The 113,097-nt window shown below is 38.2% G+C and overlaps 3 protein-coding genes and 2 long non-coding RNA genes across 9 annotated transcripts; 3 read left to right on the top strand and 2 right to left on the bottom strand.

Moving 5' to 3' along the window:
• Nucleotides 1-9,237: 9,237 nt before the first annotated feature.
• On the top strand, nt 9,238-32,198 carry LOC128242655 (tenascin-X-like). Of its 2 annotated transcripts, none has more exons than XM_052959894.1 (13): nt 9,238-9,368; nt 14,257-14,368; nt 14,598-14,756; nt 14,909-15,190; nt 17,738-17,869; nt 18,210-18,347; nt 18,487-18,618; nt 19,818-19,946; nt 21,307-21,444; nt 21,686-21,829; nt 23,170-23,286; nt 30,282-30,338; nt 30,893-32,198. In XM_052959894.1, the coding sequence occupies exons 1-13, from the start codon at nt 9,351-9,353 to the stop codon at nt 31,711-31,713; spliced, it is 2,379 nt and encodes a 792-aa protein (XP_052815854.1). In that variant the 5' UTR covers nt 9,238-9,350; the 3' UTR covers nt 31,714-32,198. The 2 variants fall into 2 exon arrangements, with proteins under 2 accessions (XP_052815854.1, XP_052815853.1); XM_052959893.1 differs by having other exon boundaries at nt 14,257-14,386.
• An 11,535-nt stretch (nt 32,199-43,733) lies between these two features.
• LOC128243493 (hepatocyte nuclear factor 4-gamma-like) lies at nt 43,734-69,654 on the top strand. Of its 4 annotated transcripts, none has more exons than XM_052961288.1 (9): nt 43,734-43,837; nt 65,218-65,259; nt 65,656-65,824; nt 66,073-66,203; nt 66,604-66,719; nt 67,077-67,232; nt 67,478-67,718; nt 68,030-68,266; nt 68,866-69,654. In XM_052961288.1, the coding sequence occupies exons 1-9, from the start codon at nt 43,804-43,806 to the stop codon at nt 69,324-69,326; spliced, it is 1,587 nt and encodes a 528-aa protein (XP_052817248.1). In that variant the 5' UTR covers nt 43,734-43,803; the 3' UTR covers nt 69,327-69,654. The 4 variants fall into 4 exon arrangements, with proteins under 4 accessions (XP_052817248.1, XP_052817250.1, XP_052817247.1 ...); XM_052961290.1 differs by having other exon boundaries at nt 43,753-43,837; nt 65,659-65,824; XM_052961287.1 differs by lacking the exon at nt 43,734-43,837 and adding an exon at nt 52,606-52,746 and having other exon boundaries at nt 65,659-65,824.
• Nucleotides 69,655-74,846: 5,192 nt separating this feature from the next.
• On the bottom strand, nt 74,847-85,013 carry LOC128242305 (uncharacterized). The gene is made up of 3 exons (XR_008262578.1): nt 84,881-85,013; nt 79,190-79,263; nt 74,847-78,277 (listed from the first exon to the last, which is right to left on the bottom strand). It is a non-coding gene; the product is annotated as an uncharacterized LOC128242305 (long non-coding RNA).
• A 1,598-nt stretch (nt 85,014-86,611) lies between these two features.
• Nucleotides 86,612-88,348, bottom strand: LOC128244174 (heat shock 70 kDa protein 12A-like). The gene has a single exon (XM_052962192.1). The coding sequence runs from the start codon at nt 88,346-88,348 to the stop codon at nt 86,612-86,614; it is 1,737 nt and encodes a 578-aa protein (XP_052818152.1).
• A 12,266-nt stretch (nt 88,349-100,614) lies between these two features.
• Nucleotides 100,615-104,459, top strand: LOC128243919 (uncharacterized). The gene is made up of 3 exons (XR_008262934.1): nt 100,615-100,925; nt 101,831-101,947; nt 102,235-104,459. It is a non-coding gene; the product is annotated as an uncharacterized LOC128243919 (long non-coding RNA).
• The last annotated feature ends 8,638 nt before the right edge of the window (nt 104,460-113,097 follow it).

The raw sequence follows: 113,097 nt of genomic DNA, 5'->3' as shown, positions 1-113,097 counted from the left end.
TTGCCTATAAAGCAATGAACATATGGAATTCTCTTCCTACTTACATTAAAAGTCAAGATAAGCTACCAGCCTTTAAACATGCATTAAAAGGCTACTTATTGGCAGAATAATATTGTCACTTATGAAAAAAAAATCTTGACACTTTATTTAATTCACATTATAATGAATTGTTTACATGAATTGTGTTAATGTACGTATATGACATTCTTGCAACAACTTGTAATGGATACTACCAAATGTGTAAATGTTGAAAATATATTGATTGAATGTGGTTTTACTGAATATATCTACATTATTTACAGTATGAAATTATTGTAATTTATAATCATCATATTAAACTGAGTTGTGTTTGTCGGTAGAAATGTTGAATACATGTATAATTATGTTGAATTACATGAGAAACGTCTGCTAGTGAAAGTGTGATTGTATGTTTTGTATGTTGCTTAATATGTAAGTTAGTATATGCGTGTCTGTAATACTTTTTGTGTGAAAGGCATACTGGAAATTAGTAGTATGTCTGTAATGACTGTACACTTAGTATGTAACCTTCGTTAAATAAAGTTATTATTATTATTATTATTATTATTATTATTATTATTATTATTATTATTATTATTATTAAGGGAACGTAACTAAATGGATTTTAAAAGTAGTTCTGAAGTTGATATTTTCACTCCTTATGATGCAGTGAAAATATTAAATTGATATTTTTACTGTTGTTATTTCACTGATAAAACTCAATATTTCATCAAAAAGCATGAAAGAAATGACATTATTTTAGAAAAACTAAGTATACATTATATCAGAATGAACCATGATGTTGCCCAATAATTCGTGTTTTCCTAAAGACCACAGTTCACGCCAGTTCAGGCCCAGAATCTCAGTCACGCCAGGTCAGATCAAGAATCTCAGTCACGCTAGTACAGGCCGATAATCACATTCACGCCAGTTCAGACCCGAGATCACGTGCACGCCAATTCAGATCCAGAATCTCAGTCACGCTAGTACAGGCCGATAATCACATTCACGCCAGTTCAGACCCGAGATCACGTGCACGCCAATTCAGGCCCAGAGTCTCAGTCACGTAAGTACAATATCAGTCACGCTAGATAAGGCCCAGAATCTCAGTCACACCAGTTCAGACCCGAGATCACGTGCACGCCAATTCAGATCCAGAATCTCAGTCACGCCAGTTCAGGATCAGAATCTCAGTCACACAAGTTCAGATCAAGAATCTCAGTCACACAAGTTCAGGCCCAGAATCTCAGTCACGCCAGTTAAGATCCAGAATCGCATTCACGCCAGTTCAGGATCAGAATCTCAGTCACGCCAGGTAGGATCAGAATCTCATTCACGCCAGTTCAGGATCAGAATCTCAGTCACACAAGTTCAGATCAAGAATCGCATTCACGCCAGTTCAGACCCGAGATCACGTGCACGCCAATTCTGGTCAAGAATCTCAGTCACGCCAGTTCAGATCCAGAATCTCATTCACGCCAGTTCAGATCCAGAATCTCAGTCACGCCAGTTCAGGCCCAGAATCTCATTCACGCGATTTCAGGATCAGAATTTCATTCACGCCAGTTCAGGCCCAGAATCTCATTCACACCAGTACAGGATCAGAATCTCAGTCACGCCAGTTAAGATCCAGAATCTCATTCACGCCAGTTCAGGATCAGAATCTCATTCACGCCAGTTCAGGATCAGAATCTCATTCACACCAGTACAGGATCAGAATCTCATTCACGCCAGTTAAGATCCAGAATCTCATTCACGCCAGTTCAGATCCAGAATCTCAGTCACGCCAGTTCAGGCCCAGAATCTCATTCACGCGAGATCAGGATCGGAATCTCATTCACGCCAGTTCAGGATCAGAATCTCATTCACGCCTGTTCAGGATCAGAATCTCATTCACGCCAGTTCAGATCCAGAATCTCATTCACGCCAGTTAAGATCCAGAATCTCAGTCACGCCAGTTCAGGATAAGAATCTCATTCACGCCAGTTCAGGATCAGAATCTCATTCACACCAGTACAGGATCAGAATCTCATTCACGCCTGTTCAGGATCAGAATCTCATTCACGCCAGTTCAGATCCAGAATCTCATTCACGCCAGTTCAGGATCAGAATTTCATTCACGCCAGTTCAAGATAAAAATCTCAGTCACACCAGTACAGGATCAGAATCTCATTCACGCCAGTTCAGGATCAGAATCTCATTCACGCCAGTTCAGATCCAGAATCTCATTCACGCCAGTTAAGATCCAGAATCTCATTCACGCCAGTTCAGGATCAGAATCTCAATCACACCAGTACAGGCCCTGAATCTCATTCACGCCAGTTCAGGATCAGAATCTCATTCACGCCTGTTCAGATCCAGAATCTCATCCACGCCAGTTCAGATCCAGAATCTCATTCATGCAAGTTCAGGCCCAGAAGCTCATTCACGCCAGTTCAGATCCAGAATCTCATTCACGCCAGTTCAGGATCAGAATCTCATTCACGCCAGTTCAGGATCAGAATCTCATTCACGCCAGTTCAGGATCAGAATCTCATTCACACCAGTACATGATCAGAATCTCATTCACGCCAGTTCAGATCCAGAATCTCATTCACGCCAGTTCAGGCCCAGAATCTCATTCACGCCAGTTCAGGATCAGAATCTCAGTCACGCCAGTTAAGATCCAGAATCTCATTCACGCCAGTTCAGGATCAGAATCTCATTCACGCCAGTTCAGGATCAGAATCTCATTCACACCAGTACAGGATCAGAATCTCATTCACGCCAGTTCAGATCCAGAATCTCATTCACGCCAGTTAAGATCCAGAATCTCAGTCACGCCAGTTCAGGATAAGAATCTCATTCACGCCAGTTCAGGATAAGAATCTCAGTCACACCAGTACAGGATCAGAATCTCAGTCACACCAGTACAGGATCAGAATCTCAGTTACGCCAGTTCAGGCCAGGAATTTCATTCACGCCAGTTCAGATCCAGAATCTCATTCACGCCAGTTCAGGCCCAGAAGCTCATTCACGCCAGTTCAGATCCAGAATCTCATTCACGCCAGTTCAGGATCAGAATCTCATTCACGCCAGTTCAGGATCAGAATCTCATTCACGCCAGTTCAGGATCAGAATCTCATTCACACCAGTACAGGATCAGAATCTCATTCACGCCAGTTAAGATCCAGAATCTCATTCACGCCAGTTCAGGCACAGAATCTCATTCACGCCAGTTCAGGATCAGAATCTCAGTCACGCCAGTTAAGATCCAGAATCTCATTCACGCCAGTTCAGGATCAGAATCTCATTCACGGCAGTTCAGGATCAGAATCTCATTCACACCAGTACAGGATCAGAATCTCATTCACGCCAGTTCAGATCCAGAATCTCATTCACGCCAGTTAAGATCCAGAATCTCAGTCACGCCAGTTCAGGATAAGAATCTCATTCACGCCAGTTCAGGATCAGAATCTCAGTCACACCAACTTACAACTGTACAGGATCAGAATCTCAGTCACACCAGTACAGGATCAGAATCTCAGTTACGCCAGTTCAGGCCCAGAATCTCATTCACGCCAGTTCAGGATCAGAATCTCATTCACGCCAGTTCAGATCAAGAATCTCATTCACGCCAGTTCAGATCCAGAATCTCATTCACGCCAGTTCAGATCCAGAATCTCATTCACGCCAGTTCAGATCCAGAATCTCATTCACGCCAGTTCAGATCCAGAATCTCAGTCACGCCAGTTCAGGTCAAGAATCTCAGTCACAGGCACACCGTGGCCACAAGAAATCTACGTCGTGGGAGTTTAGGTCACGACATTATAAGTCGTAGCCACGTGATATATGAGATATTATGATAGGACGCCTTTCTGACCTGTATCACGTTGAGTACGATGTGTAAACAGGTATCCGTCGAGACCGTCGGTCGTGACGTATACATGTTACTTACCGAACGATACGTGATGCAGGTCACAAGAAAAACGCCATATCGTAATATTTCATTTATTATATACCAGCCTATTTAATTATTCCTTTTAAATTTTTTGGTTTCAATTTGATTTAATTTCAGCGCTTTCTGTCAAAATTTCAAAATATGGAATGTCTTGCGTGTGTGTTACGTACTTGTGTATTATAATCAAGGGAGGCTATTCCAGCAAAACGAAGTCAGAGGTTACAGAATTCACTTTATTGAGCAAAACAAGAAGAAAATGTTTTATATCTCAGCAAAATTACAAATTACGAATACGAAATCAATTATTAAATGCCACAGCACAAAAAAATAACCAACATAAACGGTACTTATTTTACGAGTATACACTAATCGTCATTTCCTGTAGACGTATTAAACGCGGCCGTTTTAACAAAATGAATGTTCTTCGGATTTTTTGACGATCATTATATGCAGAAAAGTTCTTGAGTCAATTGCTATTTCTATCAATGACGCGAATTCTCCTTCTTTGTATTGGCGAGCTGGCATGTTTATGATACTGCTACAATTTGTCACGGACCTTTGAATTTGTAACCAACTAGTTATCAAGATAGATTGGAAGTGTTCTATGCTTTGTGCTTTTCCTCATGTTTCTTTGAAGAACCTCGATCCTGAATATTAACATGCTTCTGGTAGCGTGAGTAAAGTCAGGTAATTTAATGTATGTAAAGGTTGACAGGTTTTATCAGTTGTTTTTTGTCACGCTATTTTTAGCGAGGCGAAAATAGTTCATAGACTACACACGGTACTAGCATGGTACGGGACCAGAAAACGCCAGTATGGTGATACGGATTGTTCAATATGGCGTGCTGTTTGCACTGTTGGATATGGAAAACGAAATTAATAGGCATATAACAAATAAGAGCTGTAACAGCATGTGACGAATGCCCCAGAATGTGACATTGACCTTTGAACAATGTCAGTACATAAAAAAGGGGAGAACATAGCAATGAAATGTCCATTATGTCTAACCAAAATGGCTAGTGCATTTGCAAGACCACAGTCATGGCTTTAATTGTAACGAACATGGCTGGTACATTTGCATGACCCCATTGGATTATGTCTAACCGACATGGCCGGTGCATTTGCAAAACCACATATCATTACGTCTAACCGACATGGCCGGTGCATTTGCAAGACCACATGTCATTATGTCTTACCGACATGGCCGGTGCATTTGCAAAACCACATATCATTACGTCTAACCGACATGGCCGGTGCATTTGCAAGACCACATGTCATTCTGTCTTACCGACATGGCTGGTGCATTTGCAAGACCACATGTCATTATGTCTTACCGACATGGTTGGTACATTTGCAAGACCACATGGCATTATGTCTTACCGACATGGTTGGTACATTTGCAAGACCACATGTCATTATGTCTTACCGACATGGTTGGTACATTTGCAAGACCACATGTCATTATGTCTTACCAACATGGCTGGTGCATTTGCAAGACCACATGTCATTATGTCTTACCGACATGGTTGGTACATTTGCAAGACCACATGTCATTATGTCTTACCGACATGGTTGGTACATTTGCAAGACCACATGTCATTCTGTCTTACCAACATGGCTGGTGCATTTGCAAGACCACATGTCATTATGTCTTACCGACATGGTTGGTACATTTGCAAGACCACATGTCATTATGTCTTACCAACATGGCTGGTGCATTTGCAAGACCACATGTCATTATGTCTTACCGACATGGTTGGTGCATTTGCAAGACCACATGTCATTCTGTCTTACCAACATGGCTGGTGCATTTGCAAGACCACATGTCATTATGTCTTACCGACATGGTTGGTACATTTGCAAGACCACATGTCATTATGTCTAACCGACATGGCCGGTGCATTTGCAAGACCACATGCCATTTTGTCTTACCAACATGGCTGGTGCATTTGCAAGACCACATGGCATTATGTCTTACCAACATGGCTGGTGCCTTTTTCCACATGGAATTATCTCTAACCGACTTGGCGGGCGCATTAAAAATACAAGGCATTAAGTCTAACGAACATGGCCGGTGCATTTGCAAGACCACATGCCATTATGTCTTACCAATATGGCTGGTGCATTTGCAAGACCAGATGGCATTATGTCTTACCAACATGGCTGGTGCCTTTTTCCACATGGAATTATCTCTAACCGACATGGCGGGCGCATTAAAAAATACATGGCATTATGTCTAACCAGCATGGCTGGTGTCGAAAACATGTGACAAGTTATTTTAAAATCTGAAAATACAAGAGAAAGTTACAGTCAGGGCACAAACAACTATACTCTATGTTCTCATGTACAGCATTCCATAGTAAAAAACAACACTTAGAGTGACCTTGACGTTAGAGGGCGGGGCACGGGTCTTGCATGCGACACGTCGTCTTGGTATGTCAAACACATGTGACAAGTTATTTTAAAATCTGTACATACAAGAGAAAGTTACAACCAGGGCACAAACAACTATACTCTATGTCCTTATATGCAGCATTCCATAGTTAACAAACACAAATTGTGACCTTTTCCTTTTAGGTAAGGACACGGGTCTTGCATGCGACACGTCGCCTTGGTATGTCAAACACATGTGACAAGTTATTTGAATACATGTCCATACATGAGGAATTTACAGCCTGGACACGAGAAGTTGAGCCGGACTAACGGACGGACGGACGGTGCGATTTTAATATGCCAATCTTCGGGGGCATAAAAAATATTTGATCATGTCCCCTTTATGTATGGTTGGAAGGAGTTGATACTTGCGAATATGTATCCCGTGGCTACGTTTTACTTCATCGTTCCCACTACTAGGTTATCCCATGGCCATGAATCGTGTATTTAATATAATCCCTTATATTATAAAAATCAAATATATATTTTAAATATATTAATTTTTTATTATGAGGGGATATATGTTAAAAAATCTCTTAATTGGCTTATTACGTCAAAGCCTGTTTTTTGAGTATAGATAGGATGGTATTTAATCATAAAACAGTTGGATTATGGAAGAGTATAACATATATACAGAACATGATCTGCAGTCATGTTGACACTTGCGGGAAATATCACGATATGTCGCAACAATTATGTTGACTTTTTGCTTATTAACTAAATACGGCAACATTACTATTCCGACTTGTCGGGTTTTATCTCCCAATTCGACATAAAAATGTTGAAATGGCTATATCTTCCATGTTAAATTAATATGTTATTGAGACTTAAAGGTCGTGGACACAAAATAGAAAGTCTTGGCCACGACATAACTGAACCCAGTCATGGTCACGAGATAAATAAGTGGTGGGAACGAGTTAGTAAGTCGTGGCAACTGCATAACTGAACCCAGTCGTGGCCACGAGATAAATAAGTGGTGGGAACGAGTTAGTAAGTCGTGGCAACTACATAACTGAACCCAGTCATGGTCACGAGATAAATAAGTGGTGGGAACGAGTTAGTAAGTCGTGGCAACTGCATAACTGAACCCAGTCGTGGCCACGAGATAAATAAGTGGTGGGAACGAGTTAGTAAGTCGTGGCAACTGCATAACTGAACCCAGTCGTGGCCACGAGATAAATAAGTGGTGGGATCGAGTAAGTAAGTCGTGGCAACTACATAACTGAACCCAGTCATGGTCACGAGATAAATAAGTGGTGGGAACGAGTTAGTAAGTCGTGGCAACTGCATAACTGAACCCAGTCGTGGCCACGAGATAAATAAGTGGTGGGAACGAGTTAGTAAGTCGTGGCAACTACATAACTGAACCCAGTCGTGGCCACGAGATAAATAAGTGGTGGGAACGAGTTAGTAAGTCGTGGCAACTGCATAACTGAACCCAGTCGTGGCCACGAGATAAATAAGTGGTGGGAACGAGTTAGTAAGTCGTGGCCACGACATAACTGAACCCAGTCGTGGCCACGAGATAAATAAGTGGTGGGAACGAGTAAGTAAGTCGTGGCAACTACATAACTGAACCCAGTCATGGTCACGAGATAAATAAGTGGTGGGAACGAGTTAGTAAGTCGTGGCAACTACATAACTGAACCCAGTCGTGGCCACGAGATAAATAAGTGGTGGGATCGAGTTAGTAAGTCGTGGCCACGACATAACTGAACCCAGTCATGGTCACGAGATAAATAAGTGGTTGGAACGAGTAAGTCGTGGCCACGACATAACTGAACCCAGTCGTGGCCACGAGATAAATAAGTGGTGGTATCGAGTTAGTAAGTCGTGGCCACGACATAACTGAACCCAGTCATGGTCACGAGATAAATAAGTGGTGGGAACGAGTAAGTAAGTCGTGGCAACTACATAACTGAACCCAGCCATGGCCACGAGATAAATTAGTGGTGGGATCGAGTTAGTAAGTCGTGGCCACGACATAACTGAACCCAGTCATGGTCACGAGATAAATAAGTGGTGGGATCGAGTTAGTAAGTCGTGGCCACGACATAACTGAACCCAGTCGTGGCCACGAGATAAATAAGTGGTGGGATCGAGTAAGTAAGTCGTGGCCACGACATAACTGAACCCAGTCATGGTCACGAGATAAATAAGTGGTGGGAACGAGTTAGTAAGTCGTGGCAACTACATAACTGAACCCAGTCGTGGCCACGAGATAAATAAGTGGTGGGATCGAGTAAGTAAGTCGTGGCCACGACATAACTGAACCCAGTCGTGGCCACGAGATAAATAAGTGGTTGGAACGAGTAAGTCGTGGCCACGACATAACTGAACCCAGTCGTGGCCATAGATAAATAAGTGGTGGGATCGAGTAAGTAAGTCGTGGCCACGACATAACTGAACCCAGTCGTGGCCACGAGATAAATAAGTGGTGGGATCGAGTAAGTAAGTCGTGGCCACGACATAACTGAACCCAGTCCTGGCCACGAGATAAATAAGTGGTGGGATCGAGTTAGTTAGTCGTGACCACGATGTAAAAAAATCACACATGTCACCTCTATGCCACTGTATAAACCCTTTCAAGTAATCACGAATGTTTTGGGTCACCAGGCACTCAAGATTCAGGTAATTGTACATTGGATACGTCGACGTAAAATCAGTAGACACGAAACTTTGATTTCCGATTATCAGTATATACGATATACGCTTCCATAAAGTTCATATTCCATGAAAAAATCAAACACATTAGTAACATATCACATGTAGGTGGAGGCAATTATGAAATTTACATAAAGCTTCCAATAACAATACGTCATCCTTTTGTCACATATTGCACATAAATTTATTATATCGATAACACATATAAAAAAGTCCTTAGACGATTAGCGAAATGTTCATATATTGTGGTAATTGTTAGTCAAAGTGCTTTGGACGGGTAAGGCTATAACCGGCCATGTGGATTCCAGTCACGGTGAGCGACTTACACTTATCGATTTATCTTATCTAATTGGTTTGATGAGCAATTATTGTAAAGGTTTTTTATACAAAGGCAATGTACAAAACTATATAATTAGAATAAAACAAAACATTAACTTTTTGAGTTTAGATAAGATAAGATTATGGAGGTTTAGATAATGAATATGGAGTCTTGCCTTTCTTGTCTTTATGGACAAACTAAAAAATGCGCAATATTTCTGTTGTAAAAATGCTACCTACATTGTTTTAGGCTGTACGCCGCTAGGCCTGCAGACTTATATAATCATAAATTGGAATCTCCCATCGGCAGATAACATTTTTAACATTTTACGAATTAATGCGCGCACGGGCGTATCAACACCGGCGCTGTTAGAACTGCGGTGAACAACCTAGTCTAGTTTACATTACCAATCTGCTCTACGGAACTGCGAAATTACGCAATTAAAAAAAGGCAATTATTTCAATATCGACGAGTTACAAAACGCAAATGGTTATGGATCTTATTGAAGATGTAATTAAATGCACATTTGACGCAAGATATCAAAGCAACATGTTTCGTACGAATTTTTTATATTTCATTTTATCAGGGATTATAAGTGATTGTAAATCATTCATTAGTATATTTGTTATGTTTAAAATAGCCTCAATCGGTGTATGGTGTTTGACCGTTGAAATATTTTTTTTTGATTTTTAAGCCTATGGGCCCGGATACACTATAGGAAGGAGAAGGAGAAACAGCGAGACATTTTGGGCATTGTTGCCATTTTTTTATTGGTTGTTACTATTTCTGTCCAATTAGATTGAACATGGCGGCTGATTTCTGCCATTTCGTATTTTCCGAACATAAAAGACCATATAAGTATTGACTAATATGCAGATGATTCCTGGTTATACAAAATAGGTCCAAGTATATTGAGCATTCAATCAAATCTACAAAAAAGTCTTAATAGTGTGAACTGTTGGTGTAAGACAAATACTATGTCAATCCATCCATCAAAAACCAAATGTATAATTCTATGTTCTAATTATAAGGTAAAACATGCAATGCAACTTGAACTATCAATAGATGGATTGTCAGTAGAAAACGTGAAATGTCAAAAGGTCCTCGGGGTGCATGTTGATCAGACATTGTCATGGCATACACATGTTAATACTGTAGTGAATAAGCTTAATTCAAAATTGGCACTTTTAAGAAGAATAGCATATTATTTAACAGACGAGATGAAATCATTGTATTATAATGCATATATCATGTCAAACATGGAGTACTGTTGTAGTGTCTCGGGACTTACACATTCCTCAGATACCACAAAAATCACTTATATTCAGAAAAGAGCGATTAAGCTAATAATGAAGTCGGGAACTAGCCACTGTGGAAACATATTCGAACAGTCAGGGTTGCTATCTTTTGAAGACAGGTGCTATTATCAACTTTCATTACTTGTTTTCAAAAGCATAAAATGTTTGACTCCTTCGTACTTCACAGAATTGTTAACATTTGCCAAAAATGAGCACTATAGCTTGCGTTCTTCAGAAAACAAGGATCTTTTTGTTGTAAAACCTAGAACAAACTATATCATAAATACATTTGCCTATAAAGCAATGAACATTTGGAATTCTCTTCCTACATACATTAAAAGTCAAGATAAGCTACCAGCCTTTAAACATGCATTAAAAGACTACTTATTGGCAGAATAATTTTATCACATGCAAAACAATCTTGACACTTTATTTAATTCACATTATAATAAATTAGTTCATTGTTTACATGAATGGTGTTAATGTACGTATATGACATTCTTGCAACCACTTGTAATGGATACTACCAAATGTGTAAATTTAATGTTGAAAATATATTGATTGAATGTGGTTTTACTGAATATATCTACATTATTTACAGTATGAAATTATTGTAATTTATAATCATCATATTAAACTGAGTTGTGTTTGTCGAAGAAATGTATGATAGTGATAGTGTGATTGTATGTGTTATTATGTTGCTTAATATGTAACTTAGTATATGTGTTTTTGCAATACTTTTTGTGTGAAGGCCATGCTGGAAATAAGTAGTATGTCTGTAATGATTGTACACTTAGTATGTAACCTTCGTTAAATAAAGTTGTTGTTATTATTATTATTATTATTATTATTATTATTATTATTATTATTATTATTATTATAATTATAAGAATACATACAAGATATATGTAGCAGGGCGGTAATACGCCATGTGGCGGGGCGAAAATGCGCCATGTGGCGGGTCAAAAATTCGCCATGTGGCAGAGCAAAAATACACCATCCGGCAGGGTGAAAATACGCCATGTGCGGGGCGAAAATACGCGATGTGGCGGGGCGAAAATACGCCATGTGGTAGGGCGAAAAAACGCCATGAGGCAGAGCAAAAACACGCCATGTGGCGGGGATATGGATCAAAATAATAATCCGACGTATTTTCGCCTTGCCACAAAGCGATTTTTACTATTTTCGCCGATATAAAATGACAAAAATCAGCCGAATTGGACAGTAATAATGTGGACTCGGGGGGGGGGGGGGGGGGGGGGAGAGAAGTTTTTATTTTCATTTTTAATGAAAGTTTCCTATTATTAAAAAGGGATTGTGCCGTGGTCCAAGGGTCTTATTTCGCAAAAAAATATAACCAAAACCTGTTCTCTATCAGATTGAATTGTTGCTGTTACTGTTTAATCATATCGTAGAATTTCAGGCGGGAAACCTTTCTGTTGCCCTTATTCCTCTAGTTAGACCCTGGGCTTAGCTATATCAAACAATGGAGTCATAAAACAGACCTATCAAACAGCTACTGATTTGATTTTATATCAATATAAAGGTATTCAAACGTTGTGTTAGTTTTTTGTGTAAAACTACTCCCATGAAATTAAGTTTTTATTCAGGTTTATTGCCTGCTGTTTAATTTGTAATTGTCAGGCCATCTTTCGTAACAGCAGTGAAGGGTATTAATCGGAAAACCTACGAGACACATGTTACGCCATTTTTCGACGCCAACTTAAACAAGGCGTACAATTCATTGCCAATTTTGGTAAATCTAGTGTCTCAACAGCTCCGATAGGCGAGAACTTGCCCTAAAAGACGAGGCATGTGACCGGCACACTCCGGCTTACCCTGGCATATTCCGGGCTACCCCAACATACTACGGCCTTACCCGGCATAGTCCGGCCTACTCCGGTTTACTCAGAATTAAACCAGCATACTCCGGCCTACCGCGGAATACTCCGGAATTATACCGGCATACTCCGGCCTACACCGGTGTAATGTTGTGAGCATAGAAGCTCCGCCTCTATATGCAAATTAGTAACCGCCCTGCTAAGGCACCAAGGTGGAACCCCTAGAAGTATCAGAGAGAGGCAGTATGATTCAGACTATTGATGTACTCACATGTTATACACTTGTAGAATAAATGTAGTAAAACGTTAAGTGTCTTTATTACATACCTACATTAATCACAACAACCGGCATACTCAGAGTTATCCCGGCATACTCCGGCCTACCCCGGAATACTCTGGCCTTACCCGGCATAGTCCGGCCTATATCAAACAATGGAGTCATAAAACAGACCTATCAAACAGCTACTGATTTGATTTTTTATCAATATAAAGGTATTCAAACGTTGTGTTAGTTTTTTGTGTAAAACTACTCCCATGAAATTAAGTTTTTATTCAGGTTTATTGCCTGCTGTTTAATTTAAAATTGTCAGGCCATCTTTCGTAACAGCAGTGAATGGTATTTATCGGAAAACCTACGAGACACATGTTTACGCCATTTTTCGATGCCAACTTAAACAGGCGTACAATTCATTGCCAATTTTGGTAAATCTAGTGTCTCAACAGCTCCGATAGGCGAAAACTTGCCCTAAAAGACGAGGCATGTGACCGGCACACTCCGGCTTACCCTGGCATATTCCGGCCTACCCCAACATACTACGCCGGCCTACCCCGGCATACTCAGAGTTATCCCGGCATACTCCGGCCTACCCCGGCATACTCCGGCCATAACCGGCATAGCCCAGCCAACCCCAACATCGTCCGGCCTAACCCCAACATACTACGGCCTTACCCGGCATAGTCCGGCCTACCCCGGCTTACTCAGAGTTATACCAGCATACTCCGGCCTACCCCGGCATACTCCAGCCAAACCCGGCATAACCCAGTCTACCCCAACATACTCCGGCCTTACCCAGCATAGTCCGGCCTACCCCGGCATACTCTGGCCTACCCCGGAATACTCCGGCCTTATCCCGGCATACTCCGGCCTACCCCGGCATACTCAGAGTTATCCCGGCATACTCCGGCCTACCCCGGAATACTCCGGCCTTATCCCGGCATACTCCGGCCTACCCCGGCATACTCAGAGTTATCCCGGCATACTCCGGCCTACCCCGGCCTTACCCGGCATAGTCCGGCCTACCCCGGAATACTCCGGCCTTATCCAGGCATACTCCGGCCTACCCCGGCATACTCCGGCCATACCCGGCATAGCCCAGCGTACCCCAACATACTCCGGCCTTACCCAGCATAGTCCGGCCTACCCCGGCATACTCCAGCCTACCCCGGAATACTCCAGCCTTATCCCGGCATACTGCAGCCTACCCCGGCATACTCAGAGTTATCCCGGCATAGTCCGGCTTAACCCGGCATACTCAGAATTATCCCGGCATACTCCGGCCTACCCCAGCCTTACCCGGCATAGTCCGGCCTACCCCGGGATACTCAGTTATCCTGGCATACTCCGGCCTATCCCGGAATACTCCGGCCTACCCGATCCTCCCCGCAATACGCCATTGCTGTATGGATGAATGCCAATGTTCGGACCACTTTTTAAACCATTCACCAGTCATACATGTTTTACAGGTGTTGTGTGTGTTGGTGGTGTTGAATTCGGCACGGGCCGTACCGGGATGGGGGTACTATGGATACTCTGGCTCCAGCAGCAGCAGCAGTAGCAGCAGCAGCAGCAGTGAAAGTAGCGGCAGCAACGAGCGTATAATTATATTTTGCAAACCACATGTAGATGCCAAGAATGTTAAATATTTAGACATGATTGATCGTAGCCATCTCTGAACGTAATTATGTATGTTTTCGTCCAGTTAAGATATCAACAAGATGAATAGGATATTAAGCATCGCTGTACTGCTCGAACGTTCGCTCAATAGCCTTATATTATATATCTCTTATATTGTTTCACCTCCCAGCGGTACATGTCGGCGAGGAGTGTTCTTCTTCAAGTGGATGTATGGACCCGTATGCGGAGTGTTTGGAGTTCGGATGTAACTGCAAACTTTTCTGCCAGTGTAGACCTGGATACAGCTTCGCCAAAAACGGGCAATGGGGCTGTGGTATCTGCTACCGAGGTTTGTTTTCTACGCTATTCTGATGCAAATTATTCACTTCTTTGTAATCGGGCACTGTTCACAATTGTGTCATTTGATAAAACGACATAGTTGTTTTATGGAAGGATATTGATCAGCGTTGTTTGTATACATATACAACCCTTACGTTTCAGATGGTGATGAGCCACCGTCCCCTCCAAGCCCACCATCTCCCCAAACACCTCCATCTTCACCGACCCCCGATACACCTCCAAGCCCTCCGACCCCTCCATCCTCACCGACCCCCGATACACCCCCAAGCCCTCCGACCCCTCCAAGTCCACCAACCCCTCCAACTCCCCCGTCCCCTCCAACGCCATCCGGATGCGATTGTGACTCTGATGAGGACTGTATAGACGACGAATGTTACCCGGAGTGTGAGGGATGCGAGGTCCGCGGACCTGATAAAAAATGTCGTAAGTATGAAAACATAGTTATTTAGTAGTTACTGTTAAAACCTGCTGTACGATTTAGGACTAACACTAGGGCAAAGCGTTTTCGAAGTTTAAAAATTCGAGTTCATATTTACATTTACAAGGTTTCGAAGCACGTTAACGCTCAAATAAAAAATGCCTTGTTATCCGGCTAGTGCATTGGATAAGCGTCTGGTATATAACGTCACGTATTTCGTGAAACTAACCAGTACAAAGGTGCTTTCTCGACTGCTCTTAACCGACACTTTCCAATAGATCTCCAGCTATAACTATTTGACCGCACCATAGGCCTGGGGTTTCGACAAAAGATTCATGTTATCGAAAGAATAGATCTATCATTCCTCAGATGAATGACAAAAGCAAAAAAATCCACACCTGCATGCATACTTAATGGGGGCGGGGGGGGGGCTTAATGATGATGATGATGATGATGATGATGATGATGATGATGATGATGATGATGATGATGATTGTGATGATGTTGTTGATGATGATGATGATGATGATGATGATGATGATGATGATGATGATGATGATGGTGATGATGGTGATGATCATCATAAGGCATCATCATCCTCATCATGACAACTTATATTTCCTGTTTTATCTCACGTTTATGTTATGGTATTTTTTACTTATAGTAAGGTTTTGCCGTACAGTAATCACTGCCACTACACATGTCATGTGCTGATGATGATGTGGCGTCATTCAAACAGTTTTTAACTTTAAAAACAGCGTCAGTTAAAGGTACTTTAATAAGTCGAACTCCCAGGGACCGGCGAAAATACTTCGAACGTCGGAAAATCAATTTAGCAAATGTTTGAACTATACGAATGTCTTAAACACATTTATAAAGCTGTATATAAACACTTGCCATATGAACTAAACAATAAGTCAGATTGTGTTCAATATTATGACTTTTGTATAGGTACGCTTCAGTGCTAAAATAGAAAATCAACAACACTAGTTTACATTCAATAAAACAATACCTGGGCAAACTTAATACGAACTGATCTGGTGTATGTATCCAGATGCGATTTACTACGACGAGTCAAGTGTCGAGGGTTAAACACTTATACCACTAAATAAACAAATATATATATTTGTATCCAGATGTTGATTACTACGACCAGTCATAACCGTCTGTAACGCACAATTAAACTTTAATATGCCACCAGATGCGGATTATTAAGGCGAGCAACGCGGAATACAACTCTTGTACATCCAATTAACCTAATATATGCCTCAAGGTGCAGATTACTACAGCGAGTCGTGTATCGCGGAATACACCTCTTGTACATCCAATTAACCTAATATATGCCTCAAGGTGCAGATTACTACAGCGAGTCGTGTATCGCGGAATACACCTCTTGTACATCCAATTAACCTTAGTTTAAACGAATACAACTCGGGTACACCCAATTAACCTTATATATGCCACAATGTGCAGGTTACTACGGCGTGTCATGTATCGCGGAATACACCTCTTGTACATCCAATTAACCTTAAATATGCCTCAAGGTCAGATTACAACGGCGAGTCATGTATCGCGGAATACACCTCTTTTATATTCAATTAACCTAATATATGCCTCAATGTGCAGGTTACACCGGCGAGTCATGTATCGCGGAATACAACTTTGGAACATCCAATTAACCTTATTATATGCCACAATGTGCAGGTTACTACGGCGTGTCATATATCGCAGAATACAACTCGGGTACAGCCAATTAACCTTATAAATGCCACAATGTGCAGGTTACTACGGCGTGTCATGTATCGCGGAATAAAACTCGGGTACATCCAATTAACCTTATATATGCCACAATGTGCAGGTTACTACGGCGTGTCATGTATCGCGGAATACAACTCGGGTACATCCAATTAACCTTATAATTATATGCTACCATGTGCAGGTAACTACGGCGAGTCATGTATCGCGGAATACACCTCTTGTACATCCAATTAACCTTAAATATGCCTCAAAGTGCAGATTACTACGGCGAGTCATGTATCGCGGAATACACCTCATGTACATCCAATTAACCTTAAATATGCCTCAAGGTGCAGATTACTACAGCGAGTCGTGTATCGCGGAATACACCTCTTGTACATCCAATTAACCTTAAATATGCCTCAATGTGCAGATAACTACAGCGAGTCGTGTATCGCGGAATACACCTCATGTACATCCAATTAACCTTAAATATGCCTCAAGGTGCAGATTACTACAGCGAGTCGTGTATCGCGGAATACACCTCTTGTACATCCAATTAACCTTAAATATGCCTCAAGGTGCAGATTACTACAGCGAGTCGTGTATCGCGGAATACACCTCTTGTACATCCAATTAACCTTAAATATGCCTCAATGTGCAGGTTACTACCGCGAGTTATGTATCGCGGAATATAACTCGGGTACATCCAATTAACCTTTAATTATATGCTACAATGTGCAGGTAAACACGGCGAGTCATGTACCGCGGAATACAACTCTGGTACATCCAATTAACCTTATATATGCCTTTAGATGCTGATTACTACGGCGAGTCATGTATTGAGGATCCAGACAGTTGCTGCAATAATGATTTGGAGTGTCTGAACGGAAAGTGCGTGTGTCGAGATTCAGATAAGGACTACGACGATGATATCGAGGAATGTCGTTAGTAAAACCACATTATTTTAAATTAGAAAACGATGCTTTTATTAAGATGGTTATGACTTTAAGTACACACGTACATGTGATGTTTATTTAGGACAAAATGACTTTTTTCATGAAATAGTGTTTTTTCATGTTGCGATTTGTTTCTAGTAAATCATTACGAGTATGTCTCCATAAAAATATCCATCAGGCCTCATTTACACTTGTACATGTGATATCATATTCCATTTAAAAAGTGTTTTCTACACATGTAGGAACGTTACTTTATGATAAAGACCATAATTCAACGCCTTTCTACATATAATGTTGCATCTCTATAAGAGTTTTCCCCACCCACCAGTCCGTCCGCTGGATCCCCACTGTGACTGCGGGTTCGGGCAGGATTGTAACTGCGATCCGTCTGACGAATGTGTTGACCGCATATGCTTACCGATATGTACCGGCGAGTGTGATACCCGCGACCCCGACGGCGAATGCCGTAAGTAGAATCGTTGAATGATTTTCCTTAAACATAGCTGGGCCTGGTTTAATAACCGGATGACACTGTTGTACTGGATGTGGGATTCCAGTGCCAGACGACATATTCGCTTAACTATTCTATCTCACTCTTTGTTCAGGTTCAGACGAATACGGCGAGTCGTGCCTCGATGATCCTGACACGTGCTGTGGCGAAGACCTCGAGTGTGACGACGGAACGTGCAGATGCGAGGACTCAGATCTCGAATATGACCACGACGAAGGACGATGCCGTAAGTTGACAGGCTGCCCTTACAGGCGGAATCATGCTACTGCTGTCTTATTTCTAGAAAGTTACTATGAAATTAGAGCCACAGATCTACCTGTATGGTTTGGTCCTTACCCTCGTTTAGGGGAGAAACTATATCCATTAAAGGCAGACGATAGCTCATTAAGTGTCAATGTAATCCAGTAGAGCATCAAGTGGATAATGTTACGTGCATGTGAATAGAAATGTACGTACATGAACGAGTTCGTGTTCCAATAAACCTTAATAATGCAAATACAAATGTCATTTATATTTAAGTTACCATTTGTAATAACATGTGATTCTTGCTTGAGAAAGAAGGTTCATCAAAAAGATATATTTTTAATATGTATTTCAGTACTGTTTGGTCATGGGCCTATGCAATATTAATAATCCACACGATTAAATCAATCGCTAAGAGGAACCTTCTTTACAGCTGCACTCTCACAGATTGACCGTTTTGACATTTTTTATAATTTGTTTTTGCCTTGGAATGAGCCAAATTTAAGTAAATGTCTTGAAACCAATGATATTAGAAGGCTGACTAAAGACTAGATATCATTTTTTTCATATTTATGGTCGAAAGTTGATGTTTTATGGCTAAACGCGCTACTAACGCTTTAAGAGAATTGTAATTTCCGTACGTTTTTCTAACAATTGAGATATATTCTAGTACGGATGATCTTATATGACTGAATAAAATGTATTGATGCCAAAATTAGCTGAAAAAAAAGTTTAAAAAAGTCGAAACAGTCAATCTGTGAGAGTGCAGCTTTAAATGCTTCAGATCATAATCATTAAGGTATCCGGTGTACACATATTGTTATCGTTTGAGTCATTTGTCGCAATGTTAAATGTGTAAGCCGGGTGACCATATAGAATTTTGGTAGCAGTTGAAAGGGTATTGCTTGATTAATATCTTTATGTAAAATATATGACCGAAAAAATCATCTTAGATAAAATTGTTGAAGTTTTTATTTTTATTAGTTGTAAGTTGAATAACCAACTTCGCAATCTTTTAGCGCCAAAATAGACTAGTGTTTGTATTTTTGTGGTTCATGTTTTTTTCTTTTACATGTCAACCCATTTAAAGTTATACAAAATTACAAGTGGTCACCAGGCATCCAGAACTCACATAATTGTACTACAAGAATACCTGAATCTTTCCTTTGTTACTGCGACCAGTGGGAGATGAGCTTGGTGAGCGCTGCAAGGACTTTCCGGACATGTGCACGGTTAGAGACCCGCACACGCACTGTGATGATGGCATTTGCGAGTGCATGTCGCAGTACACAGAGATTGAGGGAATTTGTTGTAAGTAGTCATAAAGGTCTGGAATCACTGAATAATGTATCTATCATTCTGGAATCACTGAATAATGTTCCTATCATTCTGGAATCACTGAATAATGTTCCTATCATTCTGGAATCACTGAATAATGTTCCTATCATTCTGGAATCACTGAATAATGTTTCTATCATTCTGGAATCACTGAATAATGTTCCTATCATTCTGGAATCACTGAATAATGTTCCTATCATTCTGGAATCACTCAATAATGTTCCTATCATTCTGGAATCACTCAATAATGTTTCTATCATTCTGGAATCACTCAATAATGTTCCTATCATTCTGGAATCACTGAATAATGTTCCTATCATTCTAGAATCACTGAATAATGTTCCTATCATTCAACAGTGAATTGATCGATTTGCACGCAAATTTACACTAAGTACTAGTGTTTCACGACAGTGAACAACATGCATATATTGAGGAGAAAGTTATAATTGTGTACGGAACATAAAGTTAGACCAAACGTTACGTTTGTTATAAGAAAAAAAGTAATGGTTGAACGTTACCATTATGTATTAAGAGAGGTTTTTATTAAAATCACAATCAACTCGGCTTTAAAACCTTTAAAATTGGAAAGTAACCAATGATTTTTAACGGTACGACCCAAACAATAAATAAAGCGTCTCACTGTTTTGCACTAAGATGTCCGCGTCTTAACCAGTTTCGGTTTTGGGGTAGATAATACAAAACACAATCTCAATAAAAGATTCGCGGGTACCCATCGTTTACAGTCACACTACATATTCCGTTTACAATACACGGGTGCCGTAGGATAATTGGCGGGCAAAGTTTGGTTCAATGGAGTTGACAAAAAGAGTGGTTAAGACTCGAAAATGGCGCACTTTTCTTCGCGGTATGCAGTTGTGAGTGTTTTACCGATTGAGCTTTCGAGAATAAAGACATCTTTAATTTCTAAAGCTAAATCTTCGCATCGATCAACGTGATTTTCTCCCGTATGTTCTGTGTACCCCGTGTGTGTTGTGCTATCACGCGGTGCCTTGAAATACGGCCATCTTAAATTGTTACGCTACTGGGCTTGTTCGTGTAGTTTTATTTTGATTTAGCTACTACTATATGTTACAATGTTAGTGACATTCATTAAAAGTCAAATCGGCCGATGAAATTTGTAAACGAATAAAATAAGATATAAGTAAATTTATCACGCCTCCAGTAGGCCCACATTGTTAAAACCGCATCTGTCAGATTACGGCGTTTTTGTATGCATCACTTCGTTACAAAAAGCACATTCAGCGAGGCAGCCACGTCTACATTATTTGAGCGGAAAGCAATTGATGCAACGTATCCATCCACAATGTTTCAGGTGACGACTGCGATGATTCGAAGCACCAAGTCTGCTGCACAAAGAGTAAGATCAACGGCAATACTTGCCGAGGCCGCACCTTGGGCGAATGTTTCTGCTACCATGGTGTAGCCCGAGCTAGCAATCCCCTGATTTGCTGTGAGTACTATTTCGTTTTAAATTGGTGTGATGTAAAAACTTGCCTAACGCTTTGATCTAGGCATCGGATTTAATGAAGGCGGCGGATCTTTTAGTCTCCTCTGTAAACCAGTAAATGCAAGAGATAAACGTGCATTTTTTCAAGTCTCCGTACAGTTTTTTAGTATCATTTCAAACTCTAAAATGCGTGGCGACTGAGAGCTGCTGAGGCTTATTATTCACTTATTACACTATAAACCAGGCGAGAACTGCGAGCTTCCGTCTACATGCTGTGACTCCAACAAATTGGGTGCTGGTTTTGAAGGCTGCAACAATGACAATGACTTGGGCAAATGCGTCTGTGAGCATGGCATCGCAGACTCAACAGAAGACCCTATGCTCTGCTGTAAGTTGCTTCACACTGTCTGAAAATTCATTCATCGACACTAGTTTTACACTGATTGGGAAAACTATGACACACCACTAGTAATCGACACTAGTTTTACACTGATTGGGAAAACTATGACACACCACTAGTAATCGACACTAGTTTTACACTGATTGGGAAAACTATGACACAACACTAGTAATCGACACTAGTTTTACACTGATTGGGAAAACTATGACACAACACTAGTATCATGAAATTAAGAATTCCAATTAAAATTGAGTAAGTGAGTGTCTCAAATAAAGTTGAAATAAATTGATTTATCTTGCAGAATAAAAAAAAATATATTCTTCTCAACTGATCAATAAATTGCTAGTGACTTAGAAAAGATTGATTGGAAATAGCTTTGTACGATGCATGGGCTTATCAGATGACCCCAAAGGGTGTATGCACAGACTTGGCTTAAACTCACAATTTTTAAGCCTTACTATCAGAATCATTAAAAGGTCAGTACACGAACTGTGGACATGTTGTTAAGAATACACAAGTGCCATAGCATAATTCATTTAAAAGTATGTTGTTGTTGTTGTTTTAATTGTATATGTTAAGTTAATTGAATTCGATTTTTTAATTGAGATGAAAATAAACGTACCACCAAGCATATATATACGATAGAAACATAAAAAATGAAAACGAACGAACACGGAGTGCTTACGTTAAATAAGTGAAAACTTACGACCACCATGTACGAACGACAAAAAGGTAAAATGAACAATTAAAAAACGTACGACCTCCAAATGCGTAAGATAAAAACGTAAAGTGTAAAAATGATTGACCACATAGTACGTTCGATTAAAACGTAAAACATACGAAAACGTTCAATTACCAAGGACGTAACTTCGTAAGATAAAAACGTATTAAACGTCAAAACGTACGACTACGCAGTATGTACGATATAAAAACGTAAAAACAACATGATAACGAACGACCACCAAGTATGTAAAATGAAGCTGGAAAACTTACAACCACCAAGTACGATTTATAAAAACGTAGAAAACACAAAACGCACGACCACAAAGAACGTATGATAAAAACGTAAAATCGTTAAATAGTACGACCACTAAGTACGTACGATAACAACGTATAAAACGTTAGAATGTTCGACCACCAAAGACGTACGCTAGATTTTTAAGCGCTCAAACGTACGACAAAACGTTTATTTCTCAAAGGAAGGGACGGGATCTTACACTTTCTTAAAATTGAACTTTATTGCATATTTGTTATATATGAGCACATAAGTTCATATTTACAAATGCTCTAAACCTAGCTTCTCTTAGACCTAGCTTCAAAAATTTCAGGTGACGATTGCGGTTCGGACAAGAAGTGTTGTACGAGAAACATGGACTGCAAAGGCGCAACTCTTGGTGAATGCTTTTGTGAACACGGCGTGCAACCAAACTCTGGGGGAATGTGTTGTAAGTTATAATTATGACGCTTATGCACTGATAGTTGTTATGCCAAATCTGGACGCGGCGAGAATAAAGTTGACTTAAGGTGCCGTGTGGTTCACGACAGGCGGGATTTTGACAGGCTCGCTGACACGGTCAACCGGTGGACTTGGTCAGTTGGTTTTGATAAAAGGATTTCCGATGCATCCCCGACCTCTGCTTCAGGTGTTGAATTTAGACAAAGACATTTGCAATTTCTCTGAATCTACTGTGTATTCCCCCTCAAGCCCCCCCCCCCCCCCCCCCACACACACACACGCCCCCTTACTCGGACAACGCATTGATACTAACTTCATAGAAAAGTACAGTCATCCTAGGTGATTTAAGCAGAAAAGGAGATTTTTAGAATCACACCAATACACTGTCAAATTTTCTTCAGCCGAACATATTAATATTCCCGCGTTTTATTATATCTTGAGTGGACTGTCATGACAACTGTCTTTAACATAATAGTTATTAACGCTACTGATTATATAACTTACTGTATTTTCATTATAATGTGCCGTAGTGCAGAATAGCAGATTTTATTTAGTATATCTGATATTGCATATTGCCTATTTGGGCTTAGTTGATCATTGAAAGTTAGTTTATCTGTTTGGACGCTTCTGAATTCAATATTGGTGTGTTTTATTCAATTTTAATAAGATACTGATAAATGGTTCACTTCTTGTACTGTTTATCTGATAACATTCATAAACTGTGTGCAATCGTTCCACATAAGATCATTTCACTTTTAGCCATCAATTGAAAACCGTTAATTCTTTACTTATTGGATAGGTGTAATTTGGCCGATTCTTCATTCATTTCGGTCTCGTATATGAATTCTTGGGGTAAGATTATTATCGGTCCCAGATGTCTTAAATTATATCGAATTGTGTCAAAGGACGCGTAGATAAAAACCTTTTGTTAATATACCAAAAAAGTAATTGTAGGGGAATAAATGTGCTCAAAAACAATGAGTTGTACTCGATTCCAATTTTTGCTGTAGATTTATTCTTTGGAATCTTAACCAAACTCTTAAATCATTATATTCAAAGAGAGAATAACGAACAAAAAAACGGATGAAAACAATGTACGTGAAGTTAGCGGCCTAGCGGCCTAGCGGCCTAGCGGCGTGAAGTTAGCGGCCTAGCGGCCTAGCGGCCTAGCGGCGTGAAGTTAGCGGCCTGGCGGCCTAGCGGCCTAGCGGCGTGAAGTTGGCGGCCTAGCGGCCTAGCGGCCTGGCGGCCTAATTATTTTTTCTATTTCCAAACAATTGTTAATGCGTTTTTTTAAAACAATGATAAATCAAGGTTTTTTATTCATATAGTTACATAGCGGCCTTAAATTGTTATAAATTCAGAATATTTTTCTTTACCTTTTATTCTAAAACAATTTTAAATTAACGTTTTATGCACAAATTATCACTCTGAAGCGTTTTTCAAACTTTATTCAAAAAAGTCGATCAAGCACTTCAGCGACCTAGCGGATAGAAGCCTGAAATTAGCGGCCTAGCGGCCTAGCGGCCTAAAATGGTATCCTATTTCAAAGCATGTATACATGCATTTTCTTCTAAAACAATAACATTTTAACTGTTTTTATGCACAAATTAACACATTGAAGCGATTATCAACAGTTTTTTTCCAAAAACGTCGATAAACCAGTCAGCTATTTCGAAGCATTAAACATGCCTGTTCTTCTTAATCAATGATATATTAACTGTTTATATGCACAAATTATCACTCTGAAGCGTTTTTCAACTTTTTTTCAAAAAAGTCGATCGAGCACTTCAGCGGCCTAGCGGCCTAGCGGCGTGAAGTTAGCGGCCTGGCGGCCTAGCGGCCTAAAATGGTATCCTATTTTAAAGCATGTATACATGCATTTTCTTCTAAAACAATGACATATTAACTGTTTTTATGCACAAATTAACACTTTGAAGCTATTAGCGATTATCAATATTTTTTTTTAAAAGCGTCGATAAAGCAGTCAGCTATTTCAAAGCATTAAACATGCCTGATCTTCTAAAACAATGATATATTTACTGTTTTATGCACAAATTATCACTCTAAACTTTTTTTTATTTTTTTTTCAAAAAAGTTGATCGAGCACTTCAGCGGCCTAGCGGCCTAGCGGCGTGAAGTTAGCGGCCTGGCGGCCTAGCGGCCTGGCGGCCTAAAATGGTTTCCTATTTCAAAGCATGTATACATGCATTTTCTTCTAAAACAATGACATATTAACTGTTTGAATGCACAAATTAACACTTTGAAGCTATTAGCGATAATCAACATCTTTTTTTTTCAAAAAAGTCGATTAAGCAGTCAGCTATTTCAAAGCATTAAACATGCCTGATCTTCTTAATCAATGATATATTTCCTGTTTATATGCACAAATTATCACTCTGAAGCGTTTTTCAACTTTTTTTCAAAAAAGTCGATCGAGCACTTCAGCGGCCTAGCGGCCTGGCGGCCTAGCGGCCTAGCGGCGTGAAGTTAGCGGCCTAGCGGCCTAGCGGCCTTAAATGGAATCCTATTTCAAAGCATGTATACATGCATTTTCTTCTAAAACAATGACATATTAACTGTTTTTATGCACAAATTAACACTTTGAAGCAATTAGCGATTATCAACATTTTTTTGTTAAAAGCGTCGATAAAGCAGTCAGCTATTTCAAAGCATTAAACATGCCTGATCTTCTAAAACAATGATATATTTACTGTTTATATGCACAAATTATCACTCCGAAGCGTTTTTCAACTTTTTTCAAAAAAGTCGATCGAGCACTTCAGCGGCCTGGCGGCCTAGCGGCCTAGCGGCCTAGCGGCCTAGCGGCGTGAAGCTAGCGGCCTGGCGGCCTAGCGGCCTAGCGGCCTAAAATGGTATCCTATTTCAAAGCATGTATACATGCATTTTCTTCTAAAACAATGACATATTAACTGTTTTTATGCACAAATTAACACTTTGAAGCTATTAGCGATTATCAACATTTTTTTTAAAAGCGTCGATAAAGCAGTCAGCTATTTCAAAGCATTAAACATGCCTGTTCTTCTAAAACAATGATGTATTTATTGTTTTTATGCACAAGTTATCACTCTGAAGCGTTTTTCAATTATTTTTCAAAAAAGTTGATCGAGCACTTCAGCGGCCTAGCGGCGTGAAGTTAGCGGCCTGGCGGCCTAGCGGCCTAGCGGCCTAAAATGGTTTCCTATTTCAAAGCATGTATACATGCATTTTCTTCTAAAACAATGATATATTAACTGTTTGAATGCACAAATTAACACTTTGAAGCTATTAGCGATTATCAACATCTTTTTTTTAAAAAGCGTCGATAAAGCAGTCAGCTATTTCAAAGCATTAAACACGACTGATCTTCTAAATCAATGATATATTTACTGTTTATATGCACAAATTATCACTCTGAAGCGTTTTTCAACTTTTTTTCAAAAAAGTCGATCGAGCACTTCAGCGGCCTAGCGGCCTAGCGGCGTGAAGTTAGCGGCCTAGCGGCCTGGCGGCCTAAAATGCTATCTTATTTCAAAGCATGACTACATGCATTTTCTTCTAAAAAAATGATATGTTAACTGTTTTTATGCACAGACTATCACTCTGAGGCGATTATCAACATATTTTTGAGAAGGATAGGCATGTATGCTGACTGCTTAATCGACTTTTTTGAAAAAAAAAATATGTTGATTATCGCTAATAGCTTCAAAGTGTTAATTTGTGCATTCAAACAGTTAATATATCATTGTTTTAGAAGAAAATGCATGTATACATGCTTTGAAATAGGAAACCATTTTAGGCCGCTAGGCCGCTAGGCCGCCAGGCCGCTAACTTCACGCCGCTAGGCCGCTAGGCCGCCAGGCCGCTAGGCCGCTGAAGTGCTCAATCGACTTTTTTGAAAAAAAGTTGAAAAACGCTTCAGAGTGATAATTTGTGCATATAAACAGTAAATATATCATTGTTTTAGAAGATCAGGCATGTTTAATGCTTTGAAATAGCTGACTGCTTTATCGACGCTTTTAACAAAAAAAAATGTTAATAATCGCTAATTGCTTCAAAGTGTTAATTTGTGCATAAAAACAGTTAATATGTCATTGTTTTAGAAGAAAATGCATGTATACATGCTTTGAAATAGGATACCATTTTAGGCCGCTAGGCCGCTAGGCCGCCAGGCCGCTAACTTCACGCCGCTAGGCCGCCAGGCCGCTAGGCCGCTGAAGTGCTCGATCGACTTTTTTGAAAAAAAGTTGAAAAACGCTTCAGAGTGATAATTTGTGCATATAAACAGGAAATATATCATTGTTTTAGAAAATCAGGCATGTTTAATGCTTTGAAATAGCTGACTGCTTTATCGACGCTTTTAAAAAAAAAATATTGATAATCGCTAATAGCTTCAAAGTGTTAATTTGTGCATAAAAACAGTTAATATGTCATTGTTTTAGAAGAAAATGCATGTATACATGCTTTGAAATAGGATACCATTTTAGGCCGCTAGGCCGCTAGGCCGCCAGGCCGCTAACTTCACGCCGCTAGGCCGCTAGGCCGCTGATGTGCTCGATCGACTTTTTTGAAAAAAAGTTGAAAAACGCTTCAGAGTGATAATTTGTGCATATAAACAGTTAATATATCATTGATTAAGAAGAACAGGCATGTTTAATGCTTTGAAATAGCTGACTGCTTTATCGACGCTTTTAAAAAAAAAAGATGTTGATAATCGCTAATTGCTTCAAAGTGTTAATTTGTGCATAAAAACAGTTAATATGTCATTGTTTTAGAAGAAAATGCATGTATACATGCTTTGAAATAGGATACCATTTTAGGCCGCTAGGCCGCCAGGCCGCTAACTTCACGCCGCTAGGCCGCTAGGCCGCTGAAGTGCTCGATCGACTTTTTTGAAAAAAAGTTGAAAAACGCTTCAGAGTGATAATTTGTGCATAAAACAGTCAATATATCATTGTTTTAGAAGATCAGGCATGTTTAATGCTTTGAAATAGCTGACTGCTTAATCGACTTTTTTGAAAAAAAAAAGATGTTGATTATCGCTAATAGCTTCAAAGTGTTAATTTGTGCATTCAAACAGTTAATATGTCATTGTTTTAGAAGAAAATGCATGTATACATGCTTTGAAATAGGAAACCATTTTAGGCCGCTAGGCCGCTAGGCCGCCAGGCCGCTAACTTCACGCCGCTAGGCCGCTAGGCCGCTGAAGTGCTCGATCAACTTTTTTGAAAAAAAAAAAACGCTTTATAGTGATAATTTGTGCATATAAACAGTAAATATATCATTGTTTTAGAAGATCAGGCATGTTTAATGCTTTGAAATAGCTGACTGCTTTATCGACGCTTTAAAAAAAAAAATATTGATAATCGCTAATAGCTTCAAAGTGTTAATTTGTGCATAAAAACAGTTAATATGTCATTGTTTTAGAAGAAAATGCATGTATACATGCTTTGAAATAGGATACCATTTTAGGCCGCTAGGCCGCTAGGCCGCCAGGCCGCTAATTTCACGCCGCTAGGCCGCTAGGCCGCTGAAGTGCTCGATCGACTTTTTTGAAAAAAAGTTGAAAAACGCTTCAGAGTGATAATTTGTGCATATAAACAGTTAATATATCATTGATTAAGAAGAACAGGCATGTTTAATGCTTTGAAATAGCTGACTGGTTTATCGACGTTTTGGGAAAAAAACTGTTGATAATCGCTTCAATGTGCTAATTTGTGCATAAAAACAGTTAAAATGTTATTGTTTTAGAAGAAAATGCATGTATACATGCTTTGAAATAGGATTCAATTTAGGCCGCTAGGCCGCTAATTTCAGGCTTCTATGCCGCTAAGTCGCTGAAGTGCTTGATCGACTTTTTTGAATAAAGTTTGAAAAACGCTTCAGAGTGATAATTTGTGCATAAAACAGTTAATTTAAAATTGTTTTAGAATAAAAGGTAAAGAAAAATATTCTGAATATAGAACAATTTAAGGACGCTATGTAACTATATGAATAAAAAACCTTGATTTATCATTGTTTAAAAAAAAACGCATTAACAATTGCTTGGAAATAGAAAAAATAAATAGGCCGCCAGGCCGCTAGGCCGCTAGGCCGCCAACTTCACGCCGCTAGGCCGCTAGGCCGCCAGGCCGCTAACTTCACGCCGCTAGGCCGCTAGGCCGCTAGGCCGCTAACTTCACGCCGCTAGGCCGCTAGGCCGCTAGGCCGCTAACTTCACGTACATATGAAAACATAAGTTTACGATTTTCAGTAACTGTTGATGTCATGTCGTAAATAAGTTTAGATTGAGATTTGACATAAGTATTTTAGTGATATTGGGGCCTGAAGGTCAAAGATTTGAAGTTGTAGAAGCTTTTAAATACTCTGGTGTTATATTTTCAAAGATTAGCATAGCATGGTATTCAAAGAAATGACAGAAAATGTACTTTATGTAACTTAAATGACATTGGCGATGAATTTCATTACATTCTAAAATGTACCCACTTTGCAAATGAAAGAAGCTAATAGCTACCAGCTATCATAGAAATGCTGTCAATATCATATCCTTCCAAACGATAATGTGTGAGAATGACTGTTAAAAGCTAATACTCACAAGAAATGTCATATCATTTGTATTTAAAACATTGGGAAACCCACCTGGCAATTTAACCTAGTATTTTAAAGAGGAATAGTTCGGCTATAATTACTTATGGTTTAGTTTATCTTATGTATTTTCATATTCAGAGATATTATGCTTTAACATCTGACCCGCAAAACCCTGGTTCATTAATTGTTGTTTTTTATATTATAATGATATCATATTATAATATAATGTCTACCTCTATTCATATGTATAATGCATTGAGCGTACTAAAAGAAAGAAAGAAAGAAAGAAAGAAAGAAAGAAAGAAAGAAAGAAAGAAAGAAAGAAAGAAAGAAAGAGGAATTTCTGTGTGAACGTTCAGCTTTCGTTCCATTTTCATCCAGTTTTATGTTTCACAGGCTCATATTGCCCCGGCCCACAGACGTGCAGCGAAGACGGATCATGCAAAGTCCCAAGTGAGATTATTGTTATCATTAATTTTGAATGTATTCACTGTATAGTCTGTGAAACAATTTCTTCCAACACTACGTTATTCATTATCAATGGTACGATGTTCTGAAAGAGTGTAGTATTGTGTTGTCGCATGAAGGAGGAACTCCTAGAGAAAACCCACATGTCGGGCCTCGTGTCCAAACATCACACTCACTAGTATCAAGGCCGCGAAACGAACCCGAAGCACATACCGAACCCGGAGCAGAATTTTGCGTTATAATGTGTTAAATGTGTTAATAAAATCATTGAGCCTGTAAGTCTGTCTTAACTCCACCAATGGCCGAACTTACGGTGAGAGAATCCCAGCTTTTCTCATAGGTACTGTCGAAGCTTCATGCGTTGTCGATGGTTAATACTGGTTATTTCCAATGACTTTTTAATGCCCAATGTGTCTTATTTACATGTTTATCATGCGCAGGTAAAAACATTGTATGAATGTTCATCGCTATAAAACTCATCTAAACATATGTTATTTTTTCTTCACTAAACTTACCTTTACATCACCGATTTCATTAAGGACCATGGGGAGTACCCTGCGACGCTGATAACCCTTGCGTGGGCCTTTACGGTGTGGTTTGTAAACCGTACGACTGTTGCGGAAAGACAGTCAGCGACGACAGCGGCAGCTTGTACAGCGGACATCATGGAGCTAGCTCCCATACGAAATCTAATGACGATCATAGCATAAGCGACAGCACAATAATTACGCTACCGTCATGTGAGGAAACATTTTGTCTTTGTGACACCGCAAAGAAAAGGGCATACACTAGAAACTCGAACGCCCCTTGTAAAAAAAGTAATCTTTCCTACCTTAACCTGAGGAAACATTGCAGAGACGCGTTCGATGATGACTCGTCTGGCGATGATTCAGAGAAAACAAAAACGAAAACCAAAGACACGAAAGAGAGCAAGGACACGAAGGGGGACAAGGACACGAAGGGGGACAAGGACACGAAGGACAGTAAGGGCACAAAGGAGAGCAAGGCCACTAAGGCTAGCAAGGCCACGAAGGATAGCAAGGCCACGAAGGATAGCAAGGCCACGAAGGATAGCAAGGCCACGAAGGAAAGCAAGGCCACGAAGGCTAGCAAGGCCACGAAGGCTAGCAAGGCCTCTAAGGCTAGCAAGGCCACTAAGGATAGCAAGGCCACTAAGGACACGAAGGGGAGCAAGGACACGAAGGAGAGCAAGGTAACGAAGGAGAGCAAGGACACGAAGGGGGACAAGGGCACGAAAGAGAGCAAGGACAAGAATGATAGCAAGGACAAGAATGATAGCAAGGCCACGAAGAAAAGCAAGGCCACGAAGCAGAGCAAGGCACCGAGCCATGAGTCATAGACGCAATGTAGACACATATACAAGTATACAACGTTCCTGTGTTTTCCCAACAGTGAATGATATTTTTACAAACAAAACGTTTGTTGTGCCTTTGGTTTCACTTTGTACTGCACTGTTTCAAGCATAATGATGTTTTCAAATAAGGTATGGGGATATACTTATGTCAATGTGGATATACTTGAATACTTTAATGTTGTGAGATTTTTTTAATTTATCTTATATGGTTACGGGTGTGGTTTTTTCGTTAGAATGTATGGAATGATTACTATGTATATTGTACAAACATGTGATTTTCCTGATGAAACATACTCATAACCCGAGGTAACTTATTGGCCATGCACCAAAACGTCATAATTATTATAAGTTTTGTTCTTAGAGGCTTGGAAGCTCTACCATTGAACACTACTTAGCGAATAGCTCAGACTTATACTTTTAAATGGCAAATAGAAAAAATGTATCTTTCTATGAATAAATCATAAAAACAATAGCGTATATACATTATATATCTATTTTTAAATACCAAATACGTAAACGGGTTGCAACGTCAATATATAAAACGGAATACAAGATGTGCAAATCAGAAATACTCAATTATTGTCGTATCATAACATAACACGAATTAAAATTTTATTTATATATCGACAAAGGGCATGTGTGTGAAGCAAAACAAAGTACTTGACATTCAAAACATGAACGTCTAGATAGCACATCATTGATCATTGGACATTCAAAATATGAACGTCTTGATAGCACATTATTGATCATTGGACATTCAAAATATGAACGTCTTGATAGCACATCATTGCTCAATGGACATTCAAAACATGAACGTCTTGATAGCACATTATTGATCAATGGACATTCAAAATATGAACGTCTTGATAGCACATCATTGCTCAATAGACATTCAAAACATGAACGTCTAGATAGCACATCATTGATCATTGGACATTCAAAACATGAACGTCTAGATAGCACATCATTGGTCAATGGACATTGAAAACATGAACGTCTTGATAGCACATCATTGCTCAATGGACATTCAAAACATGAATGTCGTGCTGGCAACACATTGGATATTGGACATTCAAAACATGAATGTAGTGCTGGCAAATCATTGATCATTGGAAATTAGTCATTCAAAACATTAATGAACATTGCATATTCAAAACATGAATGTCATGCTGGCACGACATTGGACATTCAAAACATAAATGCCGTGCTGGCATGACATTATATAAATATCACGTGGCAGCATGTGTGACTGGTATTGTCAACCCGAGAGCAGAACGTCACCCGAGGCGTTAGACGTGGGTGACATTCTATTTCGAAGGTTGACACTATCAATGTCACACATGCTGCCATGTGATATTTATTTCATTATGCCGAGAAATATACATAAAAAAGGTTTAGAATGTTTTTAAATTCATTTAATTAAACATGTGTAACAAGATAAACACAATATAACATATATGTTTACTTGCTGTCAGTTCCTGTCGTCTGATGTTTTTGTGTACACATTAAAGAGTGATGTCACTGCTGTATGTGTAAGGGAGGCAATCACGTCATGATTTAGCTAAAATATTGAAGCAGTTATTTGCCCTTATATGACATTCACAATATCACTGCGGTCACATAACCTGACAGTGAATTTTCGCTTGGTCACGTGTCAAATAGGTTGAAAATGTTTCTGAAAGTCAAAATATCTCTTTTTCGGGTAATCGGATTTTACCATCGTAGACAAAAGTGAGGTATAATGTGCCTTGAAAGTTAGATACATATGCAATTTTCTCTACGTTATTTTATTTCACATTCGATTTCAGTTGAAAGAAGAGCAGTCACAGACTGTCATATTCTCCTGCCGAATCAAGAACAGTTTCAACTTCGTCGTACGACAACGGATTACAATTAAGCAATGGAAAAAAATACTGCACCCTAGGTTATGTTTCTTGCGCACTGGACTTTTTTTCATATTTTTGTATACAGTTTTGAAGTAAATACCTGAAAGACTTTTCAAGTTATGCCCGGACAAAAATAAGTATGAACAAAATAACTAATGGCAATACCTAAAAAATGCTGTACCAAGAGTTATAGTTCTTGTGCAATGCACCTTTCCTCAATGAGATCTATCTGCAGGCGCGTAGCTGACTGTACGTAAATACACAGTTGCGTAATGAAATTTTGACAAGTCGAAGTTTTTGTCATACCAAAAACCCCAAATTTGAAATACTCCCTCCCACTCCGACCCCAAGGCATCGATCTGTGTTATCCAAAATTGACAATAGCTACGCGCCTAAGCTGCATATGAAGTATGAAGTCAATACCTCAAACGTCTACCTGATGTACGGGTACGTCTACCTGATGTACGGGTAAGTCTACCCGATGTATGGGTAAGTCTACCTGATGTACGGGTAGGTCTAACTGATGTACGGGTACGTCTACCTGTTGTACGGGTAAGTCTACCTGATGCACAGGTAAGTCTACCTGATGTACGGTAAAGTCTAACTGATGTACGGGTACATCTATCTGTTGTACGGGTAAGTCTACCCGATGTATGGGTAAGTCTACCTGATGTACGGGTAGGTCTAACTGATGTACGGGTAGGTCTAACTGATGTACGGGTAGGTCTAACTGATGTACGGGTAAGTCTACCTGTTGTACGGGTAGGTCTAACTGATGTACGGGTAAGTCTGCCTGATGTACGGGTAAGACTACCTGATGCACAGGTAAGTCTACCTGATGCACGGAAAAGTCTAACTGATGTACGGGTACGTCTATCTGTTGTACGGGTAAGTCTACCCGATGTATGGGTAAGTCTACCTGATGTACGGGTAGGTCTAACTGATGTACGGGTACGTCTACCTGTTGTACGGGTAGGTCTACCCGATGTATGGGTAAGTCTACCCGATGTACGGGTAAGTCTACCTGATGTACGGGTAAGTCTACCCGATGTATGGGTAAGTCTACCTGATGTACGGGTAGGTCTAACTGATGTACGGGTACGTCTACCTGATGTACGGGTAAGACTACCTGATGCACAGGTAAGTCTACCTGATGTACGGAAAAGTCTAACTGATGTACGGGTACGTCTATCTGTTGTACGGGTAAGTCTACCTGTTGTGCGGGTACGTCTGCCTGATGTACGGGTTAAACTACCTAGTATACGGGTACGTCGACCTGTTGTTGGGGTACGTCTACTTGCTGTACGGGTACGTCAACCTGTTGTACGGGAACGTCCACATGTTGTACGGGTACGTCTACCTGTTGTACGGGTACGTCTGCCTGATGTAATGGTTAAACTTCCTACTGTACGGGTACTTCGATCTGTTGATTCGGTTCGTCTACTTGTTGTACGGGTACATCTACCTGTTGTACGGATACGTCTCTTCCTGTTGTACGGATACGTGGCTACCTGTGGTTTGGGTACGCCTGTCTGTTGTACGGGTACGTCCACCTGTTGTACAGGTACATGTCTACCTGTTTTACGGGAACGTCTGTCTGTAGTACGGAATTGTCTACCTGTTGTATGGGTAAGTCGACCAGTTGTTCGGGTACATCTACCTGATGTACGGGTACGTTTAGCTGTTGTACGGGAACGTCTGCCTGCTGTATGGATACGTGTCCCTGTTGTACGGGTACGTCGACCTGATGTACGGGTACATCTACCTGTTTTACGGGTATGTTTGCCAGTTGTACGGGTAGGTCGAACTGTTGTTGGAATACGTCTACCTGTTGTACGGGTACGTCTGTCTGTTTGTTCGGATACGTCTACCTGTTGTACGGGTACATCTACCTGTTGTACGTGTTCGTCATTCTGTTCTTTGGGTACGTCTACCTGTTGTACGGGTACATCTACCTGTTGTACGGGTACGTCAATCTGTTGTACGGTAACGTCTACCTGTTGTACGGGTACGTAGACCTGTTGTATGGGTACGTCTCTCTGATATACGGAATCGTTGTATTGGTGCGTCTACCTGATATACGGTAACGTGTGTCTATCGCACGGGTACCTCCGTCTGTTGTATGGGTACGTATGTCGGGTACGTGTACCTGCTATACGGAAACGGCTAACTGGTGCACGGTTACGTCTTCCTGGTGTTCGGGTTCGTGTTGCTGTTGTACGGGTTCGCCTGTCTGCAGTACGGGTACATCTACCAATCGCACGGGTAGGTCAACCTGATGTACGGGTTCGTTTACCTGTTGTACGGGAACGTCTGTCTGTTGTACGGGAACGTCTGTCTGTTGTTCGGATACGTCTGCCTGATGTACAGGAACGTCTACCTGTTGTACGGATACGTCAGTCTGTTGTACGGGAATGTCTGCCTGTTATACGGGTACGTCTACCTGTTGTACGGGAGCGGCGATCTGTTTTTAGATACGTCTTTCTGTTGTACGAGTACGTCGAATTGTTGTACGGGTACGTCGAATTGTTGTACGAGTACGTCGAATTGTTGTACGGGTACGTCGAACTGTTGTACGGGTACGTCTACCTCTTGAATGGGCTGTACGGGTACTTCTTCCTGATAAACGGGATCGTCTACCTGATGTACGGAACGTCTTTCTGTTGTACGGGAACAACTGCCTTTTGAACGGGTATGTCTACCTGTTGTACGGGTGCGTTTACCTTGTGTACGGGTACGTCCGTCGGTTGTTCGGGTTCGTCTGCCTGTTGTACAGGTTTGTCGACCAGTTGCACGGGGAAGTGTACCTGATGAACGGGTGCGTCTACCTAATGCACGAGTGCGTCTACGTGTTAGACGAGTACGTCTACCTGATGCACGGGTGCGTCTACCTGTTGCACGGGTACGTTACCTGGTGTACGGGTGCGTCTACCTGTTGCACGGGTACGTCTACCTGTTGCACGGGTACGTCACCTGGCGTACGGGTGCGTCTACCTTCTGTATAGGTACTGATGTACGGTAACGTGTGTCTGCGTACGGGTACCTCTGTCTGTTGTGTGGGTCCGTATGTCGGTTGTACAGTATGTGTACCTGGTGCACGGTTACGACTACCTGGTGTACGGGTTCGTCTTACTGTTGTAAGGATACGCCTGTCTGCAGTACGGGTACATCTACCTGACGTACCGGTACGGCAACCTGACGTACCGGTACGTAGTCCTGTTGTACGGGTACGTCTACCTGTTGTACGGGAACGTCTACCTGAAGTACAGGTACGTCTGCCTTTTGTTTACCTGAAGTACGGGAGCGTCTACCTGTTGTGCTTATACGTTTGCCTGTTTAAGTGTACGTTTACTTGATGTATGCGTAGCGAATGTCGCCATTTTGTACAATATTAAGTCATATCGAAAATGCCCGAAACCAGTGTTAGCCAAAGAATAACAAAAATACTTAAAACACGATAAAATCGATTCCAAACCTAAATTTTTCAAAATTTTAGAAATATAAGTAATTGTTTACACTGATTAATCGATTTACACATTTTTAATACTACAGATAAATAAAAACGCACACAAAGAATACAGGAATATTAAAATATCGTTTTCAATGAATGTTGGGGTTACCCAAACGGTCAGTGATCGTCAATACTCGATACTAAGATGTCGTCAGTCATGGTCATTGATCGTCAATACTCACTGAGATGTCCACTCGAACGGTCAGTGATCGTCACTACTCACTGAGATGTCCACTCGAACGGTCAGTGATCGTCTATAATCACGAAGATGTCCAACGGAACGGTCAGTGATCGTCAATACTCACAAAGATGTCCACTCGAACGGTCATGGATCGTAATACTCACTGAGATGTCCACTCGAACGGTCAGTGATCGTCACTACTCACTGAGATGTCCACTCGAACGGTCAGTGATCGTCAATACTCACGAAGATGTCCACCGGAACGGTCAGTGATCGTCAATACTCACTGAGATGTCCACTCAAACGGTCAGGGATCGTCAATACTCACTGAGATGACCACTCGAACGGTCAGTGATCGTCAATACTCACGAAGATGTCCCCTGGAACGGTCAGTGATCGTCAATACTCACTAAGATGACCACTCGGACGGTCAAGGATCGTCAATACTCACGAAGATGTCCACCGGAACGGTCAGTGATGCACTTTCGTTGGTTTAAACTTAAACCGGAAAAAAGCAAAATATACATATAATAAAAAAGAAAATTAAGATTGGACGGTTTTCTGACGACCTTTATAAAACGATTACATACCGAACTTGAGGTGATACAGGACGCCAGAGAAAATACAGAACGCAAGAGAAGCGTCCTGTACATAATATCCCCTATTAATTGATAAACGAGTATCTGGTATACACCAGTTTTATGACAAGTGTAAAATGTATTTACGTTGAATGCAAAATGTGTACAAGACTGGTATACATGGGCCCAGCATCACCAACAACTGTGTACAAGACTGGTATACATGGGCCCAGCATCACCAACAACTGTCAACAGAAAGGAGACAGTTTAGGCAGCCAAGCTTCCATTCTCCATCCTGCCTCGTGAATATGATGTATGGTGCACACATAACTGGTGTAACTTTCACGTTTTATTACCATACTACATCCTTTGATCAATCGCAATTTTTATATTTCTTGAAAAGGTTTTATTGAAATAAATATTGCTTTAACCTTCAATTGTTTACCGAAACTGTACAAATAATACAACAATCAGTCTGTCTGTCAATTAATGGTTAACCATGTATGACTTTAATTTAATACAACAATCAGACGCCTGTCTTTATTTAATGGTTAACCATGTACGACTTTAATACAACAACCAGTCTGTCTTCAATTAATGGTTAACCATGTTGACTTCAATGAGTAATGTATCATTTACATATCATTCTTAAAGTGACAAAGTTTAGTTTAATATGTACTAAACTGTACCCATAACTCCTACTGTTTGTTGACTTCCAAAATGTATTTTGCTTTAGACCTTGCGGTCAACGATAACCTGTGAAAGTGCAAGCACTTATTCCATCGGGGTCCTTTGTTTTTTGCTGAAGGGACAACACGCGGAAGAGGCAGTGGTGGGATACAAGCTAGTCCGGGTGCGATACCCTCGCTCCTTTTTGAAGAGACCCCTTGGTTCTTGTACGTGCTCGGTGTAAAGCACCGATACACGGGGTACAACTTTCCTGGGTACACCACTTTTCCAAGCACTACCCTTTAACTGCCAAGCGCCAGGCAGGGGAGCTACTTGTACCAACTTTTAACGTCTTTCGGTATGACGCGGACAGGGATCGAACCCACGACATGTGTTCGTCCGGACTGAAATTTGTCCGGGCATTATACAATTAAGAAAAAAAACTAAATTGCCATCAACATTCACCAAGATGAGATGGCGTGTCGCGCACAAGCCACAGGCCTGTACCTCAAGGTCAAGGTCAAGGTCAAAGGTCAATGAAATGATCTTTGTCCGGGCAGTATCTTGACCATGCATTATAGGATTTTCAAAAAAAACTTACAGTCAAGGTTAACTATGATGTGATGGCGTGTCACACTCAAAACCGATGTCTGTATCTCAAAGGTCAAGGTTACGAATAGAAGTCAAAGGTTGAAATGATCATTGTCCTGGCTGTTACTTGACTATGCATTATAGAATATTCCAAAAAAATGTCATGAATGTTCATTATGATGTGATGGCGTGTCGCACACAAGACCCATGGCTGTACCTCAAAGGTCAAGGTTACGCATAGCGGTCAAAGGTTGAAATGATCATGGTCCGGGCTGTTAGTTGACCATGCATTGTAGGATCTTCCAAAAATGCCTTGAATGTTCAACATGATGTGATGGCGTTTCGCACACAAGATCCATGGCTGTATCTCAAAGGTCAAGGTCACGCATAGCGGTCAAAGGTTGAAATGATCATGGTCCGGGCTGTTAGTTGACCATGCATTTTACAATTTTCCAAAAACAAAAATGCCATGAATGTTCACCGTGATGCGATAACACAAGAACCATTGCTGAACCTCAAAGGTCAAAGTCACGCATAGAGGTCAAAGATTGAAATGATAATTGTCCTGGATGTTTCTTGACCATGCATTGTAGAATTTTCCAAAACAATGCCATTAAGGCTCACCATGATGAGACGGTGTGTGACGCTCAAAGACCCAGGTCCGTACCACAAACCTATTTCAAATTAAGTTGTTTTGATAGGGCTTGTCTAGACTGGCTGAGCCTTATCACGGCTGCATCTTTACCATGAATTATAGGATTTTCAGAAAACTTGCCATGGAAGTTCAACATGACGCGGCGTAGTTTTGTAGGTACACATTATCCATGCTATTCTGTGTTACAAGTGTTTGGAACATCATTATGTCAGTGCCAAAGGCCCCTTCAACGCGCTCGAAATGTCGCCATTTTGCGTCTTGACTTGTTATTAAACTCCATGCATCATCTTGGTTTATGGCTCGGTCACTACCAACTCGAGTTTTTTGCGACGATACGACAAAAGATATGGGGATATCGTTGATAATCGGTAGTTGTCGAAAGACAGTCCTACGAAATTTTGAGCTTCGTGTCATCGACTTGACGTCGTGAGGCAGAATTGGACATGCATATTTTTTGTGGTACCAATGTTTTGTGAGTCTGTTTTACGAGTCTTGCGACTGACGTGCGATCAATATCATTGATAGAAATTTGCTAAACGTTGAATAACATAAAGTGGCAAATGTCAAACATTCGGGCAGAACTTCGATGTTTCCTTTGAAAAATCTCGAGAGCAAATGACAGCAACAGTCCCGGTATCGTTATATATTCGGGAGACGGACGAGCAAGCGCACATAACCTTGCGTGGACCATGACGTGGTATAATATGACATATACTTTATACCATAAGCATATCCAGGGATTGTCGCGCCTGAGACGTCCCCATCTCACTTCCCCCTTAATTTGTACAAATGAATGTGTGTGTATTTTCCATTTAATACAAACAGGCTTATATGATAGACAAACAATGCACCATTTCAGACTAAATTAGTTTTCATTGGATAGGCCCCAAAGCCCCTCATTTAACATGCAGGAGTTTGTTTTTACGAGCATCCGCCTAAACTTGCGCCCCAACAAATGTCAAATCCTCGGTCCACTTGCAAACTATTGATAAAAGGGAGAGGTTTCGAACACCCCTGCCATAATTGCAACACTCAGTCTTTTCGTTTGTTATATATTTTTAATCTTTATAAATATTTATTTGCGGTAGAAAAATATTTCGGAAAATAGATTCTGACGATATAACGATCAAAATAAACTCAAATAAAACATGTGGTGCTTATAGTCGGGTTCCATACAATGTCTTGTTTTAAGATGTTGGTTTTCTTTGCACTTCGGCGAACACTCGATTAACCAGTTAAATATACATGTATGTTTAAAACGTGATAAAGTAATCAAGATAATACTGAATAGAATATAGAATATAGACAGAAATAGTTTCACATGCGTTTTCGTGGCAAAATCCTTGACTGAAACATTATGTCATTTATTTCAGTTGGTAATTCTTTGACAGTAGCTCTTCCACTTTCTTTTCTTAGCGATTCCATTGATTGGAACATTCTGTCATTCATTTCAGATGGTAAATCTTTGACAGGAGCATTTTCACATTCTTTTCTTAGCGATTTCATGGACTGTAACATTCTGTCATTCATTTATGTATTGTTACTGAATAAGGAGGGGCTGGCCATGACAAGTTCAACCAAATGGGAGACGTGAATAATAAACCACAGTCAGTGAAAATGACATTTATTCAATGTCAAAATTAAATAATAAATACGAGTTTGACATCCTCGTAACATATTATTCACGCCTAGCATATTGGGCGTCCAAACAACCGCCATAAGTGTAACAACACGACGCCCAATATTTCAGATGGTAAATCTTTGACAGGAGCATTTTCACATTCTTTTCTTAGCGATTTCATTGACTGTAACATTCTGTCATTCATTTCAGATGGTAATTCTTTGACAGGAGCATTTTCACATTCTTTTCTTAGCGATTTCATTGATTTGAACATTATGTCATTCATTTCAGATGGTAATTCTTTGACAGGAGCATATCCACCTTCTTTTCTTAGCGATTCCATTGACTGGAACATTCTGTTGTTCATTTCAGATGGTAATTCTTTGACAGGAGCATTTTCACATTCTTTTCATGGCGATTTCATTGACTGGAACATTCTGTTATTCATTTCAGTTAGTGAATCTTTGACAGGAGCATGTCCACCTTCTTTTCTTAGCGATTCCATTGACTGGAACATTCTGCCATTCATTTCAGTTGGTAAATCTTTGACTGGAACATTCTGCCATTCATTTCAGATAGTAATTCTTTGACTGGAACATTCTGCCGCCATTCATTTCAGTTGGTAAATCTTTAACTGGAACATTCTGCCCTCATTTCAGATAGTAATTCTTTAACTGGAACATTCTGCCCTCATTTCAGATAGTAATTCTTTAACTGGAACATTCTGCCCTCATTTCAGATAGTAATTCTTTAACTGGAACATTCTGGCATTCATTTCAGTTAGTAACTCTTTGACAGGAGCTTTCCCACATTCTTTTCTGTAGCACTTTTTTTGACAGGGACATTTTGTCATTCTATTTCCTGGCAATATCTTTGACAGGAATATTCTCTCAATCCTTTCCGTAGCAATATCGTTGATAAAACAGTTAAAAACTCGTGTGACACAGCTTATGCGAGTAAATTTGATTAATAGTTTAAAAAGTGAGCACAATTTTAAAACCAAGGGAAGTTTTTATGTTGCTTGGTTTTCACCCACAAACGTTCTTTATGAATGCCCATGAACGTGTTTGTATGTGTACGTGGCGCAGTTTATTGCTGTTGGGTTATTTTTTCATAATGGCCGCTTTCTGAGAAAATGTACCTCAGCGACAATGCATAACAAGTGTGCAATGAACATTTTACAAGTGGTTAAATAATCTTGTCGATTATTTCTTGCTATAACAATGCGTATTCTTTGAAGGGACCCACTTTCTAACAAATTTCATGTTGGCGACACAGTTAGATTGGTGACAGTTTTATTATTATGAACAACACCAACCAGTTACTGCCTTGAACAGGCATTCGTAACTTCATAGCGATACTAACACTTTTTGGCAAAATGTAGCAAAATTATTCTGCCACAATCACAAATATGTTTTTAGCAAAAACACTCTTATTCGACTTCTTATAAATATATGCAGAATATTCAATTTATCAATGATCAAGGGTCATCTTTGACTTATATCATTGTCTTTATTATGTGAACTGTTTTATACGAAATAAACTTTGTTCTGTTCTGTTCTATGACATTGCAGTGTGTTAACATGGACATGAAATTATCATTTTTTTTGCGATTTTAAACCTTATAGAAAATTAGGGGGTCCCTTTAAAGAGACTCGCTCATGTTTTTGGACCAAGGATTAGTTTTCGCGGCAATGCATTTGAAAACACTTATTTTATCATTATTTTACTCTATGATATAGAAATTGCATAAAAAATACAGTTATAGCATTAAAATATGTTGGTTTTAATGGGGTTCAAACCCACGCCGGTAAAGTCAAGAAAAAAATAGAAAACAACTAGTCCACACGGCCACCGGGACTTTACCAAAAGTGCTGGATATGTTGAACTGTTAAGTTTACATTGATAACATCACGTGATAATGTCAATCAACCAATTACGCAACCTCACAGCCGTAATTAATTTTTAATCGCGATGTAAACGCTAATGAAAATTATGGTCTTCAAAGACGAGATTTGGGAAACATTTGCTGAAGGGTTCGATCTTTTGGTACAATGTATTTTTGTTTTTACACTCTTTATGATTTGCCACACTTTATTTCATAATTTAAAAAAGTGCATTTTACAAACCATGAGCGGGTCACTTTAAACATACAGTTTATGAAGTTTTGCTTGAATATCATGCACATTAGAAGTTGTTACGTTACCAGTATTATCACTGCTGACCTTCAATGAGTTTTATCTTAGGTTGGAGTCACGAGGTATATGACATCACCAGATACTCCCACAACTTGTCCGCCATATTGTTATATATGGACTTGGAATTTGGACCCGAGGATTTCCGTGTGTCAGGGGGTTTTCCCAGCCGGTGACCAAAGTCCGTCATGGGTGATAACTCTTCCACTTCGGACAATGAAGGTTAGATCCGCTTTTAATACATCCGCTGTTAACCATCTAGCTGATGTTCATTGTTTAACTTCGCATATATGTATGACTTTGGTTGAGACTGAGTTTATCTTCTCGTATTTACTAGATGTGATTTACTTGGAATGGCTCGTGTATTTTAACAATTGTAAAACGGCTTTAGTCTGTTTTTATAAATTATTATGAAAAACTACCTTTTAACTGTATTTAATTTCATAGTAGATAAGATTTCTATTACATTCTATTTTATGACCTGACAAAGATAAATACTAGTACAGATATGAAAGTAGACGAAGTGGGTAATGATCACGTTTATAAGAGGACACACAATTAAATAAAATCATACTCTTAAAGTATTCACTCTAAGTGCGAAATTTAATAACCTTCTTAATTAAATCATGGAAACTACAAAAACAAGCCCAGTAGCTTGAAATAATACACGATTCGGGTTAAAGGCACAAATGTCAGGGCCGAACACAAACCAAACAAAATCCGATTTAATTCCGTTTAAGATCAATCTCAAGCCAGGCCCCGAATAGCTTCGTTCACTGTTTAAGTCTGTTTTTCCAATTGTATTCAACATATTACCCTTAACCTAAAACGTAGTATATCGGGCACAAACTTAATATGAAGTATATCGGGCACGACCCTGATATGAAGTCTATCGGGCACGACCCTGATATGAAATATATCGGGCACGACCCTGATATGAAGTCTATCGGGCACGACCCTGATATGAAGTATATCGGGCACGACCCTGATATGAAGTCTATCGGGCACGACCCTGATATAAAGTATATCGGGCACAACCCTTATATGAAGTATATCGAGCACGACCCTAAAATAAAGAGTATCGGGCACGACCCTAATATGACGTATATCGAGCACGACCCTGATATGAAGTATATCGAGCACGACCCTGATATGAAGTATATCGGGCACGACCCTGATATGAAGTCTATCGGGCACGACCCTGATATGAAATATATCGGGCACGACCCTAATATGAAGTATATCGGGCACGACCCTGATATGAAATATATCGGGCACGACCCTTATATGAAGTTTATCGGGCACGACCCTAATATGAAATATGTGGGGCTCGACCCTTATATGAAATCTATGGGGCACGACCCTGTTATGAAGTATAAGGGGCATGCCCCTGATATGAAGTACAAGGGGCTCGACTCTTGTATGAATTCTATGGGGCACGACCGTGTTTATTTCTTTAACATACAATAATTTCTAAAACATCTTGAAACTGAAAGGAGGAGTATACGGTTTTAATGAAGTATGCAATTTATTTATAAATGTTTTCCCGATACACACATTTTCGAATACTAGTACATTAGTTTTGGATTCCTTGTCAGATTATTCTGGGGCAATCCGAATGGGGTTTATGTGCCAAAAATGTAACAAATCACAACACCTAATATAACAAACACACCTTTACGGCACTTAAATATTGCAACATAAGTTATTTCCCTTCTGATTTCCGTTTAGCCAAAATACAAACTACCGTAACAGTATCTTGCTGTATAATATAGTTAGGATCTCTTATTTAACACGCATTTAATCTTTAAGATGATACCAAAAATTTATTACCAGGCGTCACTATTTTACATTATCGTGAATTGCTCTATTCATGACTAGTTACTATATACATCGATGTATTTGGCTTATGGTGTGTATAGTTATGTTTGAACCCATCAATATGAAATACTCAGTATTGGCTTGTATACCAATGAAAGCTGTATCTTAAGAACCATTAGGTGTTAGGGAATCGCACCCGGGCCTCCTTGTATCGCTCTGTTTCGTCAAATCTTGTAATATCTGGATGTGACTGGAAAATGCAGTAACTTCCATCTCACGTCACTTATGACATTTAAACACAACATTAGGCGTAATGTCGCCACTGTAATGCAGCCAATAGGCGCGGGCAAACCATCGGAAACTCAAGCCTTTAATGAGTGTAATTTTAGAATATTAAAGAAGCTCTGAAAAAGTAAACATACTAACTTTGGCAGTATTAAGTAAGTTGTGTTCCATCTATTTAAACCTTACAGTCCCAGTTATTAGAAAAACGTGACTGTATAACATATTCCATTTGGTTAAAACTAATAGTACCGGTTATGAGTATACCATGACTGTAGTTAACATATACCATGCTGGTTAACCTTACAGTACCTGTTATTAGTATATCGTGACTGTATAACATATACCATGCTGGTAAATTCTGCAGTACCTGTTATTAGTATATCGTGACTGTATAACATATACCATGCTGGTAAGCCTTACAGTACCTGTTATTAGTATATCGTGACTGTATAACATATACCATGCTGGTAAGCCTTACAGTACCTGTTATTAGTATATCGTGACTGTATAACATAGACCATGCTGGCAAACCTTACAGTACCTGTTATTAGTATATCGTGACTGTATAACATAGACCATGCTGGCAAGCCTTACAGTACCTGTTATTAGTATATCGTGACTGTATAACATATACCATGCTGGCAAGCCTTACAGTACCTGTTATTAGTATATCGTGACTGTATAACATATACCATGCTGGTAAGCCTTACAGTACCTGTTATTAGTATATCGTGACTGTATAACATATACCATGCTGGTAAGCCTTACAGTACCTGTTATTAGTATATCGTGACTGTATAACATAGACCATGCTGGCAAACCTTACAGTACCTGTTATTAGTATATCGTGACTGTATAACATAGACCATGCTGGCAAACCTTACAGTACCTGTTATTAGTATATCGTGACTGTATAACATAGACCATGCTGGCAAGCCTTACAGTACCTGTTATTAGTATATCGTGACTGTATAACATAGACCATGCTGGTAAGCCTTACAGTACCTGTTATTAGTATATCGTGACTGTATAACATATACCATGCTGGTAAGCCTTACAGTACCTGTTATTAGTATATCGTGACTGTATAACATATACCATGCTGGTAAGCCTTACAGTACCTGTTATTAGTATATCGTGACTGTATAACATAGACCATGCTGGCAAACCTTACAGTACCTGTTATTAGTATATCGTGACTGTATAACATAGACCATGCTGGCAAACCTTACAGTACCTGTTATTAGTATATCGTGACTGTATAACATAGACCATGCTGGCAAACCTTACAGTACCTGTTATTAGTATATCGTGACTGTATAACATATACCATGGTGGCAAACCTTACAGTACCTGTTATTAGTATATCGTGACTGTATAACATATACCATGGTGGTAAACCTTACAGTACCTGTTATTAGTATATCGTGACTGTATAACATAGACCATGCTGGCAAACCTTACAGTACCTGTTATTAGTATATCGTGACTGTATAACATATACCATGGTGGTAAACCTTACAGTACCTGTTATTAGTATATCGTGACTGTATAACATATACCATGGTGGTAAACCTTACAGTACCTCTCATTAGTATATCGTGACTGTATAACATAGACCATGCTGGCAAACCTTACAGTACCTGTTATTAGTATATCGTGACTGTATAACATAGACCATGGTGGTAAACCTTACAGTACCTGTTATTAGTATATCGTGACCGTATAACATATACCATGCTGGTAAGCCTTACAGTACCTGTTATTAGTATATCGTGACTGTATAACATATACCATGCTGTTAAAATTCTACAGTACCTGTTGTGAAAATTTCTTGACTGTTTAACATATATCATGCTTGGGTTTTACGGCTCAACACCCGCAACATTTATAATTACTAAATAAAATGTATCGCGTGAAGCAAACGGCGGGACGCTTTTGCAATTCAACAAACCATCTTTAACCTCAAGAAATGTTTTGTTTTTTTAAATTACATATATAATTCTAAAAAGTGAAGAAAAATGGTTCGACAGCTTTATGTCAATCAGCACGTATTTGCTTGTCTTTATTTGAAAACGATCCTATATTTTCCTGACAGATAGAAAAGTAAAGCCCCACACTTAAGAAGAATGGTAGACGTAAAATAATCTTCCTTTTTAATGCACAGCTTGGGATATGGCTTCTTTCAGAACCCTTATAATGTCGGAATTTATATTTATAGTTATTTTCCTGTCTACGTTGTTTTCTAGAACTTAATTCAGAAGAAAAGCTTCATGGGCGGAAATTGCGCGTGAGAAAAAAAATCTGCAAAATTCATAGAAATGCCCGTTTTTTGTTAGTTGATAGGTTAGTGTTATTGTTCTTGTAGTTGTTGTTTTCTAAGGTTGATAAAGTTAAACTTAAAGTGTGTTTAAAAAAAACACTTTTAAAATGTAAAAAATCAAAGCCAGTTTAAACATACAATTTTAGTTTCTTGTTACCTCGTCTGTGTTCAGAAGAAAAACACCATTGAATTGTCATAACCTTGGTGTTGTTGTCTTCGTCGATGGTGTTGTTGTCTTCGTAGATGGTGTCGTTGTCTTCGTCAATGATGTTGTTGTCTTCGTCAATGATGTCGTTGTCTTGTGACGTTGTCTTTGTCACTGATGTCGTTGTCTTCGTCAATGGTGTCGTTGTCTTCGTCGGTAATGTCGTTGTCTTCGTCGATGATGTCGTTGTCTTCGTCAATGGTGTCGTGCTCCGTCAATGATGTCGTTGTCTTCGTCGGTAATGTCGTTGTCTTCGTCGATGATGTCGTTGTCTTCGTCAATGGTGTCGTTGTCTTCGTCGATGATGTCGTTGTCTTGTGAGGTTGTCCTTGTCGATGATGTCGTTGTCTTCGTCAATTGTGTCGTTGTCTTCGTCGATGGTGTCGTTGTCTTCTTCAATGGTGTCGTTGTCTTCGTCAATGATGTCGTTGTCTTCGTCGATGGTGTCGCTGTCTTCGTCAATGATGTCGTTGTCTTCTTTGATAATGTCGTTGTCTTCGTCAATGGTGTCTTATTCTTCGTCGATGATGTCGTTGTCTTCGTCGATAATGTCGTTGACTTCGTCAATGGTGTATTTGTCTTGTGACGTTGTCTTTGTCGATGGTGTCGTCGTCTTCGTCAATGATGTCGTTGTCTTGTGACGTTGTCTTTGTCGATGATGTCGTTGTCTTCGTCAATGGTGTCGTTGTCTTCGTCGATGATGTCGTTGTCTTCGTCAATGGTGTCGTTGTCTTCATCAATGATGTCGTTATCTTCGTCGATGATGTCGTTGTCTTCGTCATGGTGTCGTTGTCTTCGTCGATGGTGTCGTTGTCTTCGTCGATGATGTCGTTGTCTTCGTCAATGATGTCGTTGTCTTCGTCAATGGTGTCGTTGTCTTCGTCAATGATGTCGTTGATTTCGTCGATGATGTCGTTGTCTTCGTCAATGATGTCGTTGTCTTCGTCAATGGTGTCTTATTCTTCGTCGATGATGTCGTTGTCTTCGTCGATAATGTCGTTGTCTTCGTCAATGGTGTATTTGTCTTGTGACGTTGTCTTTGTCGATGGTGTCGTCGTCTTCGTCAATGATGTCGTTGTCTTGTGACGTTGTCTTTGTCGATGATGTCGTTGTCTTCGTCAATGGTGTCGTTGTCTTCGTCGATGATGTCGTTGTCTTCGTCAATGGTGTCGTTGTCTTCGTCGATGGTGTCGTTGTCTTCGTCAATGATGTCGTTGTCTTCGTCAATGATGTCGTTGTCTTCGTCGATGGTGTCGCTGTCTTCGTCGATGGTGTCGTTGTCTTCGTCGATGGTGTCGCTGTCTTCGTCAATGGTGTCGTTGTCTTCGTTTCGTCGATGGTGTCGTTGTCTTCGTCAATGGTGTCGCTGTCTTCGTCGATGATGTCGTTGTCTTCGTCAATGATGTCGTTGTCTTCGTCGATGATGTCGTTGTCTTCGTCAATGATGTCGTTGTCTTCGTCAATGGTGTCGTTGTCTTCGTCAATGATGTCGTTGTCTTCGTCGATGATGTCGTTGTCTTCGTCAATAATGTCGTTGTCTTCGTCATTGATGTCGTTGTCTTCGTCGATAATGTCGTTGTCTTTGTCAATGATGTCGTTGTCTTCGTCGATGGTGTCGTTGTCGTCGTCAATGATGCCGTTGTCTTCGTCGATAATGTCGTTGTCTTCGTCAATGATGTCGTTGTCTTCGTCGATGATGTCGTTGTCTTCGTCAATGATGTCGTTGTCTTCGTCGATGATGTCGTTGTCTTCGTCGATGATGACGTTATCTTCGTCGATAATGTCGTTGTCTTTGTCAATGATGTCGTTGTCTTCGTCGATGATGTCGTTGTCTTTGTCAATGATGTCGTTGTCTTCGTCAATGATGTCGTTGTCTTTGTCGATGATGTCGTTGTCTTCGTCGATGATGTCGTTGTCTTCGTCGATGATGTCGTTGTCTTCGTCGATGATGTCGTTGTCTTCGTCGATGACGGCGTTATGCGAAAACTTTAATGTTGGTCATCACTCTAAAACCATTCAAAATACTAAAATGAAGCCCATGATGCCAGAGACAGTACACAACAAGGACCGTAACTTTAACTCTGTAGTTATTGTTAAGTTATGACCATTTGTAAACTAAACAAACAGATTGGCGTTGGCATTCGCTCCATGGCGCCCTTGTTAATGTTTGGCATATCATTTCAAATAATTATCACTAAACCCGTCCGTAGTAGAAATGACTTGATCTGACAGACACTCTTATTTCCGAGGATTGAGAGCAGAATGAAACAATACTTCTTTTAACATAGTATCTATTTAATGTGTTAGAGCCTCACCCTCGCCTTTATTTCGTAATAAAAAATCAGTATCTTTTATATTTTAATATCTTCAGAAAGTTTTTTTTTCTTTCATCTGTGTAAGATTATTTAAAAACGAAAATGTCTTATTTTTATATTTGATTGCTTCAATACTGCAGCTTATGTGCCTTTAATATGCGCTGCGTGTCCGAATTATCTTTTTTAGAAAAATGAATAGAAAATGACCTAGTTAGAGTCAGCTGATAATGACACAGCAAATTTCCTGTCAGCTGCTAGCCTTTTAAAGTGTACTTTTTAAGTGTAGCATTTCAAGAGTATTTTGATAAATAATCTAAGCATTGTTTATGAGTAATTCTACCAATATAAAACACTTAAAATATTGAGTGCGTTCTTTATGGTCAACATCTTTCTCAATTAGCGTCAATTAAGTACTGGAAAAAAAGTGCATTGCCTTTTTAACTTATGGGTTTAACAATACATAACCGATGTGGGAATAAGTAAACTGTTTATTTGACAATTATTTGCAAAAGTGTACGTTTCCGGTCTTAAGTAGAAAAGGTTGTCCGCAAATAATGCTTTAACTGTCATAGGTGAATGTACGACGAATGTTAACTATGTCTTAAAGGGGCTAGACACCAGATGATACAATTGCAAGGAAAAAAGAAAATTGTCAAAAATTTACATAAAATTGATAGCCTTGAATCTTACTGATGTATCACATCGCAAATGACACACGTATCTTTCGAAGTTTTTGCTGATTTTTCATTTCGAAAATTACAGGGGTTGTCTATCACATAAATCCCATTCGTCTTGAAATAGCGTCCGTATATGAACCTATAATAACGTGACTTTCACATGCTCAAAATACACACTTTAAACTAGGAAACCATTATGCGCTAATTTTATACGGGTTAACTCAGCTGAGACAGTTACGAAATATTCTTTCAAACATGTAAAATGATATATTATCGGCCTCGTACTAACTCGTATTGACAAATCAAGGCTTGGCTTGTGAAAATACTGTATTTGCCGATTTTGGGAATATCTGGTGTCTAGCCCCTTTAAATATACCGAACTTGCCGAGCGGCCGAACAATGACCAATAATGATGTAAAGTAGAGATCTGGCCGGCGAATGGTATTTTAACCTTTTTAAAACGCAGACTCTTAAAATATGACGTGAAGAACAACATGATTATGTACGAGTCGAATTAAAGACTTTTGATATCCAAATAAGAGAGAAATCGAAGAAACTATGTCTTGCCGATTGAAAATAAAACTTATCTAATATTATCTTAATTTATTGTATCTTATCTGTATATGCCATATCTATCTTACTGTGGTTCTTTAGTCCGCCAATATCTTTCGAAAATAAGACAAAAAAGTCCATATTAACGGGTTTAAAGATAACAACAGAAGGTAAAGTTGATCGTGTTAATGCAGGATTTCGCTATCCTGTGGAAATCTGTTGTAAGTGCTAGGAAAGAAAATTGTCCACCTAGCAATTGAATATGGGATGGAGTTGTTCCAGTTGTTATCCTTTCTTTCGAACATAAGGGAGCAAATGGGTGAACCCTGTTTCCATTTCTCCGTGACGACTAAATGGTCTTCAGGCAGCAAAACTTATTATAAAGAGGAGTCAAATAACCTTATACAAGTATTATTACTTTACTAACTATTACTTACCACGTGTGCCTATGCTTAATACGGTTGTTGTTATATAGTGTTGTTGTTTTGCGTCGCTGTAATAAAAGTGTAAGGTTTGAAACATGTTAACCTTTTTGATATGGAGAAATGAAATGGAAACGCTTCTATTTGCCTCTTTATTTAATGTCACTTCCAACATTCTCGCTTTCACCTCTCGATATGCACAAGCTCCACAATAGCACCAACATGCACCATATGTGCATTCTACGTGGTATGAAATCAAGGCAGAATGATTCATTATCAACCATCATAGAGTGTCATCCAGCACAAACGAGCGTAACAACCACTGCAAAGTGTGATTGTATTCCGGAAACTAACACGAGAGAACCACTTAACAATGAATTAACGTTCTGAGGAGCTCTCTATATAAGGACTTGGGATACATCAGGTTGGGTGTATTTGGTGAACTTTTTCATAGTGATCTGGAGGTTGAAATGGTCGTAGGTCACTCTGTAGAGAAGAACTTGGTACACGGTGATATGAGGGCACTTCCAGGTGAGATTCTTTCAAGTTTCATTAAGATTTACCCATGGCACCAGAGTAACAAACTGCCCTAAAAAACGTTTTAAATACAAAAAAACACACTTCGAGTTCGACATAAAACATTTTGTAGCTACACCACTTGTACTGTTTCTGATCATATAGAGAAAGTACCAGAGTTATATTTATAGGAAAATATATAACTTGAAGATGACATTTGTGTTCGAAGTTATAATTTATTTAGTTGTTTTTATAGAAGAAGTATTTTGCAGTTTGATACTCCGGTGCGAGCACAAAATAGAGTTATTATAATCTTAATTTTCCAATATATAACGTCAAATATCTGTATATGTGCTGTATGTTATTTCGGCTTTGTGTTTAAAAGAATGTAAAACTGAATGTAAAGTTTCCTTTCTTCGGTAACAGTCTAGTCGTTTGTTGGTGGTGTCCTTCTAAATGTTGATGTTTAATCCAAGGCAAGTGGAACTGATGACGGTGTGTTACACTTCTCGTTTAATGTTGTCAATAAACATATTCCGTAAAAACGAGGCTTTTGGATATATTCTGTGCATTTAAAGCTGCACTCTCACAGATTTGACAACTTTTCAATTTCTTGTCTTGGAACGAGCCAATTTTGGCAAAAATCCATGGAAACCAGTAATTTAAGAATGCTGACCAAAATTTAGATCGCAGATTTTTATATTTAAGTTCTAAAATTTATGTTTTATGCATTTTTCTTAAACCGTTAGTTAAGCCATAAAACATTAATTTTCGAACGGAAATATGCAAATCTGCGATCTGATATTTACTCAGTAATCTTTTATCATTGGTTTGCAGATATTTACGCAAAAAAATGCTCTTTCCAGGAGAAAAAATAAAATAAAGTTGTAAAAACGGTAAATCTGTGATAGTGCAGCTTTAAACGACCCCTCTTCTAGAAATGTAATATTTATCCGTGACTAAGCATGTCAATTTGAGCTGCAAACGCCACAATATGCATGACGTTTATTTGGTTTTTTACCAATTGCATGTAATAGTTACACAACACTAGTTATAGCAATTGTACAAGATTTCTTCGATAATAATATCAATCCAATTCACAAACAAACTGTTAATGTAAAATTTTAAGCAATGTTGACGAAATTATATAACATTCCATCAAATTAGACGCGTTCCTTGATTGATTTATACAACAATGATTTGATAAAAAAGTCGACCAATTATCAATCAACCAATCAATTAATCACTTAGTGTAATCGATCATAATATCATTTATTCAGCATATCAATATACCAGAAGTCCAATTTAAGCATAATTTATTTATCATTTTATTAATCATATAAAATTTATATCATAAGTATATTTTGTTTAATAATTACGAAAGAAATAATCGAAATCAGAACCCCAAAACTGACAACTCCAACGCCGCCTATTGTATTGTGTCTGATGGAGTGATGTTTATGTATGATTGTGTCTGTACTATTGTACTTTAGTCTCGTACTTCAGTATCACCCCATCCACCAACACGAGCAATGTCCAATTTTATATCAAATACACAAACTTACAAAGTCTAAAACTACTCTATTTATTTCATACCGATCTGATCGTCTGCCTCATTGTGGAACTTAATAGTATTGTCATTTCTGTTCTTGGGGATTATTTCTTCCAGGTAAAGTGTGGATATAGACTGTAAAGCTATCAACTACTTAAGTTGTTTTTTAATCTTATTTTAAAAATACACACTTGATTGAAAATCGGATTTATTGATGGTTTAATCGACATTAATTATTGACATTTTGAGGAACTAAAACATTTTACAGAACTACAAAGTTTATGAAAAAGAATTAAGCAGGAACATAAAAATCGAATCTTTCACCTGAATGCAAAAAAATAGTTAGAATAACAGACCCCTTCGGCCAGATTTGGTTAACTTGTTTTTGTTTTCATTCAGTAACTTGGTTCACTAAGGTACAACGCTCTGGTGGGCTTATCGACAATGTTCCAATTTTTTGGACACGATACTGTATGTAGTGCTGCGTCAAATAAAACCAGTTTGAATAGGTTGAATATTGTGTTTGTCTTTTGGGTTTCATGTCCAAATTTCTCGTGTAATGTTCCCCTTTTATGACTGTCGAGACTTTTAATGGAATTTGTTTCAAAAAGAATCATAATAATCTACGTTTTTGTTTTGTAAAGTTTGAGCAAGTAATTTAGCTATTGAACTTAAATATTTAAGCCTTATAGGCTTAAAATTAGGCTTAAGATTTTTAGAGAAATTGAGGCCAGTATGAATGTTAAACGTTTTCAACGTTTAGTTACGTAATGATACTGCTCGTGATTACGACGTTAATGTTTGCCACCAACGGTAGCTTTAAACTAACCAATGAGATACAATTCACAGATTTCTCCACTACGCGTATCTTCATTTATTTTCACGCACCTCTCTCTTTCGTCCGTTTGTCAGGTGAATGAACTGTATTTATCTGTTAGGCTACTAACACGCACATACACGAAATGGCAAAACTCAGTTATCATAGTTATTTTTGTGAATTGTGTTGACCGAAGCACTCGATGAACTACGCAATGGAAATTACATGGACAAGCTCAAAAGCCAGACACCTACTAGTCTATAGCCGGAACCACACGTACAACCAACAACAATACACAACAAACATCATGAATGATAGCAATACAGTTTCAGAACAATAAACAATAACTAACTGAACTTGAATACAAATGGCGCAAGCTAAAACTACTACTGAACAACGAGCGAACAAAAAACGTATTCAGTTGTGCATTACAGGCATTGGGCCGATTATACATGTTTCAAAGCTTATGATGTATTACTCAGTACATATATGCTAATGAACATGACAAGAGAGCATGTGGTAGATCTAATTTACCAAATTACAATATATTACAAAAATGTGCAATGTCAGTATTCCCAGTATACCAAATAAACAAATACTTTGGGCGACATATTTAGCTTTGGGTATAAAATCCAGGAAATGTTTAAAAATGCATGTTACTCGCCATTAGTAACAACATATCATTGCCAACATAAAAGCGATAACTCCTATCTATAATAAAAAAAATATATACTTAGTACTGATGGCTTAGCAAATGATACGCTACCTGATATTAAGGTATCTACATTCAATAAAGTTCAGAGGTCTTTTTTGAAGACATTCGAATATTTAAGCGCTTCCATTATTTGCACTGAGGTTGGACTATGTAATTCAGTTAAAATCGAGTTTTATAATACGGTTATATTACATTACATTACATTACATGTTGGTTTGCAGTCATCGGTAACGCTTTATAACAAACTAATAAATTTCGACTTTCTCATCCATAGCTATTTCTTACCATTTCTCTGGGAATTGATGAAAAACAAGAAGTAAACTGCTGCTATTTTATGTACTAGAATTATTGACTTGTAAACCTGTATCGGTAGGAGACCTTCTTAAATATGTATAACTTTAATTAGTTAGATAATATGTAATCAAAAAGTATTAAACAAGTTATTTATATACGAATTTTCAAATCGTAAAAATTAACAAAAATGTGTATCAAGAAGTTATTACGATTTTCGTTCCAGCCCATCCCAGGCCTCTACTTCTATGAACTATATTATATGCACTATCTGCAAGAGATGAGATACAAATGATGACTAACAGCCCAAACATGTAACCAATTCATCAATATCTTTTGAAATGATTCGCTCCAAATAATTGTAGTGCAGTTTATTTCATCTACACAATCTGTACTCGAGATTTAAGTGACCAAAATGAGACCCCACTTGAAACAAAACGATTTCAAAGATGCAGCCGTTTTATCTTTGTATTTGTCCAATTTTATCGCCTTTGCATCTTAAGTGATACGTAGTTAGTTTTGCAGGACTAACTATATCGCACTTAACAATGTAAGTAACAATGTAGAGGATAAGATAACCCTGGTGTATCCCGGGCTGCTTTATCTACATACCGCCTGGTCGCACCAGCTACCGACACTAATACTGGACCTTCCCTAATCAAGTATTATTTATATCCTGATAAAGATAAAATCTGATTGTTCATCAATTTCTAAAATATGGTAATTGAACAAGTTTTCATTTTTTCGTCTAAAGATGATGTTAGATCGAATGGTGGTGACATTTCGGTAGTCGAGAAACTGATCAACATAATTATGTTTTACAGCGACTCGATATGGAGATTGACAACATGTATTGTAAGTTCAGTCATACATTGGCTGTACTTTCTTCAGAATAATACCTCATCCAGATTGCGCTTCTCTTTGTTTGCAATCTTTGGTTGTTATACTTCAGTTGTGTTTGAGTATTCTTGGGCCAATATTTTTCTAGCACAAAATCTATGGATGTGAACATAAACGCGTCTTTTTGCAGTCCTTTTCTTTCTGTTGTGACTGTCCATCCAACAACACCATCATAGGTTTCGAGTGACTGTCCACCCAACAACACCATCATAGGTTTCGAGTGACTGTCCACCCAATAGTTTTCTGCCACAAGGGCATTATTTGCAACAGTCTGTCTCCAAAGTCTCTCGTTACGTCAGAAGAGATGATAAATTGGAAAGGTGACGTCAGATAAAGCTTGAAATCCTCCAACTTCGTTCATAAGACAATATTTACACCTCAACTTCCATTCCTTAAATGAAATACCTTTCGGCAATTGCGTTCATCAATCGATGAACGCAACATCTTCGGATATGTTCAGATCGGAATTCATTGCATAACAATATACATGAAAAATATTTATCTTGTTATTGTTTGTATTGTGTCAGAAGTCCCGTAAAATATAAATCAACATTTTAGAAAGTGTTAATTTATTAGATTTTAAATGTATATTTGCCAAAACTGTTGGCAATTTACGTTTAAAAGTGTTTTCAAGTGGTTGATCTTTTCTCGCGATATTGTGACGTCATTTGAAAAAAATGCTTCCGGTTACAGTCGGGTCGTTCTGTTTACAGAATGGGTAGGAAAGGGTTACTGAAAGGTTTTTTAAAATGAAATTAAGTATTTTTAAACAATTGTTGAATGAAATAATGAACTATTGGTGTAAATATAAGTAATGAATTGCGGGCTTGATGTCATTATCGGGGATATGAACGCAATTGGGCTGGTCAAAGTACGCGGACTTTGACCAGCCCAATTGCGTTCATACCCCGATAATGACATCAAGCCCGCAATTCATTCCTTATTTGAAGCCGTTGCACGTGTTTTGCTTACCGCTTCACAAAACTAATTGCTGTCTAAGTATTGGGGGCAAACTTCTTAGATGCCAGTTGTTCAAAAAAAGAGCTGAATTTTCAACATTACCATTTGTGTACTGGCATTTTGAATGTGTCTCCTCTCTGATATTTTAAAGGATAGCTTATATCACATATAAGAAGAATTAAAACACTTTGTGAAAGCGTATTGGCTACTGGACTCGTCCCTTTATAAGGTCCATACAAGCTTCCATTGCGATTCCCTATTCATGTCGATGTAACAACAAACATCTTCGACTAAAATTGAGATATTTTCGATCGAAAACAGACGATGACATCCATTAATGTACTTACAATACACCATCTTGGCATATTAAGCCAGTACAAATTGGACTTTAATACGTGATTCGTTAGAAACATATCTCCACTTGAATAAACTATATAAAAAAACTGTCAGCCATGACATTTTAACCAAAATGATCTTCATCTCAGCAGTAAATGTTTTTCTTTCAACTGTTCGCAGATAATTGACGTTTCAATTTTTACTGGCAAATCTGCTTAAAGCATATTGATAAATGAGGCAAGGAAGGTAACCTTAGGTACAATTAGTTCAGGAATGATAACTATTGACATTTTACTCCTTATTTACTCATTTGCTTCTTATGTTAAAACGTGTCAACAGTTTATAACAGACAGACAGACAAAACAAATATGTCGTAAACATGATTGTAAATAACAGTTTCTTGACAAAACATGATATGCCAAATAGTTATTATGGTCACAATGATACGAGGCAAATATAACAAATGTGTTTTTATGTAGAGGTATGAGTTGATTGCTACCCAAATGAACATGAAATAACTATAATAACACTTTTATATCAAAATGTTATCTTTACGAAAGGAAATTAACTGTTTTATTACCTAAAACACACGAGAGAAAATGTTCGTTATTTTTCACAGCTATTAAATTCAAAACCTTTGTTTTGTCTCATTTTTTAAACTTTCAAACTTAATGCTTATCACATCCTTTATTATTCCACAAAATAATTTGCAAAACCAGTTTAAATCATTGACAAATGACAAAACATATGTATTATACAGGATAATACATGGTTGACCACGGCTTTTGGTTGATAATTTAACTCACACGTGTGTTTTATGTTTTTTATTGTTGTTGTTTTTTTAAATAGTATTTTGGTAGTGTAAGTAATTATTTGGTAGTGTTTATGTGTACTTTACCTCGAAATCTTCCCTAACAATTTTTGCATAGACTGACAAAATCCCCCAACTATTATTTGTAGTATATTGTTTAAATTGAATACTCTTCCATTTTGAGCCATTTCTACTGACAGATAGGTAGAAGGTATGGGGGATTTCTTCCGACTTTTCATAAATTGGTGGAGGGAATTTTGTCCGTATGGATGTTGTCCTACATTTCTTCCATTTAATGTCAAAAGAACCGAGACTGCCATTCAAACATTGGTTGCATTTGCAGAGTAATAGTTTGCTGTTATACTTCAAACATTTGTCCTTGGTGATTATTTCAGGATGTTTTCTTGGCCCAGCATTTTTCTTACGTCAACACCATTTGTTTTATCTAATTTATCTTATCAAAGAATGATGTTGGACACAGTTGCAGCTCGCTTTATCAAGTGTTAAGTAAGGTTACCATTAATAACGGTCAACTCAATTTATGGTATAATCGGTTATTTTTTGTTAAGTCGTTTGGTTTACAAATAATAACGTTCATCTTATGAGCTGTGGGTTTGTGGTCGCTTTTTCCAAGTGTTTTCTAGAGTAAGTAGGCATGAGTGATAGATAAACAACAATCTAATAGAAACTGGAAGTATTTTTCAAGAATTGTCTCTTAACTTTGAAAGGGATAGGATATTCTCATGATAAGAACGAAGACAAAACCGAAAGTTATTTAAAACTAATAACTGATTAAATTATTTCCGTGTCTATTTTCAATCACAATGTGTGAATAATACACTTCATATTTGTTTTATCACTATTAAGTTATGTTAACACTTCGATGCAGATCTATGAACAACTGAAAGCAAAAATAGCTTGAAAACCTCCCGTTACGTTAATATAGAAATGTCTTTTCCTACCGTTTTCACCAAACTTATTGGTGCGCGGAAATTGTCAAACTACTTTTTATAGAAGCCATTTGTTCTAAGTATAGAGCTGTATTATCACCTAATAACTCACGAGGAAAGCATTTCATTCCAGTGTCGGTCATCCTAACAACATATATATTACGTAAACGGCTTTTCGGGTCAACTGCAACTATCTAATGTACGGGTAGCTACAGTACAAGTTAAGCTTCACAACATCACACTTGTAGAAGACTTTCAACAATTGATAAAAGGGCATTGACTACTCGGCTTTTCCTTTTATAGATTCCATTGTATTATCATGTAATTATTGTTCTGACAAGGGAGGGTGTGATTTATAGATTCCATTGTATTATCATGTAATTATAATTCTGACAAGGGAGGGTGTGATTTATAGATTCCATTGCATTATCATTTAATTATGGTTCTGAGAAGGGAGGGGGTGATTTATAGATTCCATTGCATTATCATGTAATTATGGTTCTGACAAGGGAGGGTGTGATTTATAGATTCCATTGCATTATCATGTAATTATGGTTCTGACAAGGGAGGGTGTGATTTATAGATTCCATTGCATTACCATGTAATTATGGTTCTGATAAAGGAGTGGATGATTTATAGATTCCATTGCATTACCATGTAATTATGGTTCTGATAAAGGAGTGGATGATTTATAGATTCCATTGTATTACCATGTAATTCTGGTTCTGAGAAGGGAGGGGGTGACTTATAGATTCCATTGCATTACCAGGTAATTCTGGTTCTGACAAGGGAGGGGGTGATTTATAGATTCCATTGCATTACCATGTAATTATGGTTCTGATAAAGGAGTGGATGATTTATAGATTCCATTGTATTACCATGTAATTATGGTTCTGATAAAGGAGTGGATGATATATAGATTCCATTGCATTACCATGTAATTATGGTTCTGACAAGGGAGTGGTCGATTTATAGATTCCATTGCATTACCATGTAATTATGGTTCTGATAAAGGAGTGGATGATTTATAGATTCCATTGCATTACCATGTAATTATGGTTCTGATAAAGGAGTGGATGATTTATAGATTCCATTGCATTACCATGTAATTATGGTTCTGACAAGGAAGGGTGTGATTTATAGATTCCATTGCATTACCATGTAATTATGGTTCTGACAAGGGAGGGGATGATTTATTGATGTCATTGCATTCCATGTAATTATGGTTCTGACAAGGGAGGGGATGATTTATTGATGTCATTGCATTCCATGTAATTATGGTTCTGACAATGGAGGGTGTGATTTATAGATTCCATTGCATTACCATGTAATTATACTTCTGACAAGGAAGGGGATGTGACTTTTTTTGCTACGATCAGTTAAAAACTCATATTTAATACACAACATTTTTTATACACAACTCTCAACAATATAGAACAACTCTAGCTTATCGACTATTTAATTGATAAAATGTGTCATTTTGATAACCATATTTAATTTAGAAACTAGAGTTATATGTAAACCAAATATGAAGAGATATACAGATATGCTTCTTCATAATCTGTTGATAAAAATATAGATACAATATTACTGTAGATAAACAAATCATCTACGTGGATGATGACAAGAGCGACTTACTAAACTTTCTATCAAAATCCCGTTGTAATGGACAAATAATACTCACTACAATGTTCTAAGATATTTAAAGAAGAAACTCGAGAAAGGACAATGGATTTAAGTTATGTTACAATAGGTAATGCTATTTATATTTTGCCAGATGAAGATTCATTTTGCTCATCCATTACAGAGATTTGATTTATCGAAGATTGTTCATCGATGCTGGAACAGATTGGACTTATATTTTTGTTTTACTTTGCAAGTATTGATAACTTTTGGGACAAGTGTGGGGCTGAACATACTCATGCACCAGTTTAGCCCCAGTAAACTCAGGTGGCACTAACCGTTTAACTCCTAGTAAACTCATGTGGCACTAACCGTTTAACCCCCTGTAAACTCATGTGGCACTAACCGTTTACCCCCAGTAAACTCATGTGGCACTAACCGTTTAACCCCCAGTAAACTCATGTGGCACTAACCGTTTAACCCCCAGTAAACGCATGTGGCACTAACCGTTTAACCCCCAGTAAACTCATGTGGCACTAACCGTTGAACCCCAGTAAACTCATGTGGCAATAACCGTTTAACCCCCAGTAAACGCATGTGACACTCATGTGGCACTAACCGTTGACCCCCAGTAAACTCATGTGGCACCAACCGTTTAACCCCCAGTAAAGTCATGTGGCACTTACCGTTGAACCCCAGTAAACTCATGTGGCACTAACCGTTTAACCCCCAGTAAACGCATGTGACACTAACCGTTGACCCCAAGTAAACTCATGAGGCACCAACCGTTTAACCCCCAGTAAACGCATTTGACACTAACTGTTTAATCCCCAGGAAACGCATGTGGCACTAACCGTTGACCCCCAGTAAACTCATGTGGCACTAACCGTTTAACTCCCAGTCAAGTCATGTGGCACTAACTGTTTAACCCCCAGCAAACTCATGTGGCACCAACCGTTTAACCCGAAATAAACGCATGTGACACCAACCGTTTAACCCCAAATAAACGCATGTGGCACTAACCGTTTAACCCCCAGGTGACTCACGTTGCATTATTGTTATGCAACTGTGGTCTGTCTGTGTTGTTTTATACAGTGTGTGTCTCTCGCGCCGAGTTTGTTAGGCCTTCACCGTGTGCCTTTAAACAGGGCTATATTTAGATGTTTTGCTACTGGGCTTGTCCCTGTAGTGTACATTGTATTATTGCATGCATATTATGCACTGTGTTATATTTATCTTTGTATAGATAAATCGTTCATATTTTATAACACGCATGTAGTTATGACGTCATTGTATATTTCAATGCCGTGCTCATATGGATAAGCGCGACGTAGCTTAAACCAACGATAAACGAGGTTACAAATATCAGCTATTCTTTTATAGAAACATATATGTATGTTGTCGGTTACATTTCTTTAAGAACAAATACTCAAGTGCAAAAGAAACTGCTATTTTTTTAATCGTAATGAATAAATATTTAAAATGTAAATATGAATAATTAAATATTGATCGCATTTTTTCTTGCGTTTCTGAATGCAGAAGGGCAAGCAAACTAATTACTAGGAAGTGCTAGCGCGCTTGATGGAATTTGCTCGCTTGCCCTACTGCATTGAAAAAGAATGCGATCAAGTGGCGGTGACCTTATATTACGAAGTTTGAACGCAGTGTTCAATGTTGTGTTATTTGATTTAATTCCTTATTAGTAAAAACTGCCTTGGGCTCAATTAATTATACTTTGTTAATACAATATATTATCAGTTTATCTATAACGTATAATGATACAAAACTGAATTACAAGCTGGTTGTAATGGAAGCGATTTCGTTTTGTAATTCTAGTTTTTGACTTAAGGACTTGTTTGTGATTGGTTCAAATCTCACAGCTCTAGTCTTATCTAAGTAGTTGACTATATCACATTAAGTGTACAATATTTCCAAGTGCTCCCGCCCTTTTGTTTGATCTTAGATTGTTTCAGAGCTTATATTATCAGAGAATGATAGCCTCCGAATTATCATTCTCTGATCCTTTTCAAAGACTTGGGTGGGAAATTTTTGTGTATTCGTAAGTTCTGTGCAGAATGTGGTCGTATTGCCTCTGCAAGTTATTGCAGATAACTTCGTAAAGTAGATCTTAACGGTGACTTTTTCAGCAAATGCTTGCTCGTGTATGCGTCCATTGTCAAACATTTTAGGACGTGCTGACACAAAAGAAACTGCTAAAATATTGTGTTGACGAATTGTCCACAGTTACCTGAAGTTTGGACTTTGGTTCCGGCCAATCCATCTATTGAGTTGATCCGGCTTTTCTGAACCGAAGTCCGAACTTCGGTCAAATGTGTGCCTGAGACGAATAACAGTGAAGGGTGATTTATTTGCAGAACGGGTATGATAACGAATAACTCGAAATAATAAGTGAGACAAAAAGCAGGACATAGCTAAATACATTAGTGATCACACTCACAATACATGTAAATGGTTTTGCGACTACTTCACATAAAATCATTTTTTCCAAGTTTTTAGTGGTCTATATTATATTTTGTAAACAACCCACAATCCTCGTACTGCTGTCTCTTTGGACAAAATATTATGTTGACTACTTATGTTTGTCAATATGCATTTATCAAATGAAAGTGGTCACTCAGCGGTGCCCGGATTGACCGACCACGTTTAAATTGATAAATGCGTATTGACACAAACAAATATATAAAAAAAAATCTGTAAATAGGCAAGAAAGGACAGGATAGGGGAACGTCAAGCATGTATGTGGAAAAATCGTTTAAGATTTACATGTGGTTCTTTTGCCTGTCCTGATTAATCTAATTGCATTTAAACACAATAATCCCATGATACCCTTAGAACAGAAATATGCTGATCCCGCTAGTTTCAGTCCCGCTGATCTTAGAGTGATCGAAGAATAGCAACCGGAAACAGCGTTCTCCCTTGTTTATTTATTTTTGAAAACCCAAAACTGGAGGAGTCCCATCCCAAATAAGCCGGTTTGTTTCTCAATTGCCACTTCCACAGTTGACTTTCCCAGCAGTGTCCTCTGATTTCTGCAGACAAGCCAGAATCTGCGTGGACACAAAATTTGCCCAAAAGAATTTCCCATTTGGGCAAGGATATTTTAAGTGGCGAAAAATATTTGCTCGGCGATAGTAGGCATCCACTTGACGATAAGTGCGCAAGGAACCCATGACTGCTCCCCGTTGCTTCGGGGTCGGTTATCTATTGTAATAAGTATTAAACAAACGGCTTATATGATTGGAAGGTAATCATTTTACATGATTACTCTTGTTCTGTTTGTTCGGAGGCAGATCCGACAATGGGATTTAATCGAGGCTGGGGTTCTCTGTGATATCTCTCTGATCCCTTCCATGTCCCCTATATATATACTACAGGGGAACTCATGGACACTTTTTAGTCTTGTGAGATTTAAGGGCGAGAAGGGGACTTTTCTTTCTATAATATCTATAATGATTTACAGATCAATCAGCGATTTCGAAAATGAAACTAAAGTGTTCTTTTCTTCTTTAGAATCATCCCCGCGGGAAACACAACAGTACTTCTATTACGATGGTGAGTAGTTGTATTTAACTAAACAAATGTATATACATATTTATTTATTTATTTATTTATTTATTTATTTATTTATTTATTTATTTATATTAATTAATTAATTAATTCATTCATTCATTCATTCATTCATTCATTCATTCATTCATTCATTCATTCATTCATTCATTCATTCATTCATTCATTCATTCATTCATTTATTTATTTATTTATTATCGTACTAAATCACTCACTTGCGGTCGCTCAAGAACTCACTTATTCATTCACTGGCTCGTACTTTCATTCATTCATGCGATCAATCAGTTATGCTTTAATCTAGTTACATGTTTCAAGTTCAGTCAGTTAATCCATTCTTTGCCGACCAATTTGAAATTCACGTTTATATAACTTTTATTGAAGAAGCAGACGGCATCGGTTTACAGACAATATCCGGATCCGCCGTACAGACGATCAGCACAGCCCCGGTTGGTACCCAGCCCCTGTCACAGTATTGCGCCATCTGCCGGGATCGCGCCACCGGGAAACACTATGGGGCCGCCAGTTGCGATGGATGCAAGGGCTTCTTCCGGTTAGAACAACACTTTGAGAACTAATAGCATGCATAGAAAAGTGATATTCTCATATTTTCTAACTAAATCTTGGAGGTCGAGTTGTTAATGTGTAGTATTAGATATCAAACTTATTTTAAGGGTGCGAATCGTGTTGTACACAATTATGTTTGTGTTAACTGTTCGTGTATACGTGCACTTCATTTCAAACTTCTTCAACGTTTAATTCAAATATATTCACTAAACAACGTTGTTCGCGTGTTTGCAGACGCAGCGTGCGTAAAAACCACGCGTACACGTGTCGGTTCCAGCGTCAATGTGTGGTTGATAAAGACAAGCGGAACCAGTGCCGCTACTGCCGCCTTAAGAAGTGTTTCCGCGCGGGCATGAAGAAAGAAGGTGAGCTTTCAATACACGTAGAAGCTTGATAATTTAAAAAATCATGTGAGAGATCTAGTGGTATTGGTGTCCGCCGCTTGCCTAAGTGGTTGTGGGTGTACGCCCTACCAGGTCTACGCTCTTTTGGCCTCTTAAAAGTTATCCACGTATAAAACGGATTCGAGCATAAATAGATATTAGCAATCAGGTGTTTTTACAATGAAGCTTAAGAGAGTTGGCTCGAACTATAAATGTACATGTCATTTACCAGTGTGTTCAAACTACAGGTTTGTCATCATAACTGTACTTGCTTTGTAAATGTATGTTTGCAGTTAAATAGGTCAGTCAACATTTAGTAGAGCATACTGCTCTACTAAATGTTATGTATGCAGTATGTTAACTGGTACCATTTCTTATTCAGCCGTTCAGAACGAGCGTGATCGTATCAGCGTGCGTCGCACGAGTTATGACGACATGGGCCACCAGGGGGCGCTTTCTGTCAGCACGCTTCTTAATGCCGAGCTGCTCTCACGACAGGTAATACATAACCCCTGCCCGTACCAGCTAAGCTACGTCCAAATAATTAATCCTCAACCGTTCCTCGCTCGTGGCCTACAGCTAGGCGTAACATGTCAATCGACTGATAGTGGTGTAGTGTTACATGTGTCCGCCTCTCACACGAGAGGTTGTGGGTGTGATCCCCAACGGGTTACTTTCTCAAAGCTTCTTAAAAGAGACACAATAACTGGTTTCTACACGGGCCCGAAAGTGATTCATATCAACATTCAAGTATCTTTTTAATCGAGCTTAAACAGATTAGTACTGCATTGGCCGTGGTATATTTCACATTGACATTTCAGTACTTTAATATATAAATGTTTATTTTGTTTTCAGACGATGGCGCCTGTTACATGTAACGGTGACGAGTTGCTACATAAGCGCGTGGCGACAGCAGACGACATTTGCGACTCTATGAAACAACAGCTCCTTATCTTGGTCGAGTGGGCCAAATACATACCATGCTTCTGCGAACTGCCCCTAGACGACCAGGTACACAGTGAAATTCCATTTACGTTCACTGTTTCTATTTTCGCATCTTTGATACATACAGTGATTTCACTTTTCACAATGAAACCATCGAACGAATAAATTTTAAATCGAAAACCGTTGGCTCCAACTCGCGAACGTTAGGAACACTTTTATCGATCTTGTTTCATGTCCGTCATGACAACACTCCTTCATTTTGTATGTATAAATTTACATTTATTTCTCATATTAAACATTTCTGCCGCCAGGTTGCCCTGTTGAGAGCACATGCAGGCGAGCACCTTCTTCTTGGGGTCGCTAAACGCTCTCTCAGTAACTCCGACACACTGCTACTAGGAAATGACGTCATCATCCCGCGGACGACGTCGGACCCGGAAATCGGGCGGGTAGCGGCTCGCGTGTTGGACGAGCTTGTGCGGCCGATGAGGGAAGTCCAGATTGACGAATCTGAGTTCTCCTGCCTTAAGGCTGTCGTCTTCTTTGACCCTGGTGAGCATTTGGCATTACTAGTGTTTCGAATATGGCAACATCTCATATTTTCTACTAAGTTTACTGAAGTATCGAGAGTGAATATGTCTCTCGCACTCAGACCATAGGCCTTTTGAATAGCAGATTTTCGCTTTTTATCCATTTATACTTTGCATATTCATTATAAATAAAAAAGTTCCCGTCAAAATGAAACGGGATATATGCGGTATATAGAACGAATATGTTTACTAAAGCAACAAACAGAAAAAAATATGTATATACATTTCCTCCAAAATTAAAATATAATTAGTTCTCCCTCTCCTTTATCCCAGATGCTAAGGGCCTGAGCGAACCGGCTCGGATCAAGGCGTTCCGCTACCAGGTACAGGTGAACTTGGAAGATTACATTAGCGATAGACAGTACGACTCCCGTGGACGCTTTGGGGAGATCCTTTTGCTACTTCCAGCGCTCCAGTCCATAACGTGGCAGATGATCGAGCAGATCCAGTTCGCCAAGATGTTTGGGGTCGCCCACGTTGACAGCCTGCTGCAGGAGATGCTCCTTGGGGGTAAATTGAACTTCCGGTGCTCTGATAAAGGGCTTTTTAAAGATAATGAAAGTTGAGGAATATGGCATCGTCAGCAATCCTAGTTCTTTATTCCGATTACACTATATTAGCAACGTAGTAAAATGAACTGACACGATCTCGTTTGCATATCTTTATTTATGAGGTAGGGGAGAAAACTCTTCTTCCAATTAACCATAACTTATTACTAATGCATTGGCTTAGATTCCGTAGAGGACCCCATTTGGCTCCAATGCAACTGCTTGGTTAATTATTCATGAATACGAGATTGTCCTGGCATAATGTCCCACGGTACTGAAAGAGGCAGGGCGTGATAGTATAGCGGGGGTAATCGACGAGGCTTATCATCGGAGTGTACAATGTTTACTTTTATTTAGGATAAATGAGGTTTCCACTCTGTGAAATTATGCGACTATGTAAAATATATGTTCCTTCTTGTGTTTTCTTCATAAGCTTTCTTACATACGTACGACCGACTGCAATATGTTACCGTAATTTAAATATTAACAGTGCAATTACAATTATTGGATTGAGAATTACATTGGCAATATTTTATTAATGGTCGGTTTCCCACGTTCCAGGTGCCACAAACAACAGTGCCGCCGCTTCCGGTCAAAGCGCGTCGGCTACTTCCGGTGGTACATGCTCGACGCAGGTAGATGCAGCCCAAAGCTCCCTCCCTATGTCCCCTTCCTCCATGATCCTCAACTACCGCGACCTTCAAGGGTCGGAAGACGAGGACAACATGACCTTCACCGGGTCACTGAACGCCGGGGTCATGTCGTTAGGGACACAGTCGCCGCCCATGTCTGGAGTTACGTTCAGCTCCGCTCCTTATATACCGGATATACAGCTAGAAAACTCCCCCCAGCACACCGTGTCCCCCGCGGACCCCAACCTGAATATGGGCCCTCTAGGAAGTCCCTCGTGTTTCAACGGTCACGTGATCAATACTACCGGAAGTTTCAACTCGTCACCGGTGCATGCGCACGAGCCATTTAACTTAACGTCTACCGCGAAGTTTAAGCAAGAAATAATCTGAAGATTTGATCAAACTTTAACTAGATCGAAAATGATATATTTCATGAGAGGTGTTAAGTATACATGTACATAGTTTCTCGGCCATCGAATATTGCCACTTTGATCAAATTTGCCTTTGATAATTTCCAGTATATCAAATAGTTCGTCGGAATTTGTTTGGCTACACGTTTCTGTTGGATGATTTGTAAGGGTTTTTTATGATGCCATACGTTGCCAAAACTTCTATTCAGGGTAAATGTAGCCAAGTCACACCACAACAGACAAAATCATTGTATACTCACATGCATTCCATGTTGATACTGTGATAATAAATACATGTTCATATTTTATGTATATATGTCATTAAGTATACGATTTTATGGCTATGTTTTGTTTACTGATTGTAATATCCAAGTGTAAGGAGCTTAAATGTAATATTGTAATTACATGAGTTACGTTGGTGTACAATCGTACAACAATATCCCGGGTGCACGGGAGTGTCAGGGGCGTAGCTTTATATAGGCCATGCAGGCCGCAACGAACACTTTTCCCCGAAAAAAAGTCGTTATGAATCATTACATTAATTATTGACAACTGTCTTCTCTATTTGTAAGACAAATATTGATTAATGTAAAAAATGGGGATATTCATGTTCTTCTTAACATATGTACCGGACAAAAACTAAGCAAACACACACTTCCCCAAATCCAGCAGAAAAAAATCCGACATCCCTAGAACAGCACGTTCAGTGAAGCCGCGTCCCTGGTTGTTGCACATTTATAAATAGATATCGTTGTTGACTATGCAAAGTAGAAATATTGAACTACTTTTTGTGAATATTTACTTTTTAATAGTTTACGAAATAACCCATACCACCTTGAATGTATGCTGTACCGTTGTTGGGACACTTGCCAGTGATATTGTTAAGTTTTGTTGTTTCGCTGTTTCATCGCAGCGCATTCACTGAAAGCGGGGAACCAAACTACAAAATGTTAGACTGGACACAGGGACTAATATGAGTGATGTCGAGGTTGATAGTCACTCACGTGTTGTAAATGTCATAGATGACTAAATTGCTTGATATTGACATAGATCTCTATATACCGGGGTTTCCGGTTTCTGGGATTGCGTTAACTGTTGACTGATCTCTTTCAATTCATGTATATGTATTACAGAATAAATTTACTTGACCATTTTCGTCTTTATTACTTTACTTAAGAGCAATCTACATAACAGACAGGAAATACAATCGGCACAGATATAACCATCGGTATATTTTGTTACAAACCGGCTTTATATGTTACAAACTTGCACAAATGAACACTAGTGTATGGTCCTCCAAAATGTTGCCAACTTGAAACACATGTAACACTCTACCCAAAACGTTACAACATAGGTGGCATATGTAACAATATGTTTTGCGATTCTTTTTTCCACCGTAATTAATATTGCTCTCGTAATCAAAATAAGATAATGATAATTATAACAGTAAGTATACAAATTTCATCGTATAAAACGACAACCAACATCGGTAACGCATGCATATCATGTAATAGCCAGGGCATCCACAACACGAGTTAATAAGATTATAATTTCAATCATTGGGATTGCAGGTGACGTAGCTGTTTTCGTCCAATTAATACCGTTTGGTCAATTCATGAATTGCGCTGTCCCGTTTATGCGCTCGCTCGTAAAACAAGGTTACGCCCAAAGTACTTGCTACCGTTCAAATATTTGAGATAATGTGTAGCCGAAAACAAAGTTAAAACTCTAAAATATGGAACATTCTATAATATATTGAAAAAAATAGAAAAAACCATCCCTACCAGCTGTATCGTATTGATAGTGTATGTTAATTAGTGTGACCCTTCCGCTGCCCGGCATGCTAATTGTGGCAAAATAAGTGTGACCCATCAGCTGACATGGCAAGTCAAGTGTGACCCATCAGCTGACGTGGCAAGTCAAGTGTGACCCATCAGCTGACGTGGCAAGTCAAGCGTGACACATCTGCTGACGAGGTAAGTCAAGTGTGACCAATCAGCTGACGTGGCAAGTCAAGTGTGACCAATCAGCTGACGTGGCAGGTCAAGTGTGACCCATCAGCTGACGTGGCAAGTCAAGTGTGACCCATCAGCTGACGTGGCAAGTCAAGTGTGACCCATCAGCTGACGTGGTAAGTCAAGCGTGACCCATCAGCTGACGTAGCAAGTCAAGTGTGACCCATCAGCTGCCATGGTTAGTCAAGTGTGACCAATCAGCTGACCTGGCAAGTCAAGTGTGAACCATCAGCTGCCATGGCAAGTCAAGTGTAACCCAACAGTTGCCATGGCAAGTCAAGTGTGAACCATCAGCTGCCATGTTAAGACAAGTGTGACCCATCAGCTGCCATGGCAAGTCAAGTGTGACTCATCAGCTGCCATGGTAAGTCAAGTGTGGACCATCAGCTACCATGGCAAGTCAAGTGTGACCCATCAGCAGCCATGGCAAAGTAATTGCGACCCAGCCGCTGCCGTGGCAAGTTAATTGTTACCAATCCGCTGCCGCGGTAAGTGAATTGTGACCCACCGGCTGTCGTGGCAAGGTAATTGCGACCCAGCCGCTGCCGTGGCAAGTTAATTGTGACCCAGCCTTTACCGCGGTAAGTTAATTGTGACCCACCCTCTGCCGTGGCAAGTTAATTGTGACCCAGCCTCTGCCGTGGCAAGTTAATTGTGACCCACCCGCTGCCGTGGCAAGTTGATTGTGACCCACCCTCTGCCGTGGCAAGTTAATTGTGACCCACCCTCTGCCGTGGCAAGTTGATTGTGACCCACCCTCTGCCGTGGCAAGTTGATTGTGACCCACCCTCTGCCGTGGCAAGTTAATTGTGACCCACCCTCTGCCGTGGCAAGTTGATTGTGACCCACCCTCTGCCTTGGCAAGTTAATTGTGACCCACCCTCTGCCGTGGCAAGTTGATTGTGACCCACTCGCTGCCGTGGCAAGTTAATTGTGACCCACCCTCTGCCGTGGCAAGTTGATTGTGACCCACCCGCTGCCGTGGCAAGTTAATTGTGACCCAACCTCTGCCGTAGCAATTTAATTGTGACCCAACCGCTGCCGTGGCAAGTTAATTGTGACCCACCCTCTGCCGTGGCAAGTTAATTGTTACCCACCCTCTGCCGTGGCAAGTTAATTGTGACCCACCCTCTGCCATGGCAAGTTAATTGTGACCCGTCAGCTGCCGTGGCAAGTTAATTGTGACCCACCCTCTGCCGTGGCAAGTTAATTGTGACCCACCCTCTGCCGTGGCAAGTTAATTGTGACCCACCCTCTGCCGTGGCAAGTTAATTGTGACCCACCCTCTGCCGTGGCAAGTTGATTGTGACCCAACCGCTGCCGTGGTAAGTTTATTGTGACCCATCAGCTACCGTCGAAAGTGTGACACATCAGCCGCCGTGGCAAGTCAAGTGTGACACATCAGCCACCGTGGCAAATCAAGTGTTACATATCAGCCGCCTTGGCAAGTCAAGTGTGACCCGTCAGCTGCCGTGGCAAGTTGAGTGTCACCCAACCATTGCCGTGGGAATATGTCTCAGGCAAGTTCTTTTTATGTATGCTTTTCGTCGGTGTATTGTGTTGCCTTCTAATTGAGTATTAAAGGATACCAAAGATGTTACGTTCATCTGAATATGAATGCAAATGTAAGAACGTGTGTTTATCTTAGGCAGCGCAATAGTTGTCGTACTTGATAATTGTACAGGCTATGTTAAATCAAAGCACTGAAAGTGCTGAGGGACGGTGCCTCTGGTGTATGTGCAGAAAATATACAGGGAGAGCTGCCTGGTTTCAAAATCGTGTCGTTGTTATCAACTATTGACAGTTTGGTTATTTCAAGAGCCAACTTTCGTCATGTATGACTATGTTTTATGAATGCATGTTAAGCAAGCGATCACTTCGTACGAAGTTGCATACGAAGATTTCTGCGACCGTTTTATTAACGCTTTCGTACGTAATTACTCTTCAAAATGGGGAAGGATCGGACGAAAATGTAAACAAACCGTAGATGTGAGTATACTAAAAAAATCGCAAATAGTGATTTGATCTGCTTCGCTTTTCGAATAATCAAAATAGACATTTACTATTTATTTTAATAAATACAAACGGTGGTAACGTTTTGTCGACTACGGTTGCTACGGCATGGTTTGACCCGTTTAAACAGCTGTTTCCTGTGTCACATTGCAATGTTTTCAGGTTATGACACATTTCGATACCAACTATATTCATTTCTTATCGCTTGTATTGTGTATAATAATTGTTATGGCGTTAACATGTTAAATAATCACATCCCAAAAGGTAAATGTACTACTAGTATTACGTTCGTTAATTCTTTGTTCTATTCGATTGAAAACCCCGGAAGTACAAATTTAAGAGTTTAGTTAGCGAATATTTTTTGAACTGTTTCCTTAAGGTATGTAAGTTTACACACTCAAATATGTTTTAATTTACAATTCTATATACTAACCCGTATACAAATGACATTTGTCATTACAAATAGGTAGACCTATTGTCAATTACAGTATGCTCTTTGTTTGTTATTGATGAGTCACGCGCAACAACGCGCCACTTCTTATTTCTATTATTGTATGATTTATGAATAGTATATTATGCCATTTCAATTAAGCGCAGTCAAATATATATGTTTGCAAGACTTTTAATTAAAATTGAAAATAAATAATCGTAAAAAACGCTAGTTTTAGTTTTTTAAAATTACTGCGCTCTATGACGTCAGTAAACAACGTCGCACGCGCCTTTTGGTGTAATTGTACAAAAGTTCGTTTTCAACGTCATTTTTTCCACAAATTGATAAATTAGGGTATGCAAGAAAAAATATCAATCATGTGTTTCCGGTACGGATAGAAAATCCGACCCTCGGGCACGCTGCGTGGCCGGTAACTCGGCAAGCCTCATTACTCGCTTACGCACGTGCCCTCGGGTCGGATTTTTCTATCCGTACCGGTAACACATGATATATACTTATATGCTACTGCTTCTTGCAAACTACTGATTTTTCACAAATATATGTAATCTTAATACAAAATATCACTGTCAAGGCAGGCATTTCATTTGAATTTGAGAAATGGCTTTTACAATACAAATTTGTACTGTAGTGGTTTTTTTATCTCTTAAGATAAATGTGTACTTTTACAAGAAATATTATCAAGAATTGTATTTGAAAAAAATGTTAGACCATTTCTTTTTTATTTTACAAACAACTTTCACGTTTTATGGATAATAGTAAAGATTATGTAGCTTCTATTTTACAGGTGCCCATCATAGAGTGTTTCTCTTTGGATGCAATCAAGATGCATCAACTGACCTTTAAACTGTGTTTTCCAACTTGGGATTCAAACACATGCCCTCTTGGGTAGGAGAAATTCAGACAAACACCTGTGGCTATATCACTATACTTCTTCAAGTCTTGCTCTATGAGTGATCATGATGTGAAATAAAACAGAATGCAGTGATCTTTTTGTTATATTAAATAAGTTATGAACAAATAAAATATTTCAAACATTTTATTAATTCGTTATTTTGAAAAACAGTATGAATAAACATACATGTATACCAATAGACAAACAAATAATTGGCAAAGAATGGGCACAAAAATATGAGAATATTGAAGTTGGAGATTTATTGTTAATATTGATTTTAATGTGACAGAAAATGCCCCAATTTGCCAAAAAGCATTGAATATCAAATGACAATGCTTGGATTTACAAAATTCTGCCCAAATGAGTATAGATTTGTGAGTTGCTGTTTGGTATTTGTTCATAAAAGTCTTGATATATAAATCAAAGTTTTAAAAAAAATGTTGCAAACATAAAACAGTGGAGGATCTGATGTTATGTTGAAATGATATACTTGTATAAGCTATTTAAAATGTATATGAGCAGATTCTTATGGAAATATGAGCTTTAAGTATTACTTTATTCCAAAATGGTGACCTAGAAGGTTTAGTTCCTTGTATTGGTCAATGTTATATTGTTCACTTAACAGCTTGAGGTAAATGCAAGATATAATACAGTCAAGTTCGGAAACTGCTCAACAGTTATAATAATAAACCCTTCCTCTCAATTTGGTGTACATTTGTGGGAAGTTATATCAAATCCTTCAAAAGGTTAAAGAGACATGGAGCAGACACAATTTGTTACAGACGTACAGACAGACAACTGGAGCTAAAAGAATTAGTCTATTTCAGGAGGAGACATACTTAGCCAAATGGTTCTTGAGAAAAAGTCATTAAAAATGATTTATAAAAAGTACAATAAACAGGCAGTCATAAAAGTTAACATGAACACTAACTTAGGCTTAGATGAGCTGGATGAAAAATGTCTTAAACAAAATAATTGAGAAGTTGCCCAAAATGTTACAGCTACATGTAAGAAATGAGCCAAGTATCAAAAAGAGATGTTTGTCAAACATTATGCCCCCACCTGAGTGCCATGTTGTCAGGATTATATGAACAATTGAATGAAATGAGCATGGACCGAAATGACAGCTGATTAGTCACTGACATTGGATGCCGTTGAGGCAGTTTTAAGATTATGACCATTCAAAGTGTGAGGATAGAGTGTGTTATGAGCATGACCTTTGACTCTAATGACTATGACCTCAAAATCCATATGAGTCATCAGCTGGTCTACAAAAATCTAAATGTCAAGTTTGAGGGACATGGGTTCAGGCATTGACATGTTATCACACAGACAAGCTTTTTTCAATCAATGTCACTGTGACCTTGACGTTTGACCCGATGACCCCTAAAATGAAAGGGACTCATTTACAGGCCAGACACAACTCCAAGTCAGATTTGAGGGTCATGGGTACAGGCATTGTCAAGTTATCACTCGAAACATTTTCGCATTCAAGGTCACTGTGAACTTGACCCAATGACTCCTAAAATCAATAAGCGTCATCTCCTTGTCAGGACAAACTTCCATGTCAAGTTTGATGACCATAGGTTCAGGAATTGTTGAGATATCCCTGAGAGAGGATTTGTTATCTTTTTTGCATTAAAGGTTATTGTGACCTTGACGTTGGCTTGATGACCCTCAAAGTCAAGAGGGGTCATCTACTGATCAGGCCCAACCTTTATGTCAAGTTTGATGACCATTCAGACTAAATGGTATGATTGGTCCAGGAATTGTCGAGTTTGCTTTCAAGATCACTTTGACCTTGACCTTTGACCCCTAAAATCAATAGGGGTCATCTTCTGGTAAGGCCCAACCTCCAAGTCAAGTTTGAGGGCCATGGGGGCAGGCATTGTTGATTTATCACTTGGACAACCTTTTTCCAAAAACTAATAGGGGTCATCTACTGGTGAGGCCCAACTTCCATATCAAGTTTGATGACGAAAGGTCAAGGCATTGTTAGGTTATCACTCGGACAAGCTTTAAAATTAATTTACCATTCAAGGTCACTGTGACCTTGACCTTTGACCCGATGAGCCCTAAAATCATCTACTGGTCAGGCCCAACCTTCATGTCAAGTTTGATGACCATACGTCCAGGAATTGTTGAGTTGTCACTCGGACAAGCTTTGGTATACAGACGGTAGACGGTATCGACCGACCGACATGTGCAAAGCAATATACCCCTCTTCTTGGAAGGGGCGCATAATAAAAAATGTCTTATTATGCACAGCAGTAGTTACATTGAAAGAGACATTTTTCCTTTGAAGTATTTATAAATTGAGTCAGTAGCTGAGTTCTTGGATGACATAACAGTGTAGTATGTTGGTTATAATATTTGTTTCCTTTTTAAAAGATATGCCAGCATGTATAAAGATGGTCTCTTCTTCCTGTATAGAGTCAACATCACAGTAAATAGATTCATTTGAGTTGCACGAAGACAGAATTTTCAAGTTTAAACAGTTTACAATGTTGAATTGATGTAAATAGTTGCTCAGATCACAGCAAGGGTAAACTGAATCCATTGAAGGTTTTGAAACAGTTTCTGTTTGAAGGCTGTTCAACTCAAGCACAATCCTTTGATATGAGATGGTGGCATAAACTGTTTTGTGAATTCTGTCCTTGAAAAGTCTTTGGTAGTCTCAAGTATCACCTTGAAAAACAGTTAAGATGAATTTTGTAGAGATTGGAAAGTCTATTGCTCTTTCGGTAACTTTCATTCTAGGTTCTCAGTGTGCGAAATTAACCTTTTTTACCTGGTAGCCAATGGGGCTACAGACTTTGAGATTTCTGTAGCCCAAGCCAGATTTCCATAGCCCACCGGTTAACAGAAAAACGCATCTTGAGTACCTTATATGGTTAAAAACAAGGAATGATATGACAACTGTACAATATCTTATTATATTTTGTATAAAATGCAAGTATAGTGGTTGTGTGGTCCTGTATTGCCAGGGGGCAGGGGGGCTGGTGGTGGTTCGATGGGGGTGGGGTGGGGGGGGGCTGGTTCTGTCAAGGCAGTTGGATTGTTGATTTGATGAAGGGGGAGGATGGAAGTCCTGTCAACATGTGCTGCTTGTGGCATTAGTGACAGGATTTTATAAACATCTATTTCATAATTTTCGGTGACTTAATAATCCAAGTTTATTTAAAAAAAAACACACACAAAAACAACATCCAAACTTTAATATCTCACTAAAAAAAAGTATTGACAGTCCGAAATATGATTTCCGTCAAAATAATTATTTTCAAGCAGTATATAGCGTATAATTGCTTGACAAGGGAGTTTACTGCAACAGAAAATATCCATAACAATGAGAGATTATCCGGAAGTCGGTCAACGGTGACGAGGTAAACATTTACCCGACATTTTTTTTTAGCCAACAAGCCCGATGATTTCATCGCCAGTCGGGCTACCTTAAAAGATTTTTTCGTAGCCTGGGTCAATTTTTCATCGCCACGGGCGATCGGGCTACCGTTAATTTCGCACACTGGGTTCTGAAGTATTTGTGACATGGCGCTGAGTCTCTGAAACGAAAAACAAAAATTATTTAAGAGCAAAAAAACAACAAAAATTGAGTACATATATACAAAATATTGTAAATTTACACCTTTTAACAGTCACAGAATATTTCACAGAGCCACTTGTAAAATATGCATAATAAAACATCAGTTGTTTTCTCAGTTAAATAAAGGGCACAACTCAAAATCTCTTAAAGCCGGATTTATAGACCTAATAATTAGGACCTATACATCATATACAAATATAATACAATAACATTAGTGTATTGTCTCTGACATGACAGACGGCTATAATGATACCTTAAATTTGGTTCTTTGACAACAGACTTATCTGCTAGAAATCATTAAAAACCCTTTTTATTTTATTTGTTTTCTTTAAGGCCGCACTCTTACAGATTAACAGTTTTAATAATATTTTATCTTTTGTCCAGGAATGAGCAAATTTTGTGTAAACATCTGAAAACCAGCGATACAAGAATGCTGACAAAAGATTTTAACGCAATTTTTCATATTTCTGTCGCAAATTAATGTTTTTGAAAAATGCATAAAACATCAATTTTTGAAAATAAATATGAAATCTTGCAATGTGATTTTTTCAGCAGTCTTATATCACTTGATGCTATGCATTTTCACATGCAATGTTACATATATACAGTATCCAGTGATGTGGATCATTCCATATATATGCTGCACATCTTTAATATTATAATTATAGAATGTGCATCAAACTATATGCATGAAAATCTTAAAAGTTTGTATTAAATTGAGATTTGGTAAAAAAAATGCTACAAACTGACTGTAAATAATGCATAATGCACGATTAAATCGGATTTCCACTTGATTCGCTCTTGCGGTGTATTTACTTTTATCTTGCTTATAAATAACACAAGTAAACCGGAAATATGGAAATTTAGTTACCCATCCAGAAACCTGCTGTTCTGTGTAACAATCCGTCCCGCCTAGTTACCAGCATCTTGGATCCATGTCAAGATCTGAAATAAAAAATGAATAATCTATTTATTTATAAACAGGCTGTTTTCTTTCTGAAGCTTAAAATATGGCAGGGTTCGACACTAACAGTAGTCCGGTAGTCCGAGACTACCAGATTTATGGTCGGACTACAAGACATTTTAAGTCAATAGTCCGTCGGACTACTAGAAGAAAGTAAATATCACATCAGTTAGTTGAGCATAAAATCTTTATTACGCTTAAACTTGCGTAAAACTTGATGTCAAGAAGCCGATTATCACCGGTAAACACTCATTGTAAAGCTTGCCGAGGATGGCCGAGCAGTTCCGGACAACATGGACTGTTAACCGAATTTCGCGCGCATTTCGTATAGCCTTTCGATTAATGTTTAAACCAGTCAGTAGAATGTCTTTATTTAGAAAGGGAAAAACCATTTTCACACTCTATGGTGTGTTTTAATCGTCAGACATGTGCACCTCTGCTTAAATGTCAGCAAGGTAGATTTGGGTCCAAGTGGCAGATTTTCTAAATCCCTTGCATTTTCAGTCAAAAACAATGAAAGATACGATGCAGATAAACACTTGACGGTTTTTACTATTTTAAGATTTTCTGAAAATACGTCATAATTATTATGGTTTAGGGTATTGCCAAATGTCGGTGTTTATTTAAAGCAAACAGAAGGAACATTATGTCTGGCTTATGAAATCTTTCAAACTGGCTTTTAGAAGAACAGCTGATAAATTAATCATACTGCCAAAACAGGTATAATGCAGTGTAAGTGCAGACGATGACAGAGTTGTGTGCTTTAATTTTCGCGCCAAAATGTAACATTTATACTTTGAAGCTAGGGCAAATAACAATTAACACCACGCCGATAGCGATAAGGCTACACCTACAGTGTCACATGACCTCTTAATTTAGGACCTCCGACAAATACCCAGAAGCAGACGATAATAATTCAAAAGTTATAAATGACAATCAGATAAAAAATGCATGGAACATGGTAAAACATAGCAATAAAACCAAGTATAACATTAAATAAGTTCATTATTATTAATTGTATGCAATGTATAATTCAGGTAGAAAAATGTCTAGGCTTTAAAATAATTTATTTCTAAATAACATCGGAATTTTGTTACAGTACAATAACAGTCTCTATTTTAAAACTCAAAAAAGGGAAACAAAACATGTATTAATTTCCTATCCGAAAATCAACAAAAAAAGATGTTTGTATAGATCCATTGTCAAAACTTAATGGATTTCGCTGTTTTTCTTCCTTTTTCGATTCAGAATCACCTGTTTTATACTAGTGTAATGCATTATTATCATTATTTATATAACTACCTTATTGTTTCTCTCAATGAATTAATTTCCGTTTTAAATGAAATGCAAAACTGTTCTAACAATCAGCATAGAAATTTTGAAACGACCATAGTCATTATACATGCAAAGGTTTTTATTTTGATTTGCGTCATTTTAAAATATGATTTTGTTTTATCTATATATGTATATACTTTTTTGTGACCTTAAGCTATATATCAAATATTTAATTAAATTTAATAAAAAATGTAACTCACATAAATTGAGGTGTCTTTTTCACTAATATGTCAAACAAACTTAAATGCAAATGTATATGCCTCGGTTTTAAAACTTTTCGCACAATAAGGAGACAAATTTCAAAATCAAACTAAATCCCAAGATATCATCAATATTGCACACGAATTCTCATAATGATATTTCTTATTTTAAGGCTATTAAAACGGAAATATACGTATATTATGTACGTTTACATTAAGACATTTTGAGAATTGAATTAGTCTACTAAACAGTACCTTGTTATCAATTATAATTTTAGCAGCATAAAGGGAAAATGTCAGTATTTCGGATTTCTTAAACTGTCTTTACTATCTCTCAATTATGAGACATAATTTGTGTTAAATATATATAACAGCGTAATTACACTACTGTTGATATGAGGTCATGGCGGATAGCAACGGCAACTGATAAGCCCTGCCTAATCTGGACGCTAGTTTGAGTGACAGGCAGCGTCATGTTATTTGTTATCTTACTCCCATACAAAAAATAATTAATAACACTTTCGGAATTTATTTCATCATGTTTTATTAAGTATTATATGATATGTTGTTTAGATTAACAAAGAATACTGAATAGTAGGATACCAATAATCAAATATTGCTTATCAGTAGGATGTCTGTCATTTGTGCCATAACTTAGCAACGATCTCAGTCGAGGTGTTTTAGTGTCAAGTGATTTATTGCAACATTTTCCTGAAAGTGACAGATTATGGGGTATTTTAGCATGGTTTTCAGATTTTTAATCTAAGGTATTTTAGCATTTTTTTGGTTTTAAAATTAAATTTAAAGGCCAAAAATTGTTTTGAAGAATGTGGAAATTTTAAGATTGAGACAGATAAAAATCATGACCAATCAAAGGGTTATACTGACAATGTTCTAAGAAGGCTAAGTGTCACAAAACACTGAAGGCTTTCATTTTTATGGACTACCAGAGTTTTTGCTGGACTACCAAGATTTTGGATCCAGTAGTCCGAGGGACTACCTTGTGAAAAATGTTAGTGTCTAACCCTGATTATGGTTGACATTTTTCTTTAAAAGCAAGGTGGTTTCTGTTTTAATAAAGCCATTGCTTGAGCTCAAGTAGTCATCAGTCGTGGGGTTCAAGATCTGAACCTGTCCCACTTTTGCACCCAGGTGTACCGTACTAATATTATACCGTTCATGAGTGTGTCCCAGTACTAACCCACAAAGGTCAGGTTGTTTGCAAATTAAGTTACCAGGAACAGTTTGTCGAGCTGGTTGAACAATTCAACTGCAAGATTTAAGTTATTTTAAGTTCTAAGGGCCTGTGAGCCAAGTTGATAGAGCACAAACTTGCAAACAGGGAGTCCCCAGTCCAAGTCCCATTACTAGCTGCAATGTTTTCAGAACCGCAAGAAAATTGAAAAAAAATGTAGTTTGGGACAAACAACTCTCCCAACTGTGACCAATAGAGCTTATGCTTACCTTTTGGCTGCTCTGGATATTTAAAAAAATACTTTTTGACCCATCCCACCCCTAGTCATTCTAAAATGCCGTCCAGGCTTTTTTTTAATGATGGTTAGTCTGGACGTCATTCATAATAAAATTCATAAACATGTTCAAAATGCCGATCAGAATTTGGTCGCAAATTTATTGAAATTATTCCAATTTAGTCTATTAAAACAAAAAAAGAACATTTTACCTGTTAAAACTAATCCTTTTTACATCAATTGCACTATATATTATAAAATAATCACGTTCCGAATTGTTAAAACAACATACATTTTCAAACACCATCAAAATTCACCAAACACCATTGTTTTTGTTAACGAATGTAGCCGAGAATTTCCAAATGCATTTTCTTTTCTCTGCTTAAGGTTACACATGACTATTAGTTACTTTAGTACAGCTTAGTACGAGCTGTAGTGTCATTGGCAGTAGTTTTGTTAAGGCAACATATTGTAAACCTGTAAATTATTCAAAATAAATTAAGAATGAAGTGTTTACAAACATTTATTACTTTTGTTAGCATATTGGAACAAGGACATTTAGTTTTTGCAAAATGAATCAAATAGCAATATCATTAAGTTTGTGGAATGTTATCATGCAAAGTATGGGAAGAATTTTCATTTGCATGCATGGCATTTTTTTCAGTTCGTATCATTATTTTCTATTCTTGTAATTTACCCCTCATTTGCGCTCACTTGGATGTCTTTGAACTTTTGTATGCTTAATAGTCCTTTGTTTGGTTTCTTTAAAGCATCCAGATTCTGACACACAACAAAAAAACTTTTTTAAGTACTACTTGTCACAAACTTGTGGTAAGAGCAACCTCAGGTACCAACTGGTGATTGTACGAGCTCTCTCCTCCCTACCTTTTTCCTACCAGTAGGCGAGTAAGTTTTCTGGTGTTCCCGAGTGAACGACCATTTGTATGTATGTTGACAAAAACCTGCCATGACGGTTTGAAATTCTGCAATTATTTGGAGGTTTTTGATTGCCATCTTTTGACATAAAAACATTTCTACATTTCTTTCCCCTTTCCCACACGCACCTAGCCTCCCGTCTAAAAACGACCATACATTATAAATACTATATGTGTGCTTTTACTTTGTATGACAGAAATTAGAATACTGGGTAAAATTACCGGTTTGCCTTTATAAGCTTTGTTAAATTTTATAGCGTCTCTTTGAACCGCTGGCGCGTTCATGTCACAAACTGGGCATATGACCTTCTATAAGATGACATTTTAAATGTAAAGTCGGCAAAGATTGCACAAGTGTCCCATAACAACCCGAGGTATATTCTATAAGAGCATGAAGGCCAATTCTCACGCAGAGTCCCGGCTTTGTCATGTTTAACCCCTTAAACACATAAGTGTTACTTCTGTTTACCAATATAGTTCTTTTAAAAACACACACAACAATTCTAACTCTAGTTGTTTTTCTATAAGCTTGACGATAAAACGCACTCTAGTCGGAAAAAAAGCAAACAACAATGTTCTGTAATTATGTTTTTCTATCAATTCCTTTAAAAATAGTAATTTCCTGAAGATTCCCTTTAGTTGAGTTTTGTATAGGTTTTCTGATGTGAGGAATAAGGTATTTGTTAATATAAATATCATCATGAAACATATGTTCTAGCGAAACTATATATATACACATAATAAATTGATAAGTCAGCAAAATCTCTGATAATTGTAAACTTGGATTGTCGTGTTGAAGTCAAATTTTGATTAATAGGTTACACAATAAAACATTTTGATTCACTTAGTGTAAGAATGCCGTTGATATACATGTTTTTTTTTAATATTTAGTCTTATTTTAAATACATGTGTATAATAGTATGCATTGTCCACATTGCCCATAGAATAGTTTGTAAATACATCTTGAATCCTGTATGGGACGATAAATGTTTTTCAAATTCATTTAGTACAAAAGTATGGTAACTGATAATGATAGTGTTAGGGGAAGGTAATCCATACTAAAAATACTACTTCAGATTGAAACCTTAAAGTTTAGTTGTGTGTAACCTTTTTTCTTTTTGGCAGTAAGAAAGCTCCTGTCAAATGAAATCAGGTATTTAAATTACTTTTTTGAAGAAATAGCTTGTGAATTTGCAAAATGGATATGGTCGTTGATAAGAATTAATGCATTTATTGGCAGTCTTAAGCAACAGAATACAAATGAAGACCATTTCATTTCAAAGACAGTTTTTACATGTTTACATGGACCTATAAACCATATAAATGCTTTATAGGTCCGTGGTGTTTACGAATTTTGTTATGAATGACGTTCCAGGCTAACCATCATTAAAAAAAAAGCCTGGACGGCATTTTAGAATGACTTATCCCACCCCCCGCATCCCCACCCCCAGGCAACTTTTAAATTTATAAGCTTCAATGTTGATTTAGAATTTCTGAACACTATTAAAGACATGATAATCTTGTAAATATAAGTCACAAGTTATTGAAAAATGATAAAAACTTTGACAGATGAAATGACAGATCAGTGTAAACACTGTCATAAAATCAGTCTGTTTTTAGCGTGTTTGTTTAACTAAAAACAACGTAAAATTCAAATACCATGAGTCTAATGGTTGGATAGTATTTCAGTCTATATTCCAGTGTTCTTTTCACAACAAAACTCTTGAAATGCATCGAAATAAGAGCATTTTGTTTTTCGAAACATTTTGACAGTTGGCGCGAGGTTGCGTCCCCTGAAAATTTAGTCAAAACGGTTAATTTACTCACCGAGTTGCAGATTCCACAGAGTCGTCTTCTGTCTTGAAATTGGCAGTTGGTTTTGTTAAAATACGCCATAATAAATGAAAGATCGCCAATATTGAATATTTCTGTTGTTGTGGCGGCCATTTTTTAGTCTACGAAGTTCGTTCGCCACCCTAAGAGCTTTCGTAGAAATTTTCGTAGATCTACGAAGGAACAGGTGCTTGTTCTTACGAAATTCTTAATAAAACGGCTAAACAGCCTGAGATACATTGTAAAAAGTTCGTAAGCAAAACAGACTTCGTACGAAGTTAAATAAAGCTGGCCCTTATTCTAGTACAGCTTGGGAGTCCGGATTTATTCTAGCAAGTAATTTGGTTGGTGCCAAAAAAAGGAAAAAAGTCCAATGTCATTAAATGTAACGGTCAGCTCGCGCAGCAAAAAATCAAGATAAAATAAATCATGCATTCTTAAGTAATGTATTTAAACATATCCTTTGTGCTTTAGAATTATAGATTTATTGCATAATTATTAATGTTCTTGTAAGCTATTGAATATTACTGGTGTTTTAAGCATTGAAAAACCGCACTCTTTCTTCGACCGAGACAGGCGGTAAATCGGTTTGTAACTTTTCAGCCGATTGCCCCTACTATGAACGCTGCCCTGAGCTGGCACCGTCCAAAAATTACTCGTAGTATGTACCGAAAAAAGTGCATACTCGATGAATTACTCGATGGATTATACGTTTCGCCCGAAAAGATGAAAATGATTTTAGCTGCCCAAGAAAAGGTAAGTAAATGCAGCGGTGATTGTCATATTAAGCTTGATTTTAACCATTCCAAAAGAAGTGAAATAGTTCTCAAGAGACACATGATCGACCGACCGACCAACAATTTTGCGCGTAATCTTCGAAAAAACCCAACATATATGAGAATAGAAAACCCATCAATTGTGTTTTATGTTTATTCATTAGAAAATTTAAATACAATTAAATACAAAAGGGATTTCAAAAAAATAAGTTACTGCAACTAATATGAATTTAGATTGTATAAAGAAAATGGATAAGCATTCTACTTGGCTAACACCAACACAGCAGGATAGAATTAAAATATTCCTATTTTCTTTTAAAAACAATTGTTTGTTTTTTTTCAAAACGGATCGTTTAATTTTAGCTGTCCGCAAATATTTGAATGGACAGAGCATCTATCAAAGATATGTCTTGTCTTTATTGATTGTACTTTGCAGGCAATTCAACCTAAAACTGACCAGGTTATAAATCAGTACCTTAAAATCACACGAACATGGTCCCATACGAACTACAAAGAAGTTCCTCAAGTACACAATTGGCGACTGCTGGATTGAAAGATCTGATTGAACAAAGTTTCAAAAGTGCTATCATATTCATAACCATTTATGCACACATGTTTAAGCGGTGGAAATACTTAATATTGTCGAAACAAGCAAACAGACTCGGTATTGCCAAATGAGCACCAGTGAAATTTAATATTTCGTTGAAATAACGATTACACAGTTGTGAGACAATCAGTTACTTGGTATTAAAGCCTTTTTTATTCTCTCCAGAGAAGCATATTAGTCTAAATATGAAATATGCATCTCCTGTTCTTCATTTGTATCAGTGTTAATAAACTTTATCTGAAACTCATTCTCCTGGACAATCAGTTGCTGCCTATGACGAAGAACGCCCGGCCATCCATGTATCGGTGGAACTATGGTGATTTTAGCTATTTCATGGCAGCCAAACGCTAGCTTGCAATACCTGGGATTTGTTTTCTCTGATCTCCATAAAGAAGTATATCGCGGTCTATTTCTTTCTCTGTCAGTAGTATACGAAGTCGTTGCGTCACGCTTAAATATCTGCCCGCATTTAAGCGGGTCACCTTTAGCAACAAGTTTATGGAACTTTCCATCACACTTTTCTTCTCCTTCACGTAAAATCCTCATATCTTCGGGATCTCTCCCATGCTCGAAAGGTTCAACTGCGTAGAACCCATAGGTGAATGGCGACTTTCTCTCGATAATGCCTGCTGAACATGCTCCTATTTTCAGTGCCCCTTGCATCACGGCATACTTTGGATCTGGGACAACTACCACCTGTTTTTCATTGAAACGCTCTCTTATACGTCCTTGGATATATTTCGACTCGGCGAATCCTCCAGACAATAACAATATGTCAATGTTTTTTTCTGGGTTGCATTGCAGAACTTCATCAATATGTCCACATATGTCTGTAACCGCTCTTTCAAAGAACCGCTTCATCAACGGCCCTTTTAAGAAAAGTTTGTTTGGGTTCTTCCATTCCGCAATATCTTTGTATTTTGCCTCGATTTCATTGACTATGTTTTTTCCAGTTTTCTGGAATTTTGATATTAACTCGATATCAATTTTAAACACTACAGTCAAATCTTTCTTGTCAAACGATATGTCCATCTTCTTTTCTTCAAACTTCATTTGCAGATCATAAAAGTTTCCGGGGTATTCTGTCTTGTATGATTCTAAGACATCTTCCCCAAATATATCTTTCAAGAACTCTTCAAAGGCTTGGTTCACCAAAATTCCACCGAAGACACCTCCAGATGAATTAAAGAGTTCTACAAGATTACCATCCTCCGTTACCTGGTGGGCACATATGTCGACAGTGCCCCCTCCTAAATCAGCTAGAAGGTATTTTTGTCCTGCTTTAAATGTTTGCAATCGTTCATTTTGCAATACCATCTTGGACTTGCGTATTTCGATCGACGCTGCCTCGGGCTCCAAAACAAGCTTTATGTTATCAACCTTAAGGTTGGCTTTTTCGAAAGCCTTCTTTACAAACTGTCTCCTCGAAAAACCCCACACTGCTGGAATTGTAATGACCCACAAAATGTCATCCTCCGTAAATGGGGAATGGCGTCCTTTAGAAACTTTGCACTCGTTCACGCCTTTCAAAATGTCAGCCTTAAAGTGCGTGTATACAACTTTGAAAAGGTGCATGGCATCAACAGGCGTTCCATCTTCGTCTTTCAGCACCGGTAATTTGTCTTCCCCCTCTTCGAATGCACTAATTTTGAACTTACGGAAGAAATAATAGTTCGACCTTTCATCATCGTCTAAATTATTGAAATAAAACTCAGTAGCTTGTTTTCCAAAATGTACGAACGCTTTGTTCTCATCCAGTAGAACACAGGTGGGTTCACGTTTTCTCTTGTGTTCCTCGGGGCCGTATGTTCGATCGGGCTCATCTCTAAAACAAAACAAATATCCTGTGAAAGTAGTCCCAAAATCGATAGCAGCAATTACAGGAAGGGGTCTAGATTCGACTCCGCCCATTCCCTTGTGTTCGTTATTGTTTCTTTTAACAGTTTTCAGTTAATAACTAACACCTTGTTTTTCTTCTGAATACTTCCGCTTTCGGTCGATAAAAACTGAAGGGAATTTCCAAATGCAAGCTGCACTTTATTCCAATTTTGAGTACTTTCGAATTCAGTTTGTAATATTAATAGTCGCTATTTCAGCTGTGTAGTAAATATTTGATTGTTTAATTCGAATTCCCCTGGTATAGTTTGCATTGCGTGTCTTTGAAAATCGAAATAAACATATATACGATATCCGGAGTGATGCAAGTTTTGGAATGTATAAACATGTTGTTTTGCATTGTAGTAAGCATGCCAAGAAATCCCATCCAGTTTTCGATTTAGAAGGAAACTGATGTATGCAGCCGAAAAAAATGAATCGTATATATGCCTGCATATACCTGGATTTTGCAGCATATGCATACTGTTTCAGTCAGTGGTTTAATGCTATGGGTTCAAGGGCTGACTTTATTCTCCATGCAATTTTTGGACTAGGGCACTTGTGGCCTAGTTCATAGCCATAAACGCGCTATCTGCATTCTCAAGCCGCATCTGGGGGTTCACTGACGTAATGTATGCATGCATACGCTGTATTTTGATTGGATTGCCGTAAGCGAATTTGAATAATCAAAGTAGTACCAGAACTGATTACAATGAAAACATCCAATAAAAATAGTTCTCCTAACAATTCAAGCTAGCTGTATGTTCTTTTAATGAAGCACAAGAAACTCATACGTAGCGAGTGAGTTAATCGGGTTAACTACATGAATATTCTTGCATCATTTGATTTCAATTTTGCAAAATGGAGATAAAACAATATCAAATATGCGCATACTTATTTATGAAGTTTCATTCTAAATTCTAAATGAAGCCAAATGTATGAATATGTGCACAGCATCTCTCAGTGTAAGAACATGACATTGAGATAAACCATTGATAAAACAATTTTGCATGCTCAATTTTGATTTCCTCTCTTACCACAGGGGCAGGTTGCGTTGTTTTGACACAAAAGTTATGGCTTCTTAAACAGGGTCATGTCAGCAAATATATGAAAATTCAGCGTCAAGTCGTCACCCTTTACAAAGATAATGAAATAAAAAATGTTTTTTTTTGCCAATTATCACAAGTTACAGTTACCACATCATATTCTTACTAAAAATAAAAACAACAACAAAAAACAACAAAACGGACAGAGGCGTGGTGTGTCAAATCAACACAACCTGCCCCTGTGAAATGCACCAGTCAAAAATAAATATCAACATTAAAGTTATGGAAGCCAGAACTAGTGTCCTCGCAATGCCGGGTGATTGCGGTGGTTTTGTCTTCCCTCAAAATATATCAGGGAATTGCTCTTACCTTAGATCCCCGGGGTGGGGGGGGGGGGGGGGTATTCATGGGATTTTACCACCAGTTCGTTCTCGCAGGGCAGGGATTTTACCGAGGATTGGCTGGACCGAAAGTCAAAGTACCTGCTATTCCCTGGGGGGGGGGGCGTGGTTAGTGGTTACAATTGACTGGTGCATACTTTACAAGTTCTTTTTCTGAAGACGCTTTGTGCTCACTTTTTGTTTTCTAGCTAAGAATGAAAATCAAAAATCAGTCAAAGATACTGTATGGTGATGCATTGTTGTTGATAGATCAATACAAATTTGTGAAATATTTGAGGGAAAGGTACTTGGTTAAATAATTTACAAGTGTTACTTTTGAGTTTTATTTAACAATGCAGTGCCGAATTTGTGGAGATAGAATTGAATTTGTATTAATGAATCAGTTGACTTGTGGCGTTTAGGGAACAAAATTAAAATCAAAATATTCAAATAAAGGTTACACACCACCATTGTTATCCCCTATATAATTCAATGTAAAATTATAATTTTTAGACAACATTTAAAGGCATTTCGAGCGAATGCAGGCTATGATAACCACATATATTCTTAAAGTACAAGCTTTAAATTACCTTTTAAGCCAATAAAAAAGGGGGATCAAGTTAAAAAAAATCACTCCACTTGAAAAACAAACTCTAAAAATTGCACCGTCCGCCATGACAGTTCTTCCAAAATGACCTTTCAACTATAGGGCAGCGGTTTATGCTTTAATCTCTACTCTCAGTGATAAATCAAGCAAGAATAGATACTTAAGGTTTAAAAGTTTGAGGAATAATGATATTTTTGATTTACAGTGTATTGAGCATGTGAAAACATGTCTATCAATCATAAGAACATTTTTTTATTATTGAGAATTTTCGGACAACGGAAGTACATATGACGTAATGGTGACGTCATTCCTAAAGTTCCCTTATCACCCAATGTTGTGAAAATGTGAAGTCATAAAGATTTAACCTCACAACAGACTTTCTCAAATGCTGTCCAGGGTTTTTTATGCTTAAGAATAACTAACCTCGCGATGTCAGACCAGAAATCATCTTGGCATGAGATTGGATCACTATGGATCATTATGCACCAGTCAATTTTAACCACGGTTCCCACATCCGGGGGTATACCGGGGATAGCCGGCGAAATGGGCCATGTTTTTACCTTTCAGGTGGCCCCGCAGTGCCAGGTCTTTCCGGAAAATACAGTGTGGATGGGGCTTAACATGATGTCCCTTGGGTGCGGGGCATTTGGTGGGGACTTTACCATCAGATTATCTCCGCAGGGCGGGGATTTTAGTTGGGGTTGGCTGGACCGAAAGCATAAGTCCCCGCTATTCCGGGACGGGGGGTGGGGGGCATGGTTACAATTGACTGATGCATTAGCTTGTGTATTCAGATAAAGTTAAGAATATATATTTATTTATATAAGTTATACTTTGCAATCTAAATCAAAGATTTGAAAAAGGTATCCTTTATCAATAAATGCAAGTATACATAAATGACTGTGCAAATCTTTATGTATCATCCAAATATGAGTACCTTGCAGGGTGAATGTTATTTGCAAAAATTATACTAAGTGAGCTTTCAAGATTACCTTTCCAATCGCATACACACTGCAGTTTGAAACCTGGATAATTAAAATAAATCTTGGTTGTAGACCATTACTATTAAATATTTGATAAGTCACAGACATTATAAGTAATAATAAGGTACAGTTTAAAGGGGCTGTACTCAGTTAATGATGAAAAAGCAAAAAATTAAAGAAAATTATAGAAAATTGACATAAACCTGGTATCGATGTGTACAATTAATGCATTGAAACTTACTAACTGATGATCCCCATAGTTTACAAATGATTTATTAATAGCAGTTATTTCATGTTTTTTCCAAAAAAGATTACTAGGTATGTCTACCGAGTAGAATTCATTCCTTATGCGTGATCTGCCGTTGATGTTATTACATGATATTAGCGAGTTAGGTATACTGGAAAATTCCACCCAGTAAAAGTAAGTCTTCATAGCATAGTGGATACGACACTTCACTGCATTTTTTTTTATTTTTTTGGTATTTTAGGCCACACCAAATTGATATTTCGTTCCGCGGATTTACCGCTCCTATTTTTTTGAAAATGTAAAAATTTTTTTTTATTTTTTTTGTGCACCTTCATTTTGATCGCCAAGCAGATTTTTTTCAGGTAATAATTTATTAAAAGGCTAAAAATAATCAAGTATGATTTTTCTACGCTAGTTTTCGTGTTTTTGTAAAGGGAAGCTACCGATGCGTAGTGTTTTTATACTGTATATCGATCGGTTTAGCATGGGTTTCAATAAATTCAATCAAAATGGCGGCTTCCGGTATAAACGCCTTATTCCAGAAGACCAGAATGCTTTGCGACAAAGGTGACTTCCGGTTTATTTCCGCATTCTCGACTTTCCAATAGACCATAATCCTTTGCGGCAGGGTGACTTCCGGTTTATTTCCGGGTTATAACGAAGTATAATAACAGCGATTAATACGGACTAATTATCATTCCAGATTTGTTATAATTTATTTATTTTTATTAGATTTGTCATTTTAATGAGTTTATATTACATAATTGTGATATTATTTGAATGTCATGAGTTATAAATCGCTTGACTGTTTACCTGGACAGTTAGTTCTGGTGGGTGGGGTAGATGATTCAGAAAAGACTGCGGTTACTATTCTTATTGGAGTATTATTAACAACAAATAATTATCATCTATTCTTAAACATTTGTTTTGAAAATTAACACAAATAATATATTAGTCTGTTTTACTATCTGACTGTCATAATCTATAATGAGGAATCTATACATTACCAGGTATAACTACTGTATGTAATAGTCTTATGAATGAACATATATAAATCATCATCAATATAGATTATGATATTTATACTGCTCGGTGTATTTTATTACTATGTAATACAAATTTTACTTAGAAAGAGTAATTATGTCATGCTGTCACATGTGTAGTCTTCTGAATGATTTGTTACTAGTTAGTTATGTTTAAATTAGGGATGGAAACCGGATACCAAATCGGTATCCGGATATTCGTATCAAGTATTCGAATACTATCCGGATACTCGTATCAAATTGTTTTCATAATAAGTAAATTTCCTATTATATGTCACCCACCTTCTGTTATTTGACATAATTGTCCACTTAATTTATAATTCGTCATATGGCAATTTCACTTTTTCATTCATTCTTTCTCAGTCTAAATAATTTATAATGTTATAATCAAAGCTAACCAACTTATTTTACGTCATAAAACTCATGATGAATACAACATAAACACCTCGCGAATTTGATAGTCACTTCCGCCGAGGTGGTTGCTTGGTTACTGCCACGTGGTTTCGAGTTTGTTATTTATCAGCAGGTTTCATGTTAAATGACGCTTTGATTATTTGATAGTCGATTGTAATTTGATTTCATTACATTGTTTGATTTAACGCAATACCTACAATTTCTGCGGTGTTTTGTAATGAAGGATATAATTGCGGAAAAAATAAGAAGACAAAAAGACGATCTGATTTTTCTTTATTTACATGCGTGTACTTTTTTATGTTTACATATCGTATGAAAAATAAAATACACTACACAAAATAAAACGTGAATAAATACTAAATAGGAAATAAATCATCTATATATTTGATAATTGAATTAAACACTGTACACACACTACTTTCAAGTCCGAAATGTTCGAATACTCACAACAGTTTTCATTCGATGTCGCACTTAATCGAAGGCACGACCCTTATCTTGTGATTGGACGATCAATTCCTACGGATTAATGATCAATCCGTTTAATATCAACTAGTGCCAATTAGTGTCAATTAAGCACATCTGAGATCATAAAACAACACTTGTCATTGTAAACAAGGTCATAGAACTTCACAGGGTGCTGCACAAGGACACAATATCACGCCTTGTGCAAGCACCCAATTAGTAGACGATTTGTGACACATACCCGCTTCGCGACAGACACAGTTGATCACATGAAATATTTCATCTGAAAAGTTTTATAACAATTGCTATGTCTCTGCTAAGCTATTTCATTGAAATTTTAATTCTTAACGAATATTCGAATACCAATTTTGGTATCCGAATACTTGCGTGATATCCGGATATTCGGATATTCGCTTCCATCCCTAGTTTAAATATTATGATGGCCACCCAAATAGTCGCATACACCCAGGCCTGGAATTAAATCGGGGTCCAGATTGTCTTAAAACCCATCCATAAATAAGTCTGAGAGTAACTTACCTTTTTTATAAAAAATATACTGTTTATGTTCCATTCCTTTCTTTACAGATATGATTCAAATATGCGGATATTATCTTCTGAGATCATTACTATCAATGAAGAACATCACTACAATTGGTTGGGCTGCTAGATTGGTAGCAACGTGATGGACAGCTAGTGCCTGTTGAAACACTATTGTTGGTTGGGCATCTATTGCTTACTGGACACTATATTGGATGGGCCATACGTGTTGGTTGAACAATTATAAATGGTTGGACCGGAAGTGTTGGTTGGACCATCAGTGTTGTTTGGACTGCTTGTTGGACAGAATGTGTGATGGACAACTAGTGTTATTTGAATCACTGTTGGATATACAGCTATTGTTTATCGGATAGCTATACTCAGTTGATTTACATGTTTTGGTTGAACAACTTTTAATGGATGGGCAAGAAGTGTTGGTTTGACCACAAGTGTTGATTGGACTGTATTTAATGGATGGATATCTAGTTGAGCCTGATTTGAACGCAATGAAGTGCTGATTGAACCGCTACTGTAGGTTGTCATGTCATATTGGTTGGATTCCCATTGCTAGTACTTGTTGGATCTCTTTTGTTGATTGAACTGTTGTTTTTTGACTGTTGTTATTGATATTCATACATGTATAATATGTTAAGTGCTTAGTATTCAACACTTATAACTATTATTATTATCATAAGAGATATTATTATTCAATAATCATATAAATTAAATATTTTTTTATGTCCTTGTACTTACATTTAAAATGTGCATCATAATGTTTTATTGTATGAACAACTCTTTTTATAGATATGTAAATAAATATTAATTATGTACAACCATTTTTTGTTTGTTTTGCTATAATTTGTATGATAGTATCAGATATTTTCTACAGATATGATAAATTTGTCATAAAAAATCAAAAAATCAGAGCTCATGGTGTTCATAATATGATGATTCTAATCAAAATGAATAAGTTGAATTGCATCATTGAAAGTATGATTCTTTATTAAATATGATGAGATCTTCTGCCAACTGATCTTAAGGGACCTGCACCTTTAAAACTGCAATCTCACAGATTAACTGATATTGGTATCATTGCTTTCAATTCAGTCAATCATATAAAATGATTCACAATAGAACAGATCTCAGTTGTTTGAAACACTGTCAAAAGACTCCATTTTCTTAAAGCGTTAGTAACGCTTCTAACCATAAATATCAATTTTCAAACAAAGATATGTAAAAATGTTATCTGATCTTCTATCAGCAATCTTATATCACTGGTTTTCTGACATTTTTTTGTCAAAACAGTGAAGATATGTAAAAATGTTTCCTGATCTTCTATCAGCAATCTTATATCACTGGTTTTCAGATATTTTTTTTGTCAAAACGGTCAGTCTGTGAGAATGCAGCTTTAGTCTTGAGCACTATATTTACAATGATGAACAATCTTAGTTATGGAAATTTGAATACATAGCAGCAGATGTATTTAATCATTCAAGTGTTGAAATATTATGTATGATCTTGCTGGACATGAGCCTACTGTTTCTGAAAATTTGCATGTGTACCAAGTTTCATTTAAATCTCAAGGCTGTTTGAATTGGGGCCAAGAAAATATTCGGCCTACTGTACGCTAACGACACCTGGGCTTATTGACTATAAAAATACTAAAGCAACATGATAGGAAAAAGCTCGAACCAAGGGCTGCCGGTATACTAGCACGGCGCTCCTACAAACTAAGTTAACCGGGTGGCTAGTTATTGCCCACAAATCGATTTTATGTCTTTTTAATATTAACCATGGGAGTTAAACAGTCATTGGAATAAGAAGATCATAGACAATCATATTAATAAAAACGTTTTTTATACAATTTAATAATAACATTAAACATTATATAATTCAAAAACAATAAATTGTCCTTGGTAGGCAATAATTCCTTTAAAGGTTCATTTGCCAATGGTTAAAAAACCCATCTTTCTTCTTTTTGAAAAATCTCTTGTTCGACTGTTATCGGCTATGATATGTTTTGAGCATGCTTGAAGTCATTGTTGATCGTCTCATGCACTAAAGGATCATTATTTAAAGCAATCATTATGCAATAAAGCATGTGTATCTAAGACTGGTAGCGATTATATTGCGTAATTAGTGACTCGTTTTGAATGGAAATCGGACAGGTCAACTTAACTGTAACATGAGTCATTGTTTGGTCCAAATTGATGTATCAAGCTCATTTTTGATCACATTCTGACAAAACAACAGTTTTGATCAAATATCTTTTCACAAATAGCGATATAAACACTGGTCTGGATATACCTAATCATAAGTAAGCCTAAGTTTATCACCTTATATTTTGTTTTTATTTGCAGCATAATCTGGGATTGTAATGCACTTGTCAATTGTAACCACTGCCCCGCCCACCCCTTGCCCTTGTTCCAGGAGTATACCGGGGACAACAGAGGCAATGGGCTGTGTTTTGACCTTTCAGATGGCCCTGCAGTGCCTAGTGAATGTGGTTTTGTCTTCATATTGAAAATAGTCGGGAATGGGCCTCACATAGGTATTCGGGGTTGCGGGGCCATTTGGCAGGGATTTTACCAGCAGTGTGTCCCTGCAGGTCGGGTATTTTACCCGGGTTTTGAGAGACCGGAAGTCAAAGTCCCCGCTATTCCGGACTTAGGTGGGGGGGCTTATACAATTGGCTGGTGCATAAAATCATCTAAATAATAAAAAAAGTACTCTGAAAAATACCCTTGTTCTTTTTGTTTTAATAAGCACATGTCATTGCATTTCCTGTGACAATAAAAACAAAATTTAGTCTATGTTATATGGAGTCTGATGTTTGATGATGCCTGTGTAAGTGATCATTTTTTACAAATCCAAAATCAATCCTAAGTTATGGCTAAATATAGTTACATAATTATGATGTTAAACTGATTCAGGTAGATTTATATAAGTCGTTTCAAACTTTTTACTAAAAGCAGGGTTATTTACTATTATGAATGATCGTCGTATTAAAGTACGTTTTAATCACAGGCATCTGAATCATTGTTTGTCACTAAAATGTTGTTTAAAACCATTTTGGGTACGTACAATGAGATAAACAACACATCTGAAGATATTTAGTGTCTTTGATATACAATAAAGAAACTTTTTTGTATATGAAAGACACTAAATATCCTCAGATGTGTTGTTTATCTCATTGTACGTACCCAAAATGGTTTTAAACAACATTTTAGTGACAAACAATGATTCAGATGCCTGTGGTTTTAATTATATAAGAAATTAGATTTATCCATATAATGTTTGTACTAAACACGGATGAATAAATAGTATGTTTTCTGACATTTTCCCAATGTCCATTAGAGGTGCAGTTCAAGATGGCATTAAAATGGGTTTTAGGGCAATTATTTTGAACAATCTTTCTTATTTATATTGAATATAAGGAAAAATATATTTTTCGCTCTTCGCTCGCTTCGGTTTTTATGAAGACTGACAAACTTTTTTTTTTATTTTTTTTTCGCTCGCTCGCTCCAATTTTTTTTGGCAAAAATCCGAGGAACTAAACATTAATTTGGTGTGGCCTTATTTACAATAACGATATCAAAGAGTAAAATATTTTATTAAAAAAAGCGTCCTTAGATTCGTTACAGGAAAAAAACAACTTTTTGGTGCCAATCTGGTGTACAGTCCCTTTCATAAACAACAAGTGAAGCCAATGCTGTATTAATTTGAGACAAACAAAAAGAAGACAGCACAAAGTTCAAAAAGTGTGACCAATGTGAGAATACCTTACATAATTTATAAATTTTCATGCGATTCAGACAATTTTAATGCTAGAAATCATAAAAAATCATTCCCTTGAATTATTCCTGTCATAGTTTAAAGCTGCACTCTCACAGATTTACCGTTTTTACAACTTTTTTTTGTCTTGGAAAGAGCAATTTTTTGCGTAAACATCTTCAAACCAATGATATCAGATTGCTGACAAACAATCAGCTCGTAGTTTGTCATATTTCCGTTCGAAAATTAATGTTTTATGGCTTAAACCGTTACTAACAGTTTAAGAATAATGCTTAATTTTTTAACTTTAATTTATAAAAATCTGCCATCTAAATTTTGGGCAGCAGTCTTATATAACTGGATTCCATGGATTTTCGCAAAAATTGGCTCGTTCCAAGACAAAAAATAAAAAAGTTGTCAAAATGAGAGTGCAGCTTTAAACTCATAATAAAATTTCAATGCACTACATTTGACATAATTTTAAACAGATGAAAAAATGTGATTTTTAAAAAGCACAATATATCCTTTATGTGACCTTACATTATAATGAATTTATTCAGATCATTATTAAGTGACTTTTCTTGCACTTAAATGTGAACAAGAAAGCTTGGGATTGAACACTAAATGAAACAAAAATGAAATTAAATGAATCACAAAATATCATCAAAATTATACACACAAATGTTCTTTGATATACAAAAAAATGAAACTTTTTAGACTTTCAAAAATTTAACATTTATTATATACGGTTATATAAAATGATGAATAACATAGGTAGGATTTGATATCCTACTAGATGTAACTCGGCTTCGTTCATTTTTCTAAACTTTCTCTCAGTGATGAGGAATAAATTTTTTTCACTGCAGTTGTTTTCTAATTTTATGAAAATAAGAACAATTGAAACAACTTATTAACTACTGTTGATCAGTGCAGATTGTGGGAGGTCATGGTTGATTTCAATGAACCACCAATAAGCCCTGCCAAAATTGGATACTGATTGGTCAGTCAGGTGCTTTTGGTAGGCATGATTAGCATGAATGTTAATTTTAACCATCATTTATGAATGTTTACAAACTCATTGAATATTGAAATAACAAGCGAAATGTTAGTTTGAATGATGAAAGCCATGAAATATGTGAAGTATTCAAAAAGAGACCATTTTTTCAGCTTGTGTAAATAATGAGAAAATTGTTAAGTAATTTTTTTTATTGTTTATCAGGAAATGTTGAAATCTCATGTTTAGGCCTATAGTGATCATACTTGATTGCTATGTAATTGGCACTTATTGCAATATGTTTTATTCATTGCAATATTTATGTAAAACATTAATTATTATGTTGACTTAAGTTTGTAGATAAGAACTAATGGTATAGGTGATGTGAGAATGATCTCGTAAGTCTTTAAAACCCCTTTTGGTATTGTGAGTTTTTTGCTCCAGTCTTGTTCAGTTTAGCTTTTGAAGATTTTCAAAGTAACTGCAAAACAAATCCAGCACGCTGTCTAGAAAGACTATGTCAAACCCTGACCAGATATAATTTCTTGTCTTTTCAAATTACCAACTTGGCAATGGGTTTAGCATAACATAGGATATTGGTTTTAAAGAACATATTAGTGTTTTTGTATGTGGAATGAAATATCATAAGTGACACAAAATTGAACATAATTTATAGTTCTCATTGATATTACACATAGCCCCAAGTACATGTTGATCTAAGATTTAAGGCTTGGATGGAGTCAGGGCAAGAAAAATGCATATTAATACATTGTACTTTCCAACGCAAGAACTGTTTGTTTATTAAAGTAAATAAAGCAATCCCCACACCAAGGAACTGCAGTATTGCTTAACCAGCTTAATTGACATTATGAGTTGGGAGTTCAAATTGCTGCAATAAAGGCACATCTACAGTAGTTTGCAGAATTATTCAAACTCTGATTTAGCAACCTTAATATAGTTATATGAACTTATTTTGCGAAATGAAAGCTTTTTTAGATTTACAAGGATGGGTGAAAAGTATTTGCCAAACGTACTGCAACACCTGATACCTGTTGCCTAGGAATCCATCAAATTCTTGGCACTCCAAATGTTACAGTACTATTCAATTTGGAGTGCCTGAAAAGAAAGCTTCTTGATTCGACATTCAACATCTTCTTTCTGTATGACATATTGGACCAGGAAAATCATGAACCTACAACCTTTTGCATTTATTGAGATAGGGAGCTATCAGGACAGTGACAGATATCAATACAAGTATGGCCAACTGCTGCAATTATTGGCGCCGCTCTGAAGAGCGCGCCTATTATGGAATGGGAATTTATTTTAGTTAGTGGTAGGAGCGGTTTTTAAGTTGATTGACAGTTGGGTTTTACTGTTATTTTAGTATGATTAAAAAATGCAAATGGATGGCGATTGCATGGGTGTTAAAAATGCTATTTGTGGTTGAATAGATTGTCTTCAATTTATCTTCAAAACATTATATTTGAAGAACGACAAATAAGTTTAATAACTGTTCCCGTTTCGTTTACGTTTTCCGATTGGTTAACTGTAATATCATGTGCCGGAAATGTAAATATTCGGAGGAGTTCCGAATGAAATGTAAAATGTGTGGACCGGTAATTATGTGAATGGGAATAATTATGTTTTATGTTGTTTTGTTATGTTTACTGCATTAATAAACAATGAGTTAAGCTGTTTTCTTTAATTAAATCGATATTGGATTAAATCATCACCTAACTTTATTTTTAATGTGTTGAAGGTGACATTAGTAAAATTGTATTACGATTGCCCCCGAGTTGTTTTATTTTTAGAACACTACACATATCCGGATGTTGCTATTTTTAGAACCAGAAGGTATTTCCCCGCTATTCATAGGTCAATAATGGAATTTCTACATCGTCGATTAATAGTTGGAAACTCGGTTTTGTCATGAATATACGTTTAAAATAAGTAAACACTAAAAGTGCACACTGACAGTTGATTACGATACATCTAACAATTTGAGTCATTACAGTAAAACATGGATTATAAGTGAATTATACGCGTAAGAGAAGATTTTCTGTCGAAAAAAATTAATGTCAACAATCAGCATGGAATTGGGATATTCGTATCAAAGGGCTATTCATGTAAGTATTTTTGAGTAATTGTGTAAGTTTATGAGTTCAAAAATGTTTATTTTTTAATTTCTTTGGAATTCTTAAATCATTTTTATTTGCTAAACGTTAAGACAGCGTTTTAATATTTCTACATGTACTATAAATATACATGTTACATACTTTACATCTACTTATAATGCACCAGTCAATTGTAACCAAAGCCCCACCAGGTCCGAGGAACAGCTGGGACTTTGACTTTCTGTCCAGCCAACCCCGGGTAAAATCCTCGTCGGACGAACTGATGGTCAAATCCTCGCCATATGCCCCGTACCCCAGGGAGCCTAGGTAAGGCATATTCCCTGCTATATCTGGCTCAAAGACAAAACCACCGTATTCACCCGGCACTGCGAGGCCACCTGAAAGTTAAAAACACAGCCCATTTCCCCGGCATATCCCCGGCATATCCCCAGACCTGGAGGGCCGTGGTTACAATTGACTGGTGCATTATGTACATGTTACATATTTTTAAATGTACTTATGTACATCATTTATGTATATGATATGAGTATGTAATCTTTTATTTGATTGTTTTATCTTAGAAAAATATTAGACTTAAAAATACCCATTATTTGTTTACAAACTGCATATTTTCAAAATAAACCTGTATTAAAAGATGTACATGGTTTCGGGCTGGAAGCCACAACAGCTTGGACACAAGCGACATTCATTTGCTTGGTGTAGGTCTCGTTGAACGCCATACTGTTGTGAATCATTATCAACCATATGCACAACATCTACACATTTGTGCCTACCAACCCTTACTCTTGGCTAAAACGGATATTAGTGCAGAATGTATAATTAATACAATCATGTGCATTTGTATTTTACGGTTGTAGTTTCTGTTGGTTGATAATCAGAAGTCTTATTTCTTTCAGGCAGGAAAAGGACTGAATATTACTATTATATGAAGAATTCCAGCCTGCATTAAATACTTTGTTGGATCATTGAGACAGATTTGACATCCATGTCTATCCACATCTGATAGAGATGATGTGAGTATTTCATATAAAACATATTTGAGTTGGTGTTTGTTGTTTTATAAACTCACTGTTTTCAATAATCCAGTGGTTGTGGTGGTGGTGATGGTGGTGGTGATGATGAATTTTATTGATAAATTTAGTAATTTTCTTTATATTATATACATGTATGTATCAGCTTATTGTTGTTGTTTTTAAATAATGTTGAGAAATATTAAACTGTTTATATTTTATTTTGTATATGTATGGCAGTATTATTATCTATACAAATTAGTTAGAAAGTACTTTTTTTTCTTTTACAGCACTAAACATTCTAGATGGGTAAAGACCTGTTAAATCAGCATTGACTCAGCATTGAGTAATTTTCATCTGTGCAGACACTACAAGTACAAACGCATGGGAACAAACCAAACTTCAAATGTTGAAGAGTGAAGAATTATTGTGAAAAGTTCTAAATGTTAGAATACCATTGACTAAATAAAACAAATAGACATCGATTACCAACAGAGACTGTTTACATGTTATAATATTCAAAAGACATTAGTTGAGAACTTTCACTCTGACATTTTTGGAGGGGCATTACCGCCTACTTAGTGTTCTTGTTTCTTTACATATTTTAATTTAAAAGTACATTCATTGTTTTTAAATCTGAATTCTGAGTTAGTATCATAAGTAAAATTCATTTATTTGAATGATTACATTTTATGAATAAGTCCAATTGAGCTTTTTACAAGAAAAAGGTTGATTTTTAAGCATTTTATTAGTTATAAAAATGTATAGTTACATGACATTATGTATATTTTCTTCAAAACTGAACGGTAAACTATCATAAATTGTCTTTTAAATTGTTCATTAGACATCATAGAAAATATTTAAATGATTTCAGCAGGTTGTCTTATTATTAACTATTTTTTATGAATTTATAAAACTGCTATATATTTTCAAACATCGAAATACTGCTCTGTTCCGAAGACTCACAAGATCAATCAAAATGATTTTTTTCCATGTGTATCAATAATATGTTCGGTTGAACGTAATTTTTCTGTTAACTGAAGTTTATTTTACCAGAAACTGTTGTGTTTATTTCATAATCTCTGATAATGTGAAAAAAAAATCAAATAAAGACAAAATATTTTTAATTAACAGTAAAAAATCTTCAAAATTTGGATAAAAGTCCCATAACGTACCATGATATTGACTATGTTGTCCGTAAAAGCTTTATAAAAGTGTGTATTACTTATACCTTAATTCAGTTCAAATAATTATGGCCTTTAAGGATTTGTGTTTTCATAATATAGATTTCCTGTTATATTGAGCTTTGTCAATTTGTGTTGATGTTTTGTTTTATGTACAATTACTACTTCTATTTCCTAACTTTTGTCTCATTTGTCAAATTGAATTGTTACATATTTAAGTGAAAAAACACACACACTATTTTTAAAGATGCACTCTTAATCCCCAATAAGACTTATGATAATTAATATTATTGTTTTCATTTTTCAAAATGGGTTGATAGATGTCAACAACAATGTTTCTAATGAAGGATCTTGAGTTCAATTTGCTAATAAGAATGAACTTAAAACATGGTATTTCTGCCTTGTGATACTATAGTAGACCACAGTCAATCTTTTAGCAATCACCAATTGATCATTTAATATTTGTCATGCATTCTGCTATTATAAACAGGGTGACAAGCTTGTTATCAGTAAACGATATTTCAGTAAATGCATTATTTAGTAAGTAGTTATTGTTTTTTCATTCAATTTGATGTGTGTTATATATACAATTATATGTATTGATTTCAAATAAGAGTTCCACTTTAAAGATGCTCATTTAAAGATAATGAACAGACACACAAAAACTAGACACATTTGATACTAATTATACGAATGATTATTGTTTTATATATAGGTGACCTCTGATTTGTTTTGGAGATATTCATAAATGGGTGTTATTCTTTATTGTCTTCAGTTTCTTATACATTTAAGGATTTTTATAATTGCTTTTCTGGTATATATTACAATGTCATTTAATGCAAATGAAAACACACTTTGAACTGGACACATTTGATACTAATGATATAAATGATTATTGTTTACATGTACTCTGATTTGTTATGAAGATATTCATAAAGGGGTGTTCTTCATGTTATTATACATTTTGGACTTGATTTAGTATTGCTTTTCTGGTATATATTCATTTAATGCACAAAGAAATTATTTTAAGTGTTCAGTATCACTTTCACACATTATTTACTATTATTTTTTTTGCATATTTGGCCTATTTATGCTTATATGTGCATTGTTGTATTTCAAAACCTTTGTGAAAAATAGAAACAGTATTATTTTCTTCATACATAGTCTGATACATATTCAGTTTGAATGCGTTATTTTTATCATATTTGAAAAAAATGCCATTGTCCAATAAGACACATGCTGTTTTTGTGTTAATATCAACTAAAACATCCATTTTCTACTCTCCTTTACTATGTAAGTGAAGAAGTTAACATTAGTATTATTAAACAGCTAAAAACAAGGCATGTTATGTTATAAATGCATTTCATCTAGTAAACAATGTTCACTTTTTATATAACAGTTCAATAATTATGTTCTATTTATGTTTGCAACTTTACAGTTCAATAATTACGTCTATTTATGTTTGCAACTTTCGGACGAAATGATAATATTTATTAAAGTACTACACAAATTGTTAAATTGTTATTTCATATCACTTCTTCATGATGAATGAGGTAACTTATTCTTCCCTACAAGTTGTCATTCCAGCATGGTGACGTTGCCCCCTCCCCCTATATGATTAGAACTGCAGTGTACATGAACAATAACTCTATTTCAGCGTATTGCAAGAGTTATTCCCTTTGTATCTTTTTCTGTCCGGAGCATAACTAGAAAACTTGGAATTTCATTAAACATCATTCAATGGTATTTAGCACAACGAGAGGAAGTGCAGTGCACAATGACTATAGCTGTTTTTAAGCTAATTACATAATTATTGCCCTTTGCCGCTTTTTCTTGACCAGAGCATTACTTTAAAACTACTTATGGTATTGAAATAAAACTTGGTATATGGGTATGTGGCAATGACAAAAAGTACAGTGCACAAGCACCCTAATTCTGTCTTGTTCATTAATGTACCCCACCCCTAATGAAATGTTCAACTTGAAAATCTTCCATTTCAATGCTTTTGCCTATGTTGTCATGCAGAAAACTACAAACATTTTGAGAATTTCATAGATGCGGTTCAATGCACCATAATATGCTTGTTGGCCTTGACATTTCTTGTTTTTCAACATATAACAAGTGCATAAACTATTAAACGGCGCCCTTTGATGCTTTGCATCAATGGTCTTTCTTGTTGAGTTATCTAATGCATACAAATTAAGATGGATAAAATAATTCTTAATTTTTCCAGACTACTTCCTAAGCATCTTATTTGTAGTTGTCTTTTACAATAATTGTTCAAAGTTACAATGGCCCTGTGGGTTAAAGATGCTCTGTCCACGGGATAACAGGTTTTGTTGTTCCTGCGTTTTGATCCAGGAGGTTGTATTTAACTCAAGTAGATTTTTGCAGATTCGGATTTCACAAGGCACAAGCCGAGTAAAATCAAATCTTCAAAAAACTACCAGAATCAAATATGACTTTCCGCCATATCCGGATCAAAACGCAGTACTAATAACCCTTTTATTATATACATTACTGATTAGATCACTTAGAAGCCACATCTTTGCATAATAAATTTCATTTTAAGGATGCACTCATTGGTTTAATGACGTCAATTTAATATTGCGCAACATACTTGTTATGACGTGACGTCACAAGAGTGGTAAATGGCCGTATTGCACTGGAGCGGAATATGGGTTAAAGTATTTTGTGATATGTATTGCATGTGGATTAATAATGGGTATATAATAAAGAATAAAATTATGTTTGGTATTCCATTCTCACTAGCAGTGTGATGAACTGCTGACACCATGTTATGAAATTTGATGGTCAAAGTATTTAAAAGACGTTTCAATATTTCATACTTTAAAAACGATATTCATCTCATCTTAGTCTACTCAACTTGCTTTGCTATGTACAAAAGTCTGCAGCAGTAATATGAATAGCATGAGACAGAAGGCAGTGACTAATATTTATCAACAGCACTAAGTTATCATGGTAACATGTTATATGAATTGAATACCAAGCACAAATTAAGAGGGAGAAAATTATTTTAAAATCTTTTTAAATAAAAACTACTTCCTAATAGCATTGTGTATGCAGTCTGACATAGGTGTACAATGTAGATGTCTTTTACAAAGATTGTTCAAAGTATGGCCCTGTGGTTTAAAGCTCCCCTGAAAAAGAGGTGACAGGTTTTCTATATAGTATATAATTACATCATTGAAAATCTTCTCTGAAACTGCAAATAACAGACCTTTGACCGGCGTAAGGATGTGTTTGGACCTAAATAGAATCACGACCCCCAGTCATTATTTGATATTAAGAAAAAAGTGACCCACGGGTCAAAATTTATCGACTACCGGCTCATAATATTATGACTCCTGTACACGAAGTAAAATGATACCGGGGAGTTGTTTTTCTTTGGATGTTGAAAATCTACGCAAAGGTTCATTTAAATTTGTGCCTTCATCATAAGATTAGAAATAAATAAGTGAAGGGTCTACGCATTGATACAAAAACAGAGTTCCTTCATCCACAACTACATATAGTTTATTATCGCGAGATTAGCAGCAGCAGTAGTAGTTTTTGGATAGTTAGTAGTTGGAGTAGTAGCTGGTGTTGTAGTGACAACAACAACAGTATCAGCAACAGCGACGGTAGTTTTAGATGTAGTATCATCATCATCATCATCATCATCATCATCATCATCACAGTCCTCATCATTATTTGTGTTGTTGGTGGTTGTTGTGGTGGTGTTGGTGGCGGTGTTGTGGTAGTGACAGTGCAAACAGCAGTAACAGTAGTGGTAGTATTAACAGCAATAGCTGCAGCATTACTCGCTGTATTACTAAGACTTAAGAGCATGCGTATTAAATGACCATACATGTTGACCTCATTTATTTATTTAAACTAAAATATCACATAGTCAGTACAGAAAAGGAGTCACTCAAGAATAATGACCATGGTCGTGATTTCATAAGGGTCAAAATATGTTCTTACACCGGTCACGGTATGAAGACAATGCAAGATGAACACAAAACAAAGCATTTTTACTGCTTAAAACATTTGCAAAAACAAATCGCTATCTGTTATACGAAAATGCATTTAGAATGCCACACAAATGTGTTCATTCGGAGATTCAGTTTCACCAATATAATGTATTTTCAAGTTTCATTTATTTTGTCCATGTTGATTACGTATATTTACGAATTTAATATATTTTACACTGAAAGACAAAGCTCTTAAAATGAATAATTTAAAAAGTGTTTGTTTGTTTTTATAAAATGCGATATCAATAAATCTGACATTGTAAAATCAATATACGCTAAGTAAAGCATACCCCTGAATATGATAATAATAATAATGAAACGGTCAGATTCATATTTTATATAATGCAATATAGGTTACATTTACATTCCAATAAACGGTTGCTTAAGCATGCTATTTTCATTAACATCTGTCGTGTGTCTCAAACATTTTAATGTTACTCATTAGAAAAACAACAAATTTCATATATATGTTTATATTAAGTTTTACTTGTCAATAATTATGTATACCACTTAATACTTCTGCACGACTTTCTTGGCAAATGTTAATGCATGCTTCCAAATCTCGTACCATAACTGCCCCATTAAGTGCAGCGACTCTCGAACCATAACTGCCCCGTTTCCAAATCTTCCCGCTCGCGTGCAGCGAATCTTGTAACATAACTGCACCGTTATCACACCCTCCAATACGCATGCAGCGACTCTCGTACCATAACTGTCCCATAATCACACCCTCCAGTTCGCATGCAGCGACTCTCGTACCATAACTGTCCCATTATCACACCCTCCAGTTCGCATGCAGCGACGCTCGTACCATAACTGTCCCATTATCAAACCCTCCAGTTCGCATGCAGCGACTCTCGTACCATAACTGTCCCATTATCACACCCTCCAGTTCGCATACAGCGACTCTCGTACAATAACTGTCCCGTTAGCACACCTTCCAGCTCGCGTGCAGCGACCTTCGAACCAAAATTGCCCAACTATCTAACCTTGCAGCTCGCGTGCAGCGACTTTCGAACCATAACTGCCCCGTTATCATACATTCCAGCTAGCGTGCAGCGACCCTCATACCATAACTATCCCGTTAGCACACCTTCCTGCTCGCTTGCAGCGACTCTCGTACCATAACTGCCCCATTATCTAACCTTTCAGTTCGCGTGCAGCGACTCTCGAAGCATAACTGCCTCATTATAATACATTTCAGTTCACGTGCAGTGACTCTCGTACCATTATTGTCCCATTATCACACCTTCCAGGTAGCGTGCAGCGACCTTCGTACCATAACTGTCCCGTTATCACACCTTCCCGCTCGCGTGCAGCGACTCTCGTACCATAACTGTTCCGTTATCACACCTTCCCGCTCGCATGCAGCGACTCTCGTACCATAACTGACCCGTTATCAAACCTCTTGGCTCACGTGCAGTGACACTCGTATAATAACTGCCCCGTTATGATACATTCCAGCTAGTGTGCAACAACTCTCGTACCATAATTGCCCAGTTATCACACCTTCCAGCTCGCGTGCAGCGACTCTCGTACCATAACTGCCCCGTTATCACACCTTGCAGCTCGCGTGCAGCGACTCTATTACCATAACTGCCCCGTTATCACACCTTCCAGCTCGCGTGCAACGACCTTCGTACCATAACTGCCCCGTTATCACACCCTCCAGTACGCTTGCAGCGACTCTAGTATCATAACTTTCCCGTTAATACACCCTCCAGTTCGCATGCAGTGACTCTCGTACAATAACTGTCCCGTTAGCACACCTTCCAGCTCGCGTGAAGCGACTTTCGAACCATAACTGCCCAATTATCTAACCTTCCAGTTCGCGTGCAGCGACTCTCGTACCATAACTGCCCCGTTATCACACCTTCCAGCTCGCGTGCAGCGACTCTCGTACCATTACTGTCCCGTTAGCACACCTTCCTGCTCGCTTGCAGCGACTCTCGTACCATAACTGCCCCATTATCACACCTTCCAGCTCGCGTGCAGCGACTCTCGTACCATAACTGCCCCGTTATCACACCTTCCAGCTCGCGTGCAGCGACTCTCGTACCAAAACTGCCCCGTTATCACACCTTCCAGCTCGCGTGCAGCGACTCTCGTACCATAACTGTCCCGTTATCACACCTTCCAGCTCGCATGCAGCGACTCTCGTATCATAACTGTCCCGTTATCACACCTTCCCGCTTGCATGCAGCGACTCTCGTACCATAACTGCCCCGTTATCATACATTCCAACTAGTGTGCAACAACTCTCGTACCATAACTGTCCCGTAATCACACCTTCCAGCTCGCGGGCAGCGACTCTCGTACCATAACTGCCCCGTTATCACACCTTCCAGCTCGCGTGCGGCGACTCTCGTACCATAACTGCCCCGTTATCACACCTTCCAGCTCGCGTGCAGCGACTCTCGTACCATAACTGCCCCGTTATCATACATTCCAGCTAGTGTGCAGCGACTCTAGTACCTTAACTGCCCAGTTATCACACCTTTCAACTCGCATGCAGCGACTCGTGTACCATAACGGCCCCGTTATCACACCTTTCAGCTCGCGTGCAGCGACTCTTGTACCATAACTGTCCCGTTAACACACCTTCCAGCTCGTGTGCAGCGACTCTTGTACCATAACTGTCCCGTTACCAAACCTTCCCTCTCACGTGCAGCGACTCTTGTACCATAACTGTCCCGTTAACACACCTTCCAGCTCGCGTGCAGCGACTCTCGTACCATAACTGTCCCGTTATCAAACCTTCCCGCTCGCATACAGCGACTCTCGTACCATAACTGACCCGTTATCAAACCTCTTGCCTCACGTGCAGTGACTCTCGTACCATAACTATCCCGTTATGATACATTCCAGCTAGTGTGAAACAACTCTCGATCCATAACTGCCCCATTACCAAACCTTCCCGCTCGCGTGCAGGGACTCTCGTACCATAACTGCCCCGTAATCAAACCTTCCAGTTCGCGTGCAGCGACTCTCGTACCATAACTGTTCCGTTATCACACCTTCCAGCTCGCGTGCAGCGACTCTCGAACCATAACTGCCCCGTTATCACACCTTGCAGCTCGCCTGCAGGGACTCTCGTACCATAACTGCCTCTTTATCACACCTTCCAGCTCGCGTGCAGCGACCTTCGTACCATAACTGCCCCGTTATCACACCCTCCAGCTCGCGTGCAGCGACTCTCGTACCATAACTGCCCCGTTATCACACCTTCCAGCTCGCATGCAGTGACTCTCGTACAATAACTGTCCCGTCAGCACACCTTCCAGCTCGCGTGCAGCGACTTTCGAACCATAACTGCCCAATTATCTAACCTTCCAGTTCGCGTGCAGCGACTCTCGAACCATAACTAACCCGTTATAATACCTTCCAGCTAGCGTGCAGCGACTTTCGTACCATTACTATCCCGTTAGCACACCTTCCTGCTCGCTTGCAGCGACTCTCGTACCATAACTGCCCCGTTATCACACCTCCCAGCTCATGTGCAGCGACTCTCGAACCATAACTGTCACGTTATCACACCTTCCAGCTCGCGTGCAGCGACTCTCGTACCATAACTGTCCCGTTATAAAACCTTCCAGCTTGCGTGCAGCGACTCTCGTACCACACACCTTCCAGTTCGAGTGCAGCGACTGTCGTACCATACCTGCCCCGTTATCAAACCTTCCCGCTCGCGTGCAGGGACTCTCGTACCATAACTGCCCCGTTATCAAACCTTCCAGATCGCGTGCAGCGACCCTCGTACCACACACCTTCCAGTTCGAGTAATGCGACTTTCGTACCATACCTGCCCCGTTATCAAACCTTCCCGCTCGCGTGCAGCGACTCTCGATCCATAACTGCCCCATTACCAAACCTCCCAGCTCGCGTGCAGCGACTCTCCTACCATAACTGCCCCGTTATCATACATTCCAGCTAGTGTGCAACGACTCTCGTACCATAACTGCACCGTTATCACACCTTTCAGCTCGCATGCAGCGACTCGTGTACCATAACTGCCCTGTTATTACACATTTCAGCTCGCGTGCAGCGACTCTTGTACCATAACTGTCCCGTTACCAAACCTTCCCGCTCACGTGCAGCGACTCTTGTACCATAACTGTCCCGTTATCACACCTTCCAGCTCGCATGCAGCGACCTTCGTACAGCCCCGTTAACACACTTCCAGCTCGTGTGCAACGACCTTCGTACCATGACTGTCCCGTTATCAAACCTTCCAGCTAGCCTGCAGCGACTCTCTTACCATAACTGTCCCGTGAGCACAACTTCCTGCTCGCTTGCAGCGACTCTCGTACCATAACTGCCCCATTATCTAACCTTCCAGTTCGCGTGCAGCGACTCTCGAATGATAACTGCCCCGTTATAATACATTCTAGTTCGCGTGCAGCAACTCTCGTACCATTACTGTCCCGTTAGCACACCTTCCTGTTCGCTTGCACCGACTCTCGTACCATAACTGCCCCATTATCTAACCTTCCGACTATCGTGCAGCGACTCTCGAACCATAACTGCCCCGTTATAATACATTTCAACTCTCGTACCATAACTGTCCTATTATCACACCTACCAGCTCGCGTGCAGCGACTTTCGAACCATAACTGCCCCGTTATCTAACCTTCCAGTTCGCGTGCAGCGACTCTCGAACCATTACTGCCCCGTTATCACACCTTCCACTTCGCGTGCAGCGACTCTCGTACCATTACTGCCCCGATATCACACCTTCCATCTAGTGTGCAACAACTCTCGTACCATAACTGCCCCGTTATCACACCTTCCACTTCGCGTGCAGCGACTCTCGTACCATTACTGTACTGTTATCACACCTTCCAGCTCGCGTGCAGCGACTCTCATACCATAACTGCCCCGTTATCATACATTCCAGCTCGCGTGCAGCGACTCTCGTACCATAACTGCCCCGTTATCACACCTTCCAGCTCGCGTGCAGCGACTCTCGTACCACAACTATCCCGTAATCACACCTTCCAGCTCGCGTGCAGCGACTCTCGTACCATAACTGTCCCGTTATCACACCTTCCCGCTCGCATGCAGCGACTCTCGTACCATAACTGACCCGTTATCAAACCTCTTGGCTAACGTGCAGTGACACTCGTACCATAACTGCCCCGTTATCATACATTCAAGGTAGTGTGCAACAACTCTCGTACCATAACTGCCCCGTACCATAACTGTCCCGTTAAGACACCTTCCAGCTCGCGTGCAGCGACCTTGGTACCATAACTGTCCCATTATCTAACCTTCCAGTTCGCGTGCAGCGACTCTCGAAGAATAACTGCCCCGTTATAATACATTCTAATTCGCGTGCAGCGACTCTCGTACAATAACTGCCCCGTTATCACACCTTCCAACTCGCGTGCAGCGACTCTCGTACGATAACTGCCCCATTATCTAATCTTCCAGTTCGCGTGCAGCGACTCTCGAATAATAACTGCCCCGTTATAATACATTCTAGTTCGCGTGCAGCAACTCTCGTACCATAACTCTCCAGTTAGCACACCTTCCCGCTCGCGTGCAGCGTCTCTCCTACCATAACTGCCCCGTTAGCACACCTTCCATCGCGCGTGTAGCGACTCTCCTATCATAACTGCCCCGTTATCACACCTTCCAGCTCGCGTGCAGCGACTCTCGTACAATAACTGCCCCGTTATCACACCTTCCAACTCGCGTGCAGCGACTCTCGTACGATAACTGCCCCGTTATCAAACCTCCTGGCTCACTTGCAGCAACTTTCTTACCATAACTTCCCCGTTAGCACACCTTCCCGCTCGCATGCAGCGACTCTCGTACCATAACTGCCCCGTTAGCACACCTTCCAGCGCGCGTGCAGCGACCTTCGTACCATAACTGCCCCGTTATCACACCTTCCAGCTCGCGTGCAGCGACTCTCGTACCATAACTG

This window comes from Mya arenaria, chromosome 8, assembly GCF_026914265.1.
Source record: "Mya arenaria isolate MELC-2E11 chromosome 8, ASM2691426v1".
Lineage (NCBI taxonomy): Eukaryota > Metazoa > Mollusca > Bivalvia > Myida > Myidae > Mya > Mya arenaria.
This window is presented reverse-complemented; position numbering and strand designations above follow the sequence as displayed.

Bases quoted from the DNA above. Each gene is read 5' to 3' on its own strand.
- LOC128242655 (XM_052959893.1), top strand. The intron at 14,757-14,908 runs GTTTGTTTTCTA...CTTACGTTTCAG, and splicing joins CTGTGGTATCTGCTACCGAG to ATGGTGATGAGCCACCGTCC. The intron at 30,339-30,892 runs GTGAGATTATTG...GATTTCATTAAG, and splicing joins CGGATCATGCAAAGTCCCAA to GACCATGGGGAGTACCCTGC.
- LOC128243493 (XM_052961286.1), top strand. From the start codon at position 52,686: ATGGTCGTAGGTCACTCTGTAGAGAAGAACTTGGTACACGGTGATATG. The intron at 52,747-65,217 runs GTGAGATTCTTT...TTTCTTCTTTAG, and splicing joins TGATATGAGGGCACTTCCAG to AATCATCCCCGCGGGAAACA. The intron at 67,719-68,029 runs GTGAGCATTTGG...CCTTTATCCCAG, and splicing joins TGTCGTCTTCTTTGACCCTG to ATGCTAAGGGCCTGAGCGAA.
- LOC128244174 (XM_052962192.1), bottom strand. From the start codon at position 88,348: ATGGGCGGAGTCGAATCTAGACCCCTTCCTGTAATTGCTGCTATCGAT.